The following is a 128,763-nucleotide window of genomic DNA, read 5'->3' as shown; positions in this document are numbered from 1 at the left end:
TTTTGGTATGTGTTGGCTAAATAAATATATTTGGTAAATAAATGTTGGATCTGAGCTGACAGTTGGACAGTAAAGGGACAATCCAACATGTTTGTCCGGTTCTGAGGTGAGCGCCTCTGGACCCGGAGCTTCAGCGTGTTTCCTGCAGCCTGCAGCTGGACTGGAGCAGCAAAGACTCATCTGATCCTGAATTAGACGGAGCTGTAAATATTTAATGAGCTGCTGCTTGTTTCCTGCAGATCCAAGGGCGACCAAGGTCAGAGCGCTCTGCAGTTCCTCCTTCCAGTGTTTCCACACACAGACGTGAGCAAACTGGAGTCCTCTCACATTTCTGACTGACAAGATCATTCACATTCAAAAAAAATTACATCTGATTTATCCCTCAGTTTGTGTGGAAGCCATGAAGAAGAGTTAATGTTCACCCACCCATCCATCCATCCATCCATCCATCCATCCATCCATCCACCCACCCACCCATCCATCCATCCATCCATCCATCCATCCATCCATCCACCCATCCATCCATCCATCCATCCATCCATTCTCTAACATCTTGTCCCTCAGTGGGTCAGGAGGAGCTGCTGCCTCTCCAGCTAACCTTCGGGGCGAGGGGCGGGGTCACCTGGACAGGTCACCTGGACAGGTCACCAGTCTGTCACAGGGGTAGCTGCGCTTCCATTAAACATAAAATTACATAAATTTAAATTACAAAAATAAATTCCCTAAATGGGAACAAACCAGTTTAAAAAAACTCACGTTTTTCAACTTTCATATAACTGTTTACATCTGTTGCTGCCTCGATTTTTAATAACTTTCTCCATGAACAAACTTATTCACATTGATTTCTTATTTAATGAAAACATCCCAATGGTGAAATTGATTCGTTCAACAGTAGCAGAATATAGACAAAGTTTTGAACACATTTCTGATGAAAACGCAGCTAATGAGCGAATATCTAAAGTACAGAGGTTGGATTTTACATGTTAACATGTAATGTAATCTTCATTTAGAAGTCTAATGAAATGTTAAAGGACATAGCTTTGTACTTTGACGGTAAATGCACTAAATATAAACAGTTATAATCCTGTATTTTTACATGAAATCTCAGTTTTTATTTCCCTCATTGTGTCCATTCATCCATCAGTTATCAAAGTTTATAAAACCATGTTAGTAAATTTGTTCAAATCCACAGAAATCTTGTTATTTAGAAACTGTCAGAGGTTTTAATTTGGTTGCTAATTGAGCAGAATCTCCTTTCTGCTGGTAGAGAAAGGTGACAGTAAAGTGAAAATCAGCTCAACCAGGTTCCAGAGCTGCACATGTGATTGAAAACAGAAGAGAGAAAAAACTCACAAATCCTCCTGAAGCTGCTTCCGAATGACGAGTTTTTTATTTCTGGCAGCCATTAAGACAGGTAGCCTCACCTGGGAACAACCAGGCAGATAAATCACAGCCGGAGAGATTTGTTCTGCAAACAAACCGCAGAGTGAGAAAGAGAGGATAAAATTAGAATCCTCCAGAAGGTAGAAAACGAGGACGAGGATAACGAAGCTCTGCATGGAAGAAGCTGCTTTGCATTAGTTCAGTGTTTGGTTTAAAAGGCTCAGCCTGCAGCTTCAGTCCAACCAGGCAGAGACAAACATCTGCAGCAGCAGAACGGAGAGCCTCATCTATATTTTACAGCATTCAGCAACAAAAGGAGGCCAGAGGCTCCATGCAGACTTTCTGTCATTATTCATACGAGATCTGAGTTGTTCATTAAAGCTGCAGGGATGGAGGATGAAAGAGAGGATGAGTGACGTTTCAGTGGAGGACAGAGAAAAGAGCAGCGAGAATTAATCTGGTCAGAATCAGAAGGTCAGGACCGGCGGGTCTGATTCCAGGACCAGTTTGGGTCCAGCTCCACATGTTTAGCACCCGACGATTTCCATCATGCAAAAAACACAGAATTTAATAAACAAAACGGAAACTACAATAAAAAGAGGAATTTCACATAATTACCTGATAGCTGGACAAAAGAAAGACTTTCTGTAGAGTTTTGGCCACTGCAGCTTCCGTACCTGCTGTTACCTGGTTATCCAACACAGGCCTGGTTTCCATTAACCAAAAAACTGTGAAAATTGAAATTTCAAAAATAAATTTGCTTCATGGAAACATGCACATTTGGAAAAACCTTGTTTATTGATAAAAAGTGAGTCATGTTCATCTGTGCAGGTGAAATCAGCACCAAAACGCCGAGTGGAGATCAGACAGAAGCAATCAAACCAAACTGAGGTTCTGGTTATAGAAGGATGAACACTTTTACTGTGTGCAGGTTTTTATGTGATAAATATTTTGGTGCTCAGTTTAACTCTAAAGTGTTTTTAAAAGAGACTTTTCTTTATATTAAAATGAGATTCTAATATTTCACATGTTTGAGTTCTTTAAAAATCAGGAGGAAACACATTTTAACACCTTGTAAAACCAAACGTCTATTAAACCACAGCAGTTAGTTTAATTTGAGATGCATAATAACTGGAAATGTTGACACCTAACTGTTGATATGTTCTTTTTTCTCTATTCACACCATAATTACACACTTCTGGTTAATAAATATGATCAAAATGAAAAAAATGGAATTCAGGAAAATTGGATTTTATACGGCCTTAGATGATGTCAGACATCCTCAGCTCAGACGCTTTTAGTGCGACTCCAGAAAACAACAGAGGAGATCCTGGATGCTGCAGATAAATTTCTGGTCTGGCATAAATCAGAAATCCCTCACAGCTTTGAAAACGACGCTGGTTTGAAACCAAAGGAGGGGTGGAGTCGATTCTGACCGTTAAACTTGAAATAAATGCCAGAAAACTCCAACAGGCTTAACAACCAGTTTCTGCTGCTGCTGGATTCATCCTCAGCTCAGATGCTGATTGATCTGTCTCAGCATCCAGTCTGAGTCTATGACAGAAAATGACTTTTTACAAAACAAGCAGGGCACAGAGTTGGTCTCTGCAGCAGCTTTTATTTCTTACACCTTCAGCTGATGTTGAGCTTCGACTACCTCACTTTGTTTAGATGCTAGTGTGGCCTATGTGGTTTTGGTGGCTTCTATCGGTGTGGTAATGAACGACAAGGAGCTGCTCAAGTTGGCATCAGCTGTTTCTTTAATTCTCCATCTGCATTTCACAGAACGGGCATGGAGGTAAGGTCAGTCTCTGGCATAAAACAAGCTCCTCGTCAGTGATCCTCATGGCTCTGAGGATTACCCATAATACAATAACCACAATAAAATAATTTAAAATTACAGTGATCGTATAGTGGATTTTGTTTTACAATAAAAGGACAACCAGTGAGTCTCCTTTTTAGAGAAAATAAAGTAACTAATTAAAATGTTCTGAAAAATAAAATAAAATGCTGACATTTTATTTACTGGATGCCATTTTTATGTTTTAGTTTATATAACCTTGCATTTTAGAACAGTGCAGAAACATAAATTAACCACATCATTGTATAAAACTGTTAATATAAAACTCAGTGTCATGCTAACCATCTGCTACAGGAGATTTGGTAAAACATACCTGCATTTCACAGAACGGGCATGGAGGTAAGGTCAGTCTCTGGCATAAAACAAGCTCCTGCAAGGAGGAGCCATAATGTTACCACGTGGGAAATTCCCACTGCACTTTCCCACGAACTAAACATTCTCAAACACGACAAAAACGACATAATAACAGAACTAGCGTGACCCAGACCGAACATATTTCAACAATATGCAAAAACGACAACCACAAACGCACTTCACAAAATGCATTAATAATATTTCTTTAACACATGACAGAGACACGTTACCTCGTCAGTGATCCTCATGGCTCTGAGGATTACCCATAATACCTCGCTCTTTCTAGGGTGAATGCAATACAACTTTTTACCAGCAGATGGTGCATTTTAGCAGGATTTAACCTCAACCATTTTAACTATGTTACACTAGCCAGGTTTTATGCTAGGCTACATGACGGTGGGGGATTTTCTCCATGGTCACTGATGACTATACACATACCTTCTCCATGATTCAATAGTAGATTGCATGTAAATGACTTACATAAGAAGTATATGATTGTTAAGCTTCTTACTTGTACAAATAGTTTGCTGCAAATCTGCAAACACACCAACAGCTGGAATCCTTATGATTGGCTGATGCTATCCATCGCCGTCTTCTTTCCTCATCAAAAGGTTTACAATAAAATAAAAGTTTGGTTTGCATCATTTTGTGATCCTGCACAGCACCCTGGGACCATTTTTTCAGTGAGATCAACTAAATAAACACAATATTAGGCAACAAACTGTGTTTTTTGACAGGTTTTATAGGAGTTAGCGCCCCATGCAGTGGGGCAATAGGTTTCTTCCAAAACTTACTGACTTTCCAGGAATCTGCCAGTTACTTTCTTGGGACTTAATGAGAACTTTTTGGTTCTTTAAAAACTTTCATGAAACCTACAGTTTACAATATATATTTTTGTAATTTACTGGTTGCTTTGATAACTTGCAGTGTGTTTTCTGGTAACCTGCAGGTCCCTCATCAGATCTTCAGCAGAGTTTACGTCGTATTTTCCTGGGATTCACCATAAATCCCATCATGGAACAGGACGGCTGTTTTCCAGAACGCAGATTTTACTTTCCACTGATTGATGATCATCCCAGCCTGTAACTTTCTGCCACAGGAAGTGATGTGTGTTTAATTAACGTGCAGCGATTTGGTGTTTCTTGATTAAAACTCTGGAGAATAAAAATATAAAACATCATAAATGAGCTGAAGCTGACTGAGCCAGATGGAGCTGCTGACAGAGACACAGTTTTAATTTGATCAACCAGATGTGCTCCTGTTCTTCCCGTCTCATTGTGGTAAAGAAACCTTGACGGTTTGGCGTCAGGCGTCTCAGGCAGACGGAGACGCTGATTCAGTCTGGTTTCACCGTACCGAAGGTTTCTGCTCTCAGGCAGCTGAAATTTACCTTTCATTATTAAAACTGAGCCTCTGCTCTGAGAAATGAATCGGGATCAGAACCGTCTACATCTATGGACTTTAGAAAGGTTCTGATCCCAGAGTACAGTCAGCTCCTGTCTGAAGACACACGAGGCTTCACCGGTTTGGAGGAGATTAAATGTTCAGATTGTTGTTTTTTCCTTTTATGCAGAATCAGATTTAGTGATTAAAACACCAGACTGATCCTGGTTCAGCCTGACAGACGTAAACAGAACCGAGTCCAGCATGTTTCAGAAATCCTCCTGAAGTAAAAGGTCAGACTCTTCCTATATAATTCATTATCTTTACAGTGAGATGGGTCCAGTCTAGTTATGCTAGCATTAGCACGTGTCATTATATGATCGATCATTGGGATTTTGTTGAACCTGTTCATTCTCACTGTGAAATAATTACATTTTCCTTTATGAACTGAAGACCCTGTGAGAACATTTATTACTAGAGTCCCAGTGTTTGACCGAGCTGATAAAGGACAGTAAGAGAAGTCTGGAGTCCTCATTGCTTTAACGAATCTACAAAGTTTTTAAAACTCACCAGATGTTGAACCCAACATAACAGAAAGTTAACAGATCAGATCCTAACCTGTAAACTGGGTCATTTTTACAGTTGTGGTGAAACGTTTATATTCTGGCTGTTCAGTGATCTCCACATAAAGATCCAGAGTCAACACAGCTTCAGTTATTACAGCTGGAAACTAGAAATCGGGGTGAACTTTGACCTGAACCTTCAGATAAAGACGGTTCCAAAGTCGGCCTTCTGTCAGCTGAGGAACATTTCCAGCATCAGAGAAACTCATCATGTGCTGCTGCAGGAATCAGTCGCAGGAATCAGCATCTTCACAGGTCTGAAGAAACAATCAATCGTTCAGCTGCAGCTGATCCAGAAAACTACAAACCAGCCGAAACACAGAGTTCCTTTAACTTCAGGCTAAAATCCCACCTGTTTACAGATTTGTTTGTTTTCATAAACTAACCTGCCTTTGTCCATAAATGTTTGGAATAGGCCGTCTCCAGATGCTTGTTAACCTGTTTCTCTAACATCAGTTCAGATGATAGTTTAGTGTTGATGTTACGTTCATCAGGCTCTTCTTAAAGATGGTTTCTGCTGCCATCTAGTGGCCGCAATAAGATGATCAGCCCAGCAGTGAAAACTGACGGTTAAAAAAAACTTAAAAAAAAGAAAAACAAAAACAACATTTCAGATTTCAGTGGGTCAGAAAAACATAAAATCATCATAAAGATTTAGCAGATTTAGGCTGAACATCATGATGAGTTTAATAAAGCAGCTGCAGCTCCGTCAGACTGGATGAGAAACATCTGGTTTAAAGTGACTTTAGGTTGACTTTGACTAGACCAATCTAACACATAAACATGTTTTATCTAAGCTATCCCATTGTACCTCTGGCTGTATGTTTTTGGAACCATTTTTTCTACTACAAAATTCTGAATTATTTTTTACGGCTGAATTTTAGGATCGGAGTAAAGAAAAAAATATATTAAAAAATTATGGGAACAAAGTCATAATACTACAAGAATAGATCTGAATGAAAATAAAGTTGAAATAATATGAGAATGAAGTTATAATAAGACATTTTTATGACTTGATTGTGAATGTTATTGCTCCAACACTCTGCTGTTATTTTGTCTTTTACTCTCAAACGAAACCTGAGTAAAAGTCCTCGCAGTGTGAATCCTTTTTTATCCCGGCATTGTGACTTTCTGCCTGTGTGTTTCCTCATCCTGACTCGACACTTTCACTCTTTTTGAGCTGAAAACGTTTCCTGGATGCCGGGAAGCTGCTCAGAGTTTGTGCAACGTTCAGAAACTGCCTCCAGTTTTTCTCTAACGCCTCTTTCAGGCGACGCTGCAGCTGCTGGTGGCTGAACACACAACAGAAAACCAGTAACAAACCAGTCAGTGTGAAACGGGGCAGGAGGTTTTCATGTGCAACATATCTGTAAGAGGTTCTGTTTCAACAAGCTACAAAGAATCTGAATACTTTGTTTTCTTGCTGGGGAAGCAACAGTCTGACCGTTAGCTTGGATTTTTACCTCTGGAAATAAAAAGTGAGTCTGGAAGACGTGAGCCAGACTGACGGTCCAGTTCTGGAGAAAAGGGAGGGAGATGTGTCACATTTACAGAATCCTCTCAGAGTTCCTGTTTTTCTGCTTCACTGGTAAAATGAAATGATCATCATCAAATTTAATATCAGACAAAAATAACCTGAGAAAAATAACAAAAATAAAGGGATAAATCTATCCAGATTAACAGATTAACCCTGTTTGAAATGTCCAATCTGGTCAAATGTGGATGTTTGTTAACCAGGATTAACCCTCAGTGGTATCAGGTTGTCAGATCTGGTTTTTCTATTCACTGAGGTTTGAGTTTTTAATTCACTAAATGAACAAATAAACTGTGTCACTGAGTGTCTTTCAGATTCTGATGTGAAGTTTTAAGTTGCACCACAGGAAGGAGCCGTTTGCTCACCTGCTGAAGGCTGAGAGGGACTCAGGGAAATCCCCCTTTTCTTTATCTCTGATTAAACGAGAAAATCGTCACGTTGTCTTCAGTTCATGATGCAGAAACAGGCTGAACTGCTGAACAAACCCAGACGATCATCCTTGATGTGCTGAGTTTGGTTTTCTCCAAACATCTTAACGGGAGAAGAACCAGGTTTCCTCCTTCAACATTCTCTTTCTAACCATCCAGACATAAACTTTAACCTTTGACCTACTAATGGATGCCGGTAGAGTCTCAGGTGGAGATCTATGGTTTGGTTTGGTTTGGTTTGGTTTGGTTTGGATGCTTCGGCTTTGGGATACATTTGCTGGGTTGTTGACTCCTGGAAGGAATGGCAGCTGATTTCTCTCATCTCTCTTCCTCTGTAGAATGAAGGACTTCAGTTAGTCTGGAAATCACAGCAGTTGATTCTCTCAGGTCATTGCTGACGTCTTTCTGCCCTGGCGTCGGGCTAACAGACACCTGTACTATCTGGAGCAGCAAACAGTCCAGATTGCTGCTTTTTAAAGATGTTTCTGTCATGTGTGGTGATGTTTAAGAGCTCAGGAACCTCGTAGAATACATGTTAAATGAAAAAATAAGAAAACTTACAGAACTCCAGCAGGCAGAGGAAAACAGGGAATCATGGAAAGAACCTGTGGAGAAGAAGAACCAAAAACTCTCTACACACCGAGTGGAAAATGACCGGGAAGCACCGGAGCTGAAACAAAAAACTGAACTCAGGTCTGGTTCAAAAGCAGATGTGAACAGTGGACCAGAGACCGCTCCAAAAGCAGGAAGTGGACTTCAGCGCAGGGCATTCTGGGTAAATACAACCCAGTACCAGCTCAAGAAATGTCTCCAAAGAGAAATCCTCCAACCTCTAAAATCTGACACCACTCCATTTTTGTTCACATTTGATGAAGAAGGAAGTTTTGCTCAGTGTCATTTTCAGAGGTTCTTGGTGCAGCGCCCCCACAGGTGGGGAGGGGAACAGGTTGCTCAAAGGGTTTAGTTTGTTTCGCTCAGTTCAGTGAGAAAGAACACCAGCAGCTGGAAATGTAACAGTTTTACAGCTTTGGTCCCCGATCGAACCGAGTTACCGGGCTGTCAAGTATGAAAACATTAAAACACCAAAGAGAAACCTGAAATGTTCAGATCTAGTAATGCAGCAAGAAAGAAATGATCCAAACAGAAACTCAAATGATGCCTAAACCTCAAACACCCAGAAACCACAAGTTTCACTCTGATGATCAGTTAATCATTAGATTAAAACTGATCAGCAGAAACAACAAGGAAGCTCTTAGTTTCTCCAACCATTTTCCATTTTGACTTCATCTTTGTTTATAGATGAAAACAGTTTGGCTGCAGTTTGTTCATTTCACATGAGCTCAGGTTGAGATAAGAGATCATTTCACTAAACTAAAGGAGTCTGACTGCTCTGACTTCATTTCTATTCCTAAAATCTGTGTGTACGTCACAGCAGATTTCTGTTTTAGTAACACACACACACACACACAAACACACACACACACACAGAGTGAAGTCGGTGACTTTTTTCTCTGATTACATCAACATAATGTGAAACCCAGTGTGAATTTCAGCCCTTCAACATTTCCGCTGTGTTGAAGACAGGAAGTAGATTCTCTCTGTGGCGTGAAGCGCATGAGGCTCAGCATCAAACCGAGTGGAAGACCTCGGAGTCCTGACACACCTGTCCTCACACGGGTCCTCAACCCGACGCCATGAGCAAAATAAAAAAGGGTAAGAGTTCCTCCTGTTCTTAGTTTGGAAACATTTTACACAAAAAGAGATACTGTCACTTTAAAAATGTAAAATCAGTGGAAACATGTTTTCTGTTGCTTGATGCAGTTCTGCTCAACTTACAATGAAGTTTTAAATCTACGGGCAAAACATTTAGACTTTATCCAGGACCGCTGTCATGTCGGTGCCCTAAATAATAAATCTGTATTTTTCTGTGTTTGTTTATGAAAGTACAAAGAAATAAATATAAAAATAGGAAGTTCAGGACTCATTTTATAAACTGCTGTTAGAATAAAACTGGCTGTTTTCACTTATTTGATGCAAAACCCTGAAAGGAAACCAAAAAGGTTCAACTTTACAGAGGAAACTCACTCATATAATAAGACAGGTTTTGTTCTCCTGTAGAAGATGAATCAACATGTGAAGAACTTTTTCACATCAACTCAAACGGTGACCTGCAGGATTTGATGTTAACTGGTGAAAATAGAATTAACTCTTCCTAATGTTTTATAATCTGAAAGAAAGTAAAGATCTGCTGGACATATTTTTGTGTTTTACCATTTAATAGTAAGAATATAAGACTTAAATGTTTTACTGCTGAATTTTTTAATTCAGTGTTTTTTTCTTATTGAACCTTGAATAATAACTTTTTTTATTTAAAACAAAGACTTGAACATCCTGTGAAAATGAAAAAGAAAATCACAGTTTTAACTTTTTCATTTTTAAAGTGATCTCTCTCTGTCTGGTGAACCGATGCTTTAATTTCATTTAAATATTTCCATCAGATGTTTTTATACAATCCTTATAATTATAGCAGTATAATCCCAGAAACAGAGCAGTCCAGGCCCAGTTAATGGAAGCACAGCAGCTCTTGACCTCATTCAGTCACACAGTCACGTACAGGAACAGAGACGTCGTATCTGATGGGTGGGAGAAACGGGGCTGATGTGAGGATTCGTGTTCCTGACAGAACGTGATGAATTGACGTTTGTCTGCTGTATCTACAGTTTCTTTGTCTGCTGTTCCTCTTACAAACATCTTTTTGGACCATTGTAAAAGAAGCACAGGGTCTTCTTTGTGCGTTCGAAGGGACAGTGGCTCGACTGAGACAGTTCATGTCTGCGGTTCACTGTTAGCTTCACAGTCTTTAAATTTAGCCATGTTGAAGTTACAGCTTGTTTATTTAGTCTGTAAGTTTCCCCAATCAGCATCATGACCCATAAATCCTTCACACAGAACAAACCGCGTCGTGTTGGCAGATAATGGACAACTTAGCCAGGAAGTCAAGTCAGAAACTGTTTCCATCATTTAGTTTGAAGCTAAATATTTAGCTTGTTTGGGAACTAAATATTTAGCTTACTAACTATATATTTAATTTGAAGCTAAAAATGTAACTTGCTCACTAAATGTGCTAAATATGTAGTGGCAAAGTAAATATTTAGCCAGCAAGTTGACTTGTTAGCTTCAAACTGAATATGTAGCTATGGTAACACTTTATTTGAAGGGGTGTGAATGAAACTGTCATGACACTGTCATAAACATGACATAACACCTGGCATGAACATGAATACTGATATAAATTTGTTAAAAAAGTATTACTGATTGCACTTTAAAAATTAGGTAACTTTATGTTATTAAAGGTAAAGTTTAATCAGTAATGATTTCTTGGTTAATGTCAAGTTGTCATAACAAAGACATTTTGAATAATGTCAACTTTGTACTAAAAGTGTCATAATTTACCGAATGACGTTTTATAACAACAGTCATAAATATTCATGAAGGCTTATTCATGTTTATGACAGGTGTTATGACATGTTTATGACAGTGTTATGACAGTCTTATTCACCCCTCTTCAAATAAAGTGTTACCGAAAATATTTCGTTAGCTAGTTAACTAAATATTTTGCCAACTAAACTTTACCTGTAAATTAAATATTTAGCTTCCTGATTAAATATTTAGTTTGAAACAGTGAATGAATAACATGGTGAAAATATGATTTTGAAAAATGAATCTCCATTTTTTTAGTCTTATGACCAAATAACCCAAATTATTGGTGTTAATTTTTAACTGTGTAACTTTGCAAATGGTAATGAGAAACAGAGTTTGGTGGTTTTTACAGTTTCATATTGACTGAGAGCATAAAGTTATGATTTGGACATGAGATCCTGTTGATTCTGTTTTTTATTTCTATCAGTTAAAGTGATGAACTTTTCCTCTAACTGCAGGTTTCAAAGGTCAGAGGGAATAAAAACAGAATCAGTGACTCGTGTTTTCATGCTTTCCGTAATATTTTCAGATAATATCTGTGACCTTCTGACTTCACCGACAAACATGTTTCACAAACATCATAACTTCAGAGGAAAACAGTTTATCTGCAGCGCCCAGCAGACTTCCAGTTAGTAAGTTAAATCAGGAGTTTTTCTGCAGTGTTACATGGAGCAGATAAAAATCTGTCAGGCTTTTAGAGCCTAACTGACCCTGAGGGAGAAACTGGATCTGCTGGGAGCTTTTATATTAGAACATTCCTCAGACATGAAAACATTTTGATTCTCCTGCAGCATCAGATGAAAGATAAAATATCGGAGGCCAGATTAAACTTATCTTATTTTTTATAACATCTGGCTTCACCTCATTTCACCAGCGGATCAAAAGATTCAGAGGAATTTAAATATGAACGTATTAAAAGTTTGTCGTCTCTACAGTCGTGATAACAGCACACAGATGTTTTGTTTCCCTTTTTACCAAATGTTCTTGCTTGCAAGTCATTTCCTGCATGTCAAAACTGCTGTTACGTTAAAACAAGTCACTCCAAGCTGCAGCTATGACCTTTATAACGCAGATATTACTCTGGACGTGTTGTTTCTGGTTACTGAACACAGATTCTTCATGTTTTTATAGAAGGTTTGACAGGAAAACCGACTGAAGGTCTCCAGTTATACGAGTCATTAACAGGCTGGTGGTTGAGAGAGCAGCAGGAGGGAAGCAGCAGGTCTTCAGCGCTGGTTAGCTCACACCTCGCCTCATAAATGCATCTGGACCACTTTGTTTTTTACTTCCTGATTGCTTTTCCAGCGTTTGTTACAATCTGAATAAATCACTAAACACAACTACAAATTTAAAAAGCCAACATTAGCAAAATGGTAGCAGTAAATCCCAGTGAGAAACCAGAACATCACTGATTGGACGATTCCACTTTTGGCTTTAAAACATGAAATTATTCTGATTTTAGTGCATTTGTTGAAACTATGAATTCGGCTGCTTCTTTCCAAGAATCTTTGGAATCAGGACAGACTAAAAAACTCAGCTTAGTTGTTTTCCCAGAACTAAACATGTAGAAGCAGCTTTCAGCTTCTACGCACCACTCATCTGGAACAAACTACCAGAAAACTGCAGAACAGCTGAAACACTGAGTCCCTTTAAATCAAGGCTAAAACCCCAGATGTTGAGTTACTTTAGAACAATAAAAAATGGAACATTGACCAACATATTTTTTGTATATTGATGATTTTGATGATGAAACTCTGCAAAATTAATGTCTGTTACTGGTTTCTTAATTGGAGACTGTATGAAGTTTTTATGACTTTATTTTTGTGTTTTTATGATGCAGCACTTTGAACAACCTTGTTGCTGAAATATACTAACTGATTGATTGGTAGCTGCTGTCCGCCCATCTAACCACAGACAGCGAATGCTGGAATCATTTCTGGTTCTGAAGTCAAAAGTGGAATCGTCTAATCAGCGACGTCTCCACTGGAATCGACCTCTTCTGTTTTGTTAATGTCGTTGAGTTTTTAAATTTGTAATTGTGTTGGTTGAATCCTTGTCTTTGTTAAATCCTTTAAAAAGCAGCTTAAGACACTTTCATTCAGACAAGCTTTTAGCTAAATGAACCTCATGTTGTTTTTTAAAATCTGTTTTAACTTGCTTTTCTTGTACTTTGTAATTTTATCTCTGGAAGGTTCAACATAAATCCAGTTTACTCATTTACTACTGCAGGTTGTCTGAAGTCTGATGTCCATAAAAAGTGTCAGAATGAGTCAGAAGTGTGTCTGGTGTGTGAATGCAGAGAAATGCTAATAAAACGGATGTTCCTTTGAAGCCTAACGAGCCTCGTCCTCCTCTGCAGGTTTTAAATGGTTCGGGAGCCTCACCAGCCTCTCCTCCCGCCGCTCCCCAGAGAAAAGCAAAAACAAAGCAGCCTCTCAGTCTGATGGGAGCCTCTGCGGAGCCAGGCAGCCAGCGGCAGCAGGGGCAGTGCTGGAGGAGACGCAGTCAATGGACGACATGCAGTCCGGCCTCCGCAGCCCCGGATACGCCCGCTCCAGCGACATGTACACCCATGTGGGGACGGTTCCCCGCGGCGAGAAGCAGAAGAAGAGCCTCCGGGGCCAGAAGGCTGCGCAGAGCCCGGAGGGTGGGAGTCTGAACCGGGGGGAGCATGTCCGAGACTCCCCGCTGCTCGGCGCTCTGTCCAGCCTCAGCCTGACTAACCCGGAGCAGGCTCTGCCGCCGCCCACCGCGCCCTGCCGGGTTTCACCTTTGACCCCAGCACCTGCCGGCTGCTCGTCAGATGACCCCGTTACTCAGCGCGAGGCGCAGCATTTCAACATGGCTTCAAAGCAGGACGTTTATGTTCCAATGGACCGGATTTCTGAAAGAGCGCGAAGCCACGGCGACCCACAGGCCGGGAGACAGGAAACCACCGAGGCTCCACAGGAAGTGGAGGCTGGAGGCAGGTGAGAGGCTGATTGGTTTGACCTGTACCTTACATCTGAATTTACCCAGCTGGGACGTTTCCATTACCCATAAACGTGCGCAAATTAAAATTACAAAAATAAATCAATTTAATTTATTTTGTTTTTGCATTAGGATGAGATGGTTTTTCCAGCCATAAAGAATAAATGTATTTCAATTGCAAAACTCCAATGGAAACACTTTTTTTTGTCACACAACTCATGTGACCGACAGCCGGATGTTACTGGCAGAAACGCTGAAGACAACAGGAAGTAGTAGGAGGAGGATGTTCTTTTTTTCTTTCTTTCTTTTGGACAATAGCTGTTTCCATTAACCATAAAACTGCACAAATTGAACTTACAAAAATAATGGAAACACGGCAATCTGGGGGGTGGGGGGGGACGCTCACATTTTTTTGAGAAATGTTTTCGCGGTGGGATGACCTGGTTTTTCGGCGCATCAAAATGTCTCATTTTCACAAATGCATTGGAAACACTTTTTTTGTGTCACATAGTCTGCTGCACAGAAAGTTGATCGTCAACAGATGAAGAACTGACTGACTCCGTGAATGGATGGGTTATCAGAGGTATTGATAAGAAGATTTGCTTTATTGGCCATGTATAGGTTTGTTTTTGTAAGGAAGTTGGAAAGTTTTGAGTATAGTTCTCACTTAAATGTTACACATTTTGTTGTGTAATAATTTTGCTCAATAATAGTTTCACAATAATTGTGCAGCTATTATTAGATTTTTCTAAGAAAACCAAAGCCTCACTTTTACCTTCTTGACCATTCATGTTTGATGTTTATTAACATCTTGGATTAACTGAGAGTCTGTAGGTGATTGATAAAAAAAAATCCTAAAAAAATAAGACTTGGCCAATAATAGTGCACACAGTGAATATAATTGTAATCATTTAATCAACATATATTATTCAACCAGCAGTAATGTTATAATTGGTACAATCAGAAGCTAAATTTAATTTTCTGGGTTTCTTTATTAAACTGTTATATTTTTAGTTCATCTTATAAGGAGTATCCCATATGATACATAATTATTCATATTATTTCTGACCACTCTTGGATACTGAGTTTATTTTTGTAACAGTTGTGTTATGTTATGAATCCTCACTTTAAAATTATATTTTATTTCTGCTAATTTTTTTAGGACCCACATTTAGAATTTCATGAGCCACTCTTGGCCCCCTGACCCCAAATTTGGAAACTAGAAGAATGAAATTAAACAGCCCGAAATAAATATAAATAAACTGGTTGTTTAAATCTAAACAGCAGCTGAATGAGCAACCTGGTGAAGTTCATCAGTAATGCAGTGGGTTGGTACAGAAGCGGACATGCGCAGTGACCCTCCGCCTGCGTGCAGCGGTCTGTCAGCTGTCCGCTGCGTGAATCAGAGTCTGCGGGGAAACATGAGCCAGGTCCGGGACAGTCGCGGTGTGTCAGTCCGCTGCAGGGAGGAGGAGACCCGGGGAAGGTGAGAAGCCGCGTCTCTGCGGGCTCTGCGGGTTAGAGACGAGTTTTAAAAGCGAAACCATGAGAGTCGCAGCTGGAGGAGGAAAGTGGCTCAGATTTAATTATCAGCTTTCAGGTTTTAACATCAGAACTTTTACTGGTTGTCACTGCTGATGGAGTTCTGGTGTCACAGTGGAAACTTTCCACGCGTGTTTGATTAGCTTGGTGCCATAAATAAAAGCTGGAAGCTGGATATTTACCAGAACCAGAGCTGGTTTACAGTCCGGCAGAGGGAGCGGAGTGGATCAGGCTGCAGGCTGTGCCTTACATAAGAGGAGGAATCTGATCCTTCAGTCCAAAACCTGACAGAGAAACAGAAACAAGAGACTGACTGAGTCTGCAGGACACCCGGCAGGCTGCTTCAGTGTGTGAAACTTTCTATCATTAATGAGCTGAAACTTTGACTAAAGAATACAAAGATGATTTCTCTGTTTGGTGTAGCACAGCAAATACTGATAGATGCACTGAGATGCTGCTGCAAAAAACGGCTTAATGCGCATTATTATCCTGACGTGATATTACAGCTGTATAGTGATTACACAGAGGATCCCTGGTATTTGTTGGGATTAGGGACTACGGCCACGAATAGTAAACTCCCTCTACACACGCTCATAGCTGCCCATTTTAACATTTTAAACACCAAATGATTTAATATACTGGAAACTTTCGTACTGCAGAAAATTTACAGACTCCTTTTCATTTTGGGCCACAGATCATGAATGTTCTCAAAGAGCCAGTTGTGCCAGAATATATTGATAAAACCAATTATAAAACTGTTAAAATATGAATAAATAGCTGTGTCTGCAATTGACACGTACTTAAAATTAAAATTGAACATCTTTTCTTTTTTTTCTTCTTTTTTTTGGTGTTTCTGTCTGGTTACGAACCAGTGAACATCTTTTCAAATTGATCAGGCCCTCCAGGATTTTTTTTGTTTGTTTTATATTTTTTTGCAATTAAAATCATTGATTTTGTGGTGCTAATTTAGAAGTATAAGAAATGTTGAGTTATTTGTGCTTATTGCGATATTACGGTGAAATACTTTTTGTTATTTCAGCTGAGGCAGCAAAAGTAAAATGTAATACTGCCACCTGCTGGTGGGAGTGTGTCATTTAAAGGTAACGTTTTGAAAATTTTGCAGAAAATTTGCAATGAACTTACAATTACACATTAGCGTGAAAAAGTGCGCCGATCTGTTGATTTTGCATGAATTTCCATGATCGTGGAATCAGGAGAAAGTGGAGGGACTGATTGATGTCGTATACAGATGCAAACTTTGCTTCTTTACCTTTTTTCCTTTTTTTTGCAACACTTTAAAAGTTTCCTCAGAACTCACTTGACAATTGGATGGAAACAAATATTGCACAGAGGCATTCCAGCTTTTCAATTTGTATTCATGTTCCAGAGAGAAATCTGAAAACTGAAGTGCGATTAGTCGGGGATATATCTGCAGTAGCATCACTATCGGCTGATGTTTGTCATTTTTAACATATCGGGATCAGTCCTGTGAGAAAACTGAGCCAATATGAACAATCAATGTTTATATTATAATAATATAATGTAAGTCTTGTTGCCTTTACTCTTATTAATGGACTAATAGCTATCTAAGCCAACTTGATCTGATGTTAAAAGTAGTAATCCTCTTTATTACACCATAAAGTAAATGTGAATTATTACCACATTTCTTTGCTTAATGCCTCTCCAGGTCTGCCAGGCTTAATATTGCCAAACCTGCAAAATCAAGAAATCCCTTAAATAAACAAATAAGTACCTGCTCTGCAGTAACACCAGGATAGTTACTATGGAGCTCTGTTAGTGTCAGAGTAACTGTAGTTTTAGTCACAGCTCCAGACTAAGAGCTGCTGAGTTTAGTGACGTGACGCTGAAGGCATTTCTGTTTCCACTTCACCAACCAGTCTCAGCAGAAGTGGTTATTGAGGCCATCCTGGCCTTTGTTGGTTTTGCTCTTTCTGAGCTTGTTGTCACAGCTTTAGGAGACGTGACAGCGCGGCGTTGCAGAAGCTGCAAGCCGCAGCGCGTGTCTCTGTCTGAAAGCTGCTGCTGGTTTCAGGAGCAGGAAACAGTTTGGGGAACGAAGGCCTGAGGCAGGAGAGGCTTTAACTTCCTCTGGATCTCCACAATACTGCAATACAGATGAAACTGTTGCTATAATTTCTTAGAAAGGTTAAAAGGAAATTTCTGATCTAAACTTGGATCAGTTATCGTTTGTACAAACCTAAGAGCAAATCTTTATGTGGTTATTTAAATGATTCAGCTGTTCTGTTTAATGGAGAAGAAAATATCCAAATGGAAATGGATTCCATAAAACCTAATAGTGTCAGACCAGAGACCATGTCGTTTAAATGCAACGATTAACTGACCATCAGTAAGAGAGTCCTGCTCTATTAAAGCTGGACTTTTAGCAGCAGAAAGGATTTAGGAAAAACATCAGCAATGACTGTCAGGTACATGTTCACAGAAACGTCTGGTTCTCTCTTTCTTTTTATTATGAGTGATTATCTTTTACTATTACACTACTTTATTAAAATTTTTGAGAAATCATTTTTATTATGGTGTTTTCCTTGCATACGTTCCACTGCTGTCTGTATGGTACGACAGCGTGTTAGAGCCGTGGTAGATAGAGGGGAAAAGGAGTAAATTTCCTCAAAAAAAAAAATCTCAGGAATATTCTAGAAAAAACAGACATTTCTGAGTTTGAAAAGTCAGAGAATTTTCTTGAAAAAAAAACTCTCAGTTTCAGAAGTTCAACTTCTGAAACTGAGAGTAATTACTGAGAGTAATTTTTATCAAATATTTCTGAAATTAATCTCAAAATTTAATATTTTTTTCTAGCAAATTTTCGAACAACACTGCATTTGTGGAACATCAGGAAAGTTTTACTGTTTTTATTTTCAGCTTCAAAGATTTGACGTCAAACCTGATGCTAAACATGAGCTGAGAAACTAACGGGTGATGTAACTGAGTTGTTTTTTCAGTTTTAACATGTTGAGTCTCAGAACCTTTTTTCTAAGCTTCAGTTTAAGGAGAGGAACCGGCTAAACTGTTTTGTTCCTTAAAACAGGAAACTGTTGTTAGAAAACCACTTACAGCTCTGGTGGTTTTCTGTGTCACTTTTCTTTGTTGTTTGAGGAACAAACTGAATTTTTTTTCATCTACAGGAGCTTTTCAGGATTCAGACCGAATACTTTTAACCATCGCAGAAGAAATCCATAACTAGTGATCCAACTCTGAGTTGATGTCTGCAGTTAAATAGTTTAATTGATTGAGTTTTTTTGACATTACAGATAATTTGAAAGGGGACATTGGATGCATATCAATACCCTTCTCAGTAATCAATGGAAAATGTTTTGTTGGCACCAACTGCTGAGCAGATTTTCTGGTGTTTTAAAGTTTTATAATCAGCGATCAGCTCCAAGTGTTTGAGGGTGGAAGGCCTCCTTTCCATCACCCTAATCTTCATCTCCCTCCCCAGATTCTGCATCAGATTAAAGTCGAGGCTTTGCCTGGGTTGCTCCAAAACGTTTGTATTTCCTCCGGTCAGAAGTAGAGATGCACCGATTCAATACTAATAATCTGTATTGGTACTGATATTGGAAAAATTTCTAGATCAGGTATTGGTGACAACATGCCCAATCCATAAAAGCAGATCTACATTTTAAAAAGAAATGTTTTAAGTTGATTCAGCTGTTTTTCAGCATCAGATCGGTATCGGTCAATAGTAAACCTCAGATATTGATATCAGTATTGGAAGTGAATAAAGTGGATCAGAGCCTTCCTAGTCAGAAGTTAAATGATCTCATGGTTTCAGATGTTTTTCCACCGTAGCTCTGAGATATTCTCCGTTAATTAAGCCTCTCCTCCATACATGCCTGCTCTGTCTGGAGGGCTTTGCTTACTACCAAAGTTACGTAACAACAAACTGGAGCAGCACAGGCTGGAGATCCAGCCTTCAGATCAAACTCTGTGGAGTTTCTCATGCTGAGCTCACAGTTGTGCCGTCTGCACTCAGAGTTTGTTTGGGAACAAAAGGTTGCCTCCCCTGACTCACTGAAGTATGCAGACCGCTGAGGAAGAACAGAGCGACAGAAAGAGAAGACGTTTCTCTCTGTCGGCTCACATTGTTTCACTGACTCAACACGTCACTGCTGTCAGGATAAAGATGTTACACTTTGTTTCTCTCTCCTGTCAGACCTGGTGATGAGCCAGCGGATGTGAAAAGTGGATGGAAGAAATATGTTCCCGCTGCAGACAGTTTGTAGATGCATGAGTTTGAGAAATTCCCTCTCCTCCCTGGAGAAGTTTGTTGTGTTGCAAGTTGTTGCTGGGTGTTGTCGAATGAACTCACTGCTGCTGGTAGGAAGTTGTGCAAGAGGACAGACAGGAGACAGGAAGACATGTCTGATTCTAGCACTGATGCAACTCAATCATGCTGCTGCAGTATCAGAGTTAGCTATTTGCTTTCGTTACCATGGAGTTGAATTAATCAATCAATTCTGGTTAAATCACATCTCAATAATGCTGCAGAAAACAACATCCAGCCTTGGTGTGCGAACCAGATATGTTCATCTGGTGAGAGTTCATAAGCATTTAGAATAAAGACATGAACATGATAATCAGATTAATGAACTCATGCTGTATAGTAAAAATTTCCAACCACAATTACTGACTGAGTCACATATTGGTTAATTACACACAGATGAATGTTTTACAGACTTTACCTATGATGAATTTTGACTTCCAGCTAATAAAACCATGCCCTTTAAAATCAGAATATTACATCAGACCAATAAAAAAATATTTTAAGGCAGAAATGGAGCCTTAATTGAAAGTATTTAACACCTGCTTAATAGTTGTCAGTTTTCATAAGGTTCATTTAGTTTGACAAATGAGCTTCTTTGGGACAGATATTTTAATTCATTGAATGACTTTGCATTATTCTAAAGCAGTGGTTCTTAACCTTTTTTGAGGTACCGAACCCACCAGTTTCATATGTGCATTCACTGAACCCTTCTGTAGTGATACATAAAATATGATTCCCCCCCAAATTCAAGACACCCCATGATCACTAAGTCTTCTTAAAAGGTAGAGTCTCTGAGGACAGTTCTTCAAAATATAGTCAGTGTTTTCAGCAAAGCCGAGCTGACTGTCCAGGAACGACCCAAGGTATTTATAATTTGCCACAGTTTCAACAGGTTGGCCACCGAGAGAAACTGGAACCACTTTAAGGTCTTGTTTAGATCATTTAATTAGCTCTACATTCTTAAGAGAATAAAAATTAATAATAAATAATAAAGACTTTGCGGTATTCTGATTTAGTAATGTAATTATATTAGTTGTGTTACCACCCCACGCCACTAGAGGCAGTAGCAACCCCGAAAAGATGCGACTAACTCCTTCAATCAGTGCTCCTCCGCAGCTCTGATTGGCTCAGCAATGTAACGTGATCCTCTGCAGCAAGTGATGGCAAAGCGGGGCGTCATCACAACTTTACACAGTGTGTCTTTACCTCCAGGCAAAGGCTCCGCCGAACCCCTGAGACCGACTCACCGAACACCTGGGGTTCGATTGAACCCAGGTTAAGAACCACTGTTCTAATGGTTAAATAACATAAATAACAGATTAAAAACAATAAACATATTTCTTGTTGATTTATGTCTATTTATGTTATAGACTAGCAGCAAAAAAGATTTTTGAATTGAAAATGTTGCTTTTTCAGTCAGACTTTTACCATACGTTTTTCCTCTGCTGCCTGTCCAATAGAATGAGCTGGAAACGGTTAAATGACATTAATTGGAATATTTTTACTAGAATTTGCAAGCATGTGGGCCACAAGGCTAAGCCAGTTTGGTGCTCTACCCAGCACAGAAAATTTCTTCTACTAATGCAAATTACAGGACATTACCAGGTAGTCCTACGCATGAATTCATGCATCAATTAATTATACTTAAGTAATGCATACTTGAATATTGTTTATATTTATAAAAATCCCCAAACTCATCTAATTAGGGCCTGTGAGTTTTGTATAAAGTGCAAATCAAAACACACATTAATTAAAAAAGTCTTTGGGCCTCTGCTTCTCAGATGAATTGGACGAGTTTTTCTGCAAACTTTGTTGAGGTTCTCTTTTTTTGCAACTTAGTGCAATGTATACAACCTTAAACTGAACTTCCTGTTTGCTTTTATTAAACTGGTGTAAAAAAAGAGGTGAGAGTGTCAACCTGAGCTCTTAGACAGAAAATCTCCTGTCTCTTCAGGGTAAAAAAAGAAAAAGAAAGAGAGAAAGCAGTCTAATTTGCTATGTAGCAGAAATTTGTAGAATTTTCTGGAAATATTTTCAGACAAGTGAATGTTGTTCCTTTATTCTGATATTCACATACATTGTTTGGTAAATACTGCATCCAGCATTTAGTCAAATGAGAATGCATCGACAGAGTTCAATTGATACCAAACTGGGAACCAAATCATGTCTACTTTGGGTTTTCATTCCGTCTGAGCGTTAATCTCTGAGTGTAAATATTTTTTAGCATCCACCCATAATAATAACAACCCAGTTCCATCCAGTTCAAATTATTTCACATTGCAGGGAAATAATTGTTGCTTCTTTCTGTTTTTCAGGTTCAAAAAAGTGACAGATTGCAGTGGAGAATATGTCAAAGTGAGTTTCTCTGAAATAACTTTTCTCCTCTTTCAGAACTCTTTCCATTCTTTTTTTTACCAACTTCTGCTTTTATAACACTTCCCGTTTTCTGCCATGTAAGCTTTCTCTGTTAAAGAAAAAATATTTAGAGAAGATAATGCAGTTCCCCCCTCACAGAGCAATCCTCCCCACTCAGCTCCTCCAGACTAGCGGCAGCAGCAATTAGCAAACACCAGGTTGAACTGTGAGTCAGCTCAGCTCATCATACAAACTACTTGTCATTGCAACACTTTTAAGAACAATTTTAAACAGCATAATTGATGAGCATTGTGATGATGATGTGCTGAAAGTGGAGTGCCTGAAAGAGCAGGAGCTCCTTAAAGAGACAGAGACCCAATTTCAAGGTGTCAAAATGCAAAATTATTTGGTTGTGCTGTAAAATGACACTATATGCCTGGGAAACACACAATACTGCCTCCTTAACAGACACTCAAACTTGAAATAGGATGATATTTTAAGTTGATATTGTTAAACACACACAATTAATATGGGTATTTCTACAATTATTAAGACTTTCTGTTAATTTCCTTTCATTTTAGATACTGGATTTATGCCTAACTCAAAAAATGGGGGTCTGCCACATTAGAGCAGGGCTTGGTCCCATAAGGCCTATCAATTGTGATAGGTCCTCAATAGCAACATAAACAAGAATACACACACATACACATGCACACACACAGAGGGTAATTTACATTCATTTCTTGTTCATTTCTATAGCCTAACACAGAGAATCAGTACATGGTTAATTCTAAACCAGTTCACACCTTATTCCTGTAACCTCTGACCCAAAACCAGCACCTCCTCTTATGTTGCTCTTCACAGTATAGAATTTTGTCAGAAAAATGGTCCTTACATTGTAGTAAATACAAAGTTACCCCCCCCACACACAAACCCACACTTGTGTTTTGTTTTGAAACGGTCCTGGCCTGGTTCCCAGCGTCTCCCGGTTCAGAGGGAGGAACCACCGGGTCCGGGCCGAGGGGTGGGACGTGTCAGGCTGAACCATTCCCAGCTCATCCTCAGCATAAACTCCTCATATACAGTAGCTTCTTTAGTGCCTTTCGTTTGTACAAAGACATGACGGACAAAAGCTGCTGAGTGATGACCCTGTTTCACAATGCCATTGCCAGGGCAACGAGGCCAAGACTCCAATGTCCCTGGTCTGGCTTTGGGCCTTTGGTGCCACTACTGTGGATGTCAGTGTGAGAATGCCAGAGATGTCCGTCCGTCCTTCCTCCCTCTCTCTTTCCCAACTGTCTGTTCTATAGTAAAAGAAATGAAAGCAGGGAAGGCGGCCGTTTGACTGCAGAGGAGATGCTGCAAACCAGCCATTCTTCTCACAGCTCAGCTTCTCGTCTTTTGGGTTTCGGTCTGAGTCCTGGAGTTGTGTCTAATTCTGCACCTGTGATGCCTTTTAAGTTCTCCAAGGAGAAGTTCTGGTTGGAGCCGCCGTCAGAAAAACTGAGGAAGCAGCTGGAGGAGGAACTGAGGCTGAGCGGAACCAACCTGAAGAGCCACGCCTGGTACCACGGCCCGATACCCTGGGAGGTTTGTTCCGACTGCATGAAAATATTTACATCACCGTTACACAGAGAATGTTTTATCTTTAAAATGAGAACTAAAGCTCACACTGGAAGGATTTTTCATCTAATGGAAATATCAGTGCATTTGAAATAAGACAAAACTAACTTACAACTTTTCAGTGAGAAATAAGAGCTTGTTTTAAGTCAGTAATTCATGTCTATTAAAAGTACTAGTTCTACTGGCAGATTGTTTCACTTTTTTATCAATATTAAGGGATTTTATACTTGAAAAATCTCCTATTTCTTGCTGAAAAATTACTTATAAACTAGTTTTGTCTTATTTCAAGTATCCAAAGATATTTGTACTAGAAACTCCGCCAAAATTACTTGGTAAAATTTTGTGTTTTTGCAGTGTAAATGTTAGTTTTTAAAGAAGGGAAATACTTTCTTCCTGTTTTTGTTGTGAAAAAGTTATGAAAATAAATAAAAACACCCACATCACACAAAATGTGGTCCTTATAATCTTCCAGGGACAGGAAAACACAATTTCTACTAAACTAAGCCAACATGTAGACAAACTTGTGGGATCACCTTTAACACTGTAACTCTTAGCAGTCATTTACTCTCTGAATTTATCAATGTCACGTCAGAAATTTCCCCTTGTTCATCTCTCTTAAGATCCCACCACAACATTTTGTTTGAACCATGTTCAGGTTAGGACTTTAACTAGGTCATTTCAACAACTTGTTTTTTCTTCAGCCATTCTGTTGTGGATTTGTATTTGGGATTTTTCTCCTGATATAATTTCGGTTTGGTTTTCTCCACACTTACAGCTGTGCGTAGTTGGAAAACATCTCCACTTTTGCTTCATCCTTTCAAAGGATTTTCTTTTGACCCAAATCATCACACCTCCACCACCATGCATGACGGTTACTAGACCTGCAGAGCTGTTTACTTTTTGGTGACCTATAAACATACATTTTGAAACTGAAAAAGGTTCAGATAATTTCACATGGCTATATTTGTTAGCAAACACCTTTGCTACCCACAAACCATCGTCTGACCCAGTGCGGCTAAAACATCCTATTTGAAAGACCAAAGTTGCATTTCAGGCTTGTGGGAAATGGGGAAATTACAACTTAACCTCTGATTTAGTGCAGAATTCACATAAAAGCTTCAAATTAATATTGAGGTAAAAGTGGATTTTTTTTAAACTCCACATCTTTTAAAAAGTACAGCAACTGAAACGGATAACCTCTTCTAAGGGAAACAGAACTCCAGTCTGTAAATACTGCACGTCTGCATGTTTAAGTGATGAAGTATTGCCTGATGGCATTGTGTTTTTTGTGCTGGCATGTCATGCAGCAACACTCCTCTGCTGTTGATCGATGTGTCTTATGCTACATTCACACAGCAGGTTTTGTTCCTCAATTCAGATTTTTCTGCCATGGAAAAGTCAGACATGAGTCGCAAAGCATCCAGATGTGTTGATTAGCCTATTATGGCTCAAAAATACAAATTTGTTAATTTTATCTTAATAAAACAAATTGAATTCCAGATTGACCATATGGAGGAAACAGTTTATATTGACACCAGTAATGCAGCGGTTTGACCACAAGAGGGAGAACTGTCCACATCTAAATCAAAGTTAAGAGTCAAAGCTGTCTGTAAGGCTTAAAATGGTATAATAATAGTAATAATAATAATAATAATAATAATAATAATAATAATAATAATAATAATAATAATAAATTTTATTTGTAACGCACCTTATATTTCAAAGAAATCTCAAAGTGCTACAGAGATTAAAAGAAAAAAAAAAATAAAATAATGATAATAAATCTGATTTGCTGTTTTTGACGCAGGAAATTGAATCTTTATTTAATTGTAAAGGAAATATCCTCTTTTCTTACACAAATTCTTCCTATATAATTTAATTTGCTCCATGATGGAGTGCTGCTCGGTGACCCCAGGGAGAGCTCTGCTCAGTTCAAACTGAGATTTTTCCAACAATGAATAGAAGAACATGTTTACAGTGTACACCATGTTATGTGACACTGTGACCATAGGAGGCGCTGTTGCTATGGTATGCTAAAACTTTTATGTTTTTGCACAACCTTTGTTTTTATGTACCACTTATAGAAAATATGAACATTTTTTCTACATGTTATCACACTGTAACTTATATAAAAAACATTAAATACTTGACTAGTAGAGTTTCACAGTGTGGTCACAATATCTGATAAGAGCAATCATATTGTGTGACCATCTATATTTCCATAGCAGTCACAATATTAGTGGTTGGATGTGATGTTTTATTCTTTGTCTTTGTCTTTATTTTTCCTTTGGGTTTGTTTTTCCCCCTGCAAGCTTTACATTTTTGATGTAGCTTAGTGTTAAAACACAACAGCGCCTCCTATGGTCACTATATACGGTGGTTACAGAATAAGCTGTAAGTACCTGCTTAGCAAACATGAGAATTAAAGAATGATCTTCCAAGAGTGAGCAGAAAAACCACCTCAGAAAGTACGTTACTGTATATCTGATGAGACGAAACACCTGAAACCTCCACTGATTCTCTGCTTTGGACGGATTAAATGTCTCTGCAGGTGTCAGAGAGTTTGGTGGTGAATGAAGGTGATTTCCTCTTCAGAGACTCCCGGTCCAGTCAGGGCGGCTTTGTCCTCACCTGCCGCTGGGAACAGGAAGCCCTTCACTTCCCCATCAGGAAGACGGTGGTCCAGTCCGGAGAGACGTACAGCCGGGCCCAGTACAGCCTGGAAGGAGAGGCCTTTGACTCGGTCCCGGCCCTCGTTCACTTCTATGTGGGCAGCCAGGCGACTCTGACGCTGTGGAGCAGAGCTCAGATTAAGCGGCCGGTGAACAGGACGCTGCCGCTCAGCTTCCTGGAAACGGCCTTCAGCGCATCGTTCAGCCAGAGAGACCTGAAGGGAGGGGAGCGGGTCTGTCCAATCAGGTGGAGGGCCACTTTGTTTTATTCTTAGACTTTCTGTTCTGTTGCTGCATTCATGCAGATTTATGTGACTTTCATGAAAGAGGTTTGAAGTGAGAAATTATAAAGTGAAGAGCTAGAGCTCAAAATCTGGTCTGTAGGTCACAATAAGTTAATCAAGAATACAGAAATGTGTATCTCAGATAAATCTGAGCTGCTGATCTGTGACACACCTGTGTTGGATGTATTAAGACCTGATGATTCAAGTCTGATGTTAATGCTCCATAAACATACGGAGTGCCGTTCGTAAAGTTACACTGGCAAAAGTTTACTGCAGTAATTTGTTTCATTTAGCCTGACATGAGAAAAAACAAATGGGAATTAATTTGATTCATTTTTTTGAAAAGGCATTTCTTTAATCTAAATTTAATTGAAATAGCAAGCTAAATATTTAACTTACAGACAAAAGATTTAACTTGTTATTTAAATGTTTAGCTTCAAATTAAATATGTACTTGGCAAATTAAATATTGTTTGAAGCTAATTATGTTGCTAGCAAAGTCAATATTTACTGTGAAGCTAAATATTTAATTATCAAGTTTATTATTTAACTTAGTGACTAGATTTTTAGTTTAAAATAACATTTAGCTCATGTAAATACTTAGTTTGAGGCTAATATTTAGTTAGCAGAATGATTGTGATCAGAGCTGAATGAGCCAGGGTGCATGGTCATGTCTGCAGTCTGAGCAGAGCCATTATTTGTTTTAGGTTCATTTCATTTGACTTTGGATTACAAAGAAAAATTAAGAACAATAAGAAACTCAAACCGTTTTCCTTTCACTGTTTGCTGCTGTTTGATCTCCGTCATCCCGTCTCCTCACAGCCCGTCCTCCGTTCAACACGGTTCTGGATCTGACTGGAAACACGACAGCCGGGCGCTGAATCCTGCTGCACATCCTCCTCACAGTCACAGTGAGTTCCTGCATTTTCTTTTTGTTTGTTTCCGTCCTCTGATGCCGTATTTATTATGTTACCTCTGAAAATTAAAGGAGTTTTTTTCCAACAACAAAAAAATTAAAGCCAAAAATAGATCATATTTTGATAGTTTTCTCTTTCTTTTGTTATTCTCTGCACTTTTGTTTAAACTTGCTACTGATTAAAATTAAAATTGTAAGAAGAAAATTCATTCTCTCCGTAACTTGACTTGGACACCCCTAATTTAATTCACTAATGTTAACTCTGTAACTCTAAGCCTGGTTTAAAATGGCTATTTTATTTATTTATTTAGTGATTTAATAATAAACTTGGATATGTCACAAAGAGTATAAAGAATGCTGATAATTTACAAAATTGATACAACTGTTGTTTGCTCTGTGGCCTGCAGGTGTCACTAGTGAAGCTATTTAATCCAGGTTTCAATTCTTGGTTTAGCGTTTAAAGCTGAGATCTTCTGCTGTTGTCAATCAGTTTGTTCAAATATAAATACATATATTTGTAATCATATGCCATAAAAGCAATTGCCAAAATGAGATTTAATAATTATAAAGCAAGATGTTTGCTTTAATGATAATTGTTATGATTGAATTTTTTTCTTTTAGACTTTATTAAATCAAACTCATACTTCATTAATTCATACATTAACAGGAACATTTTGTTACTGCAGAGAATAAAAAAACACGTAAGGTTCATTTCTTTATGCAGTTTCTATTGAATAACAAAAATTCTTAAAAACATTCATAATTACCTAAAACATGTCACTTTATTACCACTCCTGCAAACTTCAGGCAATTTTTCCTCTAATTAACCAATAAATTACAAATACAACACCATCTTCCAATAACACCTTTGATTATTCCTGTCATGTAAAACTACCATGTTTTACTTACTTATTCAAATTTATATATCAAAATGACATCTGATGTAGAGCTTCTCTCTTCTTCAATATTAATTTGAAGCTTTTATGTGAATTCTGCACTAAATCAGAGGTTAAGTTGTAATTTCCCCATTTCCCACAAGCCTGAAATGCATCTTTGGTCTTTCAAATGGGATGTTTTAGCCGCACTGGGTCAGACGATGGTTTGTGGGTAGCAGAGGTGTTTGCTAACAAATATAGAGCCATGTGAAATTATCTGAACCTTTTTCAGTTTCAAAATGTATGTTTATAGGTCACCAAAAAGTAAACAGCTCTGCAGGTTTAGTAACCGTCATGCATGGTGATGGAGGTGTGATGATTTGGGTCAAAAGAAAATCCTTTGAAAGGATGAAGCAAAAGTGGAGATGTTTTCCAACAACGCACAGCAGTAAGAAAAAGAAATTAGAATATATATTATACATATTATAAATGCAGAAACATAATTTATATAGGCAGACTTTAGAGAAATGTAGCTTCAACAGAAATCTGTGGTTTTACCATCTTTTCTTTCTGTGACTGAAGAAATTTAGATTGATTTAAAACTTATACTCTGATTGTCCTAAAATAATGATTAAACTAATTTAGGTCAGCTCACTCAGCTACTACACAATCCTATTTGTTTTCATGTACTTCAATCTTTTTGTTGTGATGAAGTGCATGTAAAGATGTTTATGGTCATGAAAATTATTCCTTTTTGGCTTTGCTTGGATGAAATACTCTCCTCCATAAACACTTGACTACAGAAATAAGAACAGTTAAGAGCAGCAGAATAATTACCAACAGGAAAGCCAAAACATCAACAGAGTGGTACTGGATGGTGGACATCTTGTAGGACTCAGTCCTCAGATGAGCCGCTCCTTTGTGCCTCATGACAAACTCGATCCAGAACATGGCTCGGTCCAGAGGTTTCATGGGCTGATCCCTGTGGAGGCTGGACAGCTCCTTCATCTTCTCTCTGTATGAAGGCTCATAGAGAACCTCCTTCAGAGCCTCCAAGAAGATGTCTTTATTTAGTTCTGCAATGTCCAGGACTTTGGCCACCCCTCTTGATGCCATCCTAAAGAAGTTGTCTTGTTGATCGAACATGAGTGGCAAGCCAACCAAGGGAACGCCATGATAGATGGCCTCTTGCATTCCATTGGTGCCTCCATGAGCCACAAACAGTTTGGTTTTGGGATGACCAAGGAGGTCATTTTGGGGTAACCAGTCCAAGATTAGCGTATTGTTGCCAAGGGAGGATGGCTTCTTTCCTTTGTGCCTCCAGATCACTTTCTGGGGAAGCTCAGCAAAAGCAGCAGCAATGTCCTCAGCCATGTCCTCAGGGAGTTTTTCTACCAATGTCCCCAGTGTCATCACAATGACACCATGTTCTCCAGAACTCTGTACAAACTCCTCCAGTTGTTTGGGGAGAGGCTTGGAGGGTTTGCACTGGAATCCTGACATGTAGACGATGTTTGGCATTGTTGGTCGTGGAAACTCAAAGGTGAAGTCGTTTCTCATCAGCCAGATGTCGGCTGATTGGAACAGCTCCATGTAATGTACGTCTCTGCCAAAGTGACGATGGACAAAGGGTTTGTAGTTTGGTTCCACGACATACCAAATTTGGAAACATGTAAAGATGTAGTAGAGGAAGTTCTTGACCCTCTGCATAAAGGTCATCTTATCAATCACCTCTGATCCTGGTACAGGGATGTAGGAGAGAGGGGAAGGTGTAATAGCTTGGTGCCCCTCTCCCTGAATCGTCCATCTGACATTATAGACAAGTGGAAGACCCAAACGGTGACCCAGAAGAACTCCTCCACCAATTGCCGGATCAGTAAGAACCAAATCATATTTGGCATCACGGAGGCTCTGCATTAGTGCTTTGTCCTCAAACATATTTTCAACCATTTGAAGCACTTGCTTACCCAGATGGTAAAAAGTTTGCAATAGATCATACTCCAGGGAAATGCGAGACCAAACTGAAGAACCATGACGTCTCATGTTTATTGTCTTCATGACATACGAGCCAAAGTTCTGCCTGTCGAATCCAGCTGGTGAATTTATGGTGATGGCCTTGTAGTCAGGGGAGTCAGGCTTGATGTACCAGGCGTCTGAAGGTCGCAGCACTGTGACTTCATGGCCTCTGTTGTGAAGCTCTTCGATGATGACGTTCATGTTCACCCAGTGGCTTCCATCAACTGGGAACACCAAGACTTTCCCTCCATTTACCAGGGATGACAAGCAGACCAAGACTGCCAGGGTCAACAGGGTCAGTCGGGTCATCTCTGAAAGAGATTCCGATGGGAGATACAAAGGTGTTAGCATTGAGCATCATAACAAAGGACTTCCACCAACATGAGAGCACTTGTGTATGAGGAACTGAGTTGTCTAATATCGACTTGTGTAAGTATAAGCAACCTTCTAAGGTATGAATGACTTGTAATGGATTAGACTCTAAAGCTGTAGTCTAAATAATGCAATTCTTTTTATTTGCTTCCATGAATTTTAACGTTTTTGCAACTAACACAAAACATCCAAACTGCAAAGATGCCGTCATGTAATTTAAACTGCAATGAGTTTCATTGTTTTCTAACGTTTGTAAGCTCCTTTAAATGCTTTCCAGCCTTCATGCAATGCACTATTTTAACTTGATGCTGGAGGGATTTGTACGGTTTTGGCTATGAAAGTAGTTTGCATGTTGCAGAATTCTTGACCCTATGTGGTGCTATGAAAAAGTATTTTCCACCCCAATGATTTCTTCTGTTAAATGCGTTTTGATCATCACATACTATTTCTAATTATATTTATTATGGAAAAAGCTACTCAAACCAACCTGCCTGTGTGGAAAATTGGAATGGCCCCTTCTGCCAAATAATGAATTAATTGTGACTAAATTGATTGTTTATTTTAGCTTCACCTGATTACTGCTATATCTGCAGAATCTTGGAAAAACTTCAATAGAACATCTCTGACATGAAGTAGGCAAAGAGAGTTCAATGAACATCACATTGTGCCAAGAGTAGATGAGAAAATGGTAATTGTCATTTATAAGTCTGGAAATGGTTACAAAGTTATTTCTAAGGGCATGTTCACACCAGTTTTGTTTAGTCCACTTTAATCCAACTCAAATTTGTTTGCCTAGAAAGTTTGGTTCACCTCTGGAAGCACAATTGAACTCTGATGCGTACCTAAAAAGTGAATTCTGGCTCGCCGACAAACCTTGGTCTCAGTTCGGTTTAAGTGAACTCTGGTGCAGTTTGAATGCATATGTGAACACCAAGTGAACCGGAGTCCGCTCCAAAAGCAGGAAGCAGACTATAGCACAGGGCATTCTGGGTAAATTCAACCAAAATATACACATGAGACTGGTGCTAATGAAAAAAATGGCTCATAGTCTTTTACCAAAGACATAAAGAAAATCCTACAACTGCTAAAATCTGACACCACTCCATTTTTGTTTACATTTTGTGAAGAAGAAAGTTGTGCTCAGTGTCTTCTTCAGAGGTTTTCATATTATTTCCTTCAGTGGGTTTTGGTGCAGCGCCCCTACAGGTGAGAGGGTGAACAGGTAGCTCAAAGGGTTTGGTTCGTTTGACACGGTGCAACGTGAAAGCGAACCACAGCAGCTGAAATGTAACACATGTTGAAATTTGGACCCCAGTTGAACTGAGTCTATCAGGTTCTCTGGAGACTTTAGGGAACCACAGTGAAGAGCCTTCCTAGGAGAGGCAAACCTACCAAAATTACTCCAAGAGCTCATCAGTGACTCAGCCAGTAGGTCACAGAAGAAAATTACATAAAAGCTTCAGAGTCAAAACTCTGACATTTTGACTTAAACTTACAAAGGTATTTTATGCTGTAAAGTATAAAAGCCTGGCTAAATTAAAACAGAAAGTCAAAATCCTTCAGCAAAGATGTAAGTGTTCAATTTCAACTTATCACAGACACTTAATGGGACTTACTCCTGCAAAGGGTGGAACAACCAATTAGGATCAGGGTCAAATACATTTGTACACATGGTCAGGTTGGTTTAGATTGCTTTTTCTCCTTTATAAATTAAATCTTCATTTGAAGGTATTGTAAATATTTCTGATCTAACTAATAACAGAGATAATCTGAGTAAATATAAATGTGGCACAAACAGAAAAAACCTAGAAGAGCGAGTTGTTATTGGAACTGTAAATCAGTGTTCATTGAGATTTGTTGTACCGCATGCAACTTTTTTGGGGATTAGAAGCAATGTTTTTTTTTTTAAATCATCTAATCAGAGGTGTGTACTGTTGAATTACATTTACTGCATTGCTTTTGCTTGAATATGAAAAATCTTTGGCTAGCCGACTCACCTCTGCATCTTAATAGAGGCTTTTACTGCAGCGTTGCTTTGATTGATACACTGAAGAGTTATCCTGGCTAAAATTTGGTATCAAAGTAAAATGTTAACACCTAGTAGACACTGATAAATATTATGATATTTGTCAACTGAACATGTATATGCTGGGTTCTAGGCAGGCATATACATTCAGTTTTGGAGGCTTGGATAGACTTGGGACAAGCTGGGATGTGAGTTTGCAAGAGTTCACTGTGTTTTTCTGCTATCAACATTGTTGAAATTTCAAATGGTAAATGAGATGCTAGGAAGAAAATTCACATAATAAGAGGAAGATTAAAAAGTAAAATTGCTATTTTACTTTTTAATCTTACCTTGTTGCATACACCAGGTGTATGCAACAAGGTTGATATCACTATTTTCAGCCACCATGCAATTTTTGTTTCGTACCTTTATTTTTGATAACATAAGTACTTACACACATTTTTGAACATAAGACAAAAAATCCCAAAGTTTTGAGGTCAGTTTAAAGGTAAAAGATAAAAAGGAGTTACAGAGAACTGTTAACATAGAATCTGGATGTTCATCAGTTTATGAAAGAGTCTTCTAGCTAAGTTTAATTTCTGAAATTATATCAACAATCTCAACTGATTTATATGTTACACATTGGTTTATAAAAAGAGAAAGCTACATCATACTCACAAATACTACGTTTTAAGATGAAAACGTAAAGATGTTTCATACAAAAAGATCCATTTCACCAAACTTGACCAAAGAACTAAGCAATTCTGCAAAGTGAAGTAAATAACCACAAATAATAGAGGATTATGACACTTCTAGAAAAAAGCAGTTTAATGTTGGACATTAGACCTGCATTTAACTTGATATTTCCATTAAAGTTTTTTGTAAACATAAGGCAGTCAGTTGGATAAGATAAGCAACAACAAGCATGGATGTGTAAGGTCAGATTAATTATTCCTTTTTGGCCTTGACTCTGTTGAGTACTCTAGTCCAGAAATACTTGACTACAGAAATAAGAACAGTTAAGAGCAGCAGAACAATTACCAACAGAAGTACCAAACCATCAACAGAGTGGTACTGGATAGTGGACATCTTGTAGGACTCAGTCCTCAGATGGGCCGCTCCTTTGTGCCTCATGACAAACTCGATCCAGAACATGGCTCGGTCCAGAGGTTTCATGGGCTGATCCCTGTGGAGGCTGGACAGCTCCTTCATCTTCTCTCTGTATGAAGGCTCATAGAGAACCTCCTTCAGAGCCTGCAAGAAGATGTATTTATTTACAGTTCCATAGTCCAGGACTTTGGCCACTCCTCTTGATGCCATCCTAAAGAAGTTGTCTGGTTGATCGAACATGAGTGGCAAGCCAACCAAGGGAACACCATGATAGATGGCCTCTTGCATTCCATTGGTGCCTCCATGAGCCACAAACACTTTGGTTTTGGGATGACCAAGGAGGTCATTTTGGGGTAACCAGTCCAAGATTAGGGTATTGTTGCCAAGGGAGGATGGCTTCTTTCCTTTGTGCCTCCAGATCACCTTCTGGGGAAGCTCAGCAAAAGCAGCAGCAATTTCTTCAGTGATGTCCTCAGGGAGTTTTTCTACCAATGTCCCCAGTGTCATCACAATGACACCATGTTCTCCAGAACTCTGTACAAACTCCTCCAGTTGTTTGGGGAGAGGTTTGGAGGGTTTGCACTGGAATCCTGACATGTAGACGATGTTTGGCATTGTTGGTCGTGGAAACTCAAAGGTGAAGTCGTTTCTCATCAGCCAGATGTCGGCTGATTGGAACAGCTCCATGTAATGTACGTCTCTGCCAAAGTGACGATGGACAAATTCTGGGTACAGTGGTTCCACAACGTACCAAAATTGGATACATGTCACAATATAAATGAGGAAGTTTTTGACCCTTTGAATGAATGTCATCCTATCAGTCAACTCGGATCCTGGTATAGGGATGTATGAGAGTGGGGAGGGTGCAATTGTAAAATGCCCCTCAACCTGAATCGTCCATCTGACATTAAAGACAAGTGGAAGACCCAAATGGTAACCCAAAAAAACACCCCCTCCAAATGCAGGATCTGTAAGAATCAGATCAAATTTAGCGTCATGGAGACTCTGCATTAGTGCTTTATCTTCAAAAATCACCTCTGTCATTTGAAGGACCTGCTCATGCATGAGGTATGACTGTGACAGTAGGCTGGAAACTATAGAAAGGTGGGTCCTAAATGAAGATCCCTCTCGCCGTAACTCCAGTGTTCTGTTCACAAATAACCCAAAGCTTTTCTCACTAAAACCAGATGAGGAATTTACAGTAATGGCCTTGTAGTGAAGGGAGTCTGGTTTGATGTGCCAAGAGTCAAAAGGTCGCAGCACTGTGACTTCATGGCCTCTGGCGTGAAGCTCTTCGATGATGATGTTCATGTTGACCCAGTGGCTCCCATCAACTGGGAACACCAAGACTTTTCCTCCATTTACCAGGGATGACGAGCAGAGCAAGACTGCCAGGGTCAGCAGGGTCAGTCGGGTCATCTCTGAAAGAGATCCCGATGAGAGACACAGAGGTGTTAGACCTGACCCTACTAACAAAGCACTGCTGTTAGGTAAACCAATCAACATACAAACGTTTGGACGTAAAACATTTTGATGTTGGATGCTGTCATTTTTTTTTGATAATGAGCAGTCCTAGTGCGAGGTGAGGGACAAAATCCATACCTGTTGGCAACTAATCTATAGGTACAGCTGTCCACAGTAGATGTTTGCAACTATTTGTTTTAGTTAATTGGGAGCTGGGAACCAAAGTCAATAATATCAACAATTACATGTGAGATATTAAGATTTTAGAGATTTTTTTGTTTGATATTTTTGAGGCAATGATGGCTACAGGGGCACTTCAGCTTTTAAAGGTGCTTTTCATGTTTATATCTACAAGTCATATTCTGAATTGATGTTGATCTGTAGAGATCAGTAACCATATAATAAAGCTTTTGGAAACAACTTGCACTAAACTAGGAATGAACAAAAGAGAGTTTTTTGTTTGTTTTATGTATATTTTAGCAAATTGGCAGCCGTGCTTTTGGAAAAGATTTCAGATTTTGTGGCTTCCAGATGTTGTGGAAGTTCACCTGTTTAAGTGGTCAGTCGATACATTGTGTTTTCTACAAGAGAAATGTAACTAATGCGACAACTCACTCAGTATGTTTATCCATTTGTTTAATTGACTTACAGTGAAAAATAATTTCTCATTTTCACATATTTAATTCAGTGGTTTAGAATAATCATAAACAAGCAAAACACTAACAACATTCAGAAATAAGAAATTTCCCTACTCAAAAGCATGATGCTCATCAAAGTTTTTCAGTTATGCACAGTTTTAGATGTACTTTACAAGATGGCATGTGACAAAAAGACTGAGGACTTGGCATCATTTTGACATTTCTTAATCTCATTAGTAAGTTGATTAATATATTACTGGAAATGTTGTACTTTAAGACACTGAAATCTAACATGCATGTTAAACAACTGCACTGTTTGAAATACATTTGTTTCAGTTTGAAAACATTTTCATTATTCTTTTTTAGCTTTACTGCTATAAAACACTCTCTTCCAGAGAAATTTGACGGTTAAAATAAAAACAGTAAAGAGTAGCAGAACTACTGTCAGTAGGAATGCCAAAACATCAATAGAGTGGTACTGGATGGTGGACATCTTGTAGGACTCAGTCCTCAGATGGGCCGCTCCTTTGTGCCTCATGACAAACTCGATCCAGAACATGGCTCGGTCCAGAGGTTTCATGGGCTGATCCCTGTGGAGGCTGGACAGCTCCTTCATCTTCTCTCTGTATGAAGGCTCATAGAGAACCTCCTTCAGAGCCTCCAAGAAGATGTCTTTATTTAGTTCTGCAATGTCCAGGACTTTGGCCACCCCTCTTGATGCCATCCTAAAGAAGTTGTCTGGTTGATCGAACATGAGTGGCAAGCCAACCAAGGGAACACCATGATAGATGGCCTCTTGCAATCCATTGGTGCCTCCATGAGCCACAAACACTTTGGTTTTGGGATGACCAAGGAGGTCATTTTGGGGTAACCAGTCCAAGATTAGGGTATTGTTGCCAAGGGAGGATGGCTTCTTTCCTTTGTGCCTCCAGATCACTTTCTGGGGAAGCTCAGCGAAAGCAGCAGCAATGTCCTCAGCCATGTCGTCAGGGAGTTTTTCTACCAATGTCCCTAGTGTCATCACAATGACACCATGTTCTCCAGAACTCTGTACAAACTCCTCCAGTTGTTTGGGGAGAGGTTTGGAGGGTTTGCACTGGAATCCTGACATGTAGACGATGTTTGGCATTGTTGGTCGTGGAAACTCAAAGGTGAAGTCGTTTCTCATCAACCAGATGTCGGCTGATTGGAACAGCTCCATGTAATGTACGTCTTTGCCAAAGTGACGATGTACAAAGGGTTTGTAGTTTGGATCTGCGATGCACCAAATTTGGAGGTTTACGAAGAAATAATACATTACATTTTGGACCCTCTGGATGAATGTCATTCTATCAGATAGTTCTGACCCAGGTACCGGGATATAAGACAGTGGAGAAGGTGCAATTGCGTAATGCGCTTCACCCTGAATCGTCCATCTGACGTTAAAAACAAGAGGGAGACCCAAACGGTGACCCAGAAGAACACCTCCACCACTTCCAGGGTCAGTTAGAACCAGGTCATATTTGGCATCACGGAGACTCTGCATCAGTTGATTATTTTCAAAAATATTTTCAACCATCTGAAGTCCTTGCTTATGCATCTCATAAAACTGTGTCATGACATCATACTCTAGAGATATCCGAGTCCAGAAAGAAGCACCTTGGCGCCTCATGTTTAGAGTTCTTGTTACATATAGCTCAAAGTTTTCTTTCTCAAAACCTGCAGAAGTGTTAATGGTGATGGCCTTGTAGTGAGGGGAGTCTGGCTTGATGTACCAGGCGTCTGATGGTCGCACCACGGTGACTTCATGGCCTCTGGCGTGAAGCTCTTCTATGATGACGTTCATGTTGACCCAGTGACTTCCATCCAAAGGGAAGACCAAAACTTTCCCTCCATTTACCACGAATGGAAACACTGCCAAGGTCAGCAGGGTCAGTAGGTACATCTCAGAAATAGTTTCTGATGGGAGATACAGAAACATTAGATCGGACCCTCCTAACAAAGGACTTATGATAAAAGTAATCCTTAAAACATGAGAGACAGTGTCCACTACATTAAGCTAATGGACGTATGCAACAACGAACAGTCTTCCTACATCCAGAACTAACCAGAGTTTCTGATGAGTCTTTTGGTTCGGTGTATACTCCAAAGGTCTGTGCTGCTTAAATTTGGTTTCAGACGAAAATGCCAACATCCAGTGGGCACAGGTAATTCTATTTACTCAAAAAAGACAAGAAAACAAGAAACAAGGAGTAAAATAACAAAAAAATGACAAAATTTTAAGAATTATTCTCTTCACTCGGCTATTTATTTAAATGTAAATGTATTGTCACAATTCTTGCAGAGCCTTTGAAGCATTATGGGGCATGTTAATATTTAAGAAGACTTAAATTTCAGATTTGTGGGAGTTAATTTAAGTTTATATTCAGTTGTTTATAAGAGGCAAACATCACATATAGTATTAAAGAGTTAGACTACATAAATGATTTGGGATAAACAAATGAAACTGTTCTGTAGAACCATTTTCAAGATATAAAGATATTCACCAGTTTTCATGTAAGTACTACTACTTGCGGCTTTTTGCTTTTATTGGTCCTCCGCATATATACATGGCAACTTGATGAAATCAAGCTTAAAATTAACTCAAAGTTGATTATTTCATAGAGCAGCCATTTAATGTTTTTTTGCATTTTAAATTATATGCATTAATATTCGGGCAACACTTGTACACTTACACAAATCTGTAAATTTGAGGTGGAGATGTGATGAATGTATAAACACTTAAATATGAATTCAAGCACCATCTGTATAGTTACTCAGGTCAAACAGTGAAGTGAACATCCCACATGATGTTCCCCAAAATATAAATATGTAGAATTATTAGTTTTTGATGGAAATTATTAAAAAAATACTTATTTAATTGATGAATCACACACTATAAAACAAGTCAACATTTACAGGTTTTATTTGTCATTTTTGGATACAGTGGTTAGAAATATTTGGAAACACATTAACAAGTGTTCTGCTTAAAACTGAGAAGCAGCATTTAAGTTTTTACATTTAAAATCAAAATTTTAATTTGTCTTTGCAAAATTTTCTGCTGCAGCAATTTAATCAATTTTTAGTTTACATTCGACTGCATACTCTTGGCCATAAAAAACGTACTGCGGAAATAAGAACAGTAAAGAGCAGCAAAATAATTACCAACAGGAAAGCCAAAACATCAATAGAGTGGTACTGGATGGTGGACATCTTGTAGGACTCAGTCCTCAGATGAGCCGCTCCTTTGTGCCTCATGACAAACTCGATCCAGAACATGGCTCGGTCCAGAGGTTTCATGGGCTGATCCCTGTGGAAGCTGGACAGCTCCTTCATCTTCTCTCTGTATGAAGGCTCATAGAGAACCTCCTTCAGAGCCTCCAAGAAGATGTCTTTATTTAGTTCTGCAATGTCCAGGACTTTGGCCACCCCTCTTGATGCCATCCTAAAGAAGTTGTCTGGTTGATCGAACATGAGTGGCAAGCCAACCAAGGGAACGCCATGATAGATGGCCTCTTGCAATCCATTGGTGCCTCCATGAGCCACAAACACTTTGGTTTTGGGATGACCAAGGAGGTCATTTTGGGGTAACCAGTCCAAGATTAGGGTATTGTTGCCAAGGGAGGATGGCTTCTTTCCTTTGTGCCTCCAGATCACCTTCTGGGGAAGCTCAGCAAAAGCAGCAGCAATGTCCTCAGCCATGTCCTCAGGGAGTTTTTCTACCAATGTCCCTAGTGTCATCACAATGACACCATGTTCTCCAGAACTCTGTACAAACTCCTCCAGTTGTTTGGGGAGAGGTTTGGAGGGTTTGCACTGGAATCCTGACATGTAGATGATGTTTGGCATTGTTGGTCGTGGAAACTCAAAGGTGAAGTCGTTTCTCATCAGCCAGATGTCGGCTGATTGGAACAGCTCCATGTAATGTACGGCTTTGCCAAAGTGACGATGGACAAAGGGTTTGTAGTTTGGATCTATCATAAACCAAATATGGGTACGTTCTAGGATATAAATAATGATGTTCCTGACCCTCTGCATAAATGTCATTCTATCAGTCAGCATTGACCCTGTTGTGGGGATATAAGAAAGTGGGGAAGGTGTAATAGCTTGATGCCCCTCTCCCTGAATCGTCCATCTAACATTATAGACAAGTGGGAGACCCAAACGGTGACCCAGAAGAACTCCTCCACCAATTGCAGGATCAGTAAGAACCAAATCATATTTAGCATCATGGAGGCTCTGCATTAGTGCTTCGTCCTCAAAAATCTGTTCAACCATTTGAAGCGCATGAATATGCATCTGATAGAACTGCGTGAGGAGATCATACTCCAAAGACATGCGGCTCCACAATGAAGAACTTTGGCGTCGCATGTTTAGGGTTCTTGTTACATATGAGCCGAAGCTTTTTGGATCAAAACCTGCTGTAATATTTATACGAATGGACTTGTAGTAGGGGGAGTCTGGCTTGATATACCAGGAATTTGATGGCCACACCATGGTAACTTCATGGCCTCTAGCGTAAAGCTCTTCTACGATGACGATCATGTTGACCCAGTGACTTCCATCCAAAGGGAAGACCAAGACTTTCCCTCCGTTTACCATGGATGACACTGCCAGTGTCAGCAGGATCAGCCGATACATTTCTGAAAGAATGTCAAGAAATGTCATGATATTAGATATCTCCAGGAGTTCCTCCTGAACCCTTTTGGACCACATTCGTATTTGGCTACGTTCACACTGCAGGCCTTAATGTTCAATTTAAATGTTTGTGTGTGGTCATTTTCAAACATATGTGATCTGTATGTGAGCTCCCATGTGAGTGCCGCAGCAGTGAATTCAATGATGTCACATAGCAAGGTTTCTTGACGTATAGGTTGGATGGATGAGACCTGGTCATACAGACTCAGGTCACATTTGAAATGATACATATTGGATGGAGTGAGTCATGTTTGCAAAAATCTGATCTGTGTTGTGCAGACTGTCATGAAAAGATCAGATCCAGGTCGCATGAGGACAAGAAAATCTGATTTGGGTCATTTCGGGCTGCAGTGTGAATGTAGCTTATGTTATATTCAGAACCTGAAATTACAGGTAAGGCTCCAACATACTCAGGCGTACAGTGTGTATTCTGTGAGCTGCACGGACTCTGCGGACAGCTAAGATTTCATAGTCAGGCGTTCTGATTTCCCACATTTATCTTGTGATAAATACTTTCATTTCCCACAATTCCATTTAGTAGTTCTTCATCCTTACCCATGGTCATTTCCTCAGATGTATTTTTCATCCTATGAAAAATGTGATTAGATTTTCATTCTATGAAAAATACATATATGATCATTGTATGATCATTGATCATACAAGTTTCTGTATTTTCCAATCTCTTCCATCAAAACTGTCTTCAAAATGTTAATCAATTTTGTCCTCAAGATGGCGCTACTCTCAACTTTATCAGCTCAGTGTCTCATACAAGACAATTTGATGTAAACTTGAAGTTTTTAAAATTATGGCTGGGTGATATGTTTTCAAAACAAAATCTCCTATTTTTTTATACCAATTTCAATTCATGATTTTTATAGATTTTCTTTGTCCTTTATAAAAATAACAGAAAATATCTTCAAACACTGGCTGTTCAATAATTCCTTCTGTGAGTCGATCTGAGTTCAGAGTTGAAATAAGCATAAGCTCGAAAACATGCCTGTAAAACAAGATTGTAGTTCTTGTGTGGGATAACATCTCTGGAAACCCAGAAATCCAGATTTCTGGGTTTCCAGAAATCTGGATTTCTGGAAACCCAGAAATCTTCAAAAATCTTCAAAATCTTCAAAAATAGAACATCTGATTAATTGATTTATTGCCCAACCCTTGTTAAAACTAACCTTTGCATGAATATATTTGGAGGATGTTTGCTTTGAGTCTGCCTCGAGTTTGTTGGAGCCTTTACAGTAACATCTTTAAAATAAAGATCCATAGGGGTTTTAATGTTTGGGGAATGACAAATTATCCATAAAACATTTATAAATTAGGTTTAAGTTTTACATCTAGTGAGTTAATGATTTTGTATACCATTGTTCCAACAGTGCTGTTTAAACTTGACATTAATGGTTGCATGAAATTTGCTTAATTTCATTGATATAATAATAACTGATATTTTAATCAAAACAGGAGTTAAATCTTGCTAATGCTACTTTGACCTAGCTTATTGCTGGGTAGCAAACAAACTTTGTTCTGTTTGATTCATGCTAGAGTTCCTGAACTTTGTGCAGAGCTTAAAATAAACATTTAGAGGCATTTTAGCATTTTGAGTATGAGACTTTGAACGGATTTTATTGGCGCTTATTGAGCAACCAATTACTGCACTGCAGTCAGTCCTTTGCAAAATGAATACAGCACAAATGATCATAAATATATGATGTATGAAGAGACATCAAACAAATTATTCTTTTTCATCCTGGAGAGACTTTGGCTCATGGACATGGAAACTTAAGGTTGTCACTGCATGGCAGCTAATCTGACTAAAGGTTGATTAGCTTTACTAATGGAGTCTTCAACATAACTTGCTCATAAATAATTAGCTCAGCCTAAAGAACAGCTTTTATTCTGATTTCTGTAATAGTTATTTTTTTGCATTGAGTTGCACTGCATTAAATGTTAGTTAACAAGGTTCCCTGTTACATTGTACAGAACATATTATAAACCGACAAAGTGCTGTGGTGTGTTTCCCTTGGTTATGGTCATTTAACACCATTTGAAGCAAAAGTACAAGAGCAATTTGAGATTCTTGCAATACATTAGTCATTAATTAATTAATAATTATTATTTAAAGCAGAAATAGAGGATCGATTTGGGAGCATTTGATTAGGAGCTAGAAATTCAACTTGGCATCAGATGTAATGTTAGAGTTCATTCCCACCGTCCTGGTCGAGTCCACTTTAATCCAACTGCAGTCCATTTGTCTAGAAAGTCCAGTTCGTTTGGGAAGGAGTGATCAAACTCTGATGTGAACCAAAAAATCAAACTCTGGTCCGTCTACAAACCTCCGTCTTGGTTTGTTTGAAGTGTACTCTGGTATGGTTTGAATAAATATGTGAACGCCAACAGGACCGGAGCCTGAGCCAGGAGCAGGAAGTGGACTAAAGTGCAGGGTATTCTGGGTAAATACAGCCAAAACAAACATGTGAGTCTCGTGTTAGCTGGGGAAACACCTTTTACCACAAACAGAAAGACAAGATAAATCCTCCAATCGCTAAAATCTGACGCCACTCCATGTGTGTTTCCATTTTGTGAAGCATTAAGTTGCACTCAGCGTCTTCAGAGTTTTTGTGTTGTTTCCTTCAGTGGTTCGTGGTGCAGCGCCCCCACAGGCCAGGGGGGGAACAGGTTGTTCAAAGGGTTTGTGTTTGTCTCAGTGCAGTGAGAAAGACAATCACAGCAGCTGAAAATGGAACAAATGTTGCAACTTTGGTTCCCACTCGAACAGAATCTACCAGACTATCAGGTGTGAAAACAGCTTTAAGACCACAAGACACTGAGGTACAGGAAAGAAAAATATAATTTATTGCTTAAAGCTGAAGGAGGTAACTTTTATAGAAAAAAAAATCATGTATTTGTTGAAACTGTCACTATCTCAAGACAGTATGGTATGAGACAGAATCTGTGAAAAAATGGTGCTGCCCTGCCCTCTCCCAATTCTAACTAGAAACAACCAATCAGGCCGGGAGGCTGGTCTTAGCGCTGTCAATCATGCCGGTGTGCACGCCTTTCCCTCCCCTCTTGCTCTTTGCTACGATACAGTGTCTCCCCATCAGCAGTCTGCCAGGAACGCTAACGGTAATTAGCATGGTCACCAGTGATGGTGGAGAAATGTTTTTCCTGTAACAGTAAGTTGTTAATCTGCCATTAGCACATTTAGCAGCGAGCACATGAAGTTGATTGACAGCGCTAAGCCCCACCTCCTGGATCTGATTGGTTGTGTGTGGTGCATTTCTTCAGACTGTCACATAGGGAGGAGGTGGAGGAGATTCATCTTTTCACAGATTATCTGTCTGATAAACTGTCAAAACATGGTGATAGTTTCAACAAATATGGAAAAAAACGTATTTTTTATAAACTGCAGCTTTAAAGCATGCAATGAGTAGATATTTAGATTTTTGCTTGTTTTATTAAAGAGCTGCTGTAGAAGTTAGCAAACATGTCTGCTGTGATAATCTGTATTTAGATATAATATGTGATCAATATTCAACACCAACAATTTAACACGTGGATGAACACAATGTTATGTTTGTGTTTATCAAAGAAATGTTTGCTCATTTCTAGATGTTTCGTGTTTTGTCCTGATTTGGACCTTTGAACATGCAGTTTAAGGACCTCTTCACCAGAGCAAATACTTTGAGTAAGCATGTCCAGAACCAACGATTCTCAGAACAGAAAAACTCACTGCAAAGCTTTTTTGTTGTTGTTGTTGAAGGTTTTCAGAAGGCTGAGGCCGTTTTCCAGGCTTTACAAAAGTCCAGATCCTGTGCAGTAATAGTTTCCTGAGCTCACAGCAACAATGGTGAAATTCCTCTAGGTCTCAGGGGGTTTACAGTTATTTAGTTACAGAAGTTTCTCTCAGGTTTCACAGCTTTGTGTTTGTGTGCAGGTGTTGCCCGGTAACTAAACCCGAGAAATAAAACCTTGAAAAGGATAAAAAGTCACCTTTTGTGTTAAAAAGGACAAAGTTGAAAAGGTTTAGGATGTGTTATTCAGAAGTACAGCTGCTTGGTTTTGCATCAGAATGGGTTAGGATTGTTTAAGTTTTCATAAGCGACTTGAATTTCTTTCATGGAAAATCATAAAAACAAAAAACTGTGTAAGTCATGCAGAGGTTAAGGTTTAGGAAGCTTCACAGCATGAAGTAAACAGCAGAATCACATGGAAGAACATTCTGCAAACCAGAACCAGACTTCATTCAGGAATCTGTGCAGAAACACTTAATGTTCTAACTGAGATGTTCTTTACAGTGAGCTTACGCAACACTCTCATGTTCAATCTTGCTGCTTCATGCAGAAAACATCTGGAAATCACCAATCTGACTGAGACCACATCCACTCTGAGCTTATTCACAAAGAATCACAAGAAAACACAAAGCATCTGCACTGAAGCATCACTTTTCAGGGATTTCTCTCATCTTAATGGAAAAACTCACCGGGAGCGATGCAGCCTGCAGATCTTTCTTGAACCAACCTGAACTCGCAGTCTGTGCTTCCAGTCTCCCTCAGAGCAAAGGCTGGAATGACTGCCAGTTCCGACAGGCAGAGGAGGTTGGTGGGTGTTGGGAGTGAGCAAACTGGGCTGAAGTTCAGCCTGTGAGAAGTTTACAGCAGCAGGAAGTGCTCTGGTGAAATAAATGTAGTAATGAAACAACATCGACCTGTGGCTGAGGGTTCAGGTGGTGCAAAGTTACTGTAAAACACCATAAAACAGGGATCAGCAACTCCAGAGTGCTACTGTCCTGCAGCTTTTGAACGCATTCCTGCTCCTAGACGCATGAATCAAATGGATAACTGCCAATGAGGTCATTCAGACTTTTCATCCAGGTGTTGCAGCAGAAAAGTTACATGGTTAGGGTTAGTTGTTGTGTTTCCATTACAAATGTTTTGTTAATCTTCCCCCCACCCATTTTCTTTACACCCTTGTCCCTTACTGGGGTCAGGAGGGTTGCTGGTGCCTCTCCAGCTAACGTTCCGGGCGAGAGGCGGGGTCACCCTGGACAGGTTGCCAGTCTGTCGCAGGGCAACACAGAGACACACAACCATGCACACACACACACTCACACCTAGGGGCAGTTTGGAGAGGCCAATTAACCTGACAGTCACATATTTTTGGACAGTGGGAGGAAACCGGAGTAACCAGAGAAAACCCACGCACGCACAGGGAGAACATGCAAACCCCAAGCAGAAAGACCAGGGCCGGGAATCGAACCCAGAACCTTCTTGCTGCAAAAAATGTTTCTGTTGCAGTTTTGGAAATGAACTCATTTCAATGCGGCCAACAAAAACCACCTCATCCTAGAACCAAAACTTTGTATTAAAAACAGGAGTTTTTTTCAAAATTGTCGTGTTTGGATTAAGTAAATGTATTTTTTAAATGTCAAATTGCGCAATTATATGGTTAATAGAAACTGAACTAGCAGCACTTGAGAACTGGAACTTCAGATGTCTTCTTCTTTTGTTTCTTACGTTTTTCTACTCATTGAGTTTCATTGGAGACGTCAAACAGTAAATATCTTAACTTCAGTTTTTACTCATATTTAAACAATTTCCAGTGGCTGAACTTATGACCAAATCTAAACTTTAGCACAAACACGTTTCATTTCTAGAGGATTACACATTTGCAGGTTTATTACATGAGTTTAATCTGCAGATGTCAGTAAAACATTAACAGTAAAATAAACTAATTAAATCAGGAAATGAAGTGGTGGAAGTGGACCAGGGTTCATAAAAAGCTTTTTACTTGTGTGGGATTAAAGACACAGAACAACCTCAATGAATGAGTGCAGCAAATAAAAGACGGTGAAACATAAATTCAGGTGAAGTTGGTCGTCTGGGCGTGTTAAAGATTTATGTAAACATAACAGTTGAGTAAAAAAATCCCTGATCAGCAGTGACTCTTACTGGTAAGCAAAGGTGTGGCTATGATAATCATTACAAATGACACAGTGTGTGTGTGTGTGTGTGTGTGTGTGTGTGTGTGTGTGTGTGTGTGTGTGTGTGTGTGTGTGTGTGTGTGTGCGTGTGTGTGTGTGTGTGTTTGTTTGTAATACCTTGTGGGGACGATTTTCCTGACATATGCTACATTGTGGGGACCAATCGCTCCTCGTGGGGACCTGAGCCTGGTCCCCACGAGGGGAAACCCTGTTTTTGGGTCAGGGGTCAGAGTTAGGGCTAAGGTATGAATTGAGTTTTGGTTGGTTAGGGTTAGGTATGTGATGGTTAGGGTTAGGAAAAGGGTAAAGGTAAGGTTTAGGCTGTAGAAATGAGTAGAAATGAATGGAAGTCAATGGAAAGTCCCCACAAAGATAGCAAAACAAACATGTGTGTGTGTGTGTGTGTGTGCGCGTTACCAAGGCATAAACAAAAGTCCTCTTTGTCCTAATAAAGATGCTGACAGTATGAGTTTTTGTCCTTACTTTATGGACTTTATGGTTTAATAAGAACAAACATCCATCTGAAGGAACATTGTCTGCTCAGACTGACTTATTGTGCTGTAAATGTAATTTGTTACAGTAATAGAACATCTCAATCACCAGGATACTAAACATAAGTGGAGCTGAAAGCTGCTATAAAAGGCTCCTGGCCTCCCCAGTCAGCCCAGCTGTGGCCTTAGCATGTCATGATTCACAGCCACCAAACCATGTCTGTCTATATATGGTTTTTAAAATATTAATAATTTTCATTAGTTAAAAACAGACCCTGAATGATTTTGTGCAAAAAAATCTAATGATCACGTTTTGTATGGGCCATAGACCTATGCTAACCCGCTACAGACAGCATAATACCTTAAAAGTTGTATTTTTTTATTCTCCTCCCTCCAGACTCTCCATCCAGGAGCCTCAGTTGCAGCCGGGCCCCCAGTGTCACATCGTCTCCATCCCTACCAAAGCCGTCAGACTCCTCCCTGCTCAGACAGCGGCTCCCCGTCCCGCCGCAGGACTCGGCCTCCTCCGATAGAGACGGCTACTCGGAGCTACAGCCTCAGAGCTACGTGGAGCGGCTGCAGGCCGAGGAAGCCCCGCCCACTGCCGACTCTCTGGGTTCGGAGGATGGGGACGTGAACTTCTCCCCGGTAGTGGAGACGGCTTCCTGTTTCAGACCTGGCAGGTATCACTCAGCGCTGATGCCGCAGGAGAACAAGCCCCTGGAGGTGGGCATCCTGCGGAGGGTGAAGGAGCTGCTGGCTGAGGTCGACGCCAGAACGGCGGCCAGATACATCACCAGGACCGACTGCACGGTAACGCTGACGCCATGACAACCAGTGGCCATAACTAACCATGTCTCATTTTTACGTGGGCTGCGTTCTCACAGCGCGTCTTGTCGGTCAATTCCGAGTTTTTGCTGATTTTTTTTGCATGGTCATTTATACTAGGAACTAAATGCAAAGTAAGCTGTGTGAAGGTTTATGGTGCAGAACAATGAAGCATGTCTCACATCAGTTATGTTCTCTATCATGTTACGTTCCCAGTATTTTTATGCATTTTTGCGATCCGCCATGTTTTTGGTTTCTAGGTGGCGAGAATTTTGGAGGTGACGCCGGAGATGAAAAGAAAGATGGGAGTCAGTTCAGGAATGGAGCTGCTGACGCTGCCGCATGGACAGCAGCTGAGACTGGACCTGCTGGAGAGGCGAGCATCCAACCAGGCATCCAACCAGGCATACAACCAACCAAACAGGCATACAACCAGGCATCCAACCAGGCATACAACCAGGCATCCAACCAGGCACACAACCAGACATCCAACCAACCAAACAGGCATACAACCAGACATACAACCAGGCATACAACCAGGCATCCAACCAGACATCCAACCAACCAACCAGGCATCCAACCAGGCATACAACCAGGCATCCAATCAGACATCCAACCAGGCATACAACCAGACATCCAACCAGGCATCCAACCAGACATACAACCAGGCATACAACCAGGCATCCAACCAGGCATCCAACCAGACATACAACCAGGCATACAATCAGACATCCAACCAGGCATACAACCAGACATCCAACCAGGCATCCAACCAGACATACAACCAGGCATCCAACCAGACATCCAACCAACCAACCAGGCATAGAACCAGGCATCCAACCAAGCACACAACCAGACATCCAACCAGGCATACAACCAGGCATCCAACCAGACATCCAACCAACCAAACAGGCATACAACCAGGCATCCAACCAGGCATACAACCAGACATCCAACCAACCAAACAGGCATACAACCAGGCATCCAACCAGGCATAGAACCAGGCATCCAACCAGGCATACAACCAGACATCCAACCAACCAAACAGGCATACAACCAGGCATACAACCAGGCATCCAACCAGACATCCAACCAGACATCCAACCAACCAAACAGGCATACAACCAGGCATCCAACCAGGCATCCAACCAGACATCCAACCAGACATCCAACCAACCAAACAGGCATACAACCAGGCATACAACCAACCAAACAGGCATACAACCAGACATCCAACCAACCAAACAGGCATACAACCAGGCATCCAACCAGGCATCCAACCAGACATCTAACCAACCAAACAGGCATACAACCAGGCATCCAACCAGACATCCAACCAACCAAACAGGCATACAACCAGGCATCCAACCAGGCATACAACCAGGCATCCAACCAGGCATACAACCAGGCATCCAACCAGACATCCAACCAGGCATCCAACCAGACATCCAACCAGACATCCAACCAACCAAACAGGCATCCAACCAGGCATCCAACCAGGCATACAACCAGGCATCCAACCAGGCACACAACCAGACATCCAACCAGGCACACAACCAGACATCCAACCAGGCATCCAACCAGGCATCCAACCAGGCATCCAACCAACCAAACAGGCATCCAACCAGGCATCCAAGCAGGCATACAACCAGACATACAACCAGGCATCCAACCAGACATCTAACCAACCAACCAGGCATCCAACCAGGCATCCAAGCAGGTGTACAACCAGGCATACAACCAGGCATCCAACCAACCAACCAGGCATCCAACCAACCAACCAGGCATACAACCAACCAACCAGGCATACAACCAGGCATACAAACAATCAAATAAACATCCAACCGGACATCCAACCAACCATCCAATTGGCCATTCTGATCAACATTATCATTGTGGGTTTAAAAAACCTAAAAACCTTCTAAATTCTAAAACTTCTTATACTTTGGGAAAGTTTTTCCATATTTGAGAATTAGGAAGAATCCAGAGGAATGAAGTTATTTCTTATTGTAACTGTTTCAGTTACTTCCCAGTTCTGATGAGGTATTGCTGCAGGTTTCAGACCATGGCCACCATGTTGGCCGTCAACGTGTTGGGATGCACGGGAACGACGGAGGAGCGGGCCGCCCTGCTGAATAAAGTCATCCAGATCGCAGCCGAGTTGAAGACCACCACAGGCGACATGTTCGGCTTCGCCGCCGTCATGAGAGCGCTGGAGCTGCCGCAGGTGAGAGGAACAGATCAGATTTAACGCTGCGGTTTGCTAATCTTTACGGATGGACAGTTGGGACAGGAAAGAGCAAAAGACATGGAGCTGTGGAGTGGTTACCTCTTACACACAGAGAATAAAACACAATGAGCAACACTGAACTCTAAACTTGTTATCTCTGGCTGTAAAAGTACAAAGATTGCTGTTATAATTAAACTATCTGCTGTTATTAATGTCAAAGTTGGAGCTTCAGTTTGGAAAGCCAGACGATGGTGTGAAGGTGTCACATGTGATCATTCATTTTACTCTTCATTGCCTTAAAATGAAGCTACATTTTAAAACAAAACGTAGCAACTTTGTTGCTAAAGCAGCAGGAAGAGAGGAGAGCAGAAAGTGATAAAGTTTCCAACATGAATCCATCAAACTGCTTCTTTCTCTCCTGTCTGAGGCCAAATTCACTCAGCAGCCAAAAGCAACTCAAATCTCCCAGAAAAAATCTAAATTAAGTTATAAGTTATATTTTTCTGTTTGTGGTTTTTGACGTTCCTTCGTTCCTCAGGTGTCTCGTCTGGAGCAGACTTGGACGACGTTACGGCAGCGACACACAGAGGGCGCCATTCTGTACGAGAAAACGCTGCGGCCGTTTCTGAAGAGCCTGAATGATGGACGAGGTAAAACACACACACATATATATATATATATATATATATATATATATATTTTTTTTTTTTTTTTTTTTTTTTTTTTTTTTTTACTCTGTGAAGTAAAGTTAGAATCAGCCATTCGCTCTGGGTGTGTCTGTCCTGCAGAAAGCTGTCCGCTGTCCAGCACCACCTTCCCCCACGTCCTGCCCCTCCTCACCCTGCTGGAGAAGAGCTCTGCGGTGGCCGAGGGGTCGGAGCCGTGGGAGACAGCGGAGGCTGGAGTGGAGGTGGTCATGCTCCACCTGACGGCGGCCAGAACTATCGCTCAGCTGGGCGGGATCTATCACTCCAATGCTAAGAGCAGATTAAAGGGTAAGAACCTGGACAGTTCTGGTCCTGCTGCCTCCACTGGGTCAAGTCGGGTCACAGAGGCAGCAGCCTAAGCAAACTTTTTGTCTACCTCTCCTTTAGCCATGCTCATCTCCTTCTGTTGATGTATTTATTGTGGACATGGCTGCCACCTGCTGACATGGAATAGGTATTACAAGGATTAATTGGAAACCCAAAAGCACTTTAGGCTGTTTTCACACCTGATAATCTGATAGACTTGGTGCAATTGAGGTCCAAAGTTGAAACATTTGTTCCATCTCCAGCTGCTGTGATTCTCTTTCTCACTGCACTGAGTCAAACCTACCAAACCCTTTGAGCAACCTGCCTGTTCCCCTCCTCGCCTGTGGGGGCGCTGCACCAAGAACCACTGAAGGAAACAACATGAAAACCTCTGACAAAGACATCGAGCACAACTTCCTTTTTCACAAAATGCAAACAAAATGGAGTAGCGTCAAACTTTAGCACTAGATGTTCACAGATGCATTTGAACCGAACCAGAATTTACTTCAATCGAATCCCGACCCGAGGTTTGTATACGGACCAGAGTTTGATTGTTTTGGTTCGATTACACAGTCACAACTCCAAAAACGAACTGGACTTTCAAGGCAAACAAACTAGAGGTGGATTAAAGCAGACTAAACATGGCCGATGGGAATGCACCTATAGATGCATATTGTCTTCAAAGTCAGAACAAAAAAATATCCTTTTAAAATATGAGTGTAGTCGGGGCAAAAATCTGTATTCCTGCCAATTCTTTTCTTTATTGTTTTTGTATTTTCCATGTCTGCTCAAGCATAACAAAAGACAAAAAAAATCTGAATTCTTTTTAACATAAAATATAGAAACCCTGAGTTACCCTCATTGGCAGCAGCATGCTAACCTCAAAGTGTCAAAGTGAAACCAGACAGTTGTAACCGACGTGAGCTGATGGTGAACTGTGACGTTCCAGGTTTCCAGGAGCAGGCCGAGGTCAGGGAGATCTTCCTCACCGACTTCCAGATGAGGCTGCTGTGGGGGAGCAGGGGAGCCGAGGAGAACCAGGTCCTCAGATACTCCAAGTTCGACCAGGTGCTGACCGCCTTGTCCAACCGGCTGGAACCGCCGATCAGACGATGCTGATCCCAGAGACGTTTAACTGATCAGCCGGCTTTAAGTGGTGGATTCTCTGACATCCGTTCAAGTCACTTTAAAGTGTAACTAACCCTCTGTGAAATCATAACCACGCTCCCTGACAAATGTAGGAAATTTAGAGAGGGTGTCGATGTGGGCATTTCTAAAGACCAAACACGATTGGCTGTCTGTTCCCTTCCCATTGTTCCAGCAACAAAAACATTTCAGAGACTTACAGACATCATCTGAGGTGACTGCTTTAAAAAGTTCAAGAAGAAAACAAGAAGTTAACGTTACAATTTATTGTAGAAACATTATTTTTTAATGCTGTTTTTAAATATCTTTATTTGTTTTTAACTTATATCAGTTTTATGTTATTTCAGTAACCAAAATGGATTTTTCTGTGTTATTTTGGTTGTATTAATATATTTTTGTAGTTCATTGCATAAATGTGAAAAATTAAAATTAACAAAATAAAACAAAAATGTAAATGCTAAACCTAAATGCACCTTTGTAACCAATCAGAAAATTAAACTGCAGTGACCACATTTCAACCCAAAGGGGGCAGCACTGTGCCAGTTTAGCGCTGCAAACATTGCAGAACTAAGCAAATTTACCCAAAAACATCTTTAAATTCACATAGAAACTTAAAGATAGAAACCTCAAGAATATATTTAGAGAGTTTATCAGCAAAAAAATTTGTTTTGGGGGCTAAATACACTTTAAATGTCACAGATTGTACAGTTGCTACATGGAAACATTTTTATCTGAGCCTCGCTGACGTAAACCTGAAGGAAGGAGAGTGAATGCATGATAACAAAACTTTATTAAGGCTTACAGCACAAATATTGAAAGGAAATGTGATATGAGTGTTGTTTTTTGTGTTTTCTAACATATATTTGGATTTTTACGTTGAAAAACTCCAACTAAGACACTTAATCCTGTAATTTGTGAGGTGAAGCAGTTCTTTTATCCTTTTATCATCCATCAGTTCCAGAGAATAAGAGTCCAGGACTTCAGACCGTGCAGCAGGCTGTCAACACAATGCTTGTGTGAAATGTGTAGAACTGCAGATGAAATGAGGTCCAGTTCCCGGTTCTGTTGGGACTACAGGAAGTTAATGCTGAACCTTTGTCTGCGGGGTAGAAATGATTTGTGTGCCTGAAGGCTGGACCTTCATTAAATACTAGACCAAACAATGTCTCAGTATCAGTTTGAGGGAACAGCTTCTGACAGCAATAATTCAAATGTACAGAGAACTTATATAATCTTACATTTAATATTTATCTGTTTAGTGTTATAACTGTGAATAAATAACATTTTCCTCTCAGAAAATTGACTTTATTAAAGGTTCCTGTATCATTTTTTCTCTCAAACTTTACTATGAAGTTTTTAATAAACTTACGCCAAAGATCTCTGGATTATTTTTAGTGTGTTGCTCTAAAATGTTGCTGCCAGTTTACAAAAAGATGAAAATCTTTGTCTTGTTTGCTTTTGCAGGAATTCAAAAAATAAACAGTTCACTAGTTTGAAAATAGCGCCCTCTGCTGTTCAAAAATACATTTTCTATCATATTCTGTTTTATTTTTAAGTAATAATACGATTTGTAGCAAGGATTTATTTTGTGTTTGTTTACATTTTTTAAATATGAATTTAACAAATGAATCGTTGAATCATGTTATGGATGATTTTACTTTTAAACAAAGGTTCGAGTCAAAATATTAACTTTCTTATTGTTATATTTATGTGGCAATGTTTTTGTTCACGAGGTGCAAACAATCAAAGATATTTCCATTTATTATTTTAATTATTTTTCATGTTACACTCTGAGAAAACCTGAGACATCTGCCGATGTGTTGCTGATTAAGTCACACAAAACTCTTAATATTTCCACAAAAATTATTAAAATAAAAACAAAGACAAAATCCCTGCAAAGTTAGTGTGTAGATTTTATTGATTGGCTGAGTTGTAGCAAGAAAATTAAACAAATACAACCAAAATCAGCAACTCTTCTGCTTTACTTCCAAGACAAATATATGAACGTTCAACAAGCTTAAAGGTGGAATTAAAGTTTTGATCATTGGACAGAAGAGACGACAGATGGCGTATCAGTGCCGTTGTAGAAATGAAAAATAAACATTTCAGTCAAGAAAAACCCCCAAAATATGAGAAATTTTCTAGAAAAAAAAAACGTTGAAATTTCTGAGTTTCAAAAGTCGAAAGTGTGCTGGAAAAAAATGAAATTTTGTATTTAATCTCAGAAATATTCCAGTTTTTTTTTTCTCTCAAACTTTCGGAAATTTCCTCTTTTTTTTCTTTTTTTTTTAAATTGATCTCAAATTTTCGACTTTTGAAACTCATATATTTCTAGAAAATTTCTGAGAATAATCTCAAAATGTCTTTTTTGCCATGAATGTACCGCTCCACCCCCACTTTTTTCGGTCTATAATGGCCCAGAAATACCTTCATAGTTTTTGGCCCAGAAATACCTTCATAGTTTTCTGTGAAGAAATATTAAAAAGTCAGCTGGACTGTGATCCTCCAACGTGTCCTTCTTCTGGTCAACACAATACGTTCACATTCGTTCTGGGATTTGTAGTCCCTTCAGTGACCACGTTCGGTACATCCGCATTACTTCCGGTTTCCTTAAAGAACTACAACCCGCCCGGCGGAGCTCTGAGGAAGACAGCGGAGGTTTTCCGGCTGGGAACCAAAATGCTGGCCGTCCTGCCGGCGCTGCTGCTGCTGCTCAGCTCCAGGCCGGCCTGCGGCGTCTTCCAGAAGCTTTACTGCAGCTTCTCAGACAGCTGCGACTGCGACTTCAAGCCCAGCATCAGAGGTGAGTTTGGTCATGTTGTTTACAGCTAATGCTACAAGCTAGCAGGCGGCTAACAGGATAACATTCAGCTCAGACTGACTTACCGGTATGTTTTGGGTCGCCGTCATGTTCTGTTTCAGCTTAAATGTCTTTTTCTGATGGTCTCACATTTTCCGGATTCTGTAAGGGTCAGCTAGGCTGGTCCTGCTGCAGGAAATCATCCCCACACCATAACACTTCCACCTCTATGCTTCACATTTAGTATGAGTCTATTTGGTCCAGAATATTTATTTGTTTCATGACAAACTTGTGCTCCGTTCTGGTGTCCAAATATTTTCATATTCCAGAAGTCCAGTTCTTAGAAAACAATAGTTTAACATGTGCTATTGCTGATGTAGCATACATGTTTGAAAACGTCTTTTAGCATCTTCTGCTCTGCTCTCAGGGTGAACTTGTGTTTTCCTCCTTTATAGAAGAAAGATAGATTTCAGATTCTTCTGACACCTGTTTAAATATCTTACCAGACTTGAAAACATGAACTACATTTGGTTTATGCAAAAAATGTCTACTTGTCTTTGGGTTTAATCAGTCTAAAACCGCAGCAGTAGTTTATCAGCACTGAAGGCGTAAACTTTGAGAAAAACATGACTTTTGTCAGTCTAAAGGGAACCTGGGATCCTGGGAGGCCCTGGGAGGCTGGACTGAGGGAAACCACCTCAAAGTTTTCACATGCAAATGGTCTCAAAACAACAATATTTTTATTTATCATGATAACGTATTTATCGTTCAGTAAAATTTGTAATCGTGGCAGTCAGGCATATCTACTAGTTTAAAATATCAAAGTTTCACGTCGTTCCTAAATAAAAACCTGTGGCTTGAATTGCTTATAAAAATAACACAATTCAGACAATTCAGTTTTTGTGTATTTGATGCTTCCTCTCAACCAGGACTCCTTTAAAACAGGTTTTTGATATCAATGTATTTTTTTAAATAAATAAATAATAATAACTGACAGGTTTAAGCTTTAACCTGTTTGTGTCGTGATGAGCAGACTTGGAGTGGGACCTGTACAAGAACGTCTTCGGTCAGCACCTGGCCCAGGACCTGGTCTCAGAAGAAGTTTCCAGCTTTCTCCTCAATAAGAGCCCGGATCGGCCCCTGGTTCTGTCCTTCCACGGCTCCTCTGGGACCGGGAAGACGCTGGTCAGCACCATGCTGGGGAACCACCTGTACGGCTCGGCCATGAGCAGCCCCTTCGTCCACCAGTTCGTCCCCACGCTCCACTTCCCCTCAGCCGAGCTCGTCGCTCAGTACCGGGTGAGTCGCTCTGGACAAGGCTGCAGAACCGTCATCAGAACCGCTCTGGGTTTTTCATTATATTTTAGTTTTATTCCGTTGTGACTTTGTTCAGTTAGTTTTAGTGATTTGTCCCAGAATCTGCTGGTTTTGAAGCTGTGTGTCTGCTCTGGTCGGCAGGAGGAGCTGAAGAGCTGGGTGAAGGGAAACCTGACGGCCTGCGCGCGCTCCGTCTTCATTTTTGATGAGATGGAGAAGATGCCTGCAGGCCTGATCGACGTCCTGGAGCCGTTCCTGGGTCCGTCCCACGTTGTGTTTCGCACCAACTACAGGAAGGCCATCTACGTCTTCATAAGGTAGCCTGGACACCAGACACACAATCATTCACCATAAAATTACACAAACTGGAATCATGAAAATGAATTAGCTTAATGAAATCACGCCAGTTTTTAAAAACTCAAGTTTTTGGATTAAAAGTTTTGCAGCTAGGATGAGGTGGTTTTTCACGATTATCAAAGTAAAACTGCAGTGGAAACAACAACAACCAGATGTTACTACTGGCAGAAACCATGAAGAAGAAGACGGGAAGTAGTCAGAGGATGATGGTGCTGCATGTTTTTTTTTATAACTTATCACATGAACAAATTTATTCACGTGATGTTAATTACATTTCTTATATAATAAAAAGACAGCAATAGCGATATAGTGCGGTTTTTGTTACGTTTCCCTTTCACCCATCCCATGCCGGATATGGGATGGGTGAATATGCCCATATACGATTGTATATGCCATAAAATACGACGTCATATTAGTGCCATGATAGATAGGAAAAACTTGGACATTTCTGAGTTTGAAGTCAAAAATTTGCTAGAAAATACTGAGTTTAATCTCAGAATTTTTGGGGGGGAAAAACTGGGAATTTCTGAGCTTGAAAAGTGATAAATTTGCTAGAAAAAATTCAGAAATGTTGAGATTAATCACTGATATTTCTAGAAAAAAATCAAGGAAACTTCTGAGCTTGAAAAGTTTTGAATCTCAGATTTTCAAATTTTTCCTGGAACATTTCTGAGATTAATCTCAAAATGTCTGTTTTTCCTGTTCTTTTTTTTAATTGAGAAAATTTCTGATTAATTTAACAGTTTTGGAGTTTCTCCTCGCAGGTTTTTGAGTCTTTTGGTGGGAAATTGCTCCTCCTTTTTTATTTTTCTACCTGCGGCGGCCCCGATGCTCCGTGGTATCGTTGGTTCCAGGTGTGGCCGTCTCCCTGACGTTCTCGTCTCCAGGTGTTTGTCACCGTTTCCTTGGTGATTCCAGCTGAGAGTCTGTCGTTGTTCAGCGGTTTGTTCAGTGTGTGTCTGACCCAACGCCGTCTTTCCTCCTGATTGCTGCCTCTGCTGGCAGCTGGCCGGTTCTTTCCTTTGGGTTCATGTTACTGTCTGACCAGCGGATGTGGAGCCTCCTTTTGGGATGCTGTTGTCATGGCAACGCAGCTGCTGTAAACCTCTGCCTCCTGGTTTCTGTTTGTCTGCAGCACCGCAGGAAAGGAGGCAATACACCGGCTGGTTCTGGAGAACCGGCTGGCTGGACGGGACAGAGACGAGATCAAACCGTCTGACCTGCAGGAAGTCGTCCAGCAGTCGGTTTACAGCAACAAAACCAGTAAGAGACGCCCGTCAGATCTCTGGGTTCTGATTATTTAGTTTATTCAAGTCTGGATTGTTTTTCCTCCAGTTCTCTCTCTGGGTTTCCAAAGTCCAGAGTGATGTCATCACAGCCACAGCAGCCATCTTGTTTTACATCTTCTGTGAATTCAAGTCAACCCACAGAAGGAAAAAGAACAATTTCTGATTATATTTTCTGTCATTTGTAATTTCTTTTTAAGAAAAGAAAGCGAGAGAGGGAAAAAAGTATTAAATTGTAAATTAAATTTAATATAAAACATTCAGAGATGTTATTTTTAAGCCGCATCGTTTTGATATTCTGATCATCTCTATGGAAACCAGCAGCAGAAACCAGTTTTTCTGCTCTTCTTATGATTTTACAAAATTTGGCTTTTACTATTTGAACAGATATTACTGAAAGTTAAATCAAACTGTGAAGCTGGTATATTACTGAACATGGATAATTCATAAGTTATTACCTACAGAGACTTGGATGTTCCAGAACCTGTGGTTCCAGATTTACCATCTGGCTTCTTCTGCTGCAGGATGATGACGCATGTCTCACTTCAACGACGTAAAAATCAGACAAAATGTGACATTCAGACTGCAGACGTTCTGAAAACTATCTGATATGACTTGGTTCCATGGAAGTGGGACAAATTGGATTTGTTTGTTTTTTTTTGGTACATCATAATTGAGATGTTCAGACTGCCATGAAAAAGTCGGACGTTCATATTTGGGTCAAATAATTCGACTGCTGTGTGAACGGAGCCAACCTGGAGTTTTTACTCACCGTTATTTTAATAAAGATATTTTGTTTATATATTTGAAATGTTCCAATCAGTACCAAGGGTTGATCCACGCCTTCTGCACCTTTTTCCTTCCACTAAACTTTCCATCAATATATTTTGATACAACACTTGAACAGCCAGCTTCTTCAGTGACTGAAGTCGTGACCATTAATGGCTGAGCAGACCTGAACATGTTCATATCAACATGTCTGTGTTGGTTTTTCCTGATATCAGGATGATAAATGACTGACTCAGGATTCTTCCTGATCGTCTCTGCAGTGAATCCTGTCTGAACCGTCTGTCTCCCCAGGTGGACTCTACCTGTCCAGCATCATCCAGCAGAATCTCATCACTCGCTTCGTCCCCTTCCTGCCGCTGACCCGGACCCATGTGGAGCGCTGCGTCCGCGCGCAGCTCTGCCAGCGCGGCAGCTGTAACCGCGACGACGTGGTGGAGGCGGTGGGGGGAGACATGACCTATGACCCTGCAGAGGGACTCTACTTCTCCACCACGGGATGCAAGACGGTCGCTGCAAAGATCAGCTTCTTCCTGTGAGCCGCAGCCAGACGGTTCTGGTTCCACTGGGAGGAAAACGCCTCCGATCCGCTTTCAGGACGCAGGATTTGAACCGACGACCCGATGCTCATGGGCAACCGGAGGGAAAAGCTCTGTGAAGGCAGAAGGCAGCAGGAGGAAACAAACGGCAGCAGCAGAGTTTGGTGGCTGCTGCCTCTTCATGGTCTGAACCAGGAATCCTTTCTACCACGGCGATTTGGGGCGGTTAGACAGACACAGGAGCAAAACTCAGCCAAAAAAAAAGTTTACAGATTAATTCATTTCAAAGCTCCAAAAGTCAAAAATTCACTCCAAAAAAAATCTGAAATTTGAACATTAATCTCAAATTTTCTACAGAAAATCTGGAAATTTGTCTCTTTGAAAAGTGAGAAATTTGTTGGAAAAATGTTTAGATTAACTTCTGAAATTTTCTAGAGAAAAACTGAAGTCAAATATTTGCCAGAAAAACATCTGAAATTTTGAGATCTTAGAGATTATAAAAAACTTGTACATTTCTTAGTTTCAAAAGTCAAACATTTTTACTTTCGGAGCTTATAATTTTCTGTGTTTTTTCTAGAAAATGTTTAAAATTAATGTCAAAATTTCTGAATCTTTTGGCAGAAATTTACTCTTATTTTTTAATATGCCACCGTATTTCTACCGTGGACCAAACCTTAGACGACTTTTAAAACCTACAGCTTTTTAAAAAGCTGCAGCTGCTTCATTGACTTGTTTTATTTTATTTAAATTATTTTTGCTCTCCTTCTGTCAGCCTTCAGGCGACTTCAGACGCCTCACAGGGTTCAGTGAAGATTTTTGATTTCTTTGGTCCTTTTAGGGATGCAGAGGAACAAAGACTGACTTTATTTTATAAGTTATTATTTTATGGAAAGGGATCAGAGATTTGAATGAAACTGTTTTAATTTCAAGATGTTTGAACCATAAGACGGTTTTTGATATTTTCACTGATGTGAAGTGAAATATTGTTTGAAGATGGAGGGAAACTATTGAGCTGAATAAATCCAGATGAAGGAATGCCAAAGCTGACGAAATGAGACGGAGTATTATGGACGTCATAGATAAAAAAAATGCCCATGAAGGAGTACATTCCAAAAAACATGTTTTAGATTAATTTCTCATATCAACAACAAAAAACTTGGAAATTCTCATATCAAAAGTAATAAGTTTGCAAAAAAAAAGTCAATTTTCCATGATTAAAATCATAAATTTACAATGTAAACATGAAGATACTGTCTGAGATTATAAAATCAGACATTTCTGATAAAATAATGACAGGTTTTGATTAAAAAGATTTTTAATCAATTCATGAGTTTCTTCTTTTACAAATTTCTAACTTTCCAAAGTCAGAAAATATCCAATTTATGTTATTTTAAATTTATGTCTTTAATTGCGGAAAATGCACCACTTGTTAGTGAAGATTTATGAATGTTTGACATCAGAGAATTACTATGTTTTTATGATAATGGGAGGTTTTATTATTTTTATAGTTTTTTCTCATGTTCAATGGCCCTAATACTCTGTCACAGACTGAGGGACAAAACTAACTAAATAAATAAATCATTAATTAAATGTATATCTAAATATATTTTAGAAACAATTTAAATGTAGTTAAATCATTAAAAATGCAAACTTATAATAATTATTTAATGGTGATACTGCAGGAACAGAACCATCAAATAATTAAATACATTTTAAAAATGTGTATCAGCTATCATGAGTTTGCATTTTAATTACTTAATTTCATATTTAACTAATTAATTGACCACTACATAAACTATGATCTATTTATTTATTTAACTTTGTCCCTTTTGGCCTTCCATAGAATACAGCTCCTGAACATTTGAATCAAGTAAGATTCAAAGGTTAAGGAGCTCATCTCTACTTCTGCCAGCAGGGGGCAGCAAAGACTTTTTAGTGCCAAAAGCGGAAGATGAGCTGAGGAAGAGTTAACCTGTTTGTTCATATGTTTGTCTGTTCTGATCAGTAAAGAGAGTTTTATCTGACAAACTCTGCGGCTGCTGATCAGAAAGGATCTGGATGCTAAAATCTCAGCTGTTTCCTTCAGATTGAACCGTTTACAGCTTAAAAAAACTTTTTTTTTAAGCCAAGAACTGAGTGTAGAACAAAATGATTCTTCAGTATATTAAATAAACTATCAGAGGAAATCAACGTTTGAGAACAGAATGTTTCCAAATTGTGGCCTGGGGGCCATTTTTGGGCGGCCGTTGATTTGAAATGTAATGTGCATCATAAAACCTTCATTCAGGTTTTTCTTTCAGTTTAATTTTAAATTAATCTGGAAAACTTGTAAGATTTTTTGTTTTATCTCTACAATTATTTACACACTCTTTGGCTACAGAAACCGACTGATTTCATTAAAATAATATAATTAGAAAAAATAAATACTAAGACGTTAGTTTCACTGCCACAGAGTTTGGACTCCGGTGCTTTGTGGCCACAGGGGGGCGCCAGACTCACCAGGGAACTCATCCCGGTTTTCCATCCCAGTGGACATTTCGGAGTCGTCCTCCTGCCTACAGGAAGTCACTGTTGCCACCTATATATGCCACATGGCCCCTCCATCCTGCGGTGATGACTTCATCAGACACCGCCCCGCCCGCCGCCGCCGTCACAGGGCGGTGCGAGGAAGAGGAGGGGTTCAAAGGTCAGCTCTGAGGTCTCCTCACCCCAGCTGCTGTTGCTATGTGTCGCCATGTCAGTTCACAACAATAAAGCACACACACAGCTGATGATGGGATGACCTCCCCACACACACACACACACACCTTGGCGACCTCTGGTTGATTTTCACTTGCTCTCAGCAGAAGAGTCGGCCTGCTTTTGGAAGTTTCTCCTCATCCTTTCATCGCTCTTCCTTTTCTCAACCTGGACAGAAAAAAAAACCATTTTCCTGTCCCACTTCAGCCCGGTTCCATCTTTAATTCCTCGCCTCTTCCTGTCTTCCGTCAGAGGTGCTGGGAGTGCTGGGTGGGGGGGACAATGGGACGCTGCTCCGTCCTCCCCCCTACACCCACCGTCACATCTGTGAGTGCCCCTCCGTCTCTTCATTCTTCTCGCTAACCGCTCCATTATTGGGGCTCTTTCACTTGTAAATGTGGCCAGCGATACTTCTGATGGGTCTTTTGTGCAGGCGGTCCGGGTCAGGAGGAAGGTAGGGGCCAGAGGGAAGGTGGGGGGGGGGGGGCAGAGATGGGGGGTGAGTGGGTCATGGTTGAGGGTGGCATGGGGGGGGGGTGTTTCAGGGTCTTGTGCTGTTTTTTCTAGCAGGACAATTGTGACAAAGAGTTAAATCCTTTTTTTGTGTGTGCAGTCATTTGGGACGGCCCAAGCTCTCACTTCAAATTCCAGCAGCCGGCCGGCCGCCCCCCGTGCCTCCGATACCCCCCAAATCTACCCCCACTCCACCCTCAGGGTAAGATGCAGAGGAACGGGCAGGATGGAGGTGGAAGGACAGTCGGAGTGGAAACTAAACAGGAAGTGATCAAAGATAATGTGTGCAGGTCATCCTCCGCTTCTTCAACATCACACATCTGCCAGATTTAAAGGGCCAGTAACGTAAAATCAGCTTTTCATCATGTTATAATGTTATTCCTTCATCTAAAACAAACCTGGAGTGTTATTTTGATTCTTTAATCTCCATGGCTGCCAGCTGTGCAAAACACCTGGGTGGACCTAGCTCCGCCTTCGAGGCTCAGATCCTCCCCCACTCAGCTCCTTCAGACTAGCCAGCAGCAATTAGCAAACAGCTGGTAGAACTGCTGAGCTCATTATAGGAGCTGCTGCTCAGAGCAAAGCTGGTAAAAATACAGTTAATAGGGGAGCCATGTTGGGGTGACTTCCTGAAGGCGGAGCTTCAGAAAGAGCAGAAGCTTCTTAAAGAGACAGAGACCCAAATTCAGTTAGTTAAATTACAAAGTCATATTATTTTAAAGTCATCAAATATGACTTTAAGAAAGTCATATTTAATAAAGTATTAAGCATTTTATAACTGAAGGTAACAGTAATTTGTTTGTGCTATAAAATGATGCTATGTCATTCATAGTTCTGCCCTTTAAAGATCCAATTTTAAACCAGAGGCTGTAGCTCAGTCTGTCTACATGCTGATCTTATCTGCTGCTTTAGTCTCTTTGCTGACCTCGTCACACAGATTCACACAGCAGAGGGTGGTGGCAGTGACAGTCGGGTCTCCGGGACAACAGGTGAACAATGGGGACCCTGGGGGCGCAGGGAGCTTGACCTTGGCCTCAGAGCGATGGTCAGATGGGGTGCGAAGGCCACCGGCCGTGAAGGCAGAGGAGGAGGATGAAGAGCGTGGAGGGATAAAGGCTGTGACGTCCCTCACTCTCTTCAAACCTGCAGTGATTAATGACAAAACACACACACACACACACACACAGAGGGAGCGAGGTGACCCCGGCGAGGCCGCTGCTCAAACATCGGGCCTCGGCTCTTTGACGTGGTCATTTTCCCAACACTTCTGATTGATGAGCGATTCCTTTCCCACCACAAATTATGGTAATAACGCTGATCGAGGGGCTGAGAGTCTGCAGCTGCTGCCTGCGGCTCCCTGATCCACAGAAATGTTTGCTCTTCACAGCAGATGGGACTTTGTTCGGACATGCCTCTAAAAGTCTCAACTGGTGATTAGATTTGGTTAAAAGAAAACATTTCTAACCAAACCCAACAGGAGTTGTTCTTTGGGTACAAATCTGTATTTTCAGTGAGAATTACAGTTTTAGAGGCTCAAACAACAACAGTGAAGAAGATGCAAATAAAAAATGTTTTAAGGAACAGTCAAAAGTCCAATCTAATTTGGAAATCAAGACATAGACGTAATTCAGAAAACTGGGATCAAGAGATGAACCAGAGAAAAATGTCTCAACATGTAATGAAGAAACAGTGGAAGAGCTTTCCATGTTTCCTGGACATTGACTGGACACAATGGACAAAGGACGACTTTGGGAAACTACTGCATGTTAGTCTTGCTCAGATGTGGCGTCCCTCAGATCATCACAGTGAGAATGTGATTATGATCAGACGGATCAACATTCTGGATCTTGGACTGCAGAAAAGGAGCAGAAAGTAATAAATCCTTTAAACCAGGTGCTGATATAGTTGTATCATTTTTCATGTGATACGGTTCCATTGTGTTGTACGGCTGTATCAAGGTGTTGTATTGTATTGAGGTATTTGGCTGTCATGCAGTTTGTATCTTTGTGTCTTTGGCAAAGATTTCAGAGCAACAGACGATCTTAACATGATCTTTTCCAGGGCAAAGTGACGAAAATCCACATTCTTCACATTTTCCCACATGGAAAATGTGGAAACATTCGTTTTAAAGTTCCACCTCTGGAATTTAAAACCAAAAACGTTTTATTGTTTTATTGTTTGCAGACAGAATCTTTCTTCTTTTTTTGATAGAGCAAAACAGTTTCCTGGTGCTAATAATTTGAGGAATCCAGAATTGATTTCATGCCTGAAAGGAGAAAGAAAGCAGCACGAGTCTGTCAGTGAGTTTCAGACACAAACCGGACCAGCACTGTAAAAAAAGAACCGTTGAGAAAATTCATTTTCATTTTACCGACGACTGAAAGAAATTCCAACATGTCGTCCAGCCACTATCCAACAGATGTTGCCTAAAATAAAAGCAGCAAACGATTGGCTGTGAGGACGCGGTGATGTCAGAGCGCCTCTGCAGAAGGGGGGCGTGGGGTTTGGGGGGGGGCAGTGGCGCAGTTTGTTTTTCTGTGGTGGCGGTCAGGGGGCCGGCGGTGATGGCGGCCGGCTCACAGGGAGGAGCTAACATAAGAACACGTGTCTAAAGTCACATGCATGTAAAAGAAACTGTGTGCAGACGTGAAGCTAACAGGCTAATGGGCTAACAGTTTGGCCCCAAAATGGCCGCCATGTTTCATACAAGCCATGGAAGAGCAGAGCGACGTTTCGCAGGAGTTGATGGGTTTCATTGATGTTGGAGCTGGTGTGTTTATGAATGTGTGTGTGTGTGTGTGTGTGTGTGTGGGTGTGTGTGTGTGTGTGTGTGTGTGTGTGCGTGTGTGTGTGTGTGCGTGGGTGGGGGGTTTATGGGATCCCCTGTCGCCCCCAAACATGAACCTATCAGAGCCTCTGTGATGTTCGGCGGCCACTTTCTTTAAAAATGATGCTGCAGATTGTGAAGAAGCACACACACCCACACACAGTATCAGCTGATGTTGTAGCTGTGTGTGTGTGTGTGTGTGTGTTATGGGAAGGACCAAGGCAGAGAGGGATGCTGGGAAGGAGGTCGTGACGTGACGTCACCCTGTGATGCTCCTCCGCCCACATCCGCTCCCCCCCTTCACCGCCACCCCTTTACTCTACAGCCATGTGTGTGTGTGTGTGTGTGTGTGTGTGTTCAGTGATGACACAGCCCAGGTCATGTGACTGTGGAGGTGGTGCTGATGTTGGGAAAAGAGGAGGAGAAAGTGACCTGGAGCAGAAATCACCTGCTCAGCGCCGTCCAACATGGAGGCCCAAACCGGAAGCGAAGCGTTTTCTGGTCGTTTCAACGTGATGTCAGCGTTCACACACACATCATGTTCAGAAAACGCTCATCCAGTCCTCACACACACATCATTTTCATAAAACGCTCATCCAGTCCTCACACACACATCATGTTCAGAAAACGCTCATCCAGTCCTCACACACACATCATGTTCAGAAAACGCTCATCCAGTCCTCACACACACATCATGTTCAGAAAACGCTCATCCAGTCCTCACACACACATCATGTTCAGAAAACGCTCATCCAGTCCTCACACACACATCATGTTCAGAAAACGCTCATCCAGTCCTCACACACACATCATGTTCAGAAAACGCTCATCCAGTCCTCACACACACATCATGTTCAGAAAACGCTCATCCAGTCCTCACACACACACACACACACGCACACACACACACACACACAGTCAGATTCACAGAAATGAAGACAGTTTTGTAGAAATGCTTTTCTTTCTGATTTAAAGTCAGATTTTCTCTTTGAGCTCAAACATTTATAGACCTTCAGACATTCTGACTCTAACTGGGACTGAGTCCATAGCGTCAGCAGATGACAGGGAGGTTAAATAGCTGCAGTGATTTTTCTCTGATCATTACTCTGCTTCCTAATTGTTTCTTCAGGATATCCTTCCCATCAATAAGGCCGTCGATTCGGATCAATCCCTCATTGCAGGTGAAGCGACTCTCCCAGCATGAACAGTAAAGCTCCATCAGCACTTCTGATGGTTTCAGATCCATTTAAATAGATCAGTTCTGGATCTATGTAATGTGGATCTAGCTCTGCTCCTTGTGTTGGATCTGAACCAACACAAGTCAGGAAAGAAAACTTTTCCACAGTTTTCTTTAGAGTTTCTGATTTTCTTACACACTACTGAACATTTATACCTGCAAAACAAACCCAGGTTGTTTGAGCTTTTAAAAGGTGAGAATTCAGATTTAAACTGGTGCATTGATAAGAAACCATCAGTTAAACTTTGTAATGTTTTAAATAAAACCCTCATTTGTTCCTGAATCGTTGGTTTTAGTTAATCTTCAGTTTCTGGTGCGATCAGCTGAACTCCAGCAGCTCTTAGATCTTTTTTTCAGTCAGATTAAGATTTTTGCAGCTGCAATACGAAGATCTGAACTTTGAACTTCCATTTTTTCCTTTTTTTTCTTGTGTTTGGGAGGTGAGCGAACGCCTCCCTGAGGTTTTTAATCCGCCTGGAGCAGCTCAGCTCCTCTCAGAGGATTAAAGCCTGAGCAGACGCTGTGGTGGGAAAATCAAACGAACCCTCCGGACCTCCAACCCAAACCTGGAGGAGGAAACAACCAACCGGAGCCTTTGGTTTGTTCTGCTGCTGCCGGTTTACATGTTGCAGTTAAATGGAAATTAAATGGCATCAAAATGAAATTTAAAAAAATGTTTCCTGAAAATGACCTCTGTGAAATGTTATTTGGCAAATTTATTGAACTGATTTTGTTTTTGTTGTAAATTGTAAATTTTATTATAGATAAAAATATTTTAAATGCTTAATTCTGACTGCTTGTTCCAATTTATCTGTAGGATAAATGAAATAAATATATTTTAATTTCAATGAAAAATAAAAAATCAGGCCTTAATTTAAGTCTTATTTTTGTATTTTTGATTTCTTTTCAGCTTTTATCTGATGTTTAACAAATTAAATCCAAATAATAAAAAATAAATCTGAATGATGCATCGAAAAACTGAGGAAAAACAGGAACAAAAACTGAAAAACATGCAACAATAAAAAAAAATCAGATTCTTCCTTTAGTTAATAATCTTTATTATTCATTAAGAGCAAAATGATCAAACGAGTTCCGCCTTTATTGGCTTGTAATGGCGCCTTTTATCAAAAAGGATAAAAGGCTTGGAGAAGGTCACGGTTTGTTAAAGAAAATTAAAATGATACATTCCTGCAGAATTATGCAAATTATAATCCCCAAAACGGCAACAAAAGGCGGCAACAAAAGCTCACCAGTGGAGCGACAATAAACCTTTTCCAGGATCTGGGCCCGGCCTGCCCGCCTCACAACCCGCAGCTTGGACCGAACCTCACAGCTTCTTCCGCTTCATCACGGCTCTGATAACTCATCTGCTGCGGGGATCCCCCAAAATATACAACGGAGCCAATTAAACAAAAAGAGGTGAAGAAAAAAATGATTGAACTGGAACTGCAAAAGGCCTAAAACAGAAAGTTCTGCATGTGCAAAAAAAAAAAAACCCAAAATCTACCGAAATTAGAGAAAATCTGATACATGAAGGATAGTTTTGAAAATCAAACAGTGATCATCTTGGTAGTGATGGGATGGACGCATGCAGAGCAGGAGCTCAACATCCCGCTGGGAACAAACACCAGGAGTGCAGGAGCTTCCAGCAACAGATGTCCAGGCACAATTCTCGGCTTGGATTCTTGAATTTTACAAGAATTGCGTTTGGACAATCAGCAGCTAGAGCTCAAAAACACAAAACACTAAAAATAAAACAAGTTTCACTAGAAATGGAAGGATTAAAAGTAAAAGTGAGCTCCTGATGTGCAGCTCAGAGTGAGCAGCAGCAGCAGCAGTGTGTGAGTGTGTGTGTGTGTGTGTGTGTGTGTTCGCTCTCATCCAGGTCCAGCTGCTAATTAAAGGCGCTTTCTGTTCGTCAGGAAGAATCCAGGAAAAACCAGCAGCCAAAAACTCCTGACCGCCATATCTGCACCTGTTACGACGCATTTCTCTCTTCCATCCATCCATCCATCCATCCATCCATCCATCCATCCATCCATCCATCCATCCATCCATCCATCTTCCCCTCCTCCCTCTGGAAAAAAAAGCTCCAAAAGATGCAGCTGCGCTTCTTTTCCAGCTGCGCCTTTTCCCAGCACCAACAACCCGCTAACAGAACTGAGTCCCGCTGCTGCGCCGCCAGCAGAGTGAGGAGGAGCCGGGCAGAGGCGTGATGCTGGCCGGGCAGCACGCACGGAGGACGGGGTGCGAGCGGAAGGCTGGCCGCTGCTGTCCCTCCTCCTCCCCGGTGTGGTGGCCCTTTTCTGGGGCTCCGCTGACAATAAGCGCCGGCGCGTCCGTGTCACCGAGAGAGAAAGCTCCGGAGTGGGGCCGCTCCGCTCATGGTACTGAGATTTGAATAAACACATACACACGCACCGCGGGGGTGATGATAAATGCCCATTGTGCCCAGAGGAGGAGGAGGAGAGGAGGAGGAGGAGGAGGAGGAGGAGGAGAGGAGGAGAAGTAATGAATCTGCACTGAGGGAGAGAGGGAGCGAGGAGCGGAGCTCTTAAAGGAACAAGGCGCTCATTTTCTCCTTTTCTTCATTTCTGATCACAACCGAAACACTGTTAACCCGCTGCTCACACACACCGACACACTCTACTGTAACACACACACACAGCTGTGTGAATGACGTCGCCGTTACTCAGCTGGAGCTCGTGGAGACTTCCCCTCTGATGCACAACAACAACAATAAACAACAATAAACAACAATAAACAACAACAGCATCAGGCGCTTTGCGTCTCTGCAGCAGAAAAGTTTCAGTTCAAACCGAAAAATCTGTTTAAAGGAGCAAAACTCAGCATTTTCGATTATTTTTCAAAATGAGATAAAACTTTAAATAAACATCAATACAGAGCAGATTTATAATAACTTATAAGAATATTTTAGTTAAATGGGAGAATATTTATTAAATGATTGTTACATGAAACAAGCCAAAGAATTACATTTATATTTAAATCTGCATTTCGTTTGTAATAATTTCTCTCAATATAAAGATGCATAAATTAAAGGTAAGTTTACTAATTATTAATATTTCAGTTTGTTTAAATTTTTTCTGATTAATCAGTTTATTGCAAATAACATATTATCAAAAACATCCTGATCATTTCAATTCAAATTAAATCCAAATCAGATCCAGTTTAATGCAAAAAAACAATTTAATCTAGTTAAATATTAACAGTTCATTCGTTTAATAAAAGTCAACTTTAATTCAATAAAGTATCAATTTAATCGATATCAGCTCAGTTCTGCTCCAGATGGTTCAGTTCAGATGATTTATTGAGACTTTTGGGATTCAGCCAGTAAAATTTACTCATTTGAAATATTATCCAGTTTATTTAAAAGTTTGTTCCAGTAAAATCCAACAGAAACATCAACTGTAAAAACATCGATTTGGATTCAATTAAAGACATTTTCCAACTCAATCCAATTGGAAAATGGGTTGAATTTAATTTTCCAATTTTTCATGTTTTTAGATAAAACAATTTTTTGATTAACCTTAAACTAATTTAGATTCAGTTTAAATCAGAAACAGATTCCAGTTTCTAAGTTAAACTGAAACCAAACTCAATCCAGGATTTAAAAATCCATTTCAATCAGATCAATTATGATTATTTATTCCCCCTTGATCCCGTTTAATTCAACAGAGAAAGCTTCATGAAAATCATCTATTTAATATACAATCCAATTTAACAACATTCAAATGGAAAATAGTTCAGGTTAAGTCAGGTGCATGAAGTCTAATCAATATATTTATATTTGAATTCTAAATTGATTGAATTCAATTCCAATTTAAATCAATTTGAAATTTAAACCAGCTGTTGTTCTTCACTAGATCAGAACCAACTTCAGTTCAGTTTAATTTAATTAAATGAAAGCAGATTTATTTATTTTCTGAGTTCAGCTGAATTCAGTTTAAAATTACTGAGAAAAAAAGAAAATCAGATTTTATTCTTCAGATCCGGTTTGGTGAACTGATCACTTCTGATGCAGATTATGGCTGAAACGGGTCAGACTGGAAATCTGTGATTTCTCCACATAAACTGACCACGATTCACTGAGAGCTTGACAACACCGCAGTAATAAACATCATTTATTCCACCAATCAAACTCCAGATAGCAGTTAGCTTCTTTTCTGCATTTGACATCAAAAAAATCCCGTCATGCTAAAGCTACACATGGTCAGTTAAAGCACTCAGACTGCAGCTGCAGTCCGATCTGGAGCACAAAATAAAAAATAAATAAATAAAAACACTAGTTCAACTGTGTAACATTCTAAAAGTATCTTCATCAGTTTAACGCGTCACATAAAAATGGAGAATCATTTTTAAAATGGCTTTAAATTTGAGTTATTTAAAATGTTGTTAGCTTCTTCATTGATCTTTTCTGTCTGATTCTCTAACCGAGATCACTCTGACTGCCGTCTACCACAGGTAAGATAGTGACTCCTCAGAGCTACTCCACACAGCCCCCCTTGAATTAAGCCACTTATTTAAGCATAAGAACAGAAAAGGTTGAATCTGAGAGGAATGAGTGCCTGTATTAGATTCCTTTTTAAATTTTAACCTGAGGAGCGGTGAGCATCCGTCAGCTGAACATAAAAACCGTTGGAGGAGAAGCTGGAGGATAAATCAACCCTTCATCTCACCCGGCTCCCCTTTCCTACAGTGAGGGAACATTTCCGTTGCTGGGAACGTCCCTGAACGTTGGACGCTCATTTGTCTCCTGCAGGGCCCCGCTGCTGCCTTTTCATGGCCCTGTAAGAATAATTTAGAGCTGGAGGCCTGAGATCACTGGAGATTATTGCTTTGAAAGAGAAAAGGACAAGTCATTAATGCTTGATGGTCGGACAGAAGAAAGAGAAACGGATCCTTAGCTGGAGCTGACACCTCTGTCATGGGAAACCGGGAGAAAAAACAGGCAGGATGAAGGACGGAGGAAATATGTAGAGATGTTAAACATGTAGGGAAACATGGAAAATGAAGGACAAAGGTTTGAGATGTTGAAGACATTAGTCTGGTTTTCATGTGGAAACAATTCACACAAGAATCTTAACTACAAAAGTAACAAAAGTCTTTACAGAAATGTAGCATGATTTTTATTCTCAAAATGTAAGAAAAAAATGCTACTTGAGTACAACTGATCAAAAACTGTCACTGCAGGATGTGACTTTTATTTGAAAACAAATGAATTTTACATATTAGAACTGTCACCATGTTGTGACTGTTTGTTATGAGACAGTCTGTGAAAAAAATGCACCAAAAACAACCAATCAGAGACAGGAGGCGGGACTTAGCGCTGTCAATCATCCTCATGTACTCGGTGCTAAATGCGCTAATGGCAGAGAAACAATTCAGTTACAGATAAGACATTTATCCGCTGTTATTGGAGGCTATGCTAACTAGCCTTAGCATTCACAGCGTGCTACGCTAGCTCCCAGTGCAGCTAGCACAGAGTAGATTCATTTTGTTCAGTTTATCTCTCATAAACTGTCACAACATAGTGACAGTTTCAACAAATATTTAAAGGATTTTTTTTTTAAAATAAAAATTGCATACTGTAGTTTTAAGAACAGTACCAAGCACATTTATTTTGTCTCTGCGCTTCTAATCCGGTCATTAGCAGGACTGGAGAACTGCAGGCTGAAGATGTGATGTGGTAAAAAAAAAATCTACATATGCTTCCACTTGGTGAGATTATTTGACGTGATAAATGTCTGTTATGTTCATGATATCCAGCTAAATTCACCCAACAGCAGATTTTACCTGAATTTGCTGAATCTAATATGATTTCTGCACTAACATGAGATTTTCTTTCTCTTGGATGAAAACTCAGCATGCAGCAGATGATGAGCTGAAATTATTAAAGAATCAGTTAAAAACTGAAATGAAAGTTAAAGTTCCTTCAGAATCTGTGATAATTAGTGATGCAGACGCTTGGAGGTAACAGGAAGAACTGAGGGTGACCTGAAACTTTTGCACAGTGGAGTAAACAAAGGTCAGTGCAGATCCTGTGAAGTAGCTGGAGTCAGTGTGTGTGTGTGTGTGTGTGTGTGTGTGTGTGTGTGTGTGTGTGTGTGTGTGTGTGTGTGTGTGTGTGTGTGTAGGCAGAGACCCCCCACCAGGCAGCCTCTCCTGGCCGGACAGCAGAGGGGGGATTTCTCCATCTCTGAATAAATTTGGGGTCTCCTCTAAAGGCCCTGCTGTCCAGCCTGCTGCTGACCTTTGACCTCGGCAGAAAAAAAGTTATTGAGGCCTCCTGAAGCGGAGGAGAGGCTGGGAAAGTGGCCTGATGGAGGCGAAGGGCGGCTCACCGGGGTCACAGCTCAGAAAGACGGGAGTTTTCAGAGGGTGGGGGGCAGAAGGGGCAGCTCTATGCCCCCCCCGCCCTGCCCCTGCCCCCCAGATCCATAAGTGTGTCCCTGCAGCTATTGTGACTGAGCTACAGCAGGACAGAAGGCCTCACACTAACAATGTTTTCTGCCTTTTGTTTCTGGCTGGCCTTTCTTCTTCTGCCTCCATCGCGATGCTGCGCCTCCTTTGTATCGATTTCCCTCTTTCAGCCTCTTTCTGCCCGTTTTTATGCTCTTTCCACGGCGCACCTCCCCCGCTGCAGCCGTCGCCCCTCTGCTGGCATCCGCCGCAGTGTGAGAACCTCTTGGAGCGATGCTGCTCGTTAAAGACAACTAATTGATTGAGAATATAATTAGAGTGACAATCGGAAAAGGGAAATCAATACGCTTGAAGTCAGGAGAATCACATCAGGCAGGACAAAACGGAGCAGCGGATGTTTGCATCACTGTCACCTCCAACAGAAGAGCCGAGCGCCGAGTCAACAGGGTTTTGTTGAGTCTATTAAAACTCTCGTCATCCAGATGACAAACTGTTGAGTTAAGTGGCTTAACAAGCCAAACAGCTTTCTCTGAAAATGTTCCGGTTCTGGACTGGAAATGAAAGAAAACGCAGCAAAAAGATTCAAATAAACCTGGAAGATTTTCAAAAACCCTGGAAAATTAGGAACAAAAAGAAACAGTTCTGAGTTTTAAAGAAATAAATAAAGAACAAAGTTAATGGTTTGTTGTATTTTCTCACACCTTGAATTTCAGAATAAAGAAAACAATTACTTTCAGGAATATTTTTACTGTTACTTTTTACTTGAGTAATTTTATTATGAAGCATTTTTACTTTCACTGGAGTAAAATTTCTGGAGTTTCTACCCACTGAATGGAGAAAAAACATGTTATAACAAGAAACTAATTTGGAAAAAATTATTTTGCCTAATTTTATTTTTTGTTACTTATATGAATTGTTGTCATTTTGGATGTTAAGATACCAAAATTTCCACATAACTTTAGGTTTTGGTCCATCTGATCTTAAATATTAAATGATTGATAATTGGATCAGTTACTCAGAACTTTTACCAAAAACTTTTTTACTCTTCCCTGAGTCATTTCTTGGAGTTTTTGCTTTTACTTGAGTAAAAACAAGTTGCAGTAGTGAATCTCTTATTGAGTAGTTTACTCTGCTGACTCTGACAACATGGCAGCCAGCCTCAGATCCGGGGGTCCAAACTGTGGCCCCGGGGCCATTTGTGGCTGTTGGAATGATTTTGTTCACGTTTATAAAGGAAATGCAGCTAAAGACTGAAAACTGTAAGTTGTATGAACTCCTGGACCCGAGAGCAGCAGAACCTTCTGGTGCCTCACAGCCACATCATTAAGCTGCAGTTTCATTTTGAGATATGAATAGTTAAAGACACTCTTCAGTTTTATAGAAACACTTAAAGCTGAGATTTACTGGCAGTGAATTAAATTCAGGTTTGCACTCTGCAGTCTGGGGAGCCTCAGACTTTTTATTCAGTTAAAACACTTTACTGAACCCAAAGGGAAAATTAATGTAAATCAAATTATCCAAGTTTCTTCTAAGAACTGAGTGCAGGAAGGATCTCCTGTAGCAGTCTGTAATCCAACGGTGACTTCTGACTGAAGACTCTGATTATAGATGCTCAGGTGGTTTCATCACAATGTTCAATTCATTTTAGTTATATAACATCAATTCACAACAAATATCAACTTAATTTACAAACAAATCAACTCAATGATATTATAGCATCACATCAAGTCAAATAAATAGTTTTTACATGATACCCTCCTGTAAAGTTCAACTCTGAATGTTTCTGATGTAAAGTTCGTCTGAGCCCAGAGGGCCGCGGTTTTTCCTCCTGCACCAAATTATGTTTATTATATCAATTAGTTTCTTTATATTTGGATTGGTTTGATTTTTTCCCATGAATTTTCCCTGAGGATCTTGATGAAAACAGAAAAATATATATTCTCAGCACCTTGTTTTTATTTAAAAATGGAGGAATGTTTTTGTTTTTCACCCTCTAAGGCTGAAGTGACCCAAATCTAGTTTTTGTCTTAATGTGACCTGCATCTGATATTTCATGAGTCTGAACAGGTCAGATGTTTTCCCGCTCAGAAACGTTTTCCTAAACTTGATATGCATCGGATCTTTTCAAATGTGCAGCCAGGTTGGTTTCATCAGACCTGAACGTCATCGATGCTCGACAAACATCACCGTTCTGCGTCTAGATGCACAAACACCGAGCACTTCTTCTTCTTCTCTCTTTTTTATGGTGGTTGGCAGAAACACTGCGCAACGTGTGCAACGTTACTGCGCCCTCTACTGTTCATGCAAAGGACATTTTCAGGTCATTTGCAGTTCACACTGGAGATCACATACATTTGGAAATGTGAACCAAAAAAAAATCTGATTTCACAAATAAATTTGAACTGAGCATGGAGGGCTGCAGTGAGAACGCAGCCTAACAACACAGACAGACTTTCTGCAGCAGTTTAATGCTTTATAAAAGCATGAGGCAACGTTTTGTTCTCTTTGTTCTGAAGTTCAGACTTCATGGATTTCCTCCTCCTGTCCTCAGGCGGCCATCTTTACCGGCTGCATCAGAGGAAGTTCAGATCACAGCTGTGGAGTCCTCCTCCTTCTTCCTGTGCTGCGCTGCTCGTCTGCCCCCTGCTGGTGAGGAGGCAGACTGCGCGTCCTGCTGGGAGAGCTGGGAGATGAGCAGATCCACGCTCTGGACCAGAACCGCTTCCAGAACCTTCTGCTCCTCCGTCGTGAACCGACTCAGAACGTGGCGCTCCACGGAGGTTTTCCCGGCCGGCCGGCCGATCCCGACCCGGAGTCTGGGCATCACCTGGGGGGAAAGGTCAGCGAGAGGTCACCGCTGGTTCAGCAGGGTTCAGTAAGAAAAACGTAAAACCAAGACATTACCAGAAACATTCAAAATAACATTTTAACAAAGAAACCTTTTGTTATCAGTTTAGTTATCAATGAAAGTATTAAACAATCAGCAGTAATCTCTCCAACTCCACAATATTACATGTTTACATTCAAACCCCTCCTACATACGTCTGAGATCCTGACCTTCAACAACCTGGACTTGAGGCCTAAAATTTTGATTTTTTTTCCCCCAAAGTTTTTGACTTTTTAAAACCCTGAGACTCAAGTAAAGACTAAATCTCTCAAACATTTCTGGTCTATGTTCCAACAGGTTCTTGTTTTTGTATAAGTAGAGAATTATTATAACATGAACTGGATTTCTCAGACAATGTCTTGTCCTAAATGCATGCATAGTTATTGTAAATATTTGTGTATATGTGAATGCATTATGTTGTCCTCGTTTGTTCCCTTTTTTACCTATTAACATGTATAAAATGCTGTATTCCTTCATATGGTTCAAAGGAAAGCGTTATACTCTCTGAAGAATTTGCAGTTTGTGTGTGTGTGTGTGTGTGTGTGTGTGTGTGTGTGTGTGTGTGTGTGTGTGTGTGTTCGTTTCTTACATCAGTCTGGAGACAGTCGACACACGATCGCACTCCGTTGTGGCCTCTAGGCAGAAGAAGAAAACAGAGTTAAACTTTATGGTTCTCAAAGCTCAAACTGTCTCCTGGCTGGTTCCCACTGAAAGCAGAGGTCAGAGGTCAAAGTGAAGGAGCAGTGGCTCCACTACGTTCTCGTTAGTTTGGACATAATGCATCCAGGTTGGAACCTAGCAGAGAGGAGCAGAATCCCACCATCAGCAGTGGTTCTGGAACTCCTCTGGTTCTGGCAGAGGCCGACCCAGAGAGAGCGTCCACATTGTTCTGGTACAGAACCACAGACTGTAATGGTTGCTCCACAATCAACTGCTCCAGTGGGCAACAAGTGCAAATGAGCATGCAAACTCTGAAGCACAAACACAATAAGACGCTGCAGATGGAGGGAACAGAAGCTTCACTCTTCTGCATCCTGCAGGTTTTTTACCCACAAACAACAAAACAAAAACAAAAACTGTGCTGTAATGCAACTGTTAAAAAATGCTGCAACTACAGGAAACAGAAGCAAAAGGGAAAATGCTGCTAATAGCAAAAGCAAAAAGAGCTGCGAATTCACTCCACAAAGCAGAAGTCCTCCAAACCACTAGGGGGAGTTGACCACCAAATCATATGGGACCAGACCCTCAAAGAAAGATGGGATCTCCACAAAAAAGTTGAAGAAAATGCGTTATATTTTTACCACATTATAGAACAACAGCATATTTACGTATTTAATAGTTTGCAGCACTTTAGACTTTGTGTTTTTTGCAGCATTTTCCCCTTTGCTTCTGTTTCATGCAGTTGCAGCATCTTTGCAGCAGTGGCAGCATTTTATTTTTGCATTTGTTTTGTTGATTGTAGGTTTTTGTTTCTATTTTCTGTGTTTGCAGGATGTTTCTGCTGCATTCGTTCTTTGTGTTAGTGTGTTTCAGAGTTTCCATCATTCCTGTCTTTGCTGTGCCTTTGCATCAGTCAGCCACATATGAAGACACTAAACCGTGAGGTCTTCAAACCAAACACTCTTTTCTCCATGACGATACTTTGAGATGCTGTCCTTGAAGACCACAAACGGCTCCTATCTGCCCCCTGCTGGCCATCTGAAGAATACAGGTAAAATGTTGCTTACCTCTTTCAGATTTTAAGTTTTTGTATATTTTCTGAGCAGCTGGTCGCCTCCACACGTGTTTAAAAACCCAACACCAACATACACTTCCTGCTTCATTCAACAGTCACTGTTCCAGTCATATAAACCCACCTGGCGCTTCCTCCATGTTTGATGGCGATTTTCCCCAAGGGTTTGTCCAGCTCATCGTGGACCAGCAGGATGTCTTCAGGCTTAACTCCGTATTTTCCAGCTGTAAAAGTGACTTTATGTGTTTCTGGTTTCATTCATAAAAAAACACAGCTGAAATAAGAAGAATAAAAATGAATAATCTTCTAGTAACAGAAACATGAAAGTTGATTAGTTCTTCTTCTAGAAGAACTAATCAGATGTTCTGGTTCTCAGAGGCTAATCTCATCATAATCTGGAGTGGGATTAAACCTCTGAGAAACTAAAGTCAGCTGATGTTTAAAGATGAAATAATAAAACCATGATTGTTGAGTCAAACAGAACCTTAAACAACAAACAGGTCCTGAATGAGCCCATTGACCGGGCCGCCCATGACCTCACCCGCTCTGGCCACCGATACCCCGTTGACGTTCATCAGCAGCCGGGGACGGAGCAGAACCACGCGGGCCTGCTGGACCTCCGTCAGGATGACCTCACCGGATACATGACGGTCGCCGTGCCAACGATCGGCCACACCGAGCCGGGCAGCCAGCGCTCCCAGCACCGCCATCCCCACGCTGTGTCTGGTACCCTCCATCCCCGGGTTCCCGAGCCCCACCACCTGACACACACACACACACACACACACACACACACACACACACACACACACACACACACACACACACACACACACACACACACACACACACACACACACACACACACACACACACACACACTTGTGGTTTAGGAGACCATTATGACTTTTGGGGTGTTTATGGGGACACACCTTTCCCTTCATCAGGTGAACACAAACACAAATACACAGAGATGGAGAAACTGATCTGAACTCTGATCCAATCAGGTTGTAGGTGATTATTGATCAGTTATGCAATAATCACCTAAAAACTGAAACTGTGATTGTTTTGTTTGGTCTTTATTTCTTGTGGATTGAATCAAATAAATATTTTTGCTATATGTGAACAGAAGTATTTCCTATGTAAACATTTTTTTTAATAATAATATAATATAATCCAAGACCGTGGTTCAGCCTCTCAATTAAACAGTGTTACTGCTAGTGGTGGGAATTTTTTACCATCTCCTGATTCAATTCAATTTGGATATTTGGGTGCAGGATAAGATTCAAAAATCATCTTTGATTCAAAACAATTAGAAGAACTGATTTATCTGATTAATCAAGGTGAATGATTATTGAAATAATTGTCAAATAATTTTGTATTTGATTAGTCATTAAGTGGAGAATACAAAATTAAAAAAGGATAACTGCTGAAAGAAAAAAAAACATTAGAAGAGTAAATAACCAAAATGGCACATAAATACAATTTGCAGAAGCAGAAAGGGCTGAGAGCAGATTACGGATGGGTGTTTATAAAATCAAAAGGAATGTTCTATTTTCCATAAGAAAAATGAAAACTTTTTATTCCACTAGATACAGAAATTGCTTTTAACACATTTTTACAATAAAACATGTTGTGTGATGGTTTTCTACATTTATAAAAATCCAAAACTATAAATATTAATTGTAGTTGAGCTTAAAAAGATGGAGAGTTTCTGTGAACATTAATTTTCAAGTCTTAAACAGATTTTCAATGACTGGGCCATTCTAACATATATATTTATGTTTTGATCCAAGTTTAGGGTTGTTGCCCTGCTGGCAGATGAACCTCCTCTCAGTCTCAAGTCTTCAGAGTCCAACAGGTTTTCCTCCTGGGTTGCCCTTATTTAGCTCCATCTTCCATCTTCTCATCTTCTCTTCTTATCATCTTCTTATATTATATTATATATATATATATATATATATATATATATATATATATATTATATTATATATTATATTATCGTCTTATCATCTCATCTTCTCATCTTCATCTCATCATCATCATCATCATCATCATCTCATCTTCTCATCATCTCCATCTTCCCATCAACCCTGACCTGCTCCTCTATCCCTGCTAAAGAGAAACATCCCCACAGCATGATGCTGTCAACTTCGTGTTGAATGCTAGGGACTGTGTGTTCATGGGGATATGCAGTATTCGTTTTATAGCACCTAATACATTCATATTTTGGTCTTTTGCCAGCGTCACATGCTGCTTGTTCGGGTAATCGGAAACGGCTATTAGAACGTGAATACCGAACAAAAATTAGTTACTAAAGGACATAAACCTACGCCGAACAGTTAACGTCGCATAAATGTGTAGGAGTTTTGTGTTTATTTCAAGGGATCTTATACATAACTTGAAGAAAACCTCCAAAAACCATTCATTTGCTGATTCTTGAATGATGTTTCGTTAGACCGGCTGGTTACGGTCATCGGAACAACAACTCATTAAATAGCAGCTAATTTACACCGTTTCAGAGTGAATATATTCTGAACAGAGAATGAGGGACTAAACTCACCAACTTTCTCCGACCCTCTGTGTGAATCTCCGCTTCAGCTCCTACCATCGTTGCTTTAAACTGCTCTCCCAGCAAAACTCGGTTTATGACTCTCGTTAAAAGTCTTCTCATCGTTACAAAGTTCAGCAGCTTCTTAAGGAAGTGCGATAAAATCGGACAGACTTTAGTCAAAAACGAACGGTTTTTCATTCGGCTCTGATGTTCAAGCGATCCGTCTCAAGTCAGTTCATGAGGTAACGTAACAGGAACAGGAATGAAACATCCTGAGCAGATGTACCTACGTTCACAGCATCCTCAGAAAACCGCGAAATGTCCAATTAAATCATTATTTTTTAAAACAAAACCCCTCTTTAAATATTGTCTCAATCATTCATGACCTTTTACTCAAACTAGTCAAGGAGAAGAAGACAAGACCACGTAATGAATGTTTTTGTTTTGTGTGTGTGGAGCTTCAGCGCCATCTAGCGTCGCGGCAGACAACATGCATTTCCTCCTTATACTGGGCAGATGGAGAATGTGGGCCAAAGGTGATACAGTACATTCCAATGAATAAAGAAATAAAGTATCAAATAAATGTTTTATATGTGCTAATTGCGTGAAAATAATGCATATCAGATATCTAAATGTACGGAATAAATTACACAATTGTTTAAAGTATTTAATTTCCCTTTGGCATCAATTAAGTATTTTTTTAATTAACTGGTATACAAGGACATAATTTCAGGACAACTGCATTAACACGAGAAACAATCTTGTTAAAACGAGAAACTTTTATATCTTGTACAAACCAAAAATTACTTTGAGATACTATTTTGTTTGTGTGTTTTTTTTTTAAAAAAACACATAAATACTGAAATAATTAATTTCCACATATAAATCTAATCTAATCATGTGTGATAAATTTATATTAATCACATTTACCATATGTAATAAATTTGTCACATGTGAAAATTATAAATTTACATTTTAGTGATTTCCGGATTTCTGTATTTATTGAATTGATATATATACTTAAATGTTAATACATAAATTAACATTTAAGTATAGATATATGTCTTTGAATTCACATATACATTTCTAATACTAATCAAATGATCACATATGTCAATATTTATTTAATCACAGCCATCATCTGCTAAATCTGACTGGGATTTGTCCCAATCTCCGCTAAACAGAAGCACACAGGCAGGTTTCCTGCTGCAGAAGCTATTAATATTTTATGGTTGAGGTGTTTAAATTGGTATGTAGAGGTCAATTTAAGGTGTCATGCTCTGAAGAAACTCAATTTAACACATTTAAATAAACTCTATAAACAGTATTGAAGCGTGATTTAATTGAGCTGATTGGTTAAAAATGACTTTGATGTGATCTAAAAAGTCAGAAACAACTGGTATTACTACAATATGATTAAATATTAATTATTGAAAGATCAGTGAATGCTTTAACTATCCAGCAGATGGAGCAAAACATCAGATAAAAACATGATGTCTGTCTGTTTTATGTGACCTTTCTGGTAAAGAGTTTAGACGGAGGTCAGAAAGTCTGCACTTGGTGACACGGAGTCTTCATAGACTCTGTGCCTGTGGAGCTCACAGTGAAACCGAACCACTCCTGCAGTGTCCGGATGGAGGGGAGGAAGGTCAAAGCCAACATTCCCTACACGGCTCGGCTGAGCAGAACCTACCGGAACGGGGAGACCCAGTGGACGTCCGTCTCTGGGACGTACGACGGAGTCCAGATCGGAGAAGTGCAGGCCGTGGTGGAGCGCTGTGAACCCGTGGCTGATGCCAAGCTCTGTCCCTGAAAGGCTGGAGAAGGTGCACTGCAAAAAAACAAATCTTACCAAGTTATTTTTATCTAGTTTCTAGTGAATAATATCTTAGTAAACTTGAAATAACACAAAACCAATGTTATAACTATAAATATCTGCCAGTGAAACTAGAACTTTTTGTTTATTGATTACAAAACAAGGTCCTATAACTTACTGGAAAGTTACTTTTAAATTAGTTTTCACTTATTTCAAGGGTAATAAAATATTTGCCTAGAAACCAAAAACACATTTTATTCAATGTGTCTGTAAATGTCATGATTTACAGTGAAAAGCCTGATGAGTGCATGTTGTTGTTGTTTGGCTGAATAAAGAAGTGAATCTTGTGTGGGTTGATTTCTGAAAATGGCTTTTAAGGTCAGAAATCCATTTAACGTTTGAGCTTTTATAGTTTCCTAGATGCAGAGCCCAGAAGCCCAGAGGACACATTTGGATCTAGACGACTTTTCAACCCGTGTTCTGACCCAGAAATGGAGTTAGACCAGAGGAAACTTAGCAACCCAACAGGAGCATCTAGTTTAGATACATTAGATCAACATTAGATTGTTTTTCTCTTTTCTTTTTGCTCTTTGGTTTGTTATTTTGTTTGTATTTCCTTTTAATCCCTGTAAAGCACTTTGCCTTGATGCTGAAAATGTGCTATATAAGTAAAATGACCTTTACCTAACTGTGGCCCAGCGCTGGACGGTGAATGTAACTCTGTTCCATTTGTATGACATGTACGGCTTGTAGCATTTGATCAATTTTCAGCAATAAGGTCTGATTTTATCTATAACCCAATTTCATTATTTCTCAAGGTAATTTACACTCAGTGGTTCTGGTCGGGTCCTGAAACTGGTTAACGGACCTGGTGGAGCACAGAGACAGAAACGAAAGATTTCCAACATGACTTTCATCACATGCCACGTCTGCAGTTTCTCTCTGTGTCCTTCCTTTCACTCTCTGTAACTTTGCTGCTGTCGCCCTGAAATTCCCTCCCTGTGGGGCAATAAAGAACATTTCTATTATTCTGTTCTCTATTCTATGAATCCTGCTGGAACCACAAACCAATCATGTGTCTGCAGAAGTCGGGCCTTTATTTGGTGTTGAATTAAACTCTGATAGGCTCCTTGGAAACGTCCTCCTTCATGATCGGGTATTAAATGTCGTGCAGGCTGAGATGAACCAACTTCTACCTGAAACGAACCAGAAGATTCAGCTGGAACAAAGAAAACCTGAGAAATCTGGTGAGAAAATGTTTGCTCACCTTAAACAGGCAGCATGTTCACTTCCTTTACTTCCAAATAAACAGTCTAAAAATAATATTATTTTAGACTTGATCTGGTATTACATAAAATAAATATTCAGTTAGCTTTGGTCATTAACTGGTTGGTTAATTTGCCATGTTTAGATGATGGGAACTAAAACTGACTTGTCTGTTATTCTGCAGCTGCTGTTCTCTCACCGCTGTGAACAAGAATTCAACCGACAGAAATGGTAAAATAAAACATATTTCTGTTTTTAAATATTCAATTGGCTTAAAGGGATTTACATTTCAACAGACATGATGGGAGTTAGAGTAGTCAGTATCTTACCTGCTGCTGACAAAAGAGTTTCAAAGGGAACAAAAACAAGTTTTTCTTGGACGAGTCGAACTAAACCAAAACTAATTTAACACAGCAGTGCTTTGCATCACTTTTATTATTAGTTCAATAAATGTCTTGGAGTTTTTTACACTGAAGGCTGGTAATGTTTGGAAAAGGCTCCCAGGCCGTTGTATCATTTTGTTGTGAAACGTGTTGCAAAACAAACCATTTTTGTTTAAAAAAAAAGAAAGCAAAGTTGCTGACAAATTATGTTTCAGTTCAGCAAAAAGAAAATATTTTAATCAAGACAAAAAAATGAATTCATATATGGAATAGAAAACGTATTTTTAGAAACTATTGTTAACTTTTTGTTAAATTTGTGCAACAAATAAAATGAAGTGAATTTTGAACAATTAATTTTTGGGGGAAAGTCTCTGCAGGGATTCACTCTCATCCAAACAGATTGTTGTGTTAAAGTTTTGCTTTGTTCAGGGCCACATTCGCTCTGCCAAGGCCCGTTCTGATCACTGCGCTCTTTATTGTGCTTACAACAAATAAACTGACTTTTGAAAGTCTAAACTTATAAAATTTCACCAAACTTGGCAGATGAAATTTACAATATTTAAGGTTCTCACAAAAATCCCAGCAGACGCAGATGCTTCGCCCTGCTTATGACATAAGATTGAAACTGTATCCACTAACTCTTCATAACAACACATGACGTGTCAAGCTCTACAGGAAGTCCCCCCCAACCTTCGCCATAAAACAGGAAGTGACAATAACTTCAGTCTGTAAGGTCAGATTTCAGCCAAGTTCTTAATAATTACTGCTGGACTCGTACTGATCTGGACTGAAGGCTATTTGGAATATTCACCAAATGCGCTGCCTGGTGGGCAGGTGTGGGAACTGCACAGGAGCGTTGACGCCTGTGACGAGGTGGCGGTGCCGGAGTTAAGGCTCTTGCAGTCACCATGAGGCCAGACCGGCGCTGAGCTGCGAAGGCCTAACAGGCAGCTTGCAGCTTTAGTTGTGATTATAATAACTTTGATTTGTGTTTTTAGCTGCCGTTGCTGTTGCTAGTGGTTCTCTCCTCAGCCAGTCCTCAGGACCAGCCACCAGATGACAGTGGTAGGAGGGGAAATGGTACGTTGAGCTCTTTGAACCCTTAAAATAAAAGTTTTTTTATATAAATATATATATAAAAATAACACGTTTCTGTGACGATGTTGTGAGTCAGTATGTTACCTTGAGTCAAGTGGAGAAGTTTGCATCACAGAGATGAGCTTTAAGCTTGAAAGCATTAATAATCAAATATTTGTTGCAAAAATTAAATTGTCGGACGTCTTTAGAGCCAGCAGTAAAAAGCATGACTACTCTTTTTGTTTTACAGTCTCCTCCCTGAACCTCGATCCAGCGCATGATGTTGCTAAAATCGAAGCTAACGTGTCCGTCTCAATGGTCCGACGTGTTCTGGCTTCTATTGCACTCAAACACAAACGTCCAGTAAACGTGACGCTGCCAGAGGACGGTGATACAGGAAAACTGCGATGGGAAAAATGGAACGGTTCCCTTCCTAATGGGTCCGTTTCCATTTACAACAGCTACGCTGATCGCATCGACTACATCTGCAAAGTCGGATGCAATTCTGGTTTTTACAACCCCAGAATGGGCCCTTACTGTCACTACCCAAATAAGAACAAAGAGAATCTTTCCTCCTCTTTTCAAGTCCTTGTGAATGAAGATAATTTTGAAATTGTGGTGTGGAAGGAAGGTTCTGATGGTTCTGTCCCAAAGAATTCAGTCAGAACCTGCTCCAGTGAAGAAATGTATGTAGGGAAGAACGAGTACGGATTGGGGAAGGTTGATCCAAAAGATAAATGTTTCTATCTTCCCTGGAAGGGAAGTGAGTATTGGTACAGGAGCTATGAGGTTCTGACCCACATGATGGCTGAAGAAGATCTCATCTCTGATGTCAGTTATTTCATAAACAAAGCTATAATCATCAAAGGGCTTCCCACAACCCTCCAAAGCTCCACTACTGTCAACCATGGCCTCAGTCCTGTGATACAAACAGTTTCTCTGACTAAGACGACCACAGATGAGAGACGGTGGGACATCAGCTCCTCCGTCACCGTCGGTGTAACAACGACCATCAGTACAGGAATTCCCTTCATTGTGAGTGGAAATATTGAAATCAGTGCAGAGACGACTCATACATTCTCAGGTGGACATACCTGGACAGAGCAGATCTCCCACTCTGTGACGTTACAGCTTACCGTACCACCAAACCACAGCTGCACTGTAAAGATGGTTGGTTATCAGTACAAAATGGAGATTCCCTTCACCGCCCACCTGAAGCGAACCTATGAAGACGGAGAGACCAGATCAGTCATCGTCTCTGGAACGTATCATGGAGTCCAAGTTGGAGAAATCAGGGTCGAGGTGGAACCATGCCAACCTCTGTCCAACTCAGAACGCTCTTCCAAAACGACATAGGACATTTGAAGTGTTGAAAAACTCCTAAAGCACAGCTGGCAAGGCTTTACCAGGCATTTGATTTAGAGCTTCATCTTCATTTATGCTTTTTAATCCATAATGTTTACAGATTTAATTAGTAGGGGTGTAACAGTGTATAATAATAATAATCTTTATTGTCATTATAGAAACCATGCAATAAAGTTACATGGTTTATAACGAAATTGGGTGATTTAGTCGGACAGATTGTTTCCGGTGCAGGCCTTTTGATTTATCAGATGTGCCTCTGTTGTTCTGTATATATGTTTTAAAAAGTACTAGCAAAGTACTAGTGATACACTGAACTTATTTACTCACCTAAACCACCAAAGCTGTCAAATTATCAACATATTGAGCTGAATCTTAAATGTACACATAATCTATAAAAGAAACAGCAACAGTGTTTTGCAGCTAATGGTCAACACAGCCCAGTAGAAAGTTTGAATTGTAACAATAATGGACAGGGAAGTAGGTCAGTTATGCTAGCTTGACTTTGAGAATCTTAACATGTAGACGTGCTGCAGAATCCGGTTCATTGAATGGTAATGCTCTGGTAACGGATCTCTGTGCAGCGTCAAGTCAGCAGTAGTTTTCACTTGTTCTTCTCTCGTTTTTCTGCATTATTTTTCCTTTTCTGCGGCGTTCTGCGCTAAATTAAAAATACCTACATCTTCGAGTTTCATTCTGTTAAGTGAATTATTTTACAGTGGCAGCGTGGCTATAGATGGCAAGAAGAGTCTTTTATAACCCCTCAAAACATCTCCAAACTTTTAAAATCTGATTTGGGAAAAGTTCTCAAAATCTTCCTCAACAACAATTTCAACCATTTCCCAGGTTTTATTATCGTTTAATGCTTATATTAAATGATAGAATCAAATTTAGTCAGTTATATAGGATCCAGCTTTTAAAAAACGGTAGAATAAATAAAAACAAACATTATTGACAAGGAATCTTAACATCTGTTTGCCACTACAGAGTCATTTTTTTCAGATATTTTATTTAAATATATTAAAAACATTTTGAACCGTGATGTTAAAACTGAGATACTCACTGAACCATGGTTTATATTTGCAGTTCCACCCCTACTAGTTTGCTATTTTATTACCACAACATGCAAGTTAATAAATATTGAAATTGTTATGACAAGGGAAAAGACTATATTTCTAAAGATATCATCCAAAAAAACTATAATCATTACTCAAAGGAGTGACTTTTTATGAAATTCAGAGAAAAATATTTTTGTTAATCTTCTAATTTAAAGCTGATTGAATCCAGAAACAAATAGTTTTATCAATGTATCATGTGACCTATGCAATTTCTTTGGCATTAATAAAGCTTAAAAGCATTGAAAATAAAATTGGATTTGTACCAAACCAACATGAACTCCTCTCTCTTAATTTGTTGTTGTATAAAATTACAAGTTTCAAAATGAGGCCTCTGTTTCATGTCAGTACAAACCTCATTATTCACTTTTTATGAAAGAAAACAAAGCATTAGATTTTAGAACAGTGATCATTTTAACTATTGACTTAATTTATAAACTATTTTTTTTCAGAGTTTGAACAGATAAAACAGAATTAGACTGAAATGATCTCATTTCTCAGTTGGTTTGATCTGGTCTGTTATGGATGAACAGACCTGTTGAACAGGAACCACTGCAGTGATTTAAGAGCTGCTGTAAACTAATCCATGTTCCTGGTGCTGGTCAGGACTCAGACAGCAGCAGCTGCTGCTTAACCTGGTGAAAATAACATCCTGCAGCAGTTTGTCTTTGTCCTGATGAAACAGAAAACTGTTTATTCTAGGAATGTGTTTAAGGTAACAGCTGCTGAACTATTGAAAAACTTTATTTGGTTGATAAAGTTCAGGTTGGAAAACATGATAGAATTTAGATAGAAACAAGAACTTCTGCCTTTTCTGTATTAAACTGAAAAGGCAGAAGTAACCAATCTGATATTTTGGACAAACCAGCTGAGGGACTGTAGTTGAATATGATCAAGGTTTTTTGTTATCAGTCTGATATTCTGAACTAAAGGGATCATAAAGATATTGAATAAAAATGGCCCAAGAATACAGCCTTGAGGTACCCCACATGTGGCCTGTTTACTCTAATTGCTACCAGAGTGGTCACAGTGCAGCACATCAAGCTAATGTCGCAGATATTCCCTAATTGCAGAGTTGACCAACAACATGTTTCAGCCAAACAAGTACAAAGCAACCTTTATTTTAAATGCCATTTAAATCGGAGTTTATTAAACTGTTGTGCAGCATTAATGTTTGTTTTGTTTATATTTATCCATTTGGGGGAGGAGACTTAATCCAAGAACAGAACCTGATTGGCCAAAACCTTCTGCAAATTCCCTGAGATGTTTTCCTGATCGGTGTAACTCCATCACTGACATGATTTCTTCAGAATAATTCCTCAATCAGGCCTAAAATTGAAATTAAAAGAGGAGATCTATAAAAAGCATTGCAGTAAGTTAATCATTTCATTTCATCCACAGGTTCGACTTTTAAATTTAGAAATACAAAGTCTGAGATAAAGGACCTAAAATATGTTTAATACGATGCAGTGCTTTATGATTCTGTTTTAATAAGTTAAAGTATTTTTTTAATGCTTGGTTTCAGATAAATTTTAATAGTTAAAATGGATGTGAACTGACTTCACACCTCATGTTTTCTTTCACGCCTCCTGCCCAGACGCCTCATGATGTTCATGCAGTTTGTGATAATATAAGAGCTGTTGCTCAGACCCAGTAAAGAGCTTCATGATACTGAGCATCAACACGTTTAGAGAAAAATGGGGAAGCTCCAGAGAACATCACAACTTAGTGGTATGGATGTGGCAGCATAATGCTGAGGGGTGTTTTGCTGCATGAGAAGACTATTGCATCTAATAAATTAGCATCAGAAGGAAAGACGTTTATATGGAAATGTTGGAGCAACACCTCAAGACAGGTTGAAAAATGGCAGAGATGTTTTTTTCAAGCGGATAATGACTCAAAGCATACCACTAAATTAGATAAAGGGCAAAAAAGTGAATATTTTGAAGTGCCTGTCATAAAAAATCCTCGTCTCAGTCCAATAGAAATCATGAGTGGAGCTAAAATGATGTGTGTGAGCCTACAAACCAACAGCAAACTGTTTTAAGACACATGTGGAAGAAAACCCAATAATTAATTAAATTTTTGTCTTAAGAATTTAGAAATTCAAAATCTGAGACAAAAGACATAAAAAATGTTTAATACGATGCAGTGCTTTTTGATTCTGTTTTAATAAAGTATTTTTTTAAATGCTTGGTTTCAGATAAACTTTAATGTTAACTGACTTCACACATCATGTTTTTGTTCACACCTTCTGGCCAGACGCCTCATGATGTTGTGATTATATCTGAGCTGTTTCTCAGACCCAGTAAAGAGCTTCATGATACTGATCACCAACACGTTTAGAGAAAAATGGGGAAGCTCCAGAGAACATCACAGCTTAGTGGTATGGATGTGGTGGTATCAGGGCGATGAGAGGTGATTTGCTGCGTGAGAAGACTAGCAAATTAGCATGAGAAGAAAAGACGTTTACGTGGAAATGTTGGAGCAACACCTCAAGACAGGTTGAAAAACGGCAGAGATGTTTTTTTCAAGCGGATAATGACTCAAAGCATACCACTAAATTAGATAAAGGGCAAAAAAGTGAATATTTTGAAGTGCCTATCATAAAAAATCCTCGTCTCAGTCCAATAGAAATCATGAGTGGAGCTAAAATGATGTGTGTGAGCCTACAAACCAACAGCAAACTGTTTTAAGGCACATATGGAAGAAAACCCAACATGTTTGACCAAATTCACACAGTTTGGAGGAAATTCTACTGAATCCAACATGAAATGTAAACTTATGAATTTGAGGAATATTTAGAAAACCCTAAAACTGGACAAGTTTAGTCCGATTTAATGTTTCATAGTGAGATAAAGGTGATGAGATCATGAGATTATCTGCTTCAATATTCACATAAAATGCAGAATAATTACTGTAAGAACTTGGAGGGAACTGGTGATGACCAACAACCAATCCTGTGAGTCTGCACAAGTCGTGTCTTTATTTGGTGGTGAGTGAGTTGAATTAAGCTCTGATAGGCTCTTTAGAAAAATCCTCCTTCAGATAATCAGATATTAAAGAAGCAGCAGGATGAGATGAAACCATTTCTACATCTAAACTCTGAGGTTTATTTCACCGACTGAACAAACCAAGACCTGAGAACTCTCCACCTGATCAGTCGTCTAAATCAGGTAAGATGTTCACCTTCTTAACTCTCAAATAACACATCGGTCCATCATTATGATTTTAACCTGGATCTGGTCTTAGATAAAACAAATATCCATCTAGGTTTGGTCAATAACTGGTGGATTAATTTGGTAATATTTTAGTAACTGAAACTGGTTTGTCTGTTATTTACAGCTGCCTCTGCTGCCGTTCCTCCACTGTGAAGAAGAACTCAGCCAACAGAAATGGTAAAATAAACTAACAGCCAGGGGTCCTTTTACCCAGAAAATTTAAATAAAAATTAAATTAAATAATAAAATAATAGCTAAATAAGTTTTCAACATTTAAAAACAACCAGATATGCATTAGGTTCACTCATTAAAAATCTAGAATTATTTTTTTACGATTTGAAAATGAGAAAATCCAAAGAAGACAAAATCAGACTTTAGAGCCACAAAATATAATTTACAAAAAAAATTATGCAGCTGTTTATTCTTGTTAGTGATTTGGTTTAAAACCATGTGTAGATCTAAAAACACATAAATATATAAATTTAAATTTTCATTATCCATCATTTTGACTGACGGCGTCAAAAAATATCTGGTCATAATTTTTCCCATATATTTTTAAGTTAAAATAAAATGTTGTAATAATGACATTTAATTTTTATTTGCTTTAATCAATTTTCAACCAGCTGAACAGAGAATCCACATCGTGCTATCACACATCAAGCAGATGAATAAATGTAACTTTTTCTCCACAGTGATCAAATCCAGACTGTGGCTCCGTAGCGACGTGTGAATTTATTGCATTTAATATCCTGAAATACTCCGTCAGCATGTCTCCTGGAAAGAGAGAAATTCATGCATTTTTGAGGAACTAATGTTTGAAGCGCCTGCAAGTTCCTTATATTAATGCAGCATGTTAATTTTAATGGAAGTACAAAAATAACCCCACCCTGTTTATGTATTTTCTTGTCCAAACAGTTGATTGAGTTAAGATGCTGTTTTCTTCAGGTCACATTTGATCCTGATTGTAACTAATAATAACTGATTTCTGCTCCTTTCAGTTGCCGTTACTGTTGCTGCTGGTTCTGTCCTCAGCCAGTCCTCTGGACCCGGACTGGAACCGGCCGCCGGATGAAAACGGTAAGATGGTTAAGTCCTCCTGAGAATTAATGTTTGATATTTGGAGTGGTGATGTCGGAGTTAGCATGTCGCCTCTAGCAAAGAAACAGCAAAGAACTTCATTCCACTTAGGATTAAACAGCGAAATGAGGCAAAAACTCAAGAAGCAAAGTTTAAAAAATGAATCCTCTTTTTCTTCACAGTCTCCTCTGTGAAACCAGATCCTGCGGATGATGTTGCTAAAATCAAAGCTAAGTTGTACTTCTCAACAGTCCGACGTGTTCTGCCTTCTGCTCCGCTCAGACAGAAAAGCCCAGTTAATTCAACGCTCCCAGAGTTCGGTAATACAGGAAAACTGCGATGGGAAAAATGGAACGGTTCCCCTCCTAATGGAGCCGTTTCCATTCATAGCAGCTACGCTGATCGCATCGACTACGTCTGCAAAGTCGGGTGTCATTCTGGTTTTTACAACCCCAGCATGGGTTCTTACTGCCAATACCCAAATAAAAAAGAAGAGCATCGTTCCTCCAGCTTTCAAATCCTTGTGAATGAAGATAATGTTGAGATCCTGGAGTGGAAGGAAGGTTCTTATGGTTCTGTCCCAAAGAATTCAGTCAGAACCTGCTCCAGTGAGGAAATGTATGTAGGGAAGAACAAGTACGGATTGGGGAAGGTTGATCCAAAAGATCAATGTTTTTATCTTCCCTGGGAGGGAAGTGAGTATTGGTACAGGAGCTATGAGGTTCTGACCCACGTGAAGCCTGAAGAAGATTTAATCTCTGATGTCAAGTATAACATCAAAAATGATAAAATTTTCAAAGAACCTCCAAAAACCTTGAGGAGCTCAATTGTTAAAAACCTTTCCCACATGAATGTGACGAAGACGGTTTCTCTGACGAAGACCACCACCGATCAGAGACGGTGGGACTGCAGCCATGCCTTCACAGTCGGTATAAGAACGACAATGAAAGCAGGAATTCCCGGCATTGTGGAAGGACATGTTGAAATCAATGCGGAGACGACTCATACGTTCTCACATGGAAATATCTGGACAGAGCAGATCTCCCATTCTGTGACGTTACAGCTTACCGTACCACCAAACCACAGCTGCACTGTAAAGATGGTTGGTTATCAGTACAGTATGGACATTCCCTTCACCGCCCGCCTGAAGCGAACCTATGAAGACGGAGAGACCAGATCAGCCATCGTCTCTGGAACGTATCATGGAGTCCAAGTTGGAAATATTGAGGCTGAAGTGGAAAAATGTAAACCTTTGTCCAACTCGAAACGCTTTTTTAAAATTTTGTAGGATATTTGGAGTGAAAACCTCCTGAAGTAAAGTTAGCATGACTTTACCAGGCTTTTCATGTAGAGCTTCAGCTTCATTTATGCTTTTTTATTCATATCCTTTGAATCTGTAACCATGCGATTACTCAATGGCTTTTATGTAATTCTGATAAAAACCCAAAACATTTTTATTAACCATCTGCTCATTTAAAGTTAATCTAGAAACAGACAAACGTTAAAGTTTATGAATGAACCCTCTGAGCTGTTCTTTGCAATTTCTTTGGCATCAATAAAGCTAATAAGCAGTGAAAATTAATTTGGTGTTTTAATTATTTATCATCAATTATAACATGAACTCATTTTCAAAATCAGATTGTTTCAAAATGAGATTTGTCCATTTTCATAATTATTGTTTTTAAAACTGTGTTGACTGTTGGTTTGGTTTGTGGCCAGTTTATCATGCTTATTTTTCAGAGGCTTAAACAGATCAGAGAGCAAACAGAGAACATTTATCAAAGGACATTTATACCTTAAAGTTAACTTTGTTTTCTCAGAAGAGACAGTCAAAATAGTTTTAAATGTTTCCATTTCATATTTTGATGGCTCAGTTTTCCCACAAGGAGAAGGTATTCCTGAGGCATTTAGAAAAGGCCTAGAGTCTGTTTGCTGTGTGTTTGTTGATGGATCCAAATGTAGCAGGCTGAGATGTCAAGTAGCATTGAAGATTTAATGAAAGAAAAATGATTAAAAAAATAAAAAAACTAACAAGAATCTCAGAGAACCCAGGGAGCCAGAGAAGAACAAAACCATAAATCCAAGGAGAGAAACGGCAGGGATTCAACGAGGAGAGAACGGGAGGAACCGGCGAGGGGCGAGAGGAGAAAAGATGCACAAGTACCGGGAGGCTGAACGCAGGAAGGAGTTAGCTGGTTGGCTAACTGGTTAACCGTGGTTAACCCTTTCAGGGTTGGAGGGGAGAGAGGGAAAGAGAGGTCTAACAGTAAAGCAACACTAAAACATAATTAAATTAGAGTAACTAAGAATAACTAGACATGAGAAATAAACTAGAATCACTAAGACCAAACTAAACCAAAACCAAAGAAAAACAAAGAACCAAAGAAAAACAGAAACAAAACTGATTTAATAAAAATAAAAAGCGAAAAATAATTAAACTCGAATCAAATCAAACTCCAAAACAACCAAAGACCCTTTAACAGAGTTTATATTGAGCCTAAAATATCCAACATGACGTGGCATTAAAACTCATCCCTAATAAAACATTTTATAAGGAGGTCCCAGGTTTTTAGGTTGATGCAGACTTTCCCCAAAAACTGGGCAAAATATTAACTTTTTTTCAGTTGTAGTGGTAAAAACTAGCCATTAATATTCATGAAAAAAGTTAAAAATGATGAATTAAAAGCGTCTTTTTATGCTTTCTTGGATTCGGTTTGCTTTACCAAACGTTTGCAGCTGATGATGATATTGGGTATGAAATTATTCTCTCAACCTCATTCTGCCTGATCATTTTTAAAACTTTTAAATTACTCAGCACATTTTATAAACAGATTTCCATCAGAAAATGCTGTATAAACATTGAAATCATCTGATCATTTCCTCAGTTTCACAGCAGGGGGCAGCAACATGATTTCTACTCAAACTGGTTGTTTAGTGTTAAACTTCAGAGTGTGAAGAACTAAACAACACACACACACACACACACACACACACACACACACACACACACACACACACACACACACACACTTTTTACTCATCAAACTGCAGTGATCAGCTCCACAGCATTTATGCCTTTAAGGATTTAATTACTTTTTCACAGTGTTCTTCTTTGTTCAAGCACAATATTGAGTTTTAATTTTCTGTAAGATTGAAAAATCATAAACACAAGAAATAAATTCTTGGAATATATCACTATGTCTGATGATTCTATGTGATATGAGTTTTTCTTACTGAGATATAACACGTCTCTGTAGTGTTTTAATTTCTGACATGTGCTAGTGTCCTAACTATGTTCTAAAAACAGTTACATTCCCAGGAGAAAATGAAAATTATTCCTGCAGACATGAATCCCTCATATAAGTAGTCAATTTATTAATGAGACCGACACTAATGAGGACAAATGAACATTTATATATTTTTACGTTACATTTAATCGGCATGCATCTGCTAGCAGAAGGCAGCAGCCTGTGATGGTGATGAAGACGGTGATTTGGGTCAACATGGACCCCTCTAGCCGTCCTCGTTCCTCTGGTTCTGCAGAGTTGGAGGGGATCCACCAGACTTCCTTTCATTTTACTACACATCCTTACAATCTGTTCAGTCTGTGTTTATTTTTCAGCAAATGTTAAAACTGACTCGATAAAACAAGAGGAAAACATTTTCACATTTTCACATTGAAACTCCTTAATACAAATGCTGGTGGGCCTTAGCACAGACTGCATCTGTTATTAACCCCAAAGCGGTTGTTGATAACTGTCCCAACAGCCTGACCATGATCAAACCTGGTCAGGCAGAGACTTCTTCCTAAAATCAATTAGCATCTCTTTGGTTTCAGACATTAGTGTCCAGAAATGAGCGCTCACTCTGTCAAGAAAACCCTTCACCACAGAGCGAAGACACAATCCTGGTCATCAATTAGAGTCATCAGCAAACTTTATAACGTGTCGGCCTTAGTTTGACTCAATAGGAGATAAACTGAATAAAAGTGGTGACTTTTATTCTTTGTACATTCTTTGTACTTAAAGAATGTCAGAAGGTCGATATCGATCTTGAGGTTTTTTAGTCTTGCAGCAAGCGAGCTGAAGAAGAACAAAGCAACCACAACCTTAAACGGTATTTAAAATGCACTTCATTATACTTCTGTGAAGTATTACATAGTTTTGTATTACATTCAGGCAACAGGAGTGGATCCAGAGACAGAACCTCACACTCCGCCAATCCTACGGGACGTTGTCCTGATTAATTACATATTTTATGCAGTTTTTTTAATAATCTCCTAAAAGTAAAAGCCAGTAGCTTAAGCAATGTTTCTCATTTATTTTATGTGGTAGATTGAGCCACAGGTCTGACTTCCCCAGTTAAGTTTTATGAAATAAGAATTTAGAAATGCAAAGTTTGAATAAGATAACGGACGTTTATTACAACAAACTGCTTTATTATTCTGATTTGATAACTTCAAATATTAAAAGGTTGTTTGCTTTCAGATAAACTTTAGTATGTAACCATGACGATGACAGCTGACTTCACAACTCATGTTTTCTTTCACACTTTCTGCTCAGCAACTTCATGCAGTTTGTGATAATATATGATCTCCTAAATCAATAACATAAGAAATAACACAAAGAAGAGTTTAATGATACGGATCATCATAAGGTTTGGTCAAGAAAGCAGGAAGTTTGTGATTCTGTTGAAAACTTTGTGGTAAGGATGTGGTAAAGTCACTTCAGGTTTCTGTGTGTCATTTGCTCTACAAAGATAAAATGGTCTTTGTGTGAGTCTACAAACTAATAGCCACATATATAGATATATATATATATATATATAATACTCTTATAACTGAACTAAAAGTGGAATAGTTTTGTCTGATTTAATGTCATGCATTGAGAAAAGGTGATGGGTTCATACAATCATCTGCTTCAGTTTAATTCATTTGCTGTGTTAATGCAAAATACAAAACATTCAGTAACAAGGCAACATTTTCACCTCAAAGACCCTGAGGAGGCTGGTGACGACCAACAACCAATCCTGTGGGTCTGCACAAGTCGTGTCTTTATTTGGTGGTGTGTGAGTTGAATTAAGCTCTGATAGGCTCTTCAGAAAAATCCTCCTTCAGATAATCAGATATTAAAGAAGCAGCAGGATGAGATGAAACCATTTCTACATCTAAACCAAACCTGCCAAAAACCAAGACCTGAGAACTCGACAGCTGATCAAAGACTCTTCAGTAAATCAGGTAAAATGTTCACATTCTTGACTCTGTTCTCTTAAATAATACATTATCCATCATTATGATTTCTTAAAGGATGTCAGACTGGATCTGGTTTTAAACAAATATCCATCTAGGTTTGGTCAATAACTGGCTGGTTAATGTGTTTTTATTTTTGGATTATAACTAAAACTGACATATCTCCGTTATCTACAGTTCCTGCTGTTGCTTTGCTGCTCTGAAGACGACCAACACGGGCAGAAATGGTAAAGTAAAAACAGACAGGTGTACTTTTCACCAAAAACTATAATTTAAAAACTCTGCTAAACAATAAACTTTATGAAGTGGACAAACTACCCTACGCCTGGTTGGCTTAGCCCCGCCTTCGAGACGCAGCTCCTCCTCTGAGCTGCGGTTTCCAAGCCAATTTCAAGGTGCTAAATCACAAATCACATTTATTTAAAGTCATATTTCATATAAATAGCATTTTTATAACAACTGAAGTTAACATAATTATGTGAATATGCTATGAAATTACACAATGAGCCTGGAAATAACATAATACTGTTCCTTTAAGGGTCTGTTTTTCTAATGACGGTTTATTTTTATTCTCTACGTTTGGAGACAAATATCAGTACTACTTCTTACTGGCACATTATTTCTTTATATATTGGTAATGACTTTTTATAACAGAAATACTGAAAATGAATTGGAACAGCAGCACAGATGTACATTTATGCCAGGTTGTGATTAAAAGTGAAAAAGTTCTTGTATGCCAAGAGTTAAGAAAAAGGAGTTTTGTAAATTTTGTGAATTTACACATCAGGCCTAATTAGCCACTAAGAAAATGTGCTTAGAAACAAATTTATCCAATGACTAAAATGAACTAAAATCTGAACCTTTAGTTGTTTTCAGAAAGCCTCTTCAGCAGGTTTCAAGTTAAATCTTTGACTTGATTTTGATCATTCATGAAAATTTTAGAAACAATAAAAAAAAAAGATTATCATTTGATAAGTTGTATTTTTTCTGTTCGCCAAACAGGTTATTAGAGCAAAGTCTGTTTTGTTTAAGGCAGGATTTTCTCCTGATAACTTTGATTTCTGCTCCTTTCAGCTGCTGTTGCTGCTGGTTGTGTCCTCAGCCTGCGCTCAGCGCCTGGAGAAGAACCAGCCACCAGATGAAAACGGTACGACGGAGGAGAGTTGAGCCTTAGAATAAAAGTTTGATTCTTTTCTTAAGAATGTTTCTGGATTAAACAGTAGAGAAGTCCGGCAAAAATTAAAGGGTAAAACATCTTCAAAACCAACAGTAAAAAACCTAACTAGTCTTTTTCTTTTACAGTCTTCTCCCTGAAACCAGATCCAGTGGATGATGTTGCTAAAGTCAAAGCTAATGAGTCCGTCTCAATGATCCGACGTGTTTTGCCTTCTGCTCCGTTCAGACAGAAAATCCCAGTTAACTCGACGCTCCCAGAGTTCAGTAATACAGGAAAACTGCAGTGGGCGACATGGGAGGGTTCCCCTCCAAATGGAGCCGTTTCTATTTACAATAATTACGCCAAACGAATCGACTTCATCTGCAAAGTCGGATGTCATTCTGGTTTTTACAACCCCAGCAAAGGCCCTTACTGCCATTATCCCGATAAAAAGAAAGAGCATCGTTCCTCCTCTTTTCAAGTCCTTGTGAATGAAGATAAATTTGAGATCCTGAAGTGGAAGGAAGGTTCTTATGGTTCTGTTCCACAGAATTCAGTCAGAACCTGCTCCAGTGAGGAAATGTATGTAGGGAAGAACAAGTACGGATTGGGGAAGGTTGATCCAAAAGATAAATGTTTCTATCTTCCCTGGAAGGGGAAAGAATATTGGTACATGAAGAAATATGAGGTTCTGACTCAGATGAAGGCTGAAAAAGATTTAATCTCTGATGTCAGGTACCACAGTGACCGAGCTAACATTTTTAAAGATCCCCCGAGAACCATCCGAAGCTCTACTGTTACCAACCATTCCCTCAGGAACGTGACCAAAACAGTTTCTCTCACTAAGAAAACCAAAGATGAGAGACGGTGGGACATCAGCTCCTCTTTTGAACAACATATAAATATCTCCATCAAAGCATCAATTCCACGCATTGCAAACAAAACAATTAATTTCAGTGACCAGAGGAAACATGCATTATCAGCAGGAAATACCTGGACCGAGCAGGTCTCCCATACTGTGTCGATACAGCTTACCGTACCACCAACCCACAGCTGCACAGTAAAGATGGTTGGTTATCAGTACAAAATGGAGATTCCCTTCACCGCCCGCCTGAAGCGAACCTATGAAGACGGAGAGACCAGATCAGTCATCGTCTCTGGATCGTATCATGGAGTCCAAGTTGGAGAAATCAGGGCTGAGGTGGAAAGATGTAAACCTTTGTCCAACTCGAAACGCTTTTCTAAGATTAAGTAGAACATTTGGAGTTTTGGAAACTGCTAAAAGTACAAACAGCGGCTCTTTGGCACACATTTATGATTGTTAATTCACTGATTCCACTTTTCTTTTTTAATCTCAATAGCTTTGTTTTTAGTCATATTATTAATTTTTGGTATCTTCTGCCAATTTTGTAACCATCTTACTTTTATCAAACTTAATTTAATTTTTTTTTCCTATCATGTATCTGCTTGTGATGTGATTGTTGTAAAGCGCTTTGATCAGCTGAGGTCGTTCTAAATGTGCTGTATAAATAAACTTTGACACGACATACGGATGTGATCAAGAAGGGTGTATTGGTGCATTTTGGACTTGGCGCACAGTTTTATATTTAGGAGGCATTCTGGAAAGGAAAAAGTGTTTTAGCTTATAACTGTTATACTGGAGGAACTACTGACAAAAGTACCGGGCAAAGTTTCTTAAAGAGATTCTCCAGCTGATCGCCATGTTTAAGTCACTTTGGTTAGAATATTTTTCTCTAGAAGGCGACAAATCTTCCATTAGCTTTAACCAAACTGACTCCCCAGTATAAACTCCAATCAGCGCAATCATTTGCAGAATGTAAGAAAAAAGTTATCAGTCCCAATTTTTATATTTTTACAACAGCTAAATAAACACCGCTACAAAAGTAGCCACAAAATCATAATACCAATAATATAATTTCCAAATTGTCCTTTATACTCCAAATTACAAATAAGATATTGAGGATGCTTAATCATCTTTTAATCAAGCCCACCTGTAGGTGGCGCTGTAAAATTGAGAAATTTGCTACGTTGGGATGGCTGGATTTTGTCCGAACTTTGCATGTATCTCCAGGGTATTGGGCTTACCTTATATATTTAACACAGTAATGGTGGACGGACATGGGCGGGGCTTATTGACAAAAGTCTGAAAATTACTTAATGTGTCTTAAAAAATCACATTTATCCAAATGAGCTCAAACTTTGAGGATACTTGTGTTGACTTGTTCTGAATGATTAATCCACTCTAAACTTTTCTGCATCTTGAAAAGCATCACGAATAGTTTGTATTTAACAAAAGTGTGTATATTTGGCGATCACTAAATCAGTGAACCACATCAGGGTTAGTAACTCTGCTAAGCTTCATAACAATGTAAAGTTTAATATTTTGTTCTTCTTTCATACCTAAACATAACAACATGAAGATAAACAGCGTAAGGGAGAAGCATGTGTGGTTATTTGGTAATGTTTTCAGATTTTTAGGCCAAACTGGTAATTTTTTATGAATTTCTGAGGTTTGGTTAATTTGTCTCTATGGGAAAAAAAAGCATTGAAAAGGTTAAATATTTTTGTTTTCTCTGGAAACGGTTTTGACATGTTTACCTAAACTCAAAAGTTTGATTAAAATGTTCTCTACTCTGTGGTTTGCTGCTATGGGTCACATTCTCTGCTTTTTCTTCCAACACCATCATAGTCCAAGCATCGTGCAACATCCAAACTGTCATATTTAATTTGTCCTTTGCACACTAAATATGAATTGGTTTTTCTATGAACATTCACAATTTCAGAAAAACCTATTCTGGCACCAACGTTCACCTTGGATACGTTTGTCATGTTTAGAGGGATTCGACATCTCTGAGATCTGATGATCTTACAGGAAACAACATAGTTTTAATACTGTAATGTCTGAAGCTTGGGCCATTTTTTCTTCTCATTTCTCCATTCATCTGCATCTGGTCATTAAGACATGTCCCATAAGGTTAATTTGGTAACATAACTTCTCTTAAGACGTGGTGATAAGCAGTAGTAATGCACAACATGCTAACTAATATTATAACCATAGACATAAAGATCAACAAAAAGAGGTTAAGTGGAGTTTCTATTTCAAATATTATTGTTATTGCACAATTTTATCAAATGCCTACAAGACATGGAGTGGTAGTTTGGATAAATCTTCCCAGTGGGCAAAATCCTTTGGAATATTTTAGTTTTAATTAAGAAATTATGAAAAACAAACTAACATAAAACATGGTGAACACAGGGAGCCAGAGTAGAACAAAAACAGAAATCCAGAACAAAAGGCAGCAGGTAAACCAGTGAAGTAATGGAAATCAGGAGGAACCAGTAAGAGGTGACTGGAGAAGAATAAACCTCAAAACAACCCAGGACCTGACAATACAGGTCGTCTGGTTTAAGTCTGATCTGCTTACTCAGGATTACCCAACATGGAGAAGCTGCATTCAGTTTTAATGTTCCTGTAATTTGGTCTAACTTCCAGAAAAATGGTAAAAAGGCAACTTTATTTATACAAGTAAACTTTCAGCCACAAATCACTCAAAGTGCTTGGACAACAAAGTTAAAAGCAACATATATTAAGAAAAAACACATCCAACAGAATCAAAACCAATGAAACACTGAGTTCCTTTAAATCAGAACATTTTGTTTATTTAGAGCTACCTTTGAATAAAAACTAAAACAGACTTATTCTCGTCTAGATTACAACTTTTTATCACTTCTTTATCTTTTAAAAATGTAATTTTTCCTTTTTGCTTGTTAATTGTGTTGAAGTGCTGAAATGTTCTACACAAACAAACCTGACAGATATGTTTGTAGGTGCAGATCTGACTGACATATTTCTGCTTTTTATTGTTTTTCTTCCAGGTTCTTTTCTGGAACTTGGAAGATGCAGAAGTCCTTAACGTGTGCTGCACGTTTTAAATGTTCCCAATATCAACACCATCAGAACAGGATGCCCAGATCATGGCAAACAATCAAAGTTTGTTGTCTGTATTTCACATAATTTCTCATAATCAAGTTCAGATAATCTGCTCCTACTATGTGGATTAAATCCTTTGAACCACCTGCAGCATCTAACAGCTTTAGTGGTGAACTGACTCAAAACAATTTAAGATGTGAAACATAAATCAGTCTGTTCAAGTGACTATGTCAAGTTCCAGTCACTGTTTCTACAAACCACACAGCAGAAAAGTAGAACAATGATTCATAATGATCTTGAGGTTCTAACACCACAGCAATATGTGTGAGCTGAACAAGTACAAAGCAACCACAATTAGAAATGGTATTAAAATGCAACATTAGACTTTTACATTGTATAATTTCTTCTTTTAGTTAACAGGACAGAATCTCAAACTGTGCCAAAGTTTTCCTGATTGGTTTAATGTGTTACATATTTTATGCAGTTTTCAAAATAATCCTTCAATGTCTGTAAAGCAGTAATTTAAGCTATGAAGTAAAGGTCGTTAATATTTTCTCATTTATTTTATGTTGTAGGTCTAGCCACAGGTTTAAGTTTTATGAAATAAGAATTTAGAAATGCAAAGTTTGAATAAGATAACGGACGTTTATTACAACAAACTTTAGTATGTAACCATGACGATGACAGCTGACTTCACAACTCATGTTTTCTTTCACACTTTCTGCTCAGCAACTTCATGCAGTTTGTGATAATATATGATCTGCTAAATCAATAACATAAGAAATAACACAAAGAAGAGTTTAATGATACGGATCATCATAAGGTTTGGTCAAGAAAGCGGGAAGTTTGTGATTCTGTTGAAAACTTTGTGGTAAGGATGTGGTAAAGTCACTTCAGGTTTCTGTGTGTCATTTGCTCTACAAAGATAAAATGGTCTTTGTGTGAGTCTACAAACTAATAGCCACACATATATATATATATATATATATATATATATATATATATATATATATATATATATATATATATATTTATAACTGAACTAAAAGTGGAATAGTTTTGTCTGATTTAATGTCATGCATTGATGCATTGAGAAAAAGTGATGTGTTCATACAATCATCTGCTTCAGTTTAATTCATTTGCTGTGTTAATGCAAAATACAAAACATTCAGTAACAAGGCAACATTTTCACCTCAAAGACCCTGAGGAGGCTGGTGACGACCAACAACCAATCCTGTGAGTCTGCACAAGTCGTGTCTTTATTTGGTGGTGTGTGAGTTGAATTAAGCTCTGATAGGCTCTTTAGAAAAATCCTCCTTCAGATAATCAGATATTAAAGAAGCAGCAGGATGAGATGAAACCATTTCTACATCTAAACCAAACCTGCCAAAAACCAAGACCTGAGAACTCGACAGCTGATCAAAGACTCTTCAGTAAATCAGGTAAAATGTTCACATTCTTGACTCTGTTCTCTTAAATAATACATTATCCATCATTATGATTTCTTTAACGATGTTATATTGCATCTGGTATTAGATGAAACAAATATCTAATCCTTGATATCTCCGTTATCTACAGTTCCTGCTGTTGCCCTGCTGCTCTGAAGACGACCAACACGGGCAGAAATGGTAAAGTAAAACTCAGCCCGGTGTACTTTTAACCGCAAAGTCAAAATAAAATTCTTGAATTTTTTTTTCTGGTATCTAAACTCTAAGTATTATCTTTGTATGTATTTAGGGTAGGGTTGGGGTTTTAGGTAACTTATTTTATATTGCATCAGTTAAGTAATTTCTTAAATCCACATATTAAGCAGGAGTTGGGTTTGGGTGTGGCCAGTGAAACTAAATGATGCATGAATACAGAACTGTGTGTTAACTTGATCTTATAGATCTGCAGCATTCTGTTCATGCATCATGAACCTCATTAAATTAGTACCTTCAGTTCAGTAAAACATCATTAAATAATAAAAACAATGTTCTGTGAATCTGTTCTATTAGAAACTAATTTGTGCAACAATTAAAACGGATTGAATTCTAAACCTTCAATGGTTTTTGCAAAGTTCTCTAGGAGGTTTCAAGTTGAATCACTGACTGGATTTCAGTCATTCCTAAAAAAATTGCAAACAAAAAGACACAAGAAGAAAGACTTTACCATTTGCTGTAGCTGCGTGTTTGTTGCATTTGCTGGAAAGTTGTATTTTATCATGATAATAGCTGAGAATAACTTTAATTTCTGCTCCTTTCAGTTGCTGTTGCTGCTGGTTGTGTCCTCAGCCAGCGCTCAGCACCTGGAGAAGAACCAGCCACCAGATGAAAACGGTACGAGAGGAGAGTTAAGCCTTAGAATGAAAGTTTCTTTTCTTAAAGCACATTTCTGTAGAGCTGCTGGAGTCAGAATATTATCTCTAGTAGAGAAACATAAGTTGGCACAATAGATTTGAGATTTTAGCTTGAACTTCATTAGAATTACAGGGAATTGTGAATTATAGGGAAGTGTGGCAACATTTAAATGGGTAGCATCTTCAAAACCAACAGTAAAAAACCTAACTAGTCTTTTTCTTTTACAGTCTCCTTCCTGAAACCAGATCCAGTGGATGATGTTGCTAAAGTCAAAGCTAATGTGTCCGTCTCAATGATCCGACGTGTTTTGCCTTCTGCTCCGTTCAGACAGAAAATCCCAGTTAACTCGACGCTCCCAGAGTTCAGTAATACAGGAAAACTGCAGTGGGCGACATGGGAGGGTTCCCCTCCAAATGGAGCCGTTTCTATTTACAACAATTACGCCAAACGAATCGACTTCATCTGCAAAGTCGGATGTCATTCTGGTTTTTACAACCCCAGCAAAGGCCCTTACTGCCATTATCCCGATAAAAAGAAAGAGCATCGTTCCTCCTCATTTCAAATCCTTGTGAATGAAGATAAATTTGAGATCCTGAAGTGGAAGGAAGGTTCTTATGGTTCTGTTCCACAGAATTCAGTCAGAACCTGCTCCAGTGAGGAAATGTATGTAGGGAAGAACAAGTACGGATTGGGGAAGGTTGATCCAAAGGATAAATGCTTTTATCTTCCCTGGAAGGGGAAAGAATATTGGTACATGAAGAAATATGAGGTTCTGACCCAGATGAAGGCTGAAAAAGATTTAATCTCTGATGTCAAATATGACACAAAGAAAGAAAAGATTTTCAAAGAGCCTCCAAAAACCATGCAAAGCTCTACTGTTACTAACCGTGCCCTCAGACCTGTGACGAAGACGGTTTCTTTGACTAAGACGACCACAGAAGAGAGACGGTGGGACATCAGCTCCTCCGTCACATTCAGCCTAAAAACTACAATCAAAGCAGGATTTCCCAAGATTGCAGAAGGAGAGGTTGAAATCGGTGCAGAGACGACTCATACATTCTCAGGTGGAAATACCTGGACAGAGGAGATCTCCCACTCTGTCTCTTTAGAGCTTACCATACCACCAAACCACAGCTGCACTGTAAAGATGGTTGGTTTTCAGTACAAAATGGAGATTCCCTTCACCGCCCGCCTGAAGCGAACCTATGAAGACGGAGAGACCAGATCAGTCATCATCTCTGGATCGTATTATGGAGTCCAAGTTGGAGATATTGGGGCTGAGGTGGAAAGATGCAAACCTTTGTCCGACTCCAAACACTTTCCTGAAATGATGTAGAATATTTGTAGTGTTAAAACCTGCTAAAGTACAGTCAATGTGACTTTACTAGGCATTTGATAAAGAGCTTCAGCTTCATTTATGCTTTTTTATCCATATTCTTTATGGATGCAAACAGTAGGGGTGCAATGGTGCATTTAGTTATACAGAATATTTCTGATCCAGTGTCTGGATTGTCTGCATATCAAAACATCTCCAAACTTATGAAGTCAGATTTGGGATAATCGTCTTAAAAACTTCCTGAACAACGGCAACCATTTCCGACCTTCTTTATGTTATTTGATGCCCTTATGAAATGGAGAAATCAAGCCAAATCAGTTCAATACGACCCACTTTCTAAAATTCTGGAATAAAACTAAACCCCCATTAATGACGAGACATGACATTTGTTGCTTACTCCAGAATGAAGAATATTGATTTGTTTGACTTAAACATTAAAATCATGGAATTGTGATTTTAAAACTGAGGTACTTTAAGTTGTGTTTGCAGTTGCACCCCTACTAAAGTTTCCGCCAAATGCAAGTTAATATTAAAATGATTGTGAACAGAGAAATTACTTAAATCTATAACCATGTGATTACTCAAAGGAGCGACTTTCTATGTAATTCTGGTAAAGATCAACAACCATCTAATGCAAATGTATTCGGTTCTATAAGCTTGTGTCTTTATCAATGTGTCCTGAGCTATTATGCGTCTTTTTTGGCATTAATAAAGCTTATAAGCAATGAAAATAAACTTCCATTGTTTCAAATTGAGGCTTCTCTTTAAATATCAGTACAAACACTCTTCATTTTTTATGAAATAAAAACAGATTTTAAAACCAACTAATCAGTTTAACTGTTAAGTTTATCACATTAATACTTTTTAGAAGCTTGAACGGATCAGAGCTTTAGGCTGAATTTATCATTTTTCTGACAGATTTCAGTTGGTTGAGCAGTTTTGCTCACCAGAGTTGGTTATGGAGGGACAGACCTGTTACACACAGGGAGCCACTGCAGCGATTTAAGCTGCTGTAATGTAATCCATGTTCCTGGTGTTGGTCAGGATTCACACAGCATTTTGGATAAACTGCAGGATCTGGGACCTGCAAATACTGATAATCTAACCAAACCTTTTCAACCTTCCCTTATGAAGGTCGAAAAGCATATCTGCAAATATGCAATATAAAATACAATGACTTAAATTATATTATTGTGCACATTAGGTCATCAAATCAGTGTCAGTTGATGGAGTCAGCTAGGCTGCAAGAGGTGCTTGCAGGGATTTTAAGGTCCAGCAGGGGTCAGTATTCAGCAGCACAGCATTGAGAGTTTGGCAATGTGTTGATAACTCATCACCATTTACCATCATGTCCGATTCAACATTATCCTGACTGTTATGCCATCCTGGCTGATTAACTTTGCCCGATGTTTAACATTTATTATCCAGGATATCTAATATTGTCCCTGATTTTTTAATATAATCTCCCATGCTTGATGTTTAACATTATTAAACATCAAGGGATGTTTGTCCCTGATGTCAAACGTTTTCTCCAGAATATTTTCCTGCCACGTTAAATGGAGAAGCAGTTAAACATCCCAGATACGAAAAACATCAGCAATAAGCTCAACCATCAGGGACAATGTTAAGGATGTTAAACATCTTTTATTATTCTGTTATTCTGGGTGATTCTAACTGAATCTAATAAATGTTAGCGAGGAAACCCAGACGATGGCAGAATCTGCTTTAGCTTTATTTCCTTTGATATGATTTGTAAATGCAATACAAAAAACATTCGGCTTCAACGCCCAACAACCAATCATGTGAGTCTGCAGAAGTCCTTCCTTTATTTGGTGTTGTGTGTAATGAACTAAACTCTGATAGGCTCTTTAGAAAAATCCTCCTTCAGATAATCAGGTATTAAAGAAGCAGCAGGATGAGATGAAACCATTTCTGCCTCTAAAACAACCTGCAGGTTTCTGCTATAAAGACGATCTGAGAAATATTCACCTGGTGAAAACTCTTCACTCGTCTAAATCAGGTAAGATGTTTGTCTTTTTGACTCTACCTCTAAAATAATACAGTAATTCAACATTATGATTTAGTGAGGGATAAAACAAATATCCAGCTAGTTTTGTACTAAAACTAGTTGGTTAATCTGGCATTTTTGAATGGTAGTAACTAAAAGTGATTTGTCTCTTTATTTACAGCTGCTGCTGCTGTTCTGTCACTGCTGTGAAGGAGAAACCAACAGGCAGAGATGGTAAAATAAAACTAACTACCAGGAATTAGTTCTAACCAGAAAGTCAAAATTAGTCATTAATTTTAAATCATGCAAAAATGTTTTAAAAGTATCCAAACTACCTTGAAGCCTTAAAGTGCATTAAATATAATATAAATGGAATAATCTAGATCAGAGGTTCCCAAACTGTGGGCCGTGTCATTGCAGGGGGGGCGTGGGAAGCCGTCTGGATGAAAACAAAACAAAACATGAACTCTGTATGCGCTGGGTTTTTACCTTAGAATGGCCAACTCTCTGTTATTCCTGTGTCAATTTGATACAGTAGAGGCTTCCACACTTCCCATATTTGTGTCCTCTGTCACTTTTATCAGCAGTTAAAACTTTTTAATCCGTTGTTAACATGTTGTAACCTGTTGTTCCAAACCGCGTTTAAACGCAACATGAGCGCTACGCCGCTCGCGCTGGGTTTCCACCTGTGAAGGAGACCTGCTGCTGCTGGGCGGAGCTACGTAGGTTTGTGTTAGAATCACGGCAGCAAACCAGCAAAACGCAAAGAACTTTTCACAGTTTTTCCCTCCAAACTAACCGACTGAGTTGAGTAAAGCTGCTGGATGCAGGTAATGTTAGCTAACAGATGACTAGCTAATATCAATACAGAACCTTAAGCTTAACAAGTACCTTGTAGGCTACCGATGTTGGTGTCTGTTTTCAGCTACGTACATTCATTTTGCCCCCAAAAAAGTCGATGCCCCCCCTCACACGCGTCCTTTCAACCAGACAGCCATTTGTAATCCATAGGGGGGGGCGCAGAAAATGTTTGGAAACCACTGATCTAGATGATGACTTGAAAAATTATTTATCAATCCTTCAAACAAAGAAATCCAAACAAGAGAAAGATACCGATGATATTATTTAGGGTTAGAAATTGAACTAAAAGCCAGTTTAACAAAATGGGAACTATACCAGACGGGACATGTTGACATTAGTTAATGTAACAGTTGTTTCACAAATTCTGCACCATTTTTGCATCAGTTGTTTCAGAAACTGTCTTGTGGTTTTTACACTGAAGCCTGGTAATCTTTAAACAGGGATCACAGACCTTTGCAGTATTTTTCTTGCAAAACTTAAGTTACAAGATCGACCATTTTCATCACACTGTGGTCCAAAAAGCAACAAAGTGGCCGACTCTTTAAATGTGGCAACGTTTTAGAGGTTTTTGATTCCCATTAGATGGAATCTGCCCCACTTGGCCCCCAGCTGATTACCCAGTTCTACATCACTCAGTTCTACATCACCCAGTTCTACATCACCCAGTTCTACATCATTCAGATCTACATCACCCAGTTCTACATCACCCAGTTCTACATCATTCAGATCTACATCACTCAGTTCTACACCATTCAGTTCTACATCATTCAGTTCTACATCACCCAGTTCTACATCATTCAGTTCTACATCATTCAGTTCTACATCACCCAGTTCTACATCATTCAGTTCTACATCATTCAGATCTACATCACTCAGTTCTACACCATTCAGTTCTACATCATTCAGTTCTACATCACCCAGTTCTACACCGCCCAGTTCTACGTCATTCAGTTCTACATCACCCAGTTTTACATCATTCAGTTCTACATCACCCAGTTCTACATCACCCAGTTCTACATCATTCAGATCTACATCACCCAGTTCTACATCACCCAGTTCTACATCATTCAGATCTACATCACTCAGTTCTACACCATTCAGTTCTACATCATTCAGTTCTACATCACCCAGTTTTACATCATTCAGTTCTACATCACCCAGTTCTACATCACCCAGTTCTACATCATTCAGATCTACATCACCCAGTTCTACATCACCCAGTTCTACATCATTCAGATCTACATCACTCAGTTCTACACCATTCAGTTCTACATCACCCAGTTCTACACCGCCCAGTTCTACGTCATTCAGTTCTACATCACCCAGTTTTACATCATTCAGTTCTACATCACCCAGTTCTACATCACCCAGTTCTACATCATTCAGATCTACATCACCCAGTTCTACATCACCCAGTTCTACATCATTCAGATCTACATCACTCAGTTCTACACCATTCAGTTCTACATCATTCAGTTCTACATCACCCAGTTCTACATCATTCAGTTCTACATCATTCAGTTCTACATCACCCAGTTCTACACCGCCCAGTTCTACGTCATTCAGTTCTACATCACCCAGTTCTACATCACCCAGTTCTACATCACCCAGTTCTACATCACCCAGTTCTAACATCCTTCCACTGACAGAACAGACTTTAGTACTTTTGGTTGGGAACCTTGCTTATGGCAACTATTAATAAAACTAGTAATTTAGATCACAAATTACCCATTGATTATTTGTAGGCATTTTGAGTCACAACTAAAGGGTTAAATTGCTGTTTCCATTAAAGCAGATCTTTATTATAACTAATAATATTTTTATTTCTGCTCCTTTTAGTTGCTGTTGTTGCTGTTTCTGCCTTCAGCGAGTCCTCTGGACCTGGAGAGGAACCGACCACCAGATGAAAACTGTAAGGGGAAATATCTTTTAACAATTTGACATCTTTCTTTTTTAAAAACATGTTTCTGTAGAGCTGTTGTTGGAGTAAGTATGTTACTGCTAGCACAGAAGCAGAGACACTCTTAAATAAGAATAGAGTTTAAAAATAATCTTCTTCTTTTACAGTTCCTTCCTGGAACCCAGATCTGTCGGACGGTGTTGCTAAAATCATCTCCTTCTCAACAGTTAGACGTGTTTTGCCTTCTGCTCCGTTCAGACAGAAAATCCCAGTTAACTCGACGCTCCCAGAGTTCGGTAATACAGGAAAACTGCAGTGGGCGACATGGGAGGGTTCCCTTCCCAATGGAGCCGTTTCTATTTACAATAATTACGCCAAACGAATCGACTTCATCTGCAAAGTCGGATGTCATTCTGGTTTTTACAACCCCAGCATGGGCCCTTACTGCCATTATCCCGATAAAAAGAAAGAGCATCGTTCCTCCTCTTTTCAAGTCCTTGTGAATGAAGATAATTTTGAAATCTTGCAGTGGAAGGAAGGTTCTTATGGTTCTGTTCCACAGAATTCAATCAGAACCTGCTCCAGTGAGGAAATGTATGTAGGGAAGAACAAGTACGGATTGGGGAAGGTTGATCCAAAGAGTCGCCTCTTTTATCTTCCCTGGCAGGGGAAGGAATATTGTTACAAGAAGTATGAGGTTCTGACTCAGATGAAGGCTGACCAAGATCTCATCTCTGATGTCAGGTACCACACAAATCAAGCTACAATCTTGAAAGCTCCTCCAAAAACCCTCCAAAGCTCCACTACTGTCAACCATGGCCTCAGTGATGTGACCAAAACAGTTTCTCTGACTAAGACGACCACAGATGAGAGGCGGTGGGACATCAGCTCCTCCGTCACATTCGGTGTAAGAACGACCATCAAAACAGGAATTCCTGGCATTGTGGAAGGAAATATTGAAATCAATGCGGAGACGACTCATACGTTCTCAGGTGGAAATACCTGGACAGAGGAGGTCTCCCATTCTGTGTCGATACAGCTTACCGTACCACCAAACCACAGCTGCACTGTAAAGATGGTTGGTTATCAGTACAGGATGGACATTCCCTTCACCGCCCGCCTCAGGAGAACCTATGAAGACGGAGAGACCAGATCAGTCATCATCTCTGGATCGTATCATGGAGTCCAAGTTGGAGAAATCAGGGCTGAGGTGGAAAGATGTAAACCTTTGTCCCTTTTCAAACTAAACACAGGAAGGACCCGCGATTTGAAACGCCTGCTGTTGTAAATACTGAAAAAGTCATTATAATATGACATTTAAACATTTATGTATGAAGTTAAGTGATTAAATAAATGCAGCTTCTATTGAACTGTAAAACATTTTCTATTCAAAACTAATGAAACATTACTTTCCCAAAATAATGCCTTCACTTATGTTTTCTTTGAACTAGTTACTTGAAACACAGACAAAATTAATTACAGTAATTTAGAGCTAATTTGGCCTCACCAAGAAAACTTTTCAACACAGAATTTAGTCTTTAAACATACATATTCATATTGGACTGTTGTATTACTATATAGTATATCACTGTGTATTATTTATGTTTTATGGGTTATTTTACGATTATTCTTTACATATTTTTAGTGCTGCTGTGGGAGCATTCTACGGTATACTGTGATGCAAACTAATCTAAACTAGAAACATTGTTGTTCGTTGCAAACCAGCTGTAGTTTTACGCCTGTCTTCCTCCAGAATGCACCAAGTCTCACTATGACAAGATTGTGACATAAAATTAACAAAAACATTAATACACCAGTTTAAAATAAAACCTTACATTTTTCACCTCAAATTGAAGAATTATCTACCACCAAGTCTCTTCAACTGACTCTGATCAACATAAGATCACCATAAGAAAATGACATTCGAGTCATTAATTCATCAATGAGCAAAATGTTGATGTCATGTTCTAACAGAAATGTGATTGGATGAAATAATGAAGCACCTGTACTAATGGAAACAGCCCAGAGGGGCAATGTTTAGTTTTTTCCAGGCACATAGAGACATTATAAAACAGGTAACTATGTTGATACTGTTTCCTTAAGGCTGGGATTAAATATCATCATTAAATCAATTCTCTGATATTTTCCTTGTGGTTCTCGTAATAAAAGCCAGTCGAGTGGCTCAGATCCACTGAGTAACTGCTGTAAGAGTCTCACAGCGAAGAAAGCCTTCTGGCTGCCAGCGTAACTGCAGCCACTCAATATATGTAAATAATAATATTAATATAAATTGGTTTATATTAATGTGTATTTGTTCTTCTGGTGTTTAACTTGAAAATGTTGTAAAACAATTAAATTGACAGTAGACATGATCAGATGCTCAACTTTATTAAGACAGTTTGAAATTCAGAGAAAGTTTCAGGTAGCAAATCATTTTGCAGAAGATAACAGGTGGATATGATGAAGATGTGATCAGAATAGAGGGATATTTGCTCTCACTGAGCATGCTCAGAATAATCAGGACCCTCTACATATAACACACATATTCTTTCATGCCTGGGTTATTAGTGTTGAGGTTTTTTTCGATGACGTTGATGCCGGCATTCTCATAGGTGGTTGTTGAGGCCATGTTGAAGATCAGGGTGAGCAGCTTGATGGGATCTTTGCTGCAGTCCGTCTTCTTGTACCACAGGTACACCGGGTTTCCTTTGGTTCCCTCATTCAGGTTGACTCTCACTTGCTCGTAGAGTTGGTTCTCATAGCTCCTTTCGGACGCCTGATCAATGGAGACCTGCAGATCTCTGATGGCCTTATTCTCATCGGTGCTCTGTCGGTACCAGATGAAGACGTCAGACCCACCTGCACTTCTGTTGGTGTCTTCATCTATTCGGGTGTAACCTTGACGGAACAAGTTGGCATCTGAAGAAGGATTATTAGTGGCCTGGATGTCACAGATGTAGGTTTGACGCTCCCTCTTCATCCACAGGTAGAGCCAAGCTCCTCTAGCTCCACGGTTCAGGTCACAGGCTGACCTCTCCCACTGAGGCTGGCCCTTCTTGGCGTCCTCTTCTGCATTAGTGGTCAGGTCCAGCTCCACGATTGGGACATCATATGGAGAAGAACCTTTCATGTACCACAGGTTGATGAGGCTGCCACAGGTTCCTGTGTTGAGATTATTTTCAACCTGGTGGTACCCTTCATCAATCAGACCTTGTTTCATCGCGGGAGTGAAGGAAAACTGGATCCTGGTGATCGCTCCACAGGTACCGGTTTTGTACCAGAGATAGATTGTGTTTCCTCCTGTTCCTGAGTTCAGATCAACAGGAAGTTGGGTGAAGCCATTTTTACGTAACTTGAGCTCCTCATTGTGGCTCACAGAAACATCGATGTCAGTGATGTACTGCGTCATCTTTGGCTCCTGCATCAAAGTTAAACCCAACATGAGAAACACAGTGAAGGAAACTACCTCTGATACAACATACATCTGGCTACAGAGGAGATCATTTTATTTAAAAGACCCGGTAAAGGAAACAAACTGGAGATCTATGTATCTGATAAATATGAAGCATCTCCACATCTCACCGAGATTCTGCTGCAACAATAAAAGGGGAAATGTCATTCATGTGTATTAATAAAACTGTAAAAGCAGAACTAGTGGTTCTAAAGTTGGTTTGAATTCAGACAAAACGGAAATATTTCCAGAATTTAAAAGGATTTGATAGAAAAATGGGTCAAATATGAACCCAGCTGGTTCTGTCCAGCTAAGCTTGTCAAAATGATGGTTTCCAAGTTCTACTGTTAGACAGTTAAAGAGAGATGAACGGATGAAGCTGAACACTCACCTGTAGGCAGGTGATTGATTAGCTGGTTGGATCTTCTGGGCGGCTGAAGGCTGCTGTACCTGAGCTGCTCACCTGGTCTTTATAAACCTGCTGGGAGCCGAGAGACGGTGGGAAAACTCCTCCTCTCAGGAGACGGTTTCTCTAAAAACAAAGAAATATAATCACCTGGTCCATTCTACAGTTGGCATAAATCAGTTCCACAGAAACATAACTGAATTCCTGACTCACCTGGGGGCTGACGTGTTACAAAGGACCAAACGTATTTGGGGGGTGGATGTGTTGGTCTAGCCTCATTGTTGATGTTTGAAGGCGTAAGTCAGAGTTTCTGGTTTACTAAAGTAAGCATTTACTTTATGGATGCTGTGTGGACAAAGAGACATGAACTGATGCCAGAGCTGACAGGCAAGAAAGAGAGAAGACTCAGCATTTTATGCTATGATCAATTAATTATTTTTCCCTAAAAGCAGTACTGTAAGACCTCCAGATGAACCTGGATCCTCTCTAGGACTTGATTGTATTATACATATGCTTGTGGTGTAGCAATATACAATGAAAGTCATAGACTAGTAAAAATTGGGAATGATTCAGAGGATGTGACTCCAGGCATGAGCATTATTGTATGTGTGTCCTAAATATGGACTGCAAAGCCACATTTTGCCTCTGATGAAAACCAACTGGAACAATTATCAATATATAATTCTTCTTCATGGTTTTGATGGTGGCTTTTGATTAAATGTAATGTTTGTTGTTTCACAATCGGTTTTGTACGTTTTAATCAGGTACGTCACCTGATTAAAACCGTCACCGTTTATTTTATAGCACATTTTAAATGTGCTATAAAATAAAGTTGTTTTGACTAACATGAATCATCCTGCAGCAGAACATCAGAACCAGCTGAATGTCCAGGTTTGATCTGTGATTTCCTCCAACAGCAGATCCTGCAAGGATTCACAGATTATCCCTGCACAAAAAGGAGAAATCACATCAGGAATAAATCTCTTAGTCTTTGCTTTTTTCTGTCTCTTTTCTCTGGTTCCTTTTCATCAAACATTTGATGAGAATCTGAGGTCCAAAGGTTGTGGAACAACGTCAGCTACATCCAATGTGCAGGGGGGCATTTCAATGTTAGCATCACTGCTTCTGGGAGATGATCAGTGAGAAAATCCACCTGTGGTCTTCTGATCAGATTCTTGGGACAATCCAACATTTTACAGGTGAGCAGCTTCAACCTGGCATTCATCCCAGAGTTTCTGGAACTGCCAGCCTACAGTTTCATGTGTGATGGGGTTGGAGCCTCCTTCAGGAGAAATTTCATGAGAAAAGTCACAAGTCAGAGGTGGAGATTTCACAATAAATCTTTGGAGAAAGCCTGTTTGGTGAAAACTATGAAGCACAAACACACAGTCATCTTAGACGCACTTTATTACATCAAATCCAGTTATTTCAATGTTTCCATTTAAGCTCCAGATTATTCATTTGATTTATTATCTGCATTTTTCAACAAACATCAACCCTAATTGGTCCCATTAGCATCACTGGATCCTGGGGGCCTGAAACCGTTCAGGTGGTCATTTACAGTCAGGGAGAACCTCTTCTCTTCAGACTGACTGGTTCTGTTCTGACTGAAAGAACCTGGTTCTCCTGTAGGATCACGGTTCTTCTCATGCAACAGTTCAGTAAGACTCCATAAAGTCATTCACAGGGAAGAACTCCAGGTAGAACATGAACTGTTTGGGTGTAGAACATTTACCAGAACCTTTGTGTTCAACGGTACCGAGGTCCAGGAAGCACCAGTGCTGTTTTGGACTGATCTGGATTTTAGGTTCTGACATTTGATCAAACAAGTGTCCAGCGGTCCAAAGGTGCACCAGCACACTGATGTGGACAGAGCAGTGAAGGAGAACCAGTCTGACCAGAACCACTAACACGGTAGTGCTTTTTTTTTTTTTTTTTTACATCTTTAAATCTCTTTTCAGACATTAATTACACTTATATATAATTATCCATGTGAATGTATATGTATGCATATGTATTATTTGTGCTGGTGTTCTTTGAGATTCATTGTTTTGATTTTTATTAGTACTTGATCAAATGTCATGTTATATTTCTGATCAAATTCACAGTTTAGAGATGCTCTGATCCTAAGTCACCACAGCCTCTTGGGTCCTGGCTCTGCTCCTCATTGGTGCTAGCAGTGGCACCAATGAGGAGCAGTAGACTAACACCATGTGTTGTTGCTGTAAACCCAGAGCCCAGTCCCTGGGTCTGATGTGATCAGAACCAGGTCCGACAGCCTCAGAGCAGATGACACCCAGAGAGAGCTCAGTGTGTCTTACAGAGACACTGAGCTTCTCTTTAGCCTGACATGTTCAATGTGTCATTACCCTTTTACACACAGTCAGTCATGTTTTTCCATCTTTCTGGGGTCTTTCCATTGACTTCCATTCACTTCTACAAACAAACCTAACTAAAACTCAATTCACAACCGAGTCCTGAAACAAACCCATAACCTAAAAACAGTATTTCTACTCATGGGGACCAGAGATATAAAAACTTGGCTGATACACACACACACACACACACACACACACACACACGCACACACACACACACACACACACACACACCCACACACACACCCACACACACACACACACACACACACACACACACACACACACACACACGGACAAGAAAAGGACTTGAAACCATGGAACGCCGACTGTTTTTGCCTCAATTTTTCTTTAAGACACATAGAGATAAAATGGCCCCAATGGTAACATAATTGAAAACATAAATGTAGCAATTTATGTTGAATTGTGTAAACATAAATTCTGTGAAGTTAGTTGACTTTGGACAGTTAAAACATACGTGAGCTTAGACCCAAAATCAGCAGCTAATTTTTAGATGTGCAGTACTTTAGATTATGCTGGCAACTTTTAGCAGCTCCCATTTATTTAAGAGATTAATAACACACTGGGGCGCAGTGGAGGTCTTTACTTTGTCAAATGTCCAGTGTGATGATGGGAGGTTTTGTAAAATGATTTTTGACCATTTTTTGAACTTGTAGCATCTGATTACATCAACTTTTGTTTTTATACAAGAACTTTTTAGTTATTGTTTTGTCCAGATTTTGGCTGTAAATAAACTACATATTTCTTTTCAAACTATCAAATTGGATGCGGTTTCAAAAACAAAACCACCTGTTGCCACCGACAGCCTTCATTGGAAATGTTTTTTTTTTTTTTTTTGCTTTTTTTTTAACATACAAGGTTGTGACACGTTTGTTAGTGGGAACGTTTGTTTGAACGTTTGCCTGTTGTCCTCAGATCAAAATGACCCGAGGACAACAGGATGGTTTGATTCCAATAATAATATGTTATTGGAATCAGATTAGTACAAGATGTTCTTCTGGCTGGCTCCCAAACCTTGGAAACAATTCTGGTTCTCTGGAAAAACGCTTGCAGGGTGTGGAGATATTTTTCTCCACGTTCATTAACGAACATAAAAAGATTTTAAGTGTAACGATCATAGAGAGTCACTGAGACACCTTATGAAAGTCAGTGTCTTGTCATACATTATGAAAACATCGTATGACAATATGGCCTTCAAATGTAAGCCAAATCATAAACGCATCATGATAAAAACCTACTGGCATCCATTAAAACATTTATTCTGTTATTCTGGGTGATTCTAACAGAATCAAATAAATGTCAGCGAGGAAACCCAGACGATGGCATAATCTGCTTTAGCTTTATTTCATTTGATATGATGTGTAAATGCAATACAAACAACATTCGGCCACAATGCTATATATTTACCAGAATAACTCTGAGAGAACTGGAAGCGACCAACAACCAGTCATGTGTGTCAGCAGAAGTCATACATGGATCTTTAAAGGTTTAAAGGTCATTTTGGTTTAGTAAAAGTGTGGGGCTGGTTGACAGTTTGACCTTTAAACTTTCATTATTATTTTCAAAGCCAAAGCAGCGCAAACAAAAAAATGTTGCCGCACAAACCAGCAGAAACATAGTCAAGTTGGCCGACATCCATTTTGTCTACAATTTGGTGGGGGGCTGGTTGACCTTTCATGACCTCTGGAGACATTTCTTAATGTCTTTAAAATCATAGCAGCACAAACGGAAATGTTTGCTGCACAAACGTTTGACACCAATTTTGTCTAATTTGAAGAGGTGAGGGGGCCAACTTGTAACAAAGGGGACAAACTACCTTGAAGCATTCAAGCACATTAAATATGAAATAAATGGGATCATTTAGATGACTTAAAAAAATATGTATCAATCCTTCAAACAAAGAAATTCAAACAAGATAAAGATACCTTTGATATTATTTACAACAAATAATGTAGCAGCTTCTTGTTATTTTCTTCTTTATGAAAGACAAAGTATGTAAAATAAATAAACATATATATTATTCTAAAAAAATAAAACATCGATTTATTCCCAACCCATTTTTATTTAGGTTTTTGTTGCATCTTAATGTATTAAAATGAGGAAAAAATGCAACAAACCCAAAATGAGCTCAAACAAACTCCATAACTGGATGTGGCGATAAGCTCCCTAAACGAGGCCTGGTTATTTCTGACTTAAGTTTAAAAAGTCAGTATTTCTGTTTCCAATCCTCCTTGGGTCCGCAGCAAACAGTGGGGGGGATTTGTCCCGTCAGACTGTCAATTCCTGAAACAACACAAAAAAAGTGTAAGTCGCACATGGGGTCAGTGCAACGGACACAGAGATCAAAACTTGTCGGGTCCAGATGACTCCCCCTGTAAGACCAGAGGAGGGTTAAAGGAGGGAATTATAATCTAGAACTTCAGGATGTTATGGTCCTGGGATGTTTTTGTTATTTCATTCAAGTTTGATTATTATTCCATTATTCATTGTTTATATTTTACTGTCTGTTGTTAAAGATGAACTCGTCTTCTCCAGGTTCTTTAATTCAGTTTTAGTTTATTGTGATTATTTAGCGTTAGATTTATTTTAGTCTCATATATTCTCTCTCCCTCAGTTCATATTCTGCTCATTCTCAGTTCCTCCTGTCTAATCCTGTTACAAAAGCTGCTTTAAATGCATCGCAGAGATACAATAAAATTATGGCAAACATTTTTGATGCATTATTAAAATGTTTGTGTCATAATCCATTGGTGTTTGTGTATTTTATGCATAATTTATGTGTTGTTTAGTATTTTTCAGAAAGGTCCTGCCTTGTTCATTTTATTTCTCTTTGTTGTTCATTTTTGTAGCTTTTAATGATTTCTGGGTTCAGTTTGTTTAATACAAAATCTTCATTTGTCACTTGATCTTCTGCTGCTGACAGATGACATTGATTCTACACAAGTTCTCTTGACTAAAACAGAAACATAAATGAAACTAGAAGTCAAAAATCCTACAAATCAGAACAAACTAAGTCTTCAGGCTGTCTTTGAAAAAACTGCAGAATCAGATTTTAGTTTATAACCAGTGCTGCTCCCCCACAATGTAGTGAAACTGCACTGCAATATTTAGTCAGTTTTCAGTTTGTAAACCATTCAGAATAAAACTTTTTCTCTTTGAAGTATCTGCGCTGTATTTAAGCAGATTCAAAAATCAAATGCAGGCTGTGGTGCAAGCAGGGTTGCTTTTTAGAAAAAGTTTCTGGATGTTTACTATGAAATTACACAGAAAGCAAAAGGAGGAATTATTAAAGTTGACTATTTAGTGTTGGTTTAACTTTTAACCAACCAGAATCAATCTAAGGTCAGATAATCCAGGATGGCGACTGGAGATCAGATCCTTTCAAACACCTCCAGACTTCTGCTTTACTGAAAGCATTTAACAGGTTTTACTTGATTCAAAACTATTTAAAATATGTTAAATGTATCATAACTAGTCAGGCCTCTTCAAACATTGTTCTGCATTTGTTGAACTTTCATGACTTGAGTTACCATCACTGTTTCTAGAAAAGAGGAACATCGATTCGTTTCTTTGCAGGGAGATAAAGATCTTGAGGTTTTTTTAGACGACGGGTGTGACTTTAAAAGTACAAACCAACCATGATGTTAAATGCTGTGTAGTTTATTACACCTCTGTTTACTGTTGTGTATTTGTTTCTTTGTGCATGTCTATTCAGGTAACAGGAGACACAACTGCATGGGAAAAATATTTAGTAAATCCTGCAGGATGTTGTCCAGTTGCCCTAAGAAAGGATTTAAAAATAATCCTTCAATTGTGTAAATTGTAAAGCATTAAAATAATCTGATCAATGTTTAGCAGTTGCATCAAGATTGTTAACATTTTTCTAATTCATGCTATGCAGAAGGCCAACTGCTGGAAACATCGCAGCCACAGTTTCTACTTCCTAAGTTTTGTTTTTAGAATCAAGAATTTAGAAATGCAAAGTTTTAATGAGATAAAGGAAACAGAAAAAGATGCTTAATGCACGGCTTTAAGTTTTCATAACTTAAAATATTAAAAGGTTGTTTGCTTTCAGATCAAACTCAGTGCCGCCGACTCCTCACCTCGTGTTTCCTTTCACAGTGGCCTCATCATGCGGTTTGTGATAATACCTGTGTCATGTTTCTGGTGAGCAAAGGTCAGAGTGCAGAGACAAACTGGGGCAGTGTCAACAAAATGAGGAACAGAGAAACAGGAAGGGCAACAGATAAATGAGAACAGCAACAGGCAGAGAAGGAGGAAACTTCATAACTATTTGTTTTTCCATTAAAATGTTTATTTAGAAACAGCATGAAGAAAGTGCATCTCATCTGTTCAAATATGTGTTTATATGTATTTATATATATATATAAATTCATGTGTGTGTGCAGTTGAAAACGCATACACTATAAAAAGACACAAACATTTTTTCTCATTGTCTGAAGTCAAATCAGACCAAACTTTCCTTGTTTTGATTTAGTTAGAATTACCAAAATTATTTGTATAATTCTGGAACAAACTTCCAGAAAACAACAAAACAGCCGAAACACTGAGGGCCTTTAAATGTGGACTAAAAACCACCTGCTTTAGAAACACAATCAGTGGAAAATGAACCCTGACACTTGACTAAATGTAATGTTTCAGCTGTTGACTGTGTTTATATGACTTTGTTTTTTTGTGGAGTTTTTTAGGTAAGGCACTTTGAAATGTGCTGTTCAAATAAAGTCTGATTTGATTTCTACTTGCTAAATGCCAGAAAACTTTTTTTTTTTTTTTTGGTAATTTTGCTCAAATTCAAAGGTCTACATGCATTTGGTCGGCATCCTGGATTACTGTGTTTAAACTGTGTGTTTCTTTAAAAGTGATGGAAATGGCTTGTGTTAAAGTAATACTTCATGATGGAGTAAGCATTTAGATTTTATATTTAAATTCATGAATGATTTTTTTATGTAAAATGTTTTTCTATGTAAACTGAAGGATAACTGATGCAGAGTGCTGCTGATTCCAATGCGGATCTCAATAAACATAAACACTGAACTGCTGCTAAAACCAGCACAGAGAGACACCAAATACAGAAATGTTTTAGATGAATAATGGTGGTTTTTAGATTAGGATCTTAAAAAACAACCAATCATGTGTTTTTAGGCCTTAAAACGTTGAAGTTTTGTCTTTTTTTGGTCCTCAGGAGAACAAATCAATCAGTGATTGGCTCATTAGAAAATCCTCCTTCTGGTGTTTGAGCTTCAGAAAACATAAAGGATGAAGAGAAACACGGTTATCAGCAGAATTAGAAAAACGTTGTGCCTCCGTTTGTCCGTCTGATAAAAAGACTCCTAATTTCATCCAGGTAAGACGCTCGGTTATCTTTACAAATAAGATTTTTATCTTTATTTTGTTTTAACAGATTTTTTGTTTTTTTACAGCTGTCGGTGGAGACGGCCTCCCTGGACAGAAATGGTAAAATAAAATTCACCAGTGTCTTTTTGTCTTTTCTGTTACTCTCACTGTCTGACCATCTTACTGGACGAGGTGAAGACGTGCAGAGCGACGGTTCTAATTCAGACTGAAGCTCATTTCAGCCGTTTGTATCTGTGTTCATTGTTTTGGCCACTAATCAACAATTATAATGTAGAAAATGATTTACTTTTTTAATCTTCTTTGACTTTGAAGGGAATACTCTAGAGTTTTGTGGAGAGTTTCTCTTATTAACAGTCAGTATCTTACCTACATTAGGATGCATTAAAATTGATCCCGGATCTGATTCTTATGGGAAATGGAGATTATTTCAGAGGATTTCTGCCTTTTCTCAGTGTTTCCTACTCCCTCCTTTAATTTTTACATCAGTTATTTAAACACTGATGTACCTTCAGTCAGAGGCTTCTGTAAGGCTGCTGCAGTACAGACTGCTACAGGAGATCCTTCCTACCCACAGCTTTCAGCATCTACAACAAGAACCTTGGATAAAGCAAACATATTAAATTTCCCTTTTTTATTCAGAAAAACAACTTTAGTCTTTGCTTTGAAACTTATACTGAAATCTTATGTAAGCAGAAAAATGTTAAGATGATAAATTTTATGTTTTCCTTCCAGCTGTCAGTCTTGTTGCTGCTGGTTCTGTCTGCAGGCAGCATCCAGGACGGCGTGGAGAACCGGCCTCCGGACGCAAAAGGTACGATAAACGTTTTCCATCACCACCAGCCATAAGGCTCTTTTTATATTTAGCTTACTTTTCTCAAGTTTTGCTCACTTTTATCACAGATAAATGGAAAAGTCTGAAGAAACTGTCATGTGTAACCATGGTTGCATTTCACAAAATATTAGCAAATCTAAATGCTAAATTTAAATATAAGCTTCATATCTGTATCTTACATCTAAGTGTAATCTGTTAAATTTAAATCTATATGCATCTACATGTAGGTGCGCCTACAGTTTTTCATGTTTGTACGTTAACACTAATTCCACATTAGTTTTTCGGTAACTTTGGAGAGGAAACATTTAGATTTAATATCTAAATTTAAATTTAGATGTGCATCAGCTTTGCGAAATGTAAGCATAGTGCATTTCCATTTTAAATATAATGAAACTGTGACAAAAGTAAAATAAATATGTATTTAGCTTACATAAAAAACTGTCTGATTTTCCCACTTGGCGCCTTAAAACAAGCAGACGGTTAAAAGGCGAAACGATGCCAGAGACGGCCTAATTAAAGCCTTTCTCTTTACTGTTTCAGTTTCCCCGCTGGAAGTCGGTCTGGAGAAAGAAGTCCCAATAAAAGCGTCTGCTGAGCTCAGACAGAAACGGCAGCTGGACTCTTTCTCCTCCATGCCTGATGGGAAGCTGCAGTGGGTGAAATGGGAGGGCTCCCTTCCTAATGGGACCGTTTCTATTTACAACAAGTATGAAACACGAACTGACTACATCTGTAAGGTCAGATGCCGTGCAGGTTTCTACAACCCCAGCAAAGGTCCTTACTGCCACTACCCTGATAAGAAAGAGCATCGTTCCTCCACTTTTCAAGTCCTGGTGAATGAAGATAATTTTGAGATCCTGGAGTGGAAGGAAGGTTCTTATGGTTCTTTTCCAAAGAATTCAATCAGAACCTGCTCCAGTCAGGAGCTCCTTGTAGGGAAGAATAAGTACGGATTGGGGATGGTTTATCCAAAAGATAAATGCTTTTATCTCCCCTGGAAAGGGAAGCAGTATTGGTACAAAAGGCGCTATGAGGTTCTGACTCAGTTGAAGGCTGAAAGCAATGTGATCTCTGATGTCAAATATAAACCAGATCCCACAAAAATCATGAAATTGCCTCCGAAGACCATAAGAGTTTTCGACATCGACAACTATTCGTGCAGGCCGGTGTCAAAAAAAGTTACGTTGAGTGAAAAAACGATAAATGAGCGGCAGTGGGACACCAGCTCCCTCTTCAGGTCCAGAGAGAGAACAACATTCAGGGCAGGAATCCCGATCATCATGGAGGGAAATGTTGGTGTCACCACCGAGCGCTTATTTCAAATCTCTATAGGAGAAACGTTGACAGAGGGGGAGCAGCACTCTGTCCAAGAAAACCTCACCGTGCCGCCAAACCACCGCTGCAGAGTTGAAATGGTTGGTTTTATGTTCAAGGTGGACATCCCGTACACGGCCCTGCTCACCCGCTCCTATGAGGACGGAGAGAAAAGATCAGCCGCCATCTCCGGGGTTTACCACGGGGTCCAGATGGGTCAGGTCTGGGCTAAGAGAGACCGGTGTGAGCCGCTATCCAATCCCAAGCCTTGCCTCAAAACAGCGTAGCAAAGAGTCCAACTGCAGCTTTCATTTATGCTTTTTATTTTTGCATTTTCTTATTATAGCCACCTTCCTTGGTTTACTATTTGCAACCAGACTATGTTTATATGAACAGACAATTGAATTTTAGAGGATTTTGTTCATTGAAAGCAAACATTTCCCTTAGGATTATTAAGATTAATCTTAAAGTTGATCTAAATCCAGTTAGCGTCCTAAAGTTCATCGTTTCTCAGTCTTTGTAATTTGCAAGCTTCTTTTTTGGCATTAATAAAGCTTAATAGCAATGGACAAAATGAAAATGGTGTCTCGTTTCATTCCAAGTTGTCTATTTGTGTGTTCTTCAAAGACTGGGAAATTCATCACCGTTACAATATCGATGCAACAACAAACCTTCAAGCCTCATTTGTGAGCAGAACATGGATTTGCAGCGGGCTGGCAAAAAGTTACAAAAAAGATCCAGCAGGGGGCAGCAACAAACAGACAAAGATGAGCGTTTAGCTTTTGAGAGGTTGTATTGTATTGTAATGTATTATGTTAGCATTGTTTTCAGCTCTTAATGTTCATCTAGATCTGCCTGAAATTTTTCTACAGATAAATAAATTAGGATCCTGATCTTAATTCCAAACTTTCTATGATCCTTTGATTTAAACATTACAAATCCCTCACTGCTCCCTCTGAAAATGATCATCACTAAATACATAAGCAGCTTTCTATAGGCTGTGATGCCAAACACAGCAGCAGATCTGAAAAAGAAACAAAGTGACTGAAATGCTGTGGACCTTCAGAGAGTTGAGCAAACCTTAATTAAACTGAACCACACATTAAAACACGTATTGGTGCGTAAGAGGCCTTCAAGCAGAGGAGAAGGCCTCTGCTTCTCCTCTGCTTACAGCTTCTCTGTGGTGCAATAGCTCCCCCTGGTGGATAAACCACCTTTAGAGGCGATCTGGTGAAGTTCAGACAGGATAAATCAGGATATCGATGCGCGCCTGCAGCAGTTTGTGCAGCAGAAGGTCACAGAGGGGAAAGCGCTGAGTTTCAGGTGAGCCTGCACTTTACCGGGTCACCGAAGGTCGCATCCAGCCTGGTTTGAGCTGAGAGAGCGGTTCTGTTTGGGCCCGGATCTCAGATCGCTACGGACCAGGTCATAGCTGCTGCAATGAGACACTGGAAACGTTCATTCCTCATTCCACTGACACGGAGATAAATCAGAAAAACCTCATGGTAATGGCAGGATGTGTTGGACTGACGAACTTGGTTTTTACAGGAAGTGATGTGGTTAGATTGGTTTATTGGTTTATTTCCTGACTCGGTTAAAACATGGCGGGAGCAGAGACATAAAGTAAACACTGGCTGCGTTTCCTTTGAGCAGTTTGACATCTTGAAAATAAATTCTCAATATCGAAATTGGTATATTTTTTTGCATTACACAAGTTGTAACCAGATGTTGCCACTTCGCGCAACCCACGAAGAAGAAGACAACCGGAAGTAGTTGGAGGATGATGGCGCTGCATGTTTTTAATGACTTATTGCCTGAACAAAATTTACCTGATTTTAATTGTTTCTTATTTAATGTAAACACTCCAAATGCAGAATTTTGTGACCTTAGCTGAATATTTAAATTGAGGTTTGTATGGAAACACGGCTAGTGACGCTTCCAGCCATTTATAGAAATACAATTAGAGTTTATTGTCCCACCGATGGGAAGTTTAGGTTTAACAGCAGCATCAAGATATGTTGGTTCACAGAAACAAATGTGTTAGAAAAATATAGAAAAATCAAGACTGAGAATAACAACAATAATGGCTTAATAACATAATGTGCACAATTATAATAAAAATACTGACATTATTAGAATAGAAATATCCTGGGACCCAACAGATGTGGAACTGAGTTGGACGACTTTTATAAAATGTAAAATCACAACAGACTATTTACAGAGCAGTATGTGGGTGCAGAGAAACAGACGTGCAATCACAGCAGAAACGTTATTAAAAATGAGTGAAAATCATCAGCAGAGATGTAAACATGTTTTATCTGGAGCAGGGATGTTACATCTGACAGCTGCTGGGAGGAAGGATCTGCAATAACGTTACTTTGTGCATTAAAGGAAAACTGACGGAAGTCCAAAGTTTAAAAAGTACTTAAACTAAAAACGTCCATCAGTGTAAAATAAGTGACTCGTCCTTATTTGATATAGTTTTTACTGTAAAAAGGTAAAACAGCCTGATGAACACACGTTATTCCTGTCGAATATCTTATTTAATTTCAAACAGACATTATTATTTCCTGCAGAGTTACAGTAGTTTGGCTGTAATGAAGCCAAACTAGTTGGAAGGTTTGTTTAGTTTCTCCTTCGCTCCACCTTCCTGTCAGCGCTTCCTGTCCCGTCCAGCGTAATGAATGCCGGCCTGCTGTCTCCTGCTGGACCATCTGTTTCTCTCTGAGCGTCCTCTGATTCAGCGCTTCCACTGCGCCTGACGTTTCTGTCACAAATATCTTCAGCAATATGCTAATAGAGGCTAATAAAGGCTCTGAATATTCATTAGCTGGAGGGAGGCAGCTGGGAACTCAGACCTCGTGTCAGGAAACTTTGGAGCAACCAAAATAAGACGTTAATGAATTCTTGTAGGCTTGATTTTATAATATGCAGTGCAATAATTATTTTTTCTTTCCCTTTGTTTTTTCATTTTTTTTCTTTTTATAGTTTTTTTCAGTTTTTTCTTATTTACTGAACTGCCTGTTGTTTTGTATTTTTCTTTTTTCTTTTTTTTCCGTTTTTTTTTTCCCAAATGCAACTTTTTCCCTTATTTTCCTTTTCCATTCAATCCTTACCATCTCATTTCTTTTAGTTATTTCATTTGTCTTTTTTTCAACATTTTCTTTGTTCCCCAGCTACTTATTGTTTCTAATTTTCTTTTTTTGCATCAACTGCAACATTTTTTTCTTGTTTCTCTTTTTTTTCTTTTTCATTTTTTCCTTTTTTCCAACTGCAACATTTTTATTAGTTCTCTTTTATGCTTTATTCCTTGTTTTCTTTCTTCCTTTTTTCACCATCTTTAGTTATTTTTTCTTATTTTCTTTTTCCATTTTTTTTTTTCATTTTTTTCCCCAACTACAAAATTCTTTCTTATCTTTTTGTTTTCCTCTTACTTTATTGTTCCTTTTTCTCTCAACAGCTATATTTTTAAATTTCCCCTCTTTGTAGCCTTTTTGTAATATTTTTTGGAAACAAGAATAAAGCCTTCCCTGTGGGCTCAAATATAATCATACATCTCTACTAATAGTTGATGAAATGTTGCTCATAAAGTTGCAGTATTACTATAGATATTTGTAGCCATCAGCAAACTTATGGCTCGTTATTTCTTTGTTTTTTGTCCGTATTTGAGATGATGTAAGTGGGCTGTGAAGCTGTGAAGCTTTGCTGACAGGAAGTCGGTCGGTGAGAAGCTGCGGTTGTTTTGTTGACCTTCCTCTTCATGCAGGCGACTCCTTCATGCTCGGCTTGTTAAGGAGATTACACACTGAGTTTTTCCCCATGCAGACTTTCTCTGCATACCATAAACACCCCGACATGGAGAAGTTTGAAACTCATTAATTCAAAGATCACATTTCCAGTCTGGTTATTATCTGATAAGGAATGAAGCTTCTCAATGAATCTTCATCCACAGTTTCTTCTCCATCAGTGCAGATCGATGGTTTCCATCCTTAAAGTGCTGACTATCAGTTCTAATTTTCATAAATGTGCAGAAAGTGCAGCTCTTCCACTAAGTAGTCTTATACAGATGTCGTTTTGTAACTGTTTGTTGTGCAAAATTTGAAAACCATCCAAAAATAATAACCATAGTGACCACTGAGCAGAAAATCATAATAAAGAAAAAAGATTGTGAATCTTTTTGGTTTTATGTACAAACAGCAAAAACAGATGCAGAGTCTGAAATGTGCAACAACAGCAAATAATGTTTATTTTTC

General features: G+C 39.3%; 10 protein-coding genes and 4 pseudogenes across 14 annotated transcripts; 8 read left to right on the top strand and 6 right to left on the bottom strand.

Moving 5' to 3' along the window:
* Positions 1 to 9,140: 9,140 nt before the first annotated feature.
* Positions 9,141 to 53,940, top strand: sh2d3cb (SH2 domain containing 3Cb). 2 transcript variants are annotated; one of them, XM_015012820.2, is made up of 12 exons: positions 9,141 to 9,279; positions 13,406 to 14,015; positions 22,177 to 22,216; positions 23,678 to 23,806; positions 26,391 to 26,758; positions 27,617 to 27,705; positions 47,781 to 48,196; positions 48,472 to 48,587; positions 50,267 to 50,438; positions 50,980 to 51,091; positions 51,230 to 51,436; positions 52,404 to 53,940. In XM_015012820.2, the coding sequence occupies exons 1-12, from the start codon at positions 9,261 to 9,263 to the stop codon at positions 52,571 to 52,573; spliced, it is 2,448 nt and encodes an 815-aa protein (XP_014868306.2). In that variant the 5' UTR covers positions 9,141 to 9,260; the 3' UTR covers positions 52,574 to 53,940. The 2 variants fall into 2 exon arrangements, with proteins under 2 accessions (XP_014868306.2, XP_014868307.2); XM_015012821.2 differs by lacking the exons at positions 9,141 to 9,279; positions 13,406 to 14,015 and adding an exon at positions 14,948 to 15,502.
* LOC106933534 (UDP-glucuronosyltransferase 2A2 pseudogene) lies at positions 28,418 to 30,912 on the bottom strand (annotated as a pseudogene).
* LOC148157576 (UDP-glucuronosyltransferase 2C1 pseudogene) lies at positions 33,391 to 35,508 on the bottom strand (annotated as a pseudogene).
* LOC106933535 (UDP-glucuronosyltransferase 2A2 pseudogene) lies at positions 36,172 to 45,465 on the bottom strand (annotated as a pseudogene). 2 transcript variants are annotated; one of them, XR_015764230.1, is made up of 3 exons: positions 45,393 to 45,465; positions 38,278 to 38,389; positions 36,172 to 38,128 (listed from the first exon to the last, which is right to left on the bottom strand). The product of XR_015764230.1 is annotated as a UDP-glucuronosyltransferase 2A2 pseudogene, transcript variant X1 (transcript). The 2 variants fall into 2 exon arrangements; XR_015764231.1 differs by having other exon boundaries at positions 38,278 to 38,382; positions 45,393 to 45,418.
* Positions 39,117 to 45,471, bottom strand: LOC106933532 (UDP-glucuronosyltransferase 2A2 pseudogene; annotated as a pseudogene). The gene is made up of 2 exons (XR_015764232.1): positions 45,393 to 45,471; positions 39,117 to 40,851 (listed from the first exon to the last, which is right to left on the bottom strand). The product of XR_015764232.1 is annotated as a UDP-glucuronosyltransferase 2A2 pseudogene (transcript).
* A 1,266-nt stretch (positions 53,941 to 55,206) lies between the features above and the next one.
* Positions 55,207 to 61,713, top strand: tor2a (torsin family 2, member A). The gene is made up of 5 exons (XM_015005834.2): positions 55,207 to 55,403; positions 56,434 to 56,699; positions 56,859 to 57,034; positions 58,210 to 58,337; positions 59,441 to 61,713. The coding sequence occupies exons 1-5, from the start codon at positions 55,280 to 55,282 to the stop codon at positions 59,683 to 59,685; spliced, it is 939 nt and encodes a 312-aa protein (XP_014861320.2). The 5' UTR covers positions 55,207 to 55,279; the 3' UTR covers positions 59,686 to 61,713.
* A 13,154-nt stretch (positions 61,714 to 74,867) lies between these two features.
* Positions 74,868 to 81,067, bottom strand: ptrh1 (peptidyl-tRNA hydrolase 1 homolog). The gene is made up of 5 exons (XM_015005829.2): positions 80,625 to 81,067; positions 78,603 to 78,822; positions 78,186 to 78,285; positions 76,919 to 76,964; positions 74,868 to 76,269 (listed from the first exon to the last, which is right to left on the bottom strand). Exons 1-5 carry the CDS (start codon positions 80,811 to 80,813, stop codon positions 76,027 to 76,029), a joined length of 798 nt encoding a protein of 265 aa, XP_014861315.2. The 5' UTR covers positions 80,814 to 81,067; the 3' UTR covers positions 74,868 to 76,026.
* Positions 81,068 to 83,470: 2,403 nt separating this feature from the next.
* Positions 83,471 to 87,908, top strand: LOC106929142 (natterin-3-like). The gene is made up of 4 exons (XM_015005830.2): positions 83,471 to 83,678; positions 83,882 to 83,928; positions 85,079 to 85,160; positions 85,408 to 87,908. The coding sequence occupies exons 2-4, from the start codon at positions 83,926 to 83,928 to the stop codon at positions 86,511 to 86,513; spliced, it is 1,191 nt and encodes a 396-aa protein (XP_014861316.2). The 5' UTR covers positions 83,471 to 83,678; positions 83,882 to 83,925; the 3' UTR covers positions 86,514 to 87,908.
* A 2,779-nt stretch (positions 87,909 to 90,687) lies between these two features.
* On the top strand, positions 90,688 to 93,514 carry LOC106929143 (natterin-3-like). The gene is made up of 4 exons (XM_015005831.2): positions 90,688 to 90,810; positions 90,980 to 91,032; positions 91,854 to 91,932; positions 92,115 to 93,514. Exons 2-4 carry the CDS (start codon positions 91,030 to 91,032, stop codon positions 93,218 to 93,220), a joined length of 1,188 nt encoding a protein of 395 aa, XP_014861317.2. The 5' UTR covers positions 90,688 to 90,810; positions 90,980 to 91,029; the 3' UTR covers positions 93,221 to 93,514.
* Positions 93,515 to 97,005: 3,491 nt separating this feature from the next.
* Positions 97,006 to 99,885, top strand: LOC106929132 (natterin-3-like). Its single transcript, XM_088008479.1, has 4 exons — positions 97,006 to 97,168; positions 97,358 to 97,407; positions 98,255 to 98,327; positions 98,483 to 99,885. The coding sequence occupies exons 2-4, from the start codon at positions 97,405 to 97,407 to the stop codon at positions 99,589 to 99,591; spliced, it is 1,185 nt and encodes a 394-aa protein (XP_087864605.1). The 5' UTR covers positions 97,006 to 97,168; positions 97,358 to 97,404; the 3' UTR covers positions 99,592 to 99,885.
* A 3,756-nt stretch (positions 99,886 to 103,641) lies between these two features.
* On the top strand, positions 103,642 to 106,702 carry LOC106929145 (natterin-3-like). Its single transcript, XM_088008478.1, has 4 exons — positions 103,642 to 103,730; positions 103,867 to 103,916; positions 104,534 to 104,606; positions 104,855 to 106,702. Exons 2-4 carry the CDS (start codon positions 103,914 to 103,916, stop codon positions 105,961 to 105,963), a joined length of 1,185 nt encoding a protein of 394 aa, XP_087864604.1. The 5' UTR covers positions 103,642 to 103,730; positions 103,867 to 103,913; the 3' UTR covers positions 105,964 to 106,702.
* A 1,114-nt stretch (positions 106,703 to 107,816) lies between these two features.
* Positions 107,817 to 112,872, top strand: LOC106929144 (natterin-3-like). Its single transcript, XM_088008477.1, has 4 exons — positions 107,817 to 107,983; positions 108,153 to 108,205; positions 110,672 to 110,744; positions 110,900 to 112,872. The coding sequence occupies exons 2-4, from the start codon at positions 108,203 to 108,205 to the stop codon at positions 112,018 to 112,020; spliced, it is 1,197 nt and encodes a 398-aa protein (XP_087864603.1). The 5' UTR covers positions 107,817 to 107,983; positions 108,153 to 108,202; the 3' UTR covers positions 112,021 to 112,872.
* A 232-nt stretch (positions 112,873 to 113,104) lies between these two features.
* On the bottom strand, positions 113,105 to 114,638 carry LOC106929133 (uncharacterized). The gene is made up of 2 exons (XM_015005816.2): positions 114,575 to 114,638; positions 113,105 to 114,150 (listed from the first exon to the last, which is right to left on the bottom strand). The coding sequence occupies exon 2, from the start codon at positions 114,139 to 114,141 to the stop codon at positions 113,260 to 113,262; it is 882 nt and encodes a 293-aa protein (XP_014861302.2). The 5' UTR covers positions 114,142 to 114,150; positions 114,575 to 114,638; the 3' UTR covers positions 113,105 to 113,259.
* A 7,624-nt stretch (positions 114,639 to 122,262) lies between these two features.
* LOC106929128 (natterin-3-like) lies at positions 122,263 to 125,090 on the top strand. The gene is made up of 4 exons (XM_015005809.2): positions 122,263 to 122,353; positions 122,430 to 122,463; positions 123,097 to 123,175; positions 123,737 to 125,090. The coding sequence occupies exons 2-4, from the start codon at positions 122,461 to 122,463 to the stop codon at positions 124,795 to 124,797; spliced, it is 1,143 nt and encodes a 380-aa protein (XP_014861295.2). The 5' UTR covers positions 122,263 to 122,353; positions 122,430 to 122,460; the 3' UTR covers positions 124,798 to 125,090.
* Positions 125,091 to 128,763: the final 3,673 nt, after the last annotated feature.

This window comes from Poecilia mexicana, unplaced genomic scaffold (genome assembly GCF_051168715.1).
Source record: "Poecilia mexicana isolate PSO_F unplaced genomic scaffold, ASM5116871v1 scaffold_9, whole genome shotgun sequence".
Taxonomy (NCBI): Eukaryota; Metazoa; Chordata; class Actinopteri; order Cyprinodontiformes; family Poeciliidae; genus Poecilia; species Poecilia mexicana.
Note: the sequence above shows the minus strand (reverse complement) of the source record. Positions and strands in the feature narration are given on the sequence as shown.

What these genes read in the sequence shown, in the direction of transcription:
- sh2d3cb (XM_015012820.2), top strand. An exon ending in AGACTGGACCTGCTGGAGAG is followed by an intron (nt 48,588 to 50,266) that starts GCGAGCATCCAA and finishes GTATTGCTGCAG; the next exon opens with GTTTCAGACCATGGCCACCA. An exon ending in TGCTAAGAGCAGATTAAAGG is followed by an intron (nt 51,437 to 52,403) that starts GTAAGAACCTGG and finishes GTGACGTTCCAG; the next exon opens with GTTTCCAGGAGCAGGCCGAG.
- tor2a (XM_015005834.2), top strand. Translation starts at nt 55,280, where the DNA reads ATGCTGGCCGTCCTGCCGGCGCTGCTGCTGCTGCTCAGCTCCAGGCCG. An exon ending in AGCTCGTCGCTCAGTACCGG is followed by an intron (nt 56,700 to 56,858) that starts GTGAGTCGCTCT and finishes TCTGGTCGGCAG; the next exon opens with GAGGAGCTGAAGAGCTGGGT. An exon ending in GGTTTACAGCAACAAAACCA is followed by an intron (nt 58,338 to 59,440) that starts GTAAGAGACGCC and finishes CTGTCTCCCCAG; the next exon opens with GTGGACTCTACCTGTCCAGC.
- ptrh1 (XM_015005829.2), bottom strand. Translation starts at nt 80,813, where the DNA reads ATGAAAAACCGTTCGTTTTTGACTAAAGTCTGTCCGATTTTATCGCAC. An exon ending in CAGAGGGTCGGAGAAAGTTG is followed by an intron (nt 78,823 to 80,624) that starts GTGAGTTTAGTC and finishes TGTGTGTGTCAG; the next exon opens with GTGGTGGGGCTCGGGAACCC. An exon ending in AAACATGGAGGAAGCGCCAG is followed by an intron (nt 76,965 to 78,185) that starts GTGGGTTTATAT and finishes TCTTCTGCCTAG; the next exon opens with AGGCCACAACGGAGTGCGAT.
- LOC106929142 (XM_015005830.2), top strand. An exon ending in CAGTGGTAGGAGGGGAAATG is followed by an intron (nt 85,161 to 85,407) that starts GTACGTTGAGCT and finishes TTTGTTTTACAG; the next exon opens with TCTCCTCCCTGAACCTCGAT.
- LOC106929143 (XM_015005831.2), top strand. An exon ending in CCGGCCGCCGGATGAAAACG is followed by an intron (nt 91,933 to 92,114) that starts GTAAGATGGTTA and finishes TTTTCTTCACAG; the next exon opens with TCTCCTCTGTGAAACCAGAT.
- LOC106929132 (XM_088008479.1), top strand. An exon ending in CCAGCCACCAGATGAAAACG is followed by an intron (nt 98,328 to 98,482) that starts GTACGACGGAGG and finishes TTTCTTTTACAG; the next exon opens with TCTTCTCCCTGAAACCAGAT.
- LOC106929145 (XM_088008478.1), top strand. An exon ending in CCAGCCACCAGATGAAAACG is followed by an intron (nt 104,607 to 104,854) that starts GTACGAGAGGAG and finishes TTTCTTTTACAG; the next exon opens with TCTCCTTCCTGAAACCAGAT.
- LOC106929144 (XM_088008477.1), top strand. An exon ending in CCGACCACCAGATGAAAACT is followed by an intron (nt 110,745 to 110,899) that starts GTAAGGGGAAAT and finishes CTTCTTTTACAG; the next exon opens with TTCCTTCCTGGAACCCAGAT.
- LOC106929133 (XM_015005816.2), bottom strand. Translation starts at nt 114,141, where the DNA reads ATGACGCAGTACATCACTGACATCGATGTTTCTGTGAGCCACAATGAG.
- LOC106929128 (XM_015005809.2), top strand. An exon ending in CCGGCCTCCGGACGCAAAAG is followed by an intron (nt 123,176 to 123,736) that starts GTACGATAAACG and finishes TTACTGTTTCAG; the next exon opens with TTTCCCCGCTGGAAGTCGGT.